This window comes from Schistocerca gregaria, chromosome 1, assembly GCF_023897955.1.
Source record: "Schistocerca gregaria isolate iqSchGreg1 chromosome 1, iqSchGreg1.2, whole genome shotgun sequence".
Classification (NCBI taxonomy): Eukaryota; Metazoa; Arthropoda; class Insecta; order Orthoptera; family Acrididae; genus Schistocerca; species Schistocerca gregaria.
The window spans coordinates 333,023,099-333,167,277 of NC_064920.1; the positions used below are offsets into that span (position 1 = coordinate 333,023,099).

Here is a 144,179-nt window from a genome sequence, read left to right on the forward strand (position 1 = left end):
AAGCAAAGTGTATGTGGGTGTGGGATGGGCAAAGATTTCAGATGATCCAGGAAATTGGTGGTATCTTTAATATAGGAGGGAAGTCTTTGCACTATGTATTGCAGCTGTTGATCAATTAAGGTAGATATACATTCAATGGTGCTTTAAAGCTAGCAACTTTTGGATGGCCAGGATGTTTGGGTTTGTGGATCATAGGCAGAAGGTAAAAGGTGGGTAAGATAAAAGGGTTTTCCTTCTCATGCTGTCCAGCATGTCCCCCCTGATGCAGGATTTTGGGTGACTTTTCTGAAATGCACAACATCTTTAGTTGATTTACTTCACCCCTCTTCCTTCCTCTTAAACTCTTCACCTAGAAGAGGGGGGCCACTAGTTCCAAAAGCTTGTAAAAGTTAAATCCTTTTGTACCTTTGCTTGGTGAGTAGATTTTTTTATCTATCCATTTACATTATATTATCAATAATTGATTATTTTTCATCTACATCTGCATCTACATGGATACTCTGCAAATCACATTCCAGTGTCTGGCAGAGGGTTCATCAAACCACCGTCACAGTTCTCTATTATTCCAATCTCGTGTAGAGCATGGAAAGAATGAACACCTACATCTTTCTATGAGCTCTGATTTCCCTTATTTTATTGTGGTGATCATTCCTCCCTATGTAGGTCAGTGTTAAGAAAATATTTTTGGATTCGGAGGAGAAAATTGGTGATTGATATTTCAACAGAAGATTCTGTCACAACAAAAAACAACTCTCCTTTAATGATTTCCAGCCCAAATCCTGTATCATTTCAGTGACACTCTCTCCAATATTTCACCATAATACAAAACATGCTGCTCTTCTTTGTTGTTATACTTAGTTGTTTAGTTTTTGTGGGTGATTTTTAATACCCACATGAGTGAAAGTAATAAATTAATTAATTAAAGCAAAAGATAAGAGTGGAAAGAATATCTGATTGTGTCAAAAATGGTAAACATTAGTAAAAAATTTTCATTGTGATCATGCTAGCTCAAAATGTCAAATTAATTTTAATGCCAATTTGTAGCGAAATTACTTGTATTATGGAGTTGTAATTACAGTATACAGTAAGTTTAACAAAGCTGTACACAGTATTTTCACTGTCAAAAATTATAAAGGTTATCACAGCTGTGATCACATGGTTCAGTGTTGGCTCAGTCTCGGTTAGTTGTTGCAAGAGTTGCATAAAGTTCACTTCACTGTGTTAGAAAGAGTTTTTGTCAAGTTCCTGAGGGGACAGTGAAAATTATGAATAAATGTGGAGAATTTAAAACTTTTATCTAAAAGTTACTTCAAAGATTAAAAACCTGTGATTTACACAATAATATGATATGATCCAAAAGAGAAAACCTAAGAGTACTTTGGCAGACATGAATGATGTTCATTTAAGTTCACTAATCGTCTGTAACCTCGTATCCATCAAGAAAAGTACAAAACAAAAGTTTCATTTCCTATTATAAAACTGTTATGACTTGCAAAACACCTATTTTGTTACTGAGGAATATGGAGGAATATGCTATTTCTTACTAAAATACTGGACCAGTTTATGTCTTGATTGAGAATGGGACCTTTACAATTTGAGATGAGATCATATATGGAATCTTAGTTTTAACATAAATATTTTGTGTTTTCAGATAATGTGAAAGAAGGAATCACCCACAGAAATATTTAGAATTACAAATTGGAAATTAAACTAGAGATATAGACATCACAGTGACTGAATACCGTGTTGTGAACTGTAATATTTGCTGCCTTATGTAATGTTAAAAACAAAGAGAAGCACTGAAGCTTAACTTTTTTAATTATTTTGTGTTATGAAAACTGCAAACTTTAATGGAGATATTGAATGCAACATTTTACAAATTTTATATTAAAAACTAAATTTGGGTGAAAATAATGAATACTGAAGTAGATGAGGAAACAATTTTATTTTGCGGGCTAGGGGGGGGGGGGGGGGGGGGAGGAGGTTGGGGGGGGGGCATGGTGGTGGTGGAATAAGTCAGTTTTAGTTGAAAGCATGGAAGATCAAAGCAGGAAACTCATTTTTGAAAACAAATTCAACTGTAAGGCATCAGAAAACAATTACAAAATTGGTAAATCAACATTAAAAACAAATGACAGAATTTCAAAATCAAATAAGGACTTAAAATGAGTAGAGTGTCATGACTGCAGACCCACATAATGAACTAAAAGCTAAATTTAAGAGTAATGGCATAAATCAAAGGAGAAATCAATTAATGAAACCTTATTGTCACATCAGGGCAGAAACATTTAAATGACAGGATGGAACTAGTGGAAAACAGGATCAAAAATGTCAAAATAAATTTGTTCAAAGAATTTGAAAAAAACCTCCAAAAATTTTCGAAAAAATAGGCATGTAATAAAATCTGAAATTGTTGATCTTAGATGTAGGCTAGAAAACAAAGTTAAATCTTCAAATATGATACTAATGACAGAATTTCTGCAATTAACATGATAGCTAATGAAGTGTGAAAGAAAGTGTCTGCTTTGGTAGGGTAAGCAGTCAACATGCATAATAAACTTATAGAATTACAAGAAGATTTCCCAATTAAATTATTTTAAATAAGTTTTGGCATGTGGACAAATATTTCTAAATGAAGTTTTCTGGGTGTGAGCTATATTCCATCTGTAGATTTCATTCATCGTCCTTGTAATAATTTTGTTCTTGAAATGACTGATATGTTAAAGACTAATTTTGGAAAGAAAATTTTGAGTGTGGAGCAGTATTATGGGGAACTCAAAATGCAAGCTAGGGTTATAGCAGGAACAATACTAATTTGGTTAAGTCATTGTAAGTCCTCAATGGCATACACTGAATCAAAGTTACATATTCTGAAACTGTTTTATTGGTGGTCTCACAGTACAATAAAACCACAACGCCAATGATTTGAGTTGAAAATCATATCTTTATTTCTATTCACTTTGTTGACACCAGTTTGCATTCAGTTCTTCATAGAGGTATTATTAATTGGTTTTTGGAATGAATATGATTATCAAACATATCCTGACCAGCTCACTTTTCTTCACAGTAATATTACTTAATAAAATTAGTTAACACCCGTAATAGGTTCTAAACTGTGTTAATTTGTCCAGAAAAGATTCCCATTTTGAAGTCAGATGAATACGGATGGTTGATTCAAAAAAGTTCACTATATATATTTACACATATATGTTTGCATGTTGGTGGGTAATCATCAACTTCTGTCGTAATGAAATATTTGATTGTATAATCCAATGCAAAACAAATGATAGTACAACATTTACATCTGATAATTAACATTCTACCGAGAGAGGTGGGCAGTGGTTAGCACACTGGACTCGCATTCGGGAGGACGACAGTTCAATCCTGCATCCAGCCATCCTGATTTATGTTTTCTGTGATTTCCCTAAATCACTTCAGGCAAATGCCAGGATGGTTCCTTTCAAAGGACACACCGACTTCCTTCCCCATCCTTCCCTAATCCAATGAGACTGATGACCTTGCTGTTTGGTCTCCTCCCACAAGTCAACCCAACCAACCATTAACATTGGGTGCAGCTATGGATCTGTCAGTGGCCAAACACATTCTACATGACAGGAACTAATCATCTTATCATCCCAATGGTATAAATGTCGTAACATATATGGTGCTTCTTTTGAATGAAACCATTCCATGTTTGATTTTCATTTGCCTACCCCTCACACATTAGTTACAGGTTTATTCAAGCTAGTTCTACATTGTTTTTATTAAAGTGTTTTCAAAACCTGTTTTAAACAATTAACAACAGTGACAAAGTATAATGGAAGAACAAATCTTGGTAGAGAACTTTATTAATTATTAAATTACAATGACTGATAATGACAGACTAACTTTTACAATTTGTAAAATATGTATTTGATACAATGGTGGTTGCATATTATTAAGGTCTGTGTACTGTTCAGCCTCGTGTAAATCACCTATGGCAGGAGATTATGCCAGAAATTAAATTCATCATATTTCAAGTTGCTTTCAATAGATAAATTGACATCAAAATGCAGGTAAGCTTTTCCATTGGTGGTGTATGGAGTCCAGTATTGAGTAATCACTGAGTCCACAGTTGGTGTGGGATTTCTGTAACATAACATGAATGGGTTCTGTGTAGAAAGTTCTGAACAGTTAATTAATACAAAGAAATGGTAACTGCAAGCCCAATGCAACATGGTGAGCAAGTGCCATTAGCAGCAGATTAGAGAAGATGAGCCTATTCATAACACATATACATCTATTATCTTCAACAGATAAAGGGGTTGAGGGGGGGAAGGGGGGGGCGCAGGGTGGGATAGAGGAAGAAAAGTAAGAGAAGTAAATAAATCATAACATATAACACTAGGAATCATCAATATTTTTAAATTTTTAATAGAATTCATATTCATTATGTCATAATTTATTATGTAAAAGAGCAAAGGGCAACAAAATACTTATAGTTACTTTAATGTATGCACACACACACACACACACACACACACACACACACACACACACACACACATACACACACACAAGAGTGTTAGTTAAAATATGGTGCTTCTATTAATAAGCCGCACACATGCTGCCACCTTTAACATTTTCAGTTGGAAACATGTTTCCTGTGGCGTTTCATAACATGTTTACAATTTGTTCTTGGTCTTTGACTTTCTCCACACTGGCAAACATTTCTCGCAGTGTAATCATGTTGTCTGTAATGCTATTCATCATGTAGTTTTTGTATCTTCTGCTACGTTATCTCTAGCAGCAAGGCAGTTGTAATGATATGTGGTGCTGCACTATTAATACTCGAAGAAGGTTCATGCAAACAAAATGAAAGGCCTTGTTGTCATTGGTATATGAAAGCATACTACAGAACTGGTGGTAATAACTTGTTAATGGAACTGAATATAGGAGACAGCTCTGATTTTCATAACTTCATTCAAATGTCTTCCACCAATTTTAAATTTCTAGCAAAAAGAGATAAATTTCAGGAAAGCACCTATGGTCATTGAAAGGTTTGATCTAAGTCCTGATCTTTTGGCAATGGGATGTTTACTTCAGAGCTTTACATACTTAGTTCACATTTTGAAGCAAGTTATATTTCAAACAGTACCTAAAATCTATGGAGTGTTGGAAGAAGCCCTGAAGGTTTATGTAATGGTAAATAAATGAAAAAGATCATTAAATATACATATTATTAAACTTTTATTCAGTTGGCATGGTTCCACATATATAAACAAAAATTACTTCAACAAGAATATCATCAGTTTGCAGTTTTTTATGAAAGTGACAGGGGAATTGTACCCTTTTGTACACAACATCTAGTTCCCTTTACTTCATGACCATCATCACAAAACTGTGAAAGAAAATAGCTGAACCATGTTACATTACACAACAGTGTCGCACAGTGCTTGATGTTATACTGTTCACCCCTTTCCTTTTTTCTCATCAATACTGGGTGAGACACAACTTTATTTTCTTTTCAACACAGCCAGAGCTAGTATAAAATGTACAGCAGTTCTCTGCAGAGTGTCTCTTTTGTGCTGTTCTTGTACTGCTTGGTCTGCACATTCCACAATCTATCCTCAGCCTGGTACAACGATAACACAATAACAACTAAACAGTCTGCTGCCTTTTCTGCTCCACATTTTTTTTCGGAAAAAACTCAATAGAACAAATAAAAATAGAACACAGAGCAACTCTGTACACCAAATACAATGTTACACATAAACATGTGCTAGCATCATGCATCGGTGACATGTTGTAGCTGGCCTGAAACATTGTTTCCTTTGATTTATGTCAACATTGTGATGGACAGATGTTTCTGTGTTTCAAAGCATATTTCTAAACATATTTTCAAACAGTATCCACAAGTGGGAAGTGGAAATATGTTTTGAAAACATCTTTTGAGATAGATGTGTATGCATCTTTACAGCCCGTCATGACAACCTCCATTCCATTAACATGTAGTGAATGTTATACTGCAAATATTTTCATCTCACCTATCTTATATCAATACAAATGTGAAAGTAAAGTTTACTCGCTGGAGCTTATTAACTTTAAGAAAACCATTATTTAACAACACGCTTGTTACATTTCAAACAATATTGCAATGCAAGTCTCCATTGACCTTCACCTTCATCCATACATTTGGGCCAACATTGGCCAATATTTATGGTACAATGCCCAAACATTCAAGACAACTTTCATTTGAATTCTCATAGATCCACTGCAAACATGTATGATAGATAGGTTTCAGATGGTGCTTTTGCAATTTTGAGCAAGAATTACAATATTTCATCATTAAAAAAACAAAAAGAGGAAAGCATGTTGATGATCCATAACACTCCACATATTTCAACATCAATAAATTTTAAATAAACTATAAGATCACAGGCAAATCAAGAACTGTGTACACTACAACTTCAATGGGTATGGACCAATCCATTCTGACTTTGTGCTGGGTTTGTTACTTGTGATTTTTGTGATTCCTCAAAACAAGATTCCACAAATGTATTTCTGGTTGGCAAAGAACCAAAAATTCAAGAACTTGCATATTACTCCACAATTTCTGAGACATTGTGGTTTCAAGAATCCAGTGAATCAAAGCAATGTTGTTGACAATGTGGGGCACTACATTGATATTTGCCCCAACACCCCTTGTTGTCTGGTCAAAATAACAAGAAGCAATGAAGTCATACCAAATTGGGGCTAAAGTTGGCACAATGCTATTTCATTGACCTGCACATTGAAAAAGCTTTGTTGGTGACAACTTGTGCCCTAGCATTACAACTCAATAATTTATTTGGAATAATATTTCTTTAAGTAATAGTGATGGATAGTGGCTACTCACCATATAATGGAGAAGCTAAGTCGCAAATAGGCACAACAAAAGGACTGTCACACAATAACCTTTCAGCCAATAAGGCCTGTGTCAAAAATAGGCAAAACACACACACACACACACACACACACACACACACACACACACACACACACACACACACGCACGCACGACCACAGTCTCTGGCAGCTGAAGCCAGACTTGCAATATTGTTACATTCCATCATGGATTTTCCAATGTTAGATTCCTGTAAATTGCATACTTTGAGATATTAATAATTTTGAAATTTGTGATTTATAAAGCTCAATAAAATGAAATTACATTGGTAAGTTGAAAACACAGAATTCTCTGAGCTTTTGTGTAATTCACAAAATTCCCTGAGACACCTAATATTTCGAATAACAATGTAGTCCCCTGAGAATTACAGGTTTTCCAGAAGGATTGCCACCTTATGTAAGGTATAGAAGGTATTAATTAGTTAAGTAATCATCATTTACATTTTGAGATAGTACTTATGTTTTTTGTTTATGCTTGATGATGTGATATGTATTTATTGACCTCCACATATGGTGCACTGACAACTTTACAAGGGGCTGTGATACCCTTTGGTTCAGATATTCACTTATGTAGGCTATGGGCTACAATCCTAGTGTACAGGAGACACAAATGAAATTTTTCAGGTAGGCTGATTTGGCTCTCACTAATTATTTGAGATTTGGGTATGAGAGTCTCTCTTTATAAGTTGTATGCATATAATGCAAACCTTTATGTTGAAATTATTTGATTGGACAGATTAAAAATCTATCAGTGGTTATAAACTAACTGCACATATGAGTTGAGAGAATGAGGTGAGAGGAGGAGTTGCCATATATGTCAAAAGTTATCACTGTGTGGAAAGCTTAGATACAAAAGAGTTTTGTCTAGAGCAACATATAGAAGCATGTGCCTGTCAACTTAAACTGAAGGAGAGCTCTTTTATAATTGTAACAGTATATAGGTCCCCTTCAGGAAACTTTCATTTATTCCTGGAAAACTTGGATGCCTTGTTGTGCTATCTGTCAGATAGGAGAAAGCAAATTATTATTTGTGGGGACTTCAATGTTGATTCACTGAAAGAGTGTAATAGGAAGAATACCTGGAAGATTTGCTCGGTTCTTTCAATTTGACATCTGTCATTAATTTTCCTACTTGGGTAGTAAAGGACAGCAGCACATTGATAGATAACACTTTTATAGACCAAGATAGGTTTAAAAACATAAATTCTTGTCCTGTTGAGAATGGCCTTTCTGATCATGATGCTCAGCTAGTTATTGTATATGACATAGCTCCATTCAGTAGTTCAAAACTACCCTCCAAAGTTGTGCTTTCAATTAATGACTCAACAATTAGAAATTTCACAGAAAATCTTCAGCAGTTAGACTGGGATGAGGTGTACAAGGAACCTGATGTTGGTTTAAAATATAACTTATTTCATGATACACTTGTAAGAGAATTTGAAAACTGTTTCCCCAAGAAAGTTGTTAAATCTACTTATAAGAAACCATGCAGAAAACCTTGGCTTACTAAAGGAATAAAACTATCTTGTAACCACAAAAAGGAACTGTATCTAACAACAAGAAAGGGTAATGACCCAGAAACAGCCAAATATTATAAAAACTGCTGTGCTTCATTAAGAAAGGTTATTAAAAATTGCAGAAGCATGTGCATCATGTCTGAGATTAATACCTTTGATAACAAAATCAAAACAATTTGAAATATTATTACAAGGGAGACAGGGCAACCAAGAGTACAGGATGATGGCATCACCATCAAAGTGAGTGGAAACTTGATAAACAACAAGCCGGAAGTCAAAAACATTTTGAATAATTATTTTTTAAATGTTGTAGAGAAAATAGGATCTAAATGTTCATTAGAAGAAGCAAGGCAGTTAATGGAAGAGGACTTACCAACACCATTTGATACAATTGAAATTCCACCCAACTCTCCTTCTGAAATTAGGAAGAATAAAAGCTCACATGGAATTGATGGAATTTCCAGCAGAATAATAAAAGCTTGTTCCCAAGAAATGAGTGGGTTTCTTAGGTACATATGTAATAGCTCTCTGAAGAAGGGTATTTTTCCAGATAGACTGAAGTATGTCATTGTTAAACCACTGCACAAAAAAGTGGATATGTCTGATGTCAACAACTCTTCTGACCGCGTCATCCAAAATTCTTGAAAAAGTAATATATTGTAGAGTAGCTTCACACCTTTGTAAAAATAAGGTTTTAAAAAAATGTCAGTTTGGTTTCCAGAAGGGTTTTTCAATGGAAAATGCAATATATACTTTCATTAATGAAATGTTAAATGCTCTGAGTAACCGGTAGATACCCATTGGGATTTTTTGTGGTCTATCAAAGGCTTTTGATTGTGTAAATCATGGAATACTTCTAGATAAACTCAAGTACTGTGGTATGAATGGGACAGTGCTCAAATGGTTTAAATCATACCTAACTGGAAGAGTGCAGAAAGTTGAAATAAGCAGTTCACATAATATGCAAAAAACTGGTGCTTTCTCAAACTGGGGAACAATAAAGGATAGGGTGCCACAAGGTTCGGTCTTGGGTCCTTTGCTGTTCTTAATATATATTAATGACTTGCCATTCTACATTCATGAAGATGCAAAGCTGGTGCTTTTTGCCAATAACACAAGTATAGCTATCACATCAAACAGACAAGAATTAACTGGTGAAATTGTAAATGGTGTTTTTCAGAAAATCATTAAGTGGTTCTCTCCAAATGGGCTCTCATTAAACTTTCACAAAACACAGTATATACAGTTCCACACAGGAAATGGAATGACACCATTAATAAATATAGACTTCGATCAGAAATCGGTAGCTAAGGTAGAATATTCAAAATTTCTAGGTGTATGCATTTATGAGGGGTTGAACTGGAAAAAACACGCTGAGGATCTGCTGAAACGTTTGAGTTCAGCTACTTATGTTATTAGGGTCATTTCAAATTCTGGTGGTATACATCTCAGTAAATTAGCTTACCATGCCTATTTTCATTCTCTGCTTTCGTATGGCATCATATTCTGGGGTAACTCATCATTGAATAAAAGAGTGTTCATTGCACAAAAGTGTGTAATCAGATTAATTGCTGGAGCTCATCCAAGATCATCCTGCAGACACTTATTTAAAGAGCTAGGTATCTTCACTGTAGCCTCACAATACATGTATTCTCTTATGAAATTTGTTATTAACAATCCAATTAAATTCAGAAGTAATAGCAGTGTACATGGCTACAACACTAGGAGAAAGGACGATCTTCACTACTTAAGGTTAAATCTAACTTTGGCTCAGAAGAGGGTAAATTATGCTGCCACAAAAGTCTTTGGTCACTTACCTAATAGCATCACAAGTCTGCAAGATAGCCATATAGCATTTAAAAGGAAATTAAAAAGAATTTCTTAATGGCAACTCCTTCTACTCATTAGATGAGTTTTTGGATACAGTAAGTTGGTAATTTCCTCCCCCCCCCCTCCCCCCAAGGTTATTAAGTGCCATGTAATATGTTGTGTAATGTAATATCTTGTATATACACCTTTTATTAACCTGACACATTCCACATCATTACGAAGTGTCGTATTCGTGATCTATGGAACAAGTACTAATCTAATCTAATCTAGTCACCAAGCAGCAGCAGAACACACACATAAAAGACTGTTGTGACTGGCAAGCTTTTGGAGCCAGTGGGTCCTTCTTCAGGCATAAGGGTTGAAGGGGAAGGTAGAAGGGTGAAGGAAAACAACTGGAGAGGTCTAGGAAAAGGGGTAGATATGGGGAAAGCCTCCCAGAATCGCAAGTCAGGGAGACTTACTGTATGGGATGAGATGAAAAGACTGATTGTTGGGGACTGCATCAAATGAGATTTGAAAACCTGAGAGTTTAAAAGTGGAAGACAGGTAAGATGCAAGATTGAGATTACTACTAAAACATCATGCATGAGTTAATAAGAGTGAGAAGCTAAGTGCAGTTTTTGAATAGTCTCAGAGCTGTACTTGTGGGTAAGAGACTCAGTTTCTTTATCTCAAATGTTACCTTCCTTCCATTTGTTATTTGATGCTGCTGCAGTGTTGAGGTGTCTGTGACCTAAGTCTCTTGCTTTTTGCTGCCTGTCTTCCAGGAGCCCAGTGCTCTGTGGTGTCAGTATGGGCCAGAATCTGGTCTTCAATGAAGAAGGTTGTGTCTGCCAAAATGTAGGTTATTCCATTTTGCATGTATTTTAAAATGTTTGATGTTCTTCTCAGGTAGGCTGAGTATGTAAGGTGTCTCCATGTAAGTTGCATGTCACATGATGCAAAGGGCCAAACCTTTATGGTGAACAGTCTCAGGACAGATTAAGCTTATCTATTCTGGATATTTTAGAACCTTTGACTTTTAATTGAATCTAAATACATAAAACTGCAACCAGACACTTTTTAAATGATTATTTATTATTCTATGAACCAATTTTCAGACCTTTTCAGGTTCATCTTCAGATGGTTTTCTGGAAGTTACATCACTATTTCTAGCTAATGCTGGGTGCTGGCTCTGTGACAAGAAGATCGAACATTCTTTAATGTATTGCCATGACTATTGTTTGCCTGTCAATATGAATGCCAAATTTACTAAATTAAAGTGTGTCCCATCTTCTTGTCACGAAGCCAGCACCCAGCATTAAGCTAGAAATAGTGATGTAACTTCCAGAAAACCATCTGAAGATGAAACTGAAAAGGTCTGAAAACACTTTCATGGAATAATAAATAACTATTCAGAAAAGTGACTCATTGCAGTTTTTTGTATTTACAGTTGCAGTACAGTTCTTATGGACAGTAGACTATGTTTCTCTATCTCAAAGGTTGTCTTCCTTCCATTGGTTGTCTGTTGTTGATAGGGTGTCGAGGATTCCATGATATATGTATCTTGCTTTTTGCTGCCAGTCTTCTAGAAGTCCTGTGCTTTGTGTTGTTGATATCAGGCTGTTGGCTGTCATCCAATTTTGAACAAAGTAGCTTGCAACAACCAAGATGTAGGTTATTTCGGTTTGCATAAATTTTAAGATAGTGGTCTTTGGGTAGTGTCTTTGAATAGTGATCAAAATGTCCTTTGTCCTGGTTTCAAACCCTGCCACCACTTAAATTTTGCTTAAAAGTAATCAGAATTGGTGGCTGAAGATTTCCAGCGTAAGAAGTTACCCTCCTTCTGCCAACAATATCGCCAAAGAGGGTGGAATAATCAGCAATGATTAATGACATGACAATGTAGAAGGCAGTGGCAACTACTACATTAAAGACACAAAATGTTTATCCACAGGATATGGGGCCTATAATTGAAAAAGTGTCATGAGGATCCCTCCATTGGCAAAAGATTCTGGAATAGTCCCCCATTCAGACCTCCAGGTGGGGACCACCAAGGGGGAGGTGACCATGACAAAAAGATTGTATAGCCAATGAAAGGGCTAATAGCTAATGCATCTAACTCAGTGTCAGTTAGACTGTCAGTGAGAATGCACTGCTAGTTCCTGCTACTAATAGGGTGAGACACCGTTCGCTTGTTACATATTTTTATGAGCTTCAAACATGAGTGACTTATTTTCAGTTATCTGTGTAGTTACTAGTTAATTTTTGTAATTTCTTGCATGTTCAAGTGCTTAGTAGGCACAACCTTTTATTTCAATAACAGTGTAGCGTACAGTACCGCCGCTGCTATCGACCATTGTATCCACTCTAGAATTGTGCAGCCTTTTGTTGGTTTGGTTAGAACAGCTCAGTGTCAGTTAGACCATCAGCAAGAGCGCACCGCTAATTCCTGCTACTAATAAGGTGAGTTCACCATTTGATTGTTACATATTTTTACGAATTTCAAACAGGAGGAACTGCTGTAATGGATAGGAATTACGATTGTTGTGTACAGATGCGAACAGAGCTGGTGACCCTTCATTCACAGCTTCAAGCTGTGTTGGCTTCCATCACACAGCTTGAGGCTGCTGCCAAGGGGCGTCACTGTGGGGGATCTATTGAGGGGATACGAGGGACATCGAACACGTCCCGCATGTCCTACGATCGGTCCACTGCTGTGGCCTCCCCGGGTACTGCCTGCACTGAGGGTGACACCTCACCTGTGGTCTTGTGGGAGATCAATCTGAAGTCTGGAAGGCAGCAAAAAATTTTTGGAGGGGACAATTGTAGGCCCTCCCCAGTTCATTTGACAAACAGGTTTTGGGTGTTATCTGTAGCTGATGATGTCTCTGGACTGGATCAGTTGTCCACCCTCTTCCACAGGAAGCTTCTCGGCCTGCAAGGTCTGGGCATTAACAGAGGGTGGGTTTGCTAGTAGTTGGGAGCTCCAATGTTAGGTGTATAATGATTCCCCTTAGGACTTGGCTGCCAAGGAGGGGAAGGAAGCCAGTGTGCACTCCATCTGCATTCTGGGAGGGGGGAGTCATTCTGGATGTGGAAAGGGTGCTTCTGGATGGCATGAAGAGTACAGGGTGCAACTAACTGCAGGTGGTGACAGTACCAATGACATGTGTTGCTTTGGATCAGAGCAGATTCTGTCTGGTTTTGGATGGCTAGTGGAAATGGTAAAGACTGCCAGTCTTGCTTCCAAGATTAAGGCGGAGCTCAGCAACTGCAGCATCATCAATAGAACCGACTGTAGTCCTTTGGTGCAGAGCCAAGTGGAGGGTCTGAATCAGGCGGTTCTGTGACTGTGTAGGCTGCAGATTCCTTGACTGGTGGGCTTCTGGGTTCCGCTTAATAGGCCAGGAGTCCTATACACACAGGTGGTGGCTACACGGGTAGCGGGGGCTGTGTGGAAGAGACTTGGTGGTTTTTTAGGTTAGAGGGTCTCAGGGAACCACAGAAGGAGCGTCTGTCTAAAAGTGTGCAGGTAAAACACAGTAAGGTAGTTGTAGAAACGATCGGTATTGTAGTTGTAAATTGTCGTAGCTGTGTTGGGAAAGAACCAAAGCTCCAAGCCCTAATACAAAGCAATGAAGCTGAAATAGTTGTAGGTACAGAGAGCTGGCTAAAGCTGGAAATAAGTTCAGCTGATATTTTTTCAAACAATCTAACAGTGTTCAGAAAGGATAGATTAAATGCAGTTGGTGGTGGAGTATTTATTGCTGTCAGAGGTAGTTTGCCTTGTAGCAAAATTGCAGTAGACAGTTCATGTAAAATAGTATGGCTAGAGGTTATATCTGACAATCAGACTAAACTATTAATTGGTTCATTTTACTGACCACTCAACTCGGAAGACATAGTTCCTGAACAGTTTAGAGAAAACTTGAGTCTCATTTCAAATAAGTACCCCACTCATACAATTATAGTCAGTGGTGACTTCAATCTACCCTTGACATGCTGGAAAAATTATATGTTTAAAGCTGGCGGCAGGCATAAAAACATCATCCAAAATTGTACTGAATGCTTTCTCAGAAAACTATTTTGAACAATTAGTTCATGATCCCACTCAAAGCATAAATGGTTGCAAAAGCATACTTGACCTTTTAGCAACAAATAATCCTCGACAAATAGTGAGTGTTGTGACGAATATGGGGATTAGTGACCACAAGGCAGTTGCTGCTAGGCTGAATACCATAACACCTACAATCATCAAAAAGAAACACAAAGTATATCTATTTTAAAAAGCTGAAAAAAATACTCTTAACGCCTTTTTAAGAGACAGTCTTCACTTCTTCCAATTTCATCATGTAAGTGTAGAAAAGTTGTGGAATGTTTTCAAAGAGATAGTATCAACAGCAATTGAGATATATATACCACATAAATTAATCAGTGATGGTACTGATCACCCATGGTAAACAAAGTGAGTCAGATCGTTGTTGCAGAAGCAACGAAAAAAGCATGCCAAACTTAAAAGAACGCCAAATTCCCAAGATTGGCAAAGTTTTACAGAAGTTCGAAATATAGCACATACTTCAATGCGAGATGTTTTTAATAATTTCCACAACAAAATTCTGTCTTGTAATCTGGCAGAAACCCCAAAGAGATTCTGATCGTACATAAAACACACCAGTGGCAAGAAACAATCAATACCTTCACTGCCCGATAACAATGGTGAAGTCAGTGATGACAGTGCCACTAAAGCAGAGTTATTAAACATGGTTTTTCAAAACTCCTTCACCAAAGAAGATGAAGTAAATATTCCTGAATTCCAGTCATGAACAACTGCCAAGATGAGAAACATAGAAGTGGATATCCTCAGTGTAAGAAAGCAGCTTCAATCACTTAATAAAGACAAGGCCTCAGGTACAGATTGTATACCAGTCAGGTCCCTCTCAGAGTATGCTGATAAAATAGCTCCATATTTAGCAATTATATACAACCACTCGCTCACAGACAGATTTGTATGTAAAGACTGGAAAATTGCTAAAGTCACACCAATACCCAAAAAGGGAAGTAGGAGTAATCTGCTGCATTACAGTCCTATATCACTAATGTCAATTTGCAGTAGGGTTTTAGAACATTTACTGTATTTGAACATTGTGAAATACCTCAAAGAAAATGATTTATTGACATATAGTCAGCATGGATTCAAAAAATATTGTTCTTGTGAAACAGAACTAGATGTTTATACTCATGAAATATTAAGTGCTATTGACAGGGGACATCAAATTGATTCCATATTTTTAGATTTCCAGAAGGGTTTCAACACCATTCCTCACAAGTGTCTTCTAACCAAACTGCGTGCCTATGGAGTATCGCCTCAGCTGTGCAAGTGAATTCATGATTTTCTGTCAGAAAGGTCACAGTTCGTAGTAATAGATGGAACATCATTGAGTAAAACAGGAGTAATATCTGGCATTCCCAAGGAAGTGTTATAGGCCCTTTAATGTTCCTGATCTGTAGTAACAACATAGGAGACAATCTGAGTAGCTGTCTTAGATTGTTTGCAGATAAATGCTGTCATTTACCATCTTGTAAAGTCATCAGATGATCAAAATGAATTGAAAATGATTTAGATAAGATATCTGTATGGTGTGAAAAGTGGCAATTGACCCTGAATAAAGAAAAGTACATGAGTACTAAAAGAAATCCGCTAAATTTCAATTACATGATAAGTTACACAAATCTGAAGACTGCAAATTCAACTAAATACTTAGGGATTACAATTACAAATAACCTAAATTGGGATCACATAGATAATATTGTGGGTAGAGCAAACCAAAGATTGCAATTCACTGGCAGAACACTTAGAAGGTGCAACAGGTCTACCAAAGAGACTGCTTACACTATGCTTGTCTGCCCTGTTCTGGAGTATTTCTGTGCGGTGTGGGACCTACATCAGGTGGGACTGACAGATGACATTGAAAAAGTACAGAGAAGGGCAGCTTATTTTGTCTTATTGCAAAATAGGGGAGATAGTGTCACAGACATGATATGTGAATTGGAGTGGCAATCATTAAAACAAAGGCTTTTTCTCATGAAATTTCAGTCACTGCTCCGATTGCGAAAACATTCTGTTGGCACCCACCTACATAGGGAGAAATGATCATCATGATAAAATAAGAGAAATCAGGGCTCCCACAGAAAAATTTAAGTGCTCGTTTTTCCTGTGTGCCATTCGAGGATGGAATGGTAGAGAGACAGCATGAAGGTGGTTCGTTGAACCCTCTGGCACATTATTGTTAATAGCAGAGTAATCATGTAGGTGTAGATTTAGATGTTGATGTATATGTAGATGTGTTGACAAGAATAATATACAGAAGAATGGAAAAGAAAATTGAGGATGTGTTAGACGATGATCAGTTTGACTTTAGGAAAGGTAAAGTCACCGGAGAGAGGCATTTCTGACATTGTGGCTGGTAATGGAAACACAACTAAAGAAAAATCAAGACACATTCATAGGATTTATTGAACCAGAAAAAGCATTTAATAATGTCAAATGATGCAAGATGTTCAAGAGTCTGAGGAAAATAAGAGTAAGTTATAGGGAGAGGTGGGTAATATACAACATGTACAAGAGCTAAGAGGGAATAATAAGAGTGGAAGATCAAAACCGGGGTTCCCAGATTAAAAAGGGTGTAAAACAGGGATGTAGCCTTCCTCCCCTACTGTTCACTCTACACACTGAAGAAGCAATAATGGAAATAAAAGAAAGATTGAAGAATAGAATAGTAATTGAAGTTTAAAGGATATCAATGACAAGACTTGCTGATGGCAATGCTATCCTTGGTGGAAGTGAAGAAGAACTGCAGTACCTGTTGAATGGGATGAACACTCTAACGAGTCAGAGTATTAGTTGAGAGCAAATTGAAGAACAAGAAAAGTAATGAGAAGTAACAGAAATGAGATGAATGAGGAACTTAATACCAGAAATGTGGTCCAGGAGTAGAAGATTTCTCCTAATTAGGCAGGAAAATAACAGTGAATGCAGAAAGGAAGACATAAAAAATATACTAGTACTGGCAAATAGGGCATTCCTGACCAAGAGAAATCTAATAGTGTCTAACATATGCCTTGATTTGAGTAAGAAATTTCTGAGAATGTATGTATGGAGCACAGCATTGTATGTTAGTGAAAGCAGAACAGAAGCGAATCAAAGCATTTCAAATGAGTACTACAGACAGATGATGAAAATTATGTCACATGATAAGGTAAGAAATGAGAAGGCTCTAAACATAATTGGAGACAAAAAGAATATGTGGAAAACACTGACCAGAAGAAGGGACAGGATGACAGGGCATCTGTTAAGACATTAGGGAATAACATCCATGGTACTAGAGGGAGCTGCAGAGAGTAAAAACTGTAGAGGAAGGCAGAGACTAGGAATGCACCCAACAAATAATTGAGGACCTAAGTTGGAAGTGCTACTCTGAGATGAAGAGGTTGGCACAGGAGAGCAATTCATGGTGGGCCACTTCAAACCAGTCACATAGGCTGGTTCGGTTTCCTCTAATAGTTTGATATCTGAATATGTTAGGTGTTTCCATATAACGTCTATGTTATCTGATGCAAAGGGCCAAGCGTTTGTGATGAATAGTCTCAGGACAGTTTTTATGGATGGTAGACTCAGTTTCTTTATCTCAGAGGTTGTCTGCATCACACTTGCTACTCTGTATTCAGTGAACTTGGAAAATGTATTGCCTATCACTTGCTGTGTAATTCATAAGTATTTGTAGCTTTTGGGTCTTTTCAGTTCTTGTTTCCCAAGTACTAATCAAGCCTGACATTGCTTAACTTAGTTGACCTGATGTGAACCGGTGTTACCACTGTGATGAGGTCATTGGCACATTATCTGTCGAATCTCTTCATAATGTTGGTGGTAAAAATTATTTCCATTCACTTCTATAGGCCTGTCCAGAGTTTCACAGTTTGTAGCATTGCTTCTTTTGTTAACCTGTACAAGATATTGTTTGAGCAATCTGCTTTATGGAATTTGCCTTTTTCAGTTGTCTGCCAGACTTCATGTTCTGCTATCTGTTCCTTTTCAGTTAAGGAGATGGTTCTCTTGATTTGATAATGTGAGGTCTTCTTCTGGACCAGGTTTATCAAGCAGTTTTTCCATACTGTTATAGAGATAGTTGGAATCATCTCTGTTCTCCATGAATCCAGACATTTATAGGGCTTTGCTTCTGCTTCCTGTAGTAATTCTTCTTTTTTGATCTGAATTATTATTATTTCTTTTTTATCCAAGAGTGTGCTATATTGTGTTATTGTTCCATATTGCTGCATCTTGGATTTTTGAGTTTTTCTTGTCCTGCTCATTCAGTTTTTCCAGGACCAGTATCTTCTTATGTAGCATTCACTGTCAAACCAGTGTTTGCTTTTTTCTTTGTTGGTTGAGGGGATGATGACTACATCAAGAACTCAGTTAAGTTCCACAGTGCCGTATCAGTGTTGCTCCTTTCTAATATATCAACAAAAATAATCGATTTTCAGTTTTTGAAAACATAATGAATTTGGAGAGATTAAAAAATCTACTTACCAAGAGGGGGCAGGAGAACATGCACACATATAATGGTTAAGCCAGTGGTTCCTTCTTATGGTAGAAGGCTGAACGGGAAGGAAGAGTGATGAAGAGAAAGGACTGGTGAGGTTTAGGAAATTGGCAGAGTTTGGAATCATCCCCTATAACCCCAGGCCTTTTCTTTTTATTCCATTCAGTAAGTCTCACCTGACTCAGGATTCTGGGCAACTTTTCCAAACATTGGCAGTCATTTTTCTTCATCCCTCTTCCTTTCCCCCTCAAGCCTTCTGCCAGAAGAAGGAACCAATTGCTCTGAAAGCTTGCAAATTTAACCCTAATATGCGTGTGTTCTCCTGCTGCTGATTGGTGAATAGATTGTTTATCTATCCAGTTACATTATACTGCATATTTCTAAGTATTTCTTTAACCTTTTTTCCTGAGTGGTCCCCCGAAGCCATAATAAATTTGAGGAAAGGCATTATTCCAGCAAGCTATGTTTAAGTGTTTTCCTTACACTTCTAGTTTTGGGCACTGCTCATTGTCAAGTGCATCTAAAATATAGTAACACACCACTAAATCAAGAGAAAAGAACTAAAATATGAAAATCAAACGACTACATTGGTTGTATAGTTATACAAATATAGTAGTTACCTAAAGTAACAAATGTGAACGCATCATTGTTGTTTCTTTGAAAAAATTGTATGCCATGAATATGGTCATAATCTAAAGTATAAATTACACAACATGACAGTACTTCTGAATATGATAACAGTATTATGTTATTAAAATGTCACATCTGGCCAGAAGCACCAAGGAAACAAACCTTGTAATGTTTACTACTGTGGAAATGTGATGGGTTACTATCCTGAAATCAAACACTTCCACTATTTATTTCGATACAGATGTATATTTAAGTACAAGCATCTACACATATATATACAACAAGTCATATAAACAGATTTAATCATCTCAAACTTTTCACCGAAAGAATTTGTGAGCGGAGAGACAGTCCCTATTTGAGGGTCGATGTTTTATATTGACGCCACGATGCCACACAGTAATTCGCCCCCCCTCCCCCCTTGCCCCCCCCCCCCCCACACACAGTATGGAGTACTTATAATTAGTCCTGGGGGGAGGGGGGGATGTAACGTCTGCATCATATTCAAAGACGTTCTGGGGTCTGGAAGCAGGATGATTTTTACCTTCATGTTGTCCAACCTTCATGGGTTGATGGCCAGATCAAGAAGAAGCTGATGGCCTAATGTGGAGAAGAACCGATGTATGGAGACACGATTCGAATCTCACCGAGTGAAGAGATGAAGGCGTGTACAACGGCAGGGTCACAATGTTAACACTGTAGTACCTCAGCTTGCAGATGATCATCGTATATGCAATAGATTATGAATGATGTGAAATGCCGTACATATATAGAAATGAAGAGGAAGGTAGACATATGAGGCAGTTGACAGATTGCTGCAAATTAGCCTCAGGATTGAATACCAAAGAGAGAGAGTATGTGAACACAAGCTGTTAACAGATACTTTTATCACATGGAATTGTCTTTTCAACACAGAGCTGATATTAGATCACAACTGATGATATGGATTTGGGAATGTGAAGCTGCATCTTCTTTGTATTAACTTACCCATATCTAGCAAAATTTGTCCACATCTGTATCAACCTGCTCCTCGTAATAGCTCCTTCAGACCCTGGTTGCAGATTCTCACCTCCTCCCCAATGGAACATGTAGTTGGCTTCATTACCGTGGCCAGCACCTTTAAGTCGTACAAGAAAACAAATAGTATAAAATCATATGCAGTTCCATTTCTTAAGTATATTTTGTTCAGGAAGTAATTTAAGATATTGTAACTTCATAGTGAATGTATTTGTAGTTTATGCTCCAATAGTGTCAGAATGTGAGAGATACAAATAATTCATAAATAATAATATTTATAGGAAATATAAAATTGTCTTTGTTCAAATGTTTCTTGAATGAAAGATACTGCATATACTTACACAGTTTAAATATTATTCCAAAATAAACTATTCAAAACAAACATAAAATTTCAAGTTTCCATAAGCTACAATTAAATTCAATTTGAGTTGTGTACATCTGTGTAAATGCAGTAAATGAAGCAGGCAAAAAGGAATACAAACGTCTCAAAAATGAGATCGACAGGAAGTGCAAAATGGCTAAACAGGGATGGCTAGAGGACAAATGTAAGGATGTAGAAGCTTATCTCACTAGGGGTAAGATAGATACTGCCTACAGGGAAATTAAAGAGACCTTTGGAGAGAAGAGAACCACGTGTATGAATATCAAGAGCTCAGATGGCAACCCAGTTCTAAGCAAAGAAGGGAAGGCAGAAAGGTGGAAGGAGTATATAGAAGGTTTATACAAGGGCGATGTACTTGAGGACAATATTATGGAAATAGAAGAGGATGTAGATGAAGACGAAATGGGAGATACGATACTGCGTGAAGAGTTTGACAGAGCACTGAAAGACCTGAGTCGAAACAAGGCCCCTGGAGTAGACAACATTCCATTAGAACTACTGACGGCCTTGGGAGAGCCAGTCATGACAAAACTCTACCAGCTGGTGAGCAAGATGTATGAGACAGGCGAAATACCCTCAGACTTCAAGAAGAATATAATAATTCCAATCCCAAAGAAAGCAGGTGCTGACAGATGTGAAAATTACCGAACTATCAGTTTAATAAGCCACAGCTGCAAAATACTAACACGAATTCTTTACAGACGAATGGAAAAACTGGTAGATGCAGACCTCGGGGAGGATCAGTTTGGATTCCGTCGAAATGTTGGAACACGTGAGGCAATACTGACCTTACGACTTATCTTAGAAGAAAGATTAAGAAAAGGCAAACCTACGTTTCTAGCATTTGTAGACTTAGAGAAAGCTTTTGACAATGTTGACTGGAATACTCTTTTTCAAATTCTAAAGGTGGCAGGGGTAAAATACAGGGAGCGAAAGGCTATTTATAATTTGTACAGAAACCAGATGGCAGTAATAAGAGTCGAGGGGCATGAAAGGGAAGCAGTGGTTGGGAAAGGAGTGAGACAGGGTTGTAGCCTCTCCCCGATGTTATTCAATCTGTATATTGAGCAAGCAGTAAAGGAAACAAAAGAAAAATTTGGAGTAGGTATTAAAATTCATGGAGACGAAGTAAAAACTTTGAGGTTCGCCGATGACATTGTAATTCTGTCAGAGACGGCAAAGGACTTGGAAGAGCAGTTGAACGGAATGGACAGTGTCTTGAAAGGAGGATGTAAGATGAACATTAACAAAAGCAAAACGAGGATAATGGAATGTAGTCAAATTAAATCGGGTGATGCTGAGGGAATTAGATTAGGAAATGAGACACTTAAAGTAGTAAAGGAGTTTTGCTATTTAGGAAGTAAAATAACTGATGATGGTCGAAGTAGAGAGGATATAAAATGTAGACTGGCAATGGCAAGGAAAGCGTTTTTGAAGAAGAGAAATTTGTTAACATCGAATATAGATTTATGTATCAGGAAGTCGTTTCTGAAAGTATTTGTTTGGAGTGTAGCCATGTATGGAAGTGAAACATGGACGATTACTAGTTTGGACAAGAAGAGAATAGAAGCTTTCGAAATGTGGTGCTACAGAAGAATACTGAAGATAAGGTGGATAGATCACGTAACTAATGAGGAGGTATTGAATAGGATTGGGGAGAAGAGAAGTTTGTGGCACAGCTTGACTAGAGGAAGGGATCGGTTGGTAGGACATGTTTTGAGGCATCAAGGGATCACAAATTTAGCATTGGAGGGCAGCGTGGAGGGTAAAAATCGTAGAGGGAGACCGAGAGATGAGTACACTAAGCAGATTCAGAAGGATGTAGGTTGCAGTAGGTACTGGGAGATGAAGCAGCTTGCACAGGATAGAGTAGCATGGAGAGCTGCATCAAACCAGTCTCAGGACTGAAGACAACAACAACAACAACATCTGTGGGTCTGTGTTCTAAATGGCAACTAATTGTGAAAAAAATTGCTGTGAATTATTGCTCTTCTGTAAACATTAATACTGTAACATTTCATTACATACCAGAACATTATCAAGAAAACCTACATGTAGATGTGTCAGAGCATTATCAGAAATATTATTTTATCAGTTCATTTCTTCAGTATACATGATAAAATCAGACTCTCACTCAGGACACACAACATGTGTAATGTATACTGCTTACACATCACTCAAACTATTGCAATGTAATGATGCATGCCACACAAAAATAACTGGAATGTATCCATTACCACTACAGTCACCACTACTAGCACCATCCCCCTGGTGGTTCTGTTAATATATGGTGGACAACATATGAAACTGTGGAATACATCAGAATGCATAATACTATGTTTATCAGGGCCAACATGACTTTATTACAAATATATGTATACTTGAAACAAACACACCTCATGCACACATGACTGCCAGCTCTGGCAGCTCAGCCCAGAATGTCGGCTCAAGATGCCAGAGTTGGTGGTCACGTGCATGTAAGGTGTGCTTGCTTATATTTCTGAACATTTAAAGCAATTTTGTCTTTTTTTAAATCCTCTTTTCAGCAACCACAGTTACACAAGTAATTTAGCCAGTGCACCATCTTTTGTTACTGTATAAAAGTGTTGTTTATACTGCACATGTTTAATATCATTTCAAGCATCTTCAGTAGTCACTGTAACAATGTGGTTTTCTGTACAAATCTTTTCTCCAAGATCATAAACAGTTCTCATGTTTTAAATTACTACTATTAACAATACGAAATTTCAATTATTTATTTAAAACACAAGAAATGTTTACAGTACTGGCAAACAAATTTGTAAGGAAAAATACAACATAACAACAACCACTGAAAATGTTTTTAAACAAATAAAACACATATGATCTAAATAAGACTTTTATTACAGTTACAAAAGATGGTGAGTAACACACATTACTCATATTTACAGCAAGCTGCCAATTTTTGCATCACTCTGAAATCCTGTCAATGGTAGTTCTGTGAAACACTTCTACCACACTGCATTTAAATGGGTGTGCCCTGCAATTTCTTCCAACTACTGGGAACAGATTTTTGTTCAAGTGCTCTCTATATTTTATGTAGGATACGATAGAGATTCCATCATTCCCTCAGGCCTTGCACAATTTTAGTGATTTCTGCTGTATTTCAGTGCCATTACATCTTCATAGTGGTGCCAGAATTATTTCCCTTTGTTAAGGGGTGTTTGAAAATAAGATACCATTTCTCATTTTTATTTGTTATCCTCTGTTTATGTTCCTGTGCCATTCATGAATGTTTAGACACTAACTTTGGTGCCAGTGAGTGCTTAAACAAGTGATTAGAATGTCTCTTAATTTTGAGAGAGATCTTTCAATGAGATTCTGCTAAGTGAGTGCTTAAACAAGTGATTAGAATGTCTCTTAATTTTGAGAGAGATCTTTCAATGAGATTCTGCTAAGGTAATCATTTACTATTCACAGAAATTCAAAAGAAAACTGCAATAGAATTATTATTACCAGTTGCTTCTAGAATTTGTATGATTATCCACATTCAAGAATAGAAGATGCATGTTAGTTGTTGCCGCGCGGGATTAACCGAGCGGTCTAGGGCGCTGCAGTCATGAACTGTGTGGCTGGTCCCAGCAGAGGTTCCAGTCCTCATTCGGGCATGGATGTGTGTGTTTGTCCTTAGGATAATTTAGGTTAAGTAGTGTGTAAGCTTAGGGACTGATGACCTTAGCAGTTAAGTCCCATCAGATTTCACACACTTTTGAACTTTTTTTTTTTGTTAGTTGTTTGCAAGTAGCTGTGGTCGTTGTAAAAATGCCTCTACTATTACAGATGTAGGGAGCTGCTACTCATTGTTAAATATTAATACTAAATATAAGTACTGAAGTACCAGCTATGGTAACAATTTTTTCATGTTGTATTTAGGCAGTATACATGCAACTGATATCTGGGCGCTGATGACTGCGCAGTTGAGTGCCCCACAAACCAAACATCACAACTAATATCTTAATGTACAGTGATAGTATAATACAGTTTTATTTTTCGGATTTATTGGTGTTTTTCTCTATGCTGAGATGAAGATGAAGAAAACTCTTGAAGAGAACTGCTCCATCATGGATAATCCCACACATGGTCTTTTATTGCATTATACTTAGGGATGACAACCAACAAGCCGTCTGTCTGCATGAAAGGCCACCAACAATCTGTTGCTGAACATGCAATGACTGCTTCACAGCCTGTGCCATATGCATCCTTCTTATCAACACCAGCTTTTCTGAATTGCGCATGTGGGAACTTTCCCTGCAATACATCCTATGTTCCTGTAACACTCCTGCCCTCAACCTTTGTTAGTCACTGTCCTCATCCATCCAGCTCCCTCCCTGTTCTTATTCAAGCACTACACAGCTGTCATTTCACTGCCACACCAAGTCTTTTAATTTCTTTTTATTTCTCTCCTTCCACTACTGACGCCCCTCTCCCCTCCGCACCTTCTCTTCTGCTCTCTGTGTAAACTGCAACACTTCACTCTCCACCACTCCCACCGTACTATCCCTCTCCCTCCTCACCCCAGCCTCCTCCTTACCCACACCCAGTTGCCACTCCCATCATGCACTGTTCTCAGTGTGGTTTCAGTTAACTGAGACTAAAGACATGGGTGCAAGTTGCGTTTGCATGTGTGTGTGTGTGTGTGTGTGTGTGTGTGTGTGTGTGTGTGTGTGTGTGCCTACTGCTAACAAAGTCCATTATGGCTGAAAGCTATACTTGTGTGAATTTTTTTGTTGTGCTTATCTCCACTTTCCCTCTCTTGTATTGTTACATTCCATCCTGGATTTTCCATTGTTTAATTTTGATAATATTTAGACAATTGTGTGGAAAATGATATGCTTGTGCAATGTAAAATTAGTCAATACAGCATATGCATGATTTTTATCATATCTGCATAGCAATAAACAGATTGCATCAGTTCCAGATCCATCACATAACGAAAGGTAATGTTTCATAATATTTGTCACGGACTTCTACACTGGGTCCTGAACAGATGGTAATAATTAAACTTGGATGAGACTGAGTAAACAAACATTAATACTTCTGAAATGGTAACTTCAGAAATGGTAACAATGGAAATGTTGACAGGGATGTTAAAAGAAAATGCACTGAAGCCATCATTTTTTATGACATATATATCAACAACCTAGGCACTGGTATCAAGTCTAGTAAAAGATTGTTTGCAGTTGAACCTAGGATTATCTCAGAATAAGTCTATTAGGTGATTATGGAATCCATCAGGAAGAATTTGATACACTGATCAAAGATGGGTTGCAATTTTTAACAAGAGCCAGTTGGTTACCTTCTGGTCCACAAGATCAAGGGCAAAAATTATGTTGAGGTTACTTATTAAGTAAAATTATTTTAAATCTCTACATGTTTGACAACAAACTCCACTACTACCATTATTAAAAGGAGGAGTCTCCATGCCAAACAAAGATCAACTCAAAGTGATGAGGCTTTTGAAGGCCTGCTCAGGGAAGAGAATCAAGAAGCACGCATCTCCTTGATTAGGCTCATCATGAGCATTGCAATTACACATGCAGCTCATACCAGTCTTGTCTGACCTCAGATCTTCAGAGTATCCATAAACAGCAATCAGATTTATCCATTTAAATCACGAGTTTGATATTGGTGCCATTTGCTTAAAAGGTGGCCTGAAATAGTTTTCATCAGAAATTTGGAAGAAAATTTGTGGATTAGTTGCTATGTGCTGATGGATTACATGATTTCCACTTATTGTAAGCTGTGAATTTAGAAATGTACATAAAAATTTAATGAGGTCTAGTAGAACTAGTAGAACTAAATTACAATGTATAGCATTATTATTTAGGAATTAACCATGGCGTCAACCCTAAGCCGTCCTACAGAGATCTTCCTCTAGCACCAAGAGCATTCAGTAACGCCATATAATCTTTTTCATTATCTTCTTCTTCTTCTTCTTCTTCTCTCTCTCTCTCTCTCTCTCTCTCTCTCTCTCTCTCTCTCTCTCTCTCTCTCTCTGTACTTTGTGTGTGTGTGTGTGTGTGTGTGTGTGTGTGTGTGTGTGTGTGTGTGTGTGTAAGGCTTGGCTGCACAGCTGTTTCACAATAGATAAATACCAGTACCCATTAATTTCCTTTGTTGTTATATACATTATCATGTTAAGATCACACACTACTCCAAATATAAAAACACCACTATATGGCCAGACAAGAACTGAAATGAATGGAGAGTGCTGCTATCCAAACAAATTTCAAATATTCCAGAATGTTGTTGTTTACACAAACACTGAATATTATGGAGCATATAAACATTACAATCATAAGATAGTTCAAGAACCTTCCAGAAATAATACATATTAAATAACAAATAATTGCTGGCAGTTGCTTTGGACTGATAACCTGCAGAATGCCAGCCTATCATACACCTACTATGCCACACTGCAAGAACGACAGCTTGTGGAACTGATCTCTCTCCTGGAGGAATGGGACCCCACTGTTTCATAAAATCTTAGTGGAGTCATATACAGCTCTCTGAATCTAGACCTTATCAATGGCCTCAGCATGGCAACACTGGGAGATCCTCATCTCCTGGTGATGTCGTCACATCTTCCCCACTATGATGTGTGTTGTAGATAGCCTCTCCGACCTCCCATCATGATTGTTGAGTGGATTTTCAGTTTCCTTGAACCTCTCATCATCAATTTGCACCTCATGACTGCAGTAGTGCTTTATATGGAAAACATGGATGATGTCTCTGCACTTTTGTCTTCTCAATGAAGGCTCATAAGCCTCAGCTTCATATGTGATATTTGACAATCAGTGAGAGATATGATATGGGCCAAACAAGCACTTTGGGGACTTTTCTGATTCTCCCAATTTCCACACAGACATAAAAATCCATTTGGGCAAACTTAACATTACAACACTTCTATTATTTCTCCTGAATGTCCAGGGTCTCTATGCAATGCAGCTACCTTACTTCTTTGGTCCTGGCAATGAGAAGTTTCACATAGTAATCTTGAGTATGATTTTGTTGAAATGGGGAGATTGTATTCACTGTCATATCTGCCTCATGACCATGGGAAAGAAAGAACATTGTAAAGCCTCTAGTGCCTTGCTCCACTGTGTTGCATGTAAATGTCATGCAGTACATGCAGTACTGTATGCCAATCTCTCTCTTTGACAACAACATGCATCAAAAGCATATTCGCCAACACCTTATAAGAGTACTGGTATTCTATGACATCACTCATCTGTGGGTGCTAGACAGATGTTATCCTGAGGGTGATGTTGCAATTTGAAATTACCTCTGATGCTAGTTTTGATTGGAAAACTTTTGCACAGTCATAGATTATCAGACAGGATGATCTGTGTTTCAAAATGACCTATTATAGATGGATTCTTGCAATTTACAGAACTTCAGAAGTTGGCACAGCTTTGGTGACAGCATGGCAAGTGATGTAGACTAGCAATTATCCATCAAATGGCAAATTTACCCAAGAAGTCAATTCCAATTTGATGGAAAGCTACTGCTGCAGGCAGAATTGGTTGCTTCCACAGCATCTAATGGGTCAGTAGAGATGTAGCCAATGATATCTACACCTGATTCTGGCTAGAGTCACCATGAATTCCAAGTGACAAAATGGTGGAGTGTCATGGGAATACTTCAGAATAGCCTGCTGTAGTTGAACTGGATGACAAGCAACCATTTCTGACATGCTGGAGATATTTGTTAATTGGAATTCTCCTTTTCTTGATTCCTTATACCTGGAAGTTTTTATGGTTTTCAGCATTGCTGGATATCCTTCAATTCAGTAACAATGTTATTTGGTACAGTGATGACTGTAATTTCATCCACATTTATGTGTTCTGCCAAAGGATACCCTGAAAGGCAGTTGGCATCCTTGTCTTTGTGTCCATGATTTGTTTGCCACTGTGATGTCATACTCCTGAAAAGGAAATGAAGAGAATAAAATGTGCTCAGTAGTATGTAGAGTATATATTTGGCTATGATGTTGATATAGTTATAAGTATTTTGGGGGTTTCATTATTAACTGTTTCCTGGATGGTGTATTTATGTTGTGTAAAATGATTTGCACAGCTGATGTAAATGGAATTTTAGGTAGAAGTTTTATTTAAATAAGTATTACAGGAATTTTACAATGATTTAGAAGATATGCATGGATGTACTGTATGTGTGAAAAATTTTAATGGTTTATTTCTGACATATATGTGGAAACATAGGGAAATTTAAGTGTATATAATGCTATTTTTGTTATCAAACATGAAGGAAGAATTTGGTTTTGGGGGCTTTAGATATCTGCATATATATGAATGCATTTATGCGGACAAATGTTGAAAAGTAGAAATTAAGCAGCTGTGGTGCACGAAATAACCTATGAAGGTTAAGTTTGGTGCTCTGGGGTGAGATGAGTAGGGGGATATACACTGATTTATTTGTTCTCTCTTACTGTAATGTATAAACTTCCTACTCATATTCAGACTAAGGAAATCAATGAATTTTGTATGGGTATTTAGGCAGCAGTGAGAGCAGGAATTAATTTGTTTAATGTAAATTCATACCAACAGAATACACATAAATTTACATTACGTTAGATTCTAAACAACAAACTCTGTTTTAAAATACAAATATGTGCTGTGGAGCATTTGTGTGTGTATGTATGTGCATGTGTGTGCATCCACATGTGTGGGGTGTCCAAGTGGGTGTGCATGTTGGCATGCACATGAGTGTGAGTGTGAGTCAGTCTAGGCATGTGTTTGCATTCATGGTTAAAACATTTTGTAGTCAACAAGAATAATTGTTTTTGATAACTGTCACAATAATAGTTATCACAGTAACCTGAGCTCAATGCCATAAGTATTCTTGAATAAGAGGCTGGGGGAACTATCTCAATTACTATGCCTTAACAACCAGTTATTTTACCAACCAACTGAGTGGCCAGAACCAACAACCATTTCGGGCACTAAGGCACACACTAATAGCAGACATGGATTACTGAAGGATATACTTGTTTCACAACATTTGAATACTACCATATATGATAATGATGGAAACTGTCTTACTTTGTGTGCTGCCTTACAGCAGATCTTGTCATGGGGGAGGCCTTGTCAGAGAGGTCCACTGCATGAGCTTACAACAGAAAACACTTTTTTTTGTTCATCCACATATATATGACATATTCATACATGTTCTCTCCCTGTAACTTCTACTTTCTACACCAGTTTCCTTCACTTTACTCTTTTCCTCCCTTAACCTTTGTTATTCCATTCTAGTTCTTTCCACTTCAACATTAAATCCCCTTATTTTTACCTTTTATTCAACTGTCTTCTTAACCACACACCAACTTGGCAGCATCATCTAAGAGGTTAACTTACTTCATTATTTCCCACACTGTTACTCCCTCCCACTCCCACATTGCCCTATTTATTACAGCAGCTATGAAGCAGCTTAAAAACAAAATTCTTATGGCTGATCAAAAAGTTTATGTTTATTTTTATCTACAAACAATAGTTGAATCTAAATTTTAATTTTGGTTGTACAACAAAAAAAACATTTTGTTTGTATTCATAGTCTCGTTGTTCTGTAATGGAAGTCAATTCAGTATAAATGTTGAATTCAAGTCTCAGTTGATTCTGACATAGTGGCTAATCACTTCAAAGAGCTCAAGGTATTTTCCTTATTTTAAGAAGTAGCAATCTGCTCATCACACACAATTGGGTAGGCAATGAAGTATGAAGTCATCAATATCAATGATGGCAGTAATTTCTTTACCTAAAGTAAATAAATACACATACCTTCCAAACCAGGATAGCTAGTCAGAGGTCCAACATAAGAGAAATAGTAGTAATAAATGGGCTGAGTTGAATGTTGTGCCATTCTCTGCACCACAACGTCAATGCCTTCACCAAAGAGGAGAGCACTTGTGCACTGTGTAAATAAAGCAGATATTCAGAATTCAGTATTCAGTTTATTCACCATTGCCCACTTGCAGTGGCATAGGTCTGAACATTAAATATACAATTAACAATAACTTTACAGTAAAGTTTTTACAATTTAATTCCACTTCTTTTAAGAATATTCTTATAAACTAATGTCAATGATGATTTCAAAATATTCTGTTGTCTTATAAAATGGGTGTTTGGGTAACCAGTCACAAAAATTAAATTTTCAAATATACGGGTCAGTGACTGAGCAGATGCTGGAAGTTTATTGAAGAGTTTTAAACTCATTATTTTGTGTGAGTTTTGCAGTCTTTGTGAGTCTGTGTCTTGGTATGTCGAAGTCCAGTTTGCCTTTGGTGTTGTGGGGATGTATGTTCTCTCTGGTCTTGAACTCATTTATGTTGCTTTCGACAAAAAGCAGTTCTGTGTAGATGTTTAGATTCACAACAGTTAATATCATGTGCTTGATAAAGAGGGAGTGGCAGTGTTCCTTAGACTTAACTTCGTTCATTATTCTGATAACTTTGCTTTGAATTTTCAGAATTTCACTGACAAAGCAAGAATGTCCCCATAACAATATGCCATAGGAAATGTGTGATTGAAACAGGCTAAAAATATACCACCTTTAGATACTCGTCAGTGACTTCATCTGTCAGTCTCCTGATGAGATAACACACTCTTGCTATTCTCTTGCAGATATGGCTAATATGTTCCTCCCAGTTTAATTTTGAATCATTGATTTTACTGATTTGCTTTCAACAGCTGTAGTTAAGCCCAGAATTAATTCTTGTGTTTTATCAGGATTACATAGAAGTTAATTAGAAGAAAACCAATTTATTACTAGTTCTAGTTTTTCCTGTGTTGCCTGATGAAGTTCTGTTGTGTCATGGTGTGTATTGAGCAGTGTTGTGTCATCTGTGTAACACACAATTCAATTTGCTCCTACATGGTAAGGTAAGCCATTAATTGCAATGTTGAACAGGAAAGGACCTAGGACCGAGCCCTGAGGCACTCCAGTCCGAAATTCCTTCAGTGAGGAGCATCTATTTTTAATTGATACAAACTGTCTCCTGTTACTTAAGTATGATTGGATTACATCTAAAGACGGTTTATGTATACCATAAAAGTCCAGTTTTGCAAGTAGGGTATTAAATGGTATGCAGTCAAAGGCTTTGCTAAGATCACAAAGTACAACTGATACTAGATCCTTATTTTCGAATGCAGTTAACACCTGGTTAACAACTTCAGTGACAGCAGTAGTGGTATTTTTACCATGTTGATACGCAGTAGTGGTATTTTTACCATGTTGATACGCACACTGTCTGTTGGAGAGATAATGCTTTTCAAAATAGTTATTTAGTTGGTTGTACATTAGATATTCAAAAACTTTAGAGAAAATTGGGACAATAAAAACTGGTCAATATTTTTGGGGCAGATGCTTATCTCCCTTTTTAAAGATGGTTATCACTTTAATAGTTTTGAGTGCATCTGGGAAAACTCCACATTCTAAACACATATTAAAAATGAAAGAAAGAGGTTGACAGATAAAGTGTATTTTTTTTTTCATTAGATAGTTAGCAAACAAATAACAGTCCATACTTTTGGAGTTGGTGAACCTTGCCACAGCTTTTGCAATATCCTCTGGGGTGACAACATTCCGGTAGAAAGTATACCTCCTATGGGACACAGCACCAAGATGATCTAGTGAACAAGTGCCATTTTCTTGATTTTGTTTTTCAGGTCACTCACTGAGGTTAGGAAGTAATTATTTACTTCTTCTGTGACCAGCATTGCATCTGGTGTGTGGGTTTGTGAATTATACTGGTTGATGATGTCCCATGCTGCTTTACATTTGTTGGGAGTTCTTTCAATGTAATGTTCACATGCATGGTTTTTGGCCAAGGACAGTTTGTCTTTGTTCTTTACAAGAATTTTTATATATTCTGTACAACCTGACCATATCCTCCGTAGTGAGAGCTAGGCCATCAGTATACCTTTAAGTTGTTTGTTTTTCTGTTTATGCTTAGGGCTACTTTTGATTAATGGTGAGCAGGAGTAACATAACTCTGTGAGTATTTTCAGGAAGTTGTTAAACACCATTACACTAGCACCCTTCCCAGGTTGTGTATTGTATACAAAGTCCCAGTTAACATCAGATAACCTGTCAATAAATAAATTAATATATTCATCTTTCTGCCGTCTTACCCATGTGGCATTAGACTTGATTCTAACTGATGTGTCTGATTTAGGCAACTGGTCACAGTAGTCTGTTAAAATCAATGGTTCATGGTCAGCTAGGGCTCCACTAGCAAGTCTGGCATCATACATGTCTCTAGAAAAATTTACTATAATATTATCTAAGCACACATTATCCCATGTTGGTGTGTAATTTGTACATTGGAAATTTAGTGATCTTAAGATATTAAAAAATGTTCTAGTAACATTTTCATCACTGTTGGCCATTTCAGTGTTGAAATCACCACAGATAATTAGTTTTGTTTTAAATTTTATTATTTTCCTCATAAGCAGCTCAAATCTTTCGAAAAATGTATTTACATCTCCACCTGGTGGTCTATATAAGCTAACAACTATAGTATTCTCTGCATTTGGTCTTATACAGGTAAATCATACATCTAGTTCTGGACAGTAAGAGCTAACATCTATTTTGGCAAACACTATACCGTCTTTAACAAATATTAGAACACCTCCATTCTTTCTTTCACTTCTACACATACTGTCTCCAACACCATACCTTTGAGGAACAAAATACATGCCATATAATCATTCTGGGCTTGAAATAGTAAACTGTTTATAGTTTGTGGGAAAGGGTACTTCATACACCATTGTCACTCCCCCATCATCCATCTCCTCTTCCAGTCACAAATGGTGCATGGGCAGAATGGCTGTTGTGTTGCCTATGTATGAGTTTGAGTATCTCTGGTTTTCCTTTTTAGTTTTTTTGTCAGATATGTACGGGGTAGCATTATGTTGATGAACTCTTCTAGAAATGTATGTTCTCAGAATTTCAATAGTAATGCACTCCATATTTGTATTGCCTTCAGAGATGGATGAGCATTGAAATGACACTTCCACCCTTCCTCCCCCCCCCCCCCCCTTCCCCCCTTTCCCCACAAAAAAATGATATAAGGATTTTGTAAGTTTCCTGCTTTGTTTTTGGACTACACTTTCTGAGGATTATTGCAATGAATCTCTGTCCAGCATCTGCCTGTCCTACTATTAGTTTTATGTGATTATTCCACTTTTAACTGCTGTGTATTCATACTTCCAGATATTTATTGGATGTAGCTTTCCAGTGACTGTTCAGCAATCATGCAATCAAACAACATGGGTCTTTCTGCACATCTAAGATTATGGTGAGATGTGTTAATGGTTATGTTAGTAACATACCATAAAGATATAAATAAATAAAATAATACTAAAAATAAATTTTTTTAAAAAAATTCAAAGAAATTTTTGTAACAACAGATAACTTAGCACCTGAGACAGTGCCTCCGCTAATTTCCAGTGAGAAGGATACCAGTACAGGCAAATGCAAAAGCTAGAAATAAAATGTTTACTCTTTGTATATTACCTACTGGTGAGTCTGCTAAAGGACTACGTAAGTTTCCACAAATACTTAAAACAAAGAATTTGCTTCCATTGAATAAAAAAGTGATACAAAATTGTAGAGAGTGACAGGCCACTGCTGCAAATGTGTTTTGTTTCAGAAATAATTGGAACAGGCTTAAGAATTACTTAAATAAATACCACCTTCTGTTATTGAACTGTTGGGTTTAATGTTTGGAAGGAGAATGGAACCTGATACTCTGAAATTCACAAAAATAGTATTATAAGCCCTACAAGAACTCCTACTAACCTGTGGAGCTCACGGTAAATAAAAAAATTTAAAAAATAGGTAAAAAATACCTGTGATTTAAAGAAGTGAGATTTTTGGTGGTGAATATAAGTGATTTATCAATAGGATAGGAAATGGAGAGGGAATATTCATTGAAATCCACGAAAGCAGACACTGATGTCTGTGAGACTGTGTGAATCATATTCTAGTTTCAAGAATGTACATGAATTTATAATTAGTTCCTTTTATTGACCAACAGTCTACACCCAAGATGTAACCAAAAATTTTTGAAAAACCATCAGTTCAATAGTACATACATTTCCCAATCATACTGCCATCATCGCAGAAGTATTTAATCCTCCAACAACTGATTTGGATCTGTTCTCTCTGAGGACATCCACATTGTAACTTGTATCAATGATTATGAGTCAGTTTGGCAATAACGCTTAACACAGTAAAGGCAGCTGAAACAGGTAGAAAAATGTATATGTTCAGCAAAACTACATAAAGAGGCAATTGTGTCTTATCTCCAGGAGGAACTTGAAACATTAACACTTAGCAGGAGCATGTAGAAGAACTGCACCTAAAATTATAAGAATAATTGACCCAGCATTGTATAAATATGAACCTTGTATAGTGCATGTTGAAAGTAATCCTCCACAGTATGCAATATCCACAGAGAAACTTTTGAAAAAATAGAGACACTATTGCATGGTAGGTGTACAACAAAATATAGCACAGATGGAGAGAGATGCTCAAGGAAAGGGCAAAGCACTAAGTCTTCAATAACTACCTTAACTGAATCTTATCAGGAGATCTCTCCCAAACAAAGAGACATTCTGTTCACCTCCCAGTGGCACCAAAGCTGTTGTCCAGACTCTCACAGATGGCACAGGAACTAAATTTGAGTATAACAAGCAAAATGCAGAAATGCAAACTTCTTTTCAATTTACCTATATAAAAGAAAATAAATGACTACTGCCTCAATTTAATTCTAACACCATTGTGATATGATTGATGTAGATAACAACACTGGAAATCCTTGGATGAAAAAATATGAAACATAATGAAAAGGTGGTTACCTCCCTCTTTATCACCACCTTTCTCTCCATTCTTTAACCACTCTCCCCCCTCCCTCTCTCTGTTTATTATATGCACTACCTCCGGAACTGCTTTTGCCTTGTACAGCCACCGAGTCACCTGTCAAAAGACCTACCTCACTACCCCTTCTTGTCTTATGCACCCTTCCCTACCCCGTCCCCACCTCCATCTGCCCAGAAAACTGCTTTCAATTATTAATATTCAATAACCAGTCTCACCACTACTGCAAGAGAGTATGTTTGGATGTCTGTGTGGTTCAGTGTACAGATGTGTGTACTTTTGCTAGAAAAAGAGAAAGAACTTGAAAGCTAGTGTCAATGCAGTTTTCTGATATGTGTTTCTGTGCACCACATATCAGTTCACTATAGGTGAGAGAATGATATGAACAATTAATATCAGTGGCAGCATTGAGAAACAGTTGAATTCACTAAAATTTATTAACAAGGCCAGGGACTGATGTTATTCCTATCACACTCTATACAGAACTTTTTGCTGAGTTTGTCCTTCTCTCAACAATAATGTAGTATAGATCCCTTGAATGCAAAATGGTGCCCAGTTATTGAAAGAACAGAAAAGGTGCCACTCATCTACAAGAAGGGTAGCAGAAGTGGTCTATAAAAATACCATCCAATATGTCTGACATCCACCTACTGGAGAATCTTATAACATGTTCTGGGCTCAAACATAATGGGAATACAATGGCCTACTCCATACCAATGAGCATGTATCCTGAAAACATCAAGCATGGAAAATCCAGCTAATACTTTTCTCAAATGCAGGTCATGGATCAAACCTATGAGATAGAAACCGTATTTCATGACTTCTGAAAGACTGTTGACTAAGTACAACAACCATGTTTATTAATAGAAATATGCTCATATGGGGCATGAAATGAAATTTGTGAGTGAAATGGTTCTGGGTAGAGAAGAACAGATTGTTATGTTTAATGTGGGGCTTTTGAAATAAGTAGAAGTAACTTCAGGGTGCTCCAGGTGCTCATGTTGAATATTAATGAATTGGCAGACAATGTCAGCAGTAACCTAAGAATTTCTGCAGTTAGCTTACACTTTGAAAAACAATTCACAAATATTTAATTAGATCTTAATTAGATTTCAAAGTAATACCGAATTCGGCACCTTGGTTTAAATGGACAGAAATGTAAAATTTTGCACTTTATGAAATGGGAAAATATATTATCCTGTGAGTACAACACCAATGAGTATCAGTTTGAACCAGTCAACTAATACAAATACATTGGCATAATTTTTAGAGACTTGAAGTGGAATGGTGACTTCAGCTCAATCATAGGTAAGATACTGGAAAAATTTAATGTGTCTGTCATTGAGACTGCTTATAACAGGCTACTCAAGAGTGTGGGACTGCTCTGTAACATGTGTGTGAGACCCAAAAAAAAAGTAGAACCAACAGGAAATATTGAATCACTGTGATGTTGAAAAATGCAAACCAACAGATGTTTGAAGATACGCAGACCTGTAACAGAATGCTATAACATATATTGCAGAGAGTGATAACTGACCAACTTGGAGAACCCAATAGCCTTACTAACCAGGACAAAGTAAGTAAACTCAATGAGCACATATTGTGACTACGCTAAATGGATGACTCAACTTTCTTTGCATGGTTTTAACTGTAACTAAAATGCTGTTTGATCTTTGGCTACTTTAAAAGTTTTTTTAAACTATTTGTTATCATGGAATGCTTATCCAGTTTTGTTAATCCAAATATTGAAGCTCATTCATAAAAACTCTGCATCTTCTAATTTAAATAATTGAAATTAACATTTTAAACATTGTAAACAAGTAAATTATGATTGCTGAAAAATATATAAGGTGAATTTGCAATGGTCAAAGGGAGTCAGTGATTGGTTGAGTGATCTGAATAAAAAATATTATAAGAGGATATCACCTTTCATCTACATCATTTCTAAGGTAGCTGATTAACTGTGACAAAGATAGTCTGTTGTTTATGGTGGGTCCAAGGATCTAATTCACAGGTGAAGGAAACTGCAAGGAACAGATACCGCAATTGCTTCAAACATCAAGAATCTGACTTGAGTATTAACTCAGATAGCACAACAAAGTGCTTACATTTTAATACCAATTATCTTGTGGAAGCCCAATAACAAAATTTCAAGAAATAGTATTAAGTGCTTATTCCAGAAACACATGGTACAACAAAAAGGTATGGCCAAGCTTACAGGAAACATTTCTCATACATAAAGGAAGAAAATAAGTTATATTGACATGGGTCGAGAAAAACTTAATTGCCATTTGAGAGTTCTGTTTCAACAACTCTTCATCACCTTGATCATGTAAAACTCACAGGAAAAGGAAGTATCACCACAGTTTGAAACACTATCCAAAATGCTCTCCATTAGCAAGAGTACAGACATCAGTCCATCATTGCATTGAATCCCTGATGTGCTGATGTATCCCTGGAGTATTGTGTATTTTTTGTGGCATAATGAGACTACACCTATGTAATCCTGGAGAATTGTAGGTGCTGTTACAGCCACAATCAATGGTACATTGTGCAATACCTCATTTACTCCTGTTATATTTTGAAGCTTTGATAATGCATGTTTTTGCTGATATGAGATTATTGATTAATATCCATGTTTACAGACCTGTATTCTTATGTCATTTTATTTTCTGTCTTTTATTCTGAAATACTTTCAAAAACTCATCTGATTATTCAAACACAAGGCAATGTAATTGTATATTGACATATTTATTCTACACAAATATTTTCCATGATTAAGAATCAGTCTGAGTCATAATCAGTACCATGTCATACTCAACTGTCAACACAAATGTATCTTTGGTTAACGTTTATGCTGCAGTGAGTAATAGTAGTTGGTTGTGACAAGTGATGGAAAAAAGTTGAATAACTCACCTCTAATACACCAGTGAAATATATTGTTAAAATATCTTTAAGTAAATAGAAAGTGTCTCATGATCTTTAAAAGTGAAGGAGATATAGCAGAGTAACTTATCTGTTGTTTCATTTTAAAGGAGGTACACTTTATTGTGAAATACATCATTTGGAGGACTCGGATAATAGTAATTATTGATGAATTTATCAAACCAAGGAATTATGCTTCAATGCTAACTGCAAGATAATGATTAACATACTGTTCTGTTTTCTTTTTAGGATAATGAGATACAACAGTAACAGTAACTATGGCATTGCACTTTATAAAATGGGAAAGATAAGTGTTGTTTTGATTGTTGACATTCTACATCCAACAGTGGTAGCAAAAATTGTTCTACGTTCCTTGTCCTGAAATTAACTTTAATTAATTCTGTGTCTCGAAATTTCCAACAGAATTGTATCTAAACTTTATTTTGCCACGTATTTAACAAAATTTCATTTAAAGGCAGGAAGGGATCCCATTGGAATAGTCTTCCACAATGAATAGTAAAAATGGCAGCATTAAGTCTTTGAACAAGATCCTGAACATGGGCTTTTCACAACAGTTTGCTATCTATCTGAACACCTAGAAATTTGAACTGTTAAGTTTCACTAATTATGTGCCCACTCCATGAAATTAAAATATCAGGTTATGTTGAATTGTAGAAACTGTACAAACTGAGTCTTACTGTTATTTAGCGTTAGTTTATTTCCTCTCAGCATGGTTTCATATCCAGCCTTTCTACAGGCAAAGCAGTTGACAGTATGGTAGCAAAAATATACAACTTATGTCATGAACAGCACTATTTGAAACAGAGCCAGTGTTGCACGCAACATCCTTTATTACCAAACTAGTATCATCAGCAAACAGAAATATTTTAGAGTTACTTATAATACTACAAGACAAATCATTTATATCAATAAGGAGCAGGAGTGGCGCCAGCACTGATCTCTGGGGCATTCCCCATTTGACTCAGATCCCACATCACATCCATTCTCAGCACTATTAAAACAGAAACTAACTGTGACAATAAAGTATACCAGACACCAATTCCACCTGATATTCTAAATGTGCATTTTGTCAGTTCTCAATCAGATAACAGCATAATGGAGAATGTGAGTAAGGTAGAAGCACTGCTGCCAGAAATGAACAGTAAGCAGACAGACAGCTTTCACTGGACTTGTGTAACTGAGAAGATGGTCAATGAATCAGTAGCTAAGCTCAGTAATTCTAGATCAGAGGATTGCTATGGTCTCTCAAATTATGTTAATAAATATATCAGAAATCAAATTATAACACCACTGACTAAAATAACCAACAAAATTTTAAATGAAGGTAATCATCCAAAATGTTTAAGAATATCTGCAGTTAATCCAACACATAAGAAAGAAGATATAGCATCACCAGATAACTATCAACAAATATCACTTATAACCATAATATCAAAAATAATAGAATCCTACATGCATAAACAGATGAGTCAATATATGCATTAACAGATGAGTCTATATTTTGAAGATAATTATATACTCACCTCCTCTCAGTATGGTTTCATATCCAGCCTTTCTACAGGCAAAGCAGGGAGAGTATGGTAGCAAAAATATACAACTGTTTTGAAAATAAAAATATTATGTGTGTTGGACTCAGGGAAGCTTTTGATATAGTCTCCCACAATATTCTCATAAACTCTACCACTACAGACTGAGAGAGAATGCTCTATACTTGGACAATAGAAAGCAGTTCTACCTTTCCGTGATGTCTGCTTGTGTCTGTGTATGTGCGGATGGATATGTGTGTGTGTGTGTGTGTGCGCGCGCGAGTGTACACCTGTCCTTTATTTTCTCCTAAGGGAAGTCTTTCCGCTCCCGGGATTGGAATGACTCCTTACCCTCTCCCTTAAAACCCACATCCTTTCGTCTTTCCCTCTCCTTCCTGAAGAAGCAACCATCGGTTGCGAAAGCTAGTAATTCTGTGTGTGTGTTTGTGTGTTTTGTTCATTGTGCCTGGCTGCCGGCGCTTTCCCTCTTGGTAAGTCTTGGAATCTTTGTTTTTAATATATATAGAAAGAAACTTCCACATGGGAAAAATATATTAAAAGCAAAGATTCCAAGACTTACCAAGTGGGAAAGCGGCAGTAGATAGGCACAATAAATGAAACACACAAACACACACACAGAATTTCGAGCAACCTGTGGCTGCTTCATCAGGAAAGAGGGAAGGAAAAGGAAAGCTGAAAGGATGTGGGTTTTAAAGGGGAGGGTAAGGAGTCATCCCAATCCCAGTAGTGGAAAGACTTACCTTAGGGGGAAAAAAGGACAGGTGTACACTTGCACACACACATATCCTCTCCTTCCCTCTTTCCTGAAGAAGCAACCATTGGTTGCGAAAGCTTGAATTTTGTGTGTATGTTTGTGTTTGTTTGTGTATCTATCAACCTCCCAGCACTTTTGTTTGGTAAGTCACATCAACTTTGTGTGTATATTAAAAACAAATATTCCAAGACTTACGAAGCGGGAAAGCGCCGGTAGGTAGGCACAAAGAATAAAACACATAAACACACACAGAATTTCAAGCTTTCGCAACCGGCGGCTGCTTCATCAGGCAAGAGGTAAGGAAAAGGAAAGATGAAAGAATGTGGGTTTTAAGGGAGAGGGTAAGGAGTCATTCCAATCCCGGGAGCAGAAAGACTTACCTTAGGGGGAAAAAGGATAGGTATATACTCGCGCGCGCGCACACACACACACACACACACACACACACACACACACACACACACACACACACACACACATATCCATCCATACATACACAGACACAAGCAGACATATTTAAAGGCAAAGAGTAAGGGCAGAGATGTAAGTCGAGGTGGAAAGTGTGGAGGCAAAGATGTTGTTGAAAGACAGGTGAGGTATGAGTGGCGGCAACTTGAAATTAGCGGAGATTGAGGCCTGGTGGATAACGAGAAGAGAGGATATATTGAAGGGCAAGTTCCCATCTCCAGAGTTCGGATAGGTTGGTGTTGGTAGGAAGTATTCAGATAACTCAGACGGTGTAACACTGTGCCAAGATGTGCTGGCCGTGCACCAAGGCATGTTTAGCCACAGGGTGGTCCTTATTACCAACAAACACTGTCTGCCTGTGTCCATTCATGCGAATGGACAGTTTGTTGCTGGTCATTCCCACATAGAAAGCGTCACAGTGTAGGCAGGTCTGCTTGTGTCTGTGTATGTATGGATGGATATGTGTGTGTGTGTGTGTGTGTGTGTGTGTGTGTGTGTGTGTGTGTGTGTGTGTGTGCACGCGAGTATATACCTATCCTTTTTTCCCCCTAAGGTAAGTCTTTCCACTCCTGGGATGGGAATGACTCCTTACCCTCTCCCTTAAAACCCACATCCTTTCGTCTTTCCTTTTCCTTCCCTCTTGCCTGACGAAGAAGCCGCCGGTTGCAAAAGCTTGAAATTCTGTGTGTGTTTGTGTGTTTTATTCTTTGTGCCTATCTACTGGCGCTTTTTCGCTTGGTAAGTCTTGGAATCTTTGTTTTTAATATATTTTTCCCATGTGGAAGTTTCTTTCTATATATATAAACAAAGATTCCAAGACTTACCAAGCGGGATAGCGCCGGCAGACGGGCACAATGAACATCCTTCTGAATCTGCTTTTTGTATTCATCTCTTGGTCTCCCTCAATGATTTCTGTTTTTAATATAGTTTTCCCATGTGGAGGTTTCCTTCTATTTTATTTACATCATCATTAATTTGAACCCAACAATTACGTTTGTTATTGTCTCTGTTGCATTTCGAAATCTTCTCTATCATCTTACTTTCTCTTTTCGTTTGTACATTTTGTTCATTGTGCCTGTCTGCCGGCGCTTTCCCGCTTGGTAAGTCTTGGAATCTTTCTTTTTAATATATTTTCCCATGTGGCAGTTTCTTTCTATTTTATTTACATCATCATATATATATCCAAATGTATTGCAGAAGAATGATAGTAAAACTGAAGCTATTATATTCAGCCTGAATGCTCCAAGTCATGATAACAAAACAGTAAAATTATTAGGATTTCATATAGATCAAAAGCTCAGCTGGGACACCCACCCAGGGAAGATATGTGACAAATTGGCACGTGTCATATATCTGCTGTACAAGCTGAGGAGCAGTGTCAGTAAAGAACTTCTGTTATATGCATATTTTTCATTCTCCCATTTGCACTTGAGTGGTTGTTGTTGTAGTGGTCTTCAGTCCTGACACTGGTTTGATGCAGCTCGCCATGCTAATCTGTCCTGTGCAAGCTTCTTCATCTCCCAGTACCTACTGCAACCTACATCCTTCTGAATCTGCTTTTTGTATTCATCTCTTGGTCTCCCTCTATGATTTTTACCCTCCATGCTGCCCTACAATACTAAATTGGTGATCCCTTGATGCCTCAGCACATGTCCTACCAACTGATCCCTTCTTCTCATCAAGTTGTACCACAAACTTCTCTTCTCCGCAATCCTATTCAACACTTTCTCATTAGTTATGTGACCTACCCATCTAATCTGCAGCATTCTTCTGTAGCACCACATTTCGAAATCTTCTATTCTCTTCTTGTCTAAACTATTTATTGTCCATGTTTCACTTCCATACATGGCTACACTCCATACAAATACTTTCAGAAACGACTTCCCGACACTTAAATCTATACTCGATATTAACAAATTTCTCTTCTTCAGAAATGCTTTCCTTCCCACTGCCAGTCTACATTTTATATCTTCTCTACTTTGACCATCATCAGTTATTTTGCTTCCCAAATAGCAAAACTCCTTTACCACTATAAGTGTCTCATTTCCTAATCTAATTCCCTCTGCATCACCTGACTTAATTCGACTACAATCCATTATCCTCATTTTGCTTTTGTTGATGTTCATCTTATATAGGTAAAAAGCTCAGCTGGGATACCCACACAGTGAAGATATTTGGCAAAGTGGCATGTGTCATTTATCTTCTGTACAAGCTGAGGAGCAGTGTCAGTAAGTGATTTCTACTATATGCATATTTTTCACTCTTCCATTTGCACCTGAGTTATGGAATACTATTATGGGGTTATACTGTAGGCTCAAAATTAGTATTTAAATGACAAAAGAAAGTTGTAACTTGCACAACAGAACTTAGGCCATATGAATCATGTCAAGATTATTTTAAGAAACTGAATGTAATGACAGTGGCTGGCCTGTATATTTACAACTGCCTCCTCTTCATTAAAGAGAATCTGAGTAAATTTGACTTAAGGAGAACAGTTCATGACCATAACATAAGAAGTGGACATACAAATAATATGCCATATGCTAGGCTTCCAAAGACACATAACTTATCTCGGTTCTGTCTACTTCAACAAATTACCTGAAAATGCCTACCGGTATACAGTGCCAGTAAATAAATTTAAAACTAGTATTTTGAGATGCATCTAAAGTAAAGTAATTTACTCTGCTCGAGAGTTCCTTGAGTATATGACAAATGACCCACTTTCATTATGAGAATGAACTATAAATTAACTGCAAACTATACATATGCCAAACTGTGCAACTATTTTTTACTGTTTCATGTTCTTATTGTTAATTATCTGTTTGATTATTTATTCGTCATTCACTGAAATATGTACGTCATTTATCTTGTAATTGATCTGTTAGGAAACTTTTGTTGTTATTGACATTTGCACAAATATGTATTGTAGTTAATAACATTTGTCATGTCACAGTTTATATTACTATTATTGTTATTATTGTTGTGTTAACACTGACAACACCAATTGCATGTAAATATGCTCAACAGTGCAATACAACATTTGCATTTGTATTTGTATGTGTGAATAATGATCTTTTGCTGTCTGTTGCCATTGCACAATGGTCGAACTTCTGTTTTGTGATCAACACACTCAAACTCCATAGTAAAAAAAAAAAAAAAAAAAAAAAAAAAAAAAAAAAAAAAAAAAAAAAAAAAAAAAATCTGTGTTCAAAACCTTTTGTTTAACCCATCCAGTACAGAGAATATAGCATTTTCAATTGTTAAACATCTTCTAAATCCAAGCTGTACATTTGATAGCAAATCATGTTCTATAAAATGATCAATTATCCTTACATAAACAGCCTTTTCAATAACTTTAGCAAACACTGATGGCATAGAGATATGTCTAAAATTGTCTTCATTATCCCTTTCTCCCTTTACTACTAAGTACTTTAATCATTCAGGAAATAGACCATTCCTAAAGGAAAAATTACAAATATGGATAAATACGGGGCTGACATGTACAGCAAAGTACTTTAATATTCTGCTAGGCACTCCATCATATCCATGAGAGTCCTTACTCTTCAGTGATTTAATTATTGATTTAATCTCCCACTTGTCTGTACCACAGAGGTGTATTTCAGACATTAATCTTAGAAAGGCTTTTGCCATGAGTGTTATATGATTCCCTGTAGAAGCTAAATTTTAATTTAATTCACCATCAATGCTCAGAAAATGATTGTTAAATAATATACATGCATATGATTTCTCAGAAACACAAGTATTTTTACTACAAACTGCCTGTATATCGTTGATCTTGTGCTGCTGACTGGACACTGCATTCATAACTGAACATATGGTTTTAATTTTATCCTGTGAATTAGCTATTCTATTTATGTACCACATACTCTTTGTCTTCCTTTTCTTGATCTTTATGTTACCATGAACAATGTATACCACTACATGTAATATTGTCTACCACTCTGATTTTACTACTGTCCAGAAATTCTGAATCATTAGATTGGCATCAAAACCAACAAGCACACCATTGACCAGTGAGAGTGATTTTGTGGACTCTGCATTGGGACATCCTTCTCTATCAACAGTTTTCCTTAATAGTAGTTTTGAATACCAGCATTATTTTTTTGAATTTTGGACATGTCAGCAACATCTCATTTCGTTTTTTGAAATCCTGTACTTTTTACTGTGTTTATTTCTGGATTCATTTATCAAATAATATTCAAAATTAATAATGTAACAAAATCTGGTAGCAATTCATTTGTTAAGAAAAAATTTAAACCCTTTGGAATATTGTAATTTGCTCAAAGTGTGAGACTCATAAGAATGCCTTTGATGTGATTTGAAGTATTTTTGTGTGAACCATGCAATATTGGCTTTGTTAATGTGAAAAATGAAAATACTGTATGGTATACTAAAATGTGAGAACATATATTTACGTTAAAAAAATACTGCCACAACAATCTATAGATTTATTTAGTTCAGACCAACTGTGAGGACCTGATGTAAAATTTTTCAGCTTCAAGAATTAGACCCCTAGACAAGAAGAACTGGAGCCAACTAAACATGACAAGCTAAGTAAATTAGTAAGTTTATTGTAATCTATACTCCTCTCAAATCTTCATTGAAGACATTGTGTAATGTGGACTATAGATGGAAGTAGGAAGGCGAGAGTAGATTACAACTCTATCTGACTGCTTAGTAACCAATGTATTCTTGTCTTGTGCAGATGTATAGTGTAATTATTTTCAACAAAGTTGTATTATTCTACATACAGATAATATATTCAATATTCTACACCCACCCGTGTCTTGATTTCCCACTCTGCTGATGTCAGTGATTCACAACTTAATACAAGGTAAAACTCACACTGATACATGTACAACAATGTGACCTGCACATAACCACTGCCCACTGAAATTCACATGTCATGCTGATGGTTCCCATTCTGGATAGTACAGTGCTTCTCAACTGACTCTGCCACCATCTATAGACAGCAATTATGCAAGTGAAATGCTTCAGTACTGTGGTTCTACTAACAATGGTAGCCCTGAAAGAATTAAAATGTAAGCGGGACCTCATCATAGTACCCTATTTGCAAAAATACCATGCAAAGACTGGACTGCAACATTCTGGCTCCACAAGTTCATGTTCATTTGCCACAGACAGCATATCTGATGCACTGTTCTTGAATTTGTTTTCTTCGCCTTCATTGCTGGTGGTCGCCTGGATTTCATTCATGACCCTGCAAAATATCCAGTTTCATCTGGAGCATCCTCAAACCTGGTCTTTGATTGTGACAATTTATTTGTATCTAGTCATGTTGGGAATGAACATTCAGATCGAGAATGTTCCACAGACCACCAACATGGTATTCTCATTGTTGACAATAATGCTGGCCACCAAGTGCCACAGAGTCAGCCTTGGCTTGCTTCCTTCCATGTAGTTGCCAAGTCTGACTGACTCCACTTGATTGCTTCCAACTATGACTGGAGCAACATCCTTCATATACTGACACCCTACCCCACTATTTGTTCTGTGCCTGCATCTGTGTAGAACATCCCCATATGTGTTGCAGCCAGTTCTGGGAAGAAAACCACTGAGCATGCTATGCTCTCGTCTGTGTGAATCATCATCGACCATGATGCACTTGCATAACCCCCGCACATGGTGAACTTTGCCACACCTGATCAGAGCCACTTCTATCAGCATCATTCAATGTATGTCCGCACTTTGTCTTAGTCCAGTGACCTGCAACCCATCCAAACAAACGACTTTGCACTGTGTGGCACACCCCATACAACAACACATCTTTGTGTGGCTGTTATCTGATTAATAGCTAGTCAATAATGCTTGCAACACTTTTGTTCACCCCCACCTGTCATATTTACAATCAAACATTTTCGAGCAATTATCAGCTCTGATGTCAATTCAACAGAACTTGATGGCTCATCAAGAACAGATGAAACTACGGCATTGCAAATGCATGAAGCTGACAGATCACTGATCACAGTTCACAGACTCATGACTCGAACTCTGCAAATGTCATCAACTCACTGTCTCAGATTGACAGTCACTCATAAGGACATCATAAAACCAGAGCTCGTGATGCACTTTTAATGCCAGTCCCACCTCATCTTGTGTGCACATTGCTCTGAGCTCCTGTACTTCTACATGGGCATTGCATCCCAGAAACTTTTGCCCTAGTACCTCCACTTCAGATGGTACATGGAATGTTCAAGACAAACGGCTGGAAGACAATCATATGTCCATTGACATACTCAAGCAGTGTGCCTCCTCATCTGACGAGTTCTTGGTGATTCACTAACACTATGCCGACACATTCCATATGGAGATCGTGTTGCTCCCACAACATAGTAATGACACATCCACTGCCCTCACTATGGCTTGCAAGCAGCTCATGGTCTTGACACTCAACCATCATGATGAAAAGTGTGGCAGCACATATATAAACATGGTACTGCTGACTGGTAATGCCTACACAATGTCCGACCATGCCCATTTACCACTCCACTCTGCCTCTGCACTGTCACTGATCCCAGATATGCAACAAAACACAAATGACAGTACACTATGTTTCTCCTCCAGCACTGGAATCTTTGGGCATGTCCCTCCCGTTGGGCAGCACACTATTCCCATGACTCTTCTGTATGTCTCACTGGAATGCAGTTTGATCACCATCTGCTACAGATCTTCACATGACATCACCAACTCCATTGAATCTACTGACTACTTTCATCTGGTTCCACATTCATTTACTGCACACATACTAAAGACTGACAATGTTCTACAATGCCACATTCGAGAAACATCAGAGGAATTGAACTCAGCATGATCCTGGTGCAACCATTGTCATTTGCAGTATTCACCTCCAGCTGTCACTGACAACTTTGGCGCCTCTTCCTGACACAACAATTCAGGACAAAAACGTTAGACTCTATAACTGCATTTCAGCACACACCAATTTCAACCATGACCCAGAACAGATTGATACCCAGCATTCTTGCCTGCCTCTCAGCCTCCAGGACATTATGGACAGTCAACACACAACCCCCGACCATAGCAGTTTGATCCAGCAAATAAATTAGTAACTTGCATCAACTGCACCACCCACTCAACATATGCTGTCACTTTGATGACATCAAAGTCACTCTGGTATGTGTGGCCTCCACATGCTGACACCCCACCCCTATCTCTTCACTGGGTCCCCATGCAGACACAATGGATGTTTCCTTCATCAGCCACAGATATTCTGCCTATTTAGCATTCATATGACACCCAGAACAACTTCAGGAATGGCCCAGTCATGTCTTGTGAAAGTGGCAGCTGTGGCACGACTGGTCACGTGCATCAACACGTCATCACCTACCAGAAACAGTCCAGCCATGCCTGGTTCCTATCCCAGTGACAAAGTGCATGGTCAAAAGAGATTCACACCTGCATTAAATTGTATATCCATGCCCCCCATCTGGGCCAACCACAAAGTGGCTGATCAAGCAACTTACACACATGATTCCCGATACCGCCCAACTGCCATGTCACCTCATTGACATTGGTAGTGCAGCTCCTTCACTTCCTCCCCCATAATTTGCATGTTTCTGGTGGGTAGGGGGCCACTATGATGGCTATCAAGCACAACAACACCATCATTGACCAGCAAGAGCAACTTTGTGCTTAATGGTGGAACCTCTCTCTTTTTCTCTTTCTCTCCATCTCTCTCTCTCTGTGTCTCTTTCTCTGTGTGGTAATCTATGTGCTCTGTTTTTCTCTTGTTGTGTGGATGTCTCATGCACTCATGTTAAATATAAATCATTTTACTCTATGCATAGGTCATGTATTTGATATTCTGCATGTCTGCGTCCCGATTTCCCACAAATTCATACCACTGTCCCATTTTATTATCATATTGGTCTTTATCTCACTTCTGTTTTGACTATAATGATAACTTAAAATAGTTCAAGTTCAACACTCAATGATAAACCTGAATAAATGTGTAGTCTACAGTTCCAACATTTTGCTCTATATCGTCGCATACTTTTCCACACTCAAAAATTCCATTGTTGCTCTTAAAAATTCTTCTGTAGCAATGTTAGGCAAAACTAAGTTTTTCACTTCACAATTTCTTGAAAGCTTAATTTCATCCAGTTGGTTTACTATGCTAGTTCCTACTTGCTAGTCAATAGTGTGTTCTCTCCCATCTCCTTATGAGTTTTTTCTTGGCACGTTATGATTAACTCTCTAATTTAAATATTGTGAATTCAATTTGTTCTCCCCTGCTTTCTTCTTCACTGAAGATTATCCCACCACTTGTAAGATATTGGCGTCTTCCAAAAGCTAGAAAATTATCTTTCTCTGTGATGGGTGCCTATTGATGACTCAGCACTTCTGCTTGTGCGTGAATTGTCTCCTTTACTCCTAATTTATTTATGTTTCGTTTTTGTAACAGTAAAATAGTATTTAAAACCTGAAAATTATGTTCAGAAATTAGGCAGTATTAAATTATAATGTTGTATTTAAGGGTATCAACAACAACCTGCCTTGTCAAATCAGTTGGGCTACTATAAACGAAAATGCTAAATTGTATTTGTATAGAATTTGATCATTACACAGAAATGGATATATTATGTTAAAGTTAGTGACATCTGTTTAATATCTGATCTGTATCTGAATAACTGTCAGTGATGTTCATAAATTAGACCATATGATGAAATTGTGCTGAGTTAGGAAAGATATGTCATGTTTGGTGTGGAAAAACACGGTTGCTCGTTGCTGTGTTTCTATGTGTATGAAAGTGTTACATAAAGTTCACTCCCATGTTTAAGCTTTAATATGTATGATACATAAGTGAAACAAGAAGCAACAGTAAACAATTAAGACTGTTGAAGTTAGCACCCTTTTCTTAATTTTCCTAGACTAATTTCATGAAATCCATTACGTAAAAATTTCTGCAGAACTGCTACTTTGAACCTGGAGATATTAACTATGCACTTCTAACATCTACAAGAGAATCATGAACAATACTAAGTATAGTGAGCTCTCTAGTTTTCTTCAGCTTGAAGGTACTAGTAGCACTGAACTCATGTCAGGCATGATGGCACATGCAAATTCAATTGAGATTTTGATGGGAGGTCATAGGATCAAACACCGTACCTTTCAATTTTTAAAGAGTTGATTTCCATTCAGTTGTTCTGACATAACCCAAATGTCACTGAATGCAAAATTTGATTTTTGGTGAGACAATGTGAGCATCACAGTCTAGCGAGCATAATGTTATAAAACAATACTAACTCCAGAAATTTAATTTGAACTTTGAAGTCTAACTTACAGCAACTGTTGTGCTGTTCTGCTGCAGAGTTATAGTTGCATCTCCATAGTAGAAGCTCCTCACTTCACGAGCACCTTGAGTTCTCTGTTCTGCTGTAGGCAGCCGTAAATCAGGTCCAATCATTAACTCAAAGTTCTGATCCAGCTGGGCTACCTGCTCAGCTGTTGAAAGTCCTCCCGAAGCTGTGAAATAATGAAATGACAGTTTCATGTAAGAGTCTAATAACAGAGGTTAAGAACTTATAATTTACTTAATGTGGCACCAAGAAGAAACAAGCTCTGTACTTTAGCTTATCAAATAAATGATAGAACCAATGCAAAAATAAAACATCAGTCACAGGTCAGGCATTAGGACTGTTCCAACTGAGAAACTGAGCCTACAAAATAGTATGAGAAGTGATCTATGATCAGGGGACATGTGATCTATATTATGACAATCCCTCCAGCCATTATGTCACTGTTTCTATTCAAGCAGTTCCTCACTTGGCCTTACAATGATTGACTGAACCCTGTACCAGACCTTTCTATCTCAGAACATGTATGTATCTCAGAAAATGTATGAGGAGGTACTGGGTACTGAACCTGGGTTCTTCTGCAGTGAAGACAGTGAATTTAACCATTCAGATATGGAGTCCATTTGAAACAAATATACAAATATTTAATGTAAGATTCATTTCTGCAACTGTTTAAAACAAATTTGATGTTTTCTTTGAAAGACATTTTTATTATTCATGTTTTAAATTTAGGAATGGACTACATCCAAAGTTCTGATCCAAGTGGGCTACCTGCTCAGCTACTGAAAGGCCATCTGAAGCTGTTAAAACATTGAAATGACAGTTTCATGTAAGAATAAAAGATTACAATTTACACAAAGTGACATCATGATACCACTCAGATCATGTGCTGCATAGCTCAAAAAAATAAGTTTTTGTTGTTCATCAGTTTACAGGAAAACTCAGTATGTAACAATGTTAGACATGTCGAGCTACAAACGGGTGCTGTAAATAAAAGAAAACGTACTTCTGTAAACTAATAAAGCAAACAGCAGGCTGAGTTGTGGCTTGAAATTTTACAATCAAGTAAAGAACAGACTTGAAAATCTGGATTGCCATTTTATTTTCTGTGATCTAAAACAGTCCCAGCCTGTATAGACGAAATATGTGATGCAATATAATTACACATACAGTGATTGCTCGATACTCACACAAAATTATAGCTGCTGAGCAGTAAGCAGGCATGGCAAAAAGAACAAGAAACTTATGCTTTCAGACTAAGTCACAAATGGGCATGTGTTCACAAGCGCCCCCCCCCCCTCTCCTCTCCTCACCACCCACCTAACACACACACACACACACACACACACACACACACACACACACACAGACACACACACACACCACTTTGCCAGTGCTGCAGCCTAAATGGAGCAAGTAGCAATGTTTATTAGACAGAGTGGGAGGATCATTGAATAGAGTGGGAATAGGGAGGAATGGGAGAGGAAGGCAGTTAGGAGAAATGTCGGTGTGCAAGTTGATGGTGTGAGGTAGCTGTCATGTATGTAGAGAGACAGGGAGCAGAATTAGAGACTGCAAGAAGAAATGCAGAGATAATAGCATATCGATGTAGTAAGACAAAGAGACAAGGAAAGGAAGATACGCGTTGGTTAACATGGAAGATAAACATACCAAGGAAAGTACAAGGCTGGAATAGGGGAAAAGGTTAGAAATATAGTAGAAACACAGGAAGCAGAGGCAGGCAGAGAACAACAAAAGGGAACTGTTGGCTAGGGCAGTTGTAACTAAAAATTATTTGTTACTGGTAGAGTTTCCATTCTGAAGAAGTAGTGTCTGTGTTGGAGTATCTAGATGACATGGATCATGAATTAGCTGTTAAAGTCAACCTCATTTTGCTGAAGCTCGTTCTCTACAATAGGAAATTCTAGTTAGTCCTTCATTACTGTGGACAGCTTGAACAGATTTTTCTAAGCATACAAAGTAGTGCACTGTGATTGACACATTTGTTACTTGACTCTACTCTTGATATTGTAGTAGGTGTCAGTGCTATGGATGGAACAGGTAGTAGTGGCTGGCTTTATGTAACAGATCTTGCACCTGAGTCTTCTACAGTACAGTGATGCATGGTGTAGGAGGTTGAGTGCAAAAGGGAGCGTAAGGAGAGATGTCATCTGGAAAGGCATGATGTGCAACCCAAGTGTAGAAAGTGTAATTAAATTCCCTAAATGCAGTAAACAGTTGCTAATTTGTACATTACCTCATTCACCATATGTCTTGTTGACCCTGAGTTTTCTTATTTGTGTACAAACAAGAAGAAGCTGTTCAGACACTTTTGCTTATAAATTCTACAAAATTATGAGACAGAATTTTTGTCCAGTACTTAGCTTTCAAAGGCAAGATTTTTGTACTGCTAATAAATACAAAAAAATGTAAATGTACACAAAACTATCCTAGATTTTGCAAGCATTAGCTCCTTTCTTAGGGACAAAACAGAGAAAGGCTTGGAAAGGCTAAAAAGAAATGGCAAGTCACTGAAACTACTGGGTGAAAAGGGCTTGCCTGTTGTGAAGAGAAGAGAAGATGAAGGTAGTTTTGTGTACTTTTATGCACTGTTGACCATTAAAATTGAGTCACCAGGAAAGATATAAAATAACGAAAATTTGCTTATTGTGAATACAGTGCACACAAAAGAATACATTATTAAATTTGTTAAAAGAATGGTGTGTACATGGTGGGAAATTAGTATACAGATACCTGTGTCACTAAAAATTACTCTAACACAGCTGGGTACTTGGTCGATCAGAGCTTGGATGACAGGCACAGGCACATCATTCCATGCTACTTCAGTTAGTCATTTAGTAGGTGTGACAACCTCTCAGCACCCCACAAACAAATATTTTCACTGGGTGAGAAATCTGGAGAATGCACTGGCCAGGGGCTACAGTCAAACACTCTCTGTACTGAGGCATGTTAGGACAGCGTGAGAAGCATTCATCTCATGAATTCTGTTCAAAGATAACATAATGGGGACCTTGCAGAGAGGGCACAGCTACCTTTCTTAACACTTTAGTAATGTGACAGCTGCTGTCAAAATTACTAATAATGTAAAGCAAGGTGATCAATGTGTACCTAACAGCAAACTATACCATCACACCAGGTGACAATGACAAATCAATCTGGCTGTGTTCATTCTCTCTGGATTTTACACACACTGATATGTCCATCATGACACTTCTAAGCAGAACGATGAGTTATGTGAAAAAATATGTGGTGCCACTCCTATGCTCAATGTCACACCACTAATGACACACGTGTCTCTGCTACTGCATCAAGGTAAGCCACAACATTGGTCACCATGGCAACAGTTCTTACTACTACAGACACTGCCACACTGCCCATGTTGATACTTGTCTTTGTACAAGGAAGCCCATTTCCTGACACAAGATATGTGACATGGTAGCAGTGTGAACAATATATCTTTCTTCTTGGGTACTAGTCACATGGGGTTGTTGAGATCATTCGGAGCATCAATTATGGTCCATGTGAATCCATTGATTCCTACTCACACAACAGTCATGTAAACTCAACCAAAATGAGCAGTGATATCATGGAATGGTAAATGGCAATCTCGATAAGTCACAGTCCTTTTGTTGTTGAATTCTGACATCTGCTGACAGATGTCCCTATTTCTTACATGAGATAAAAAATACTCTTCTTATCATCAACATCCCAATGCAATTTCAGAATGAGAAATTCACTAAATAATATTTCCTTGTACACAGAAGGTGGATACCATTATTGCTCCCTTCTTTGTGCGGCTGCACTGATGTGCTAATCAGTTGCATATCCAAACATGTTGTACAATTCATGCCAATTTGAAGTTGTTGGATTTCATGGTGCTGCAGTTTTAATAGCCAGCATTATACTCACAAAAGGTAACAAAATGCTAGCTTATACAGGGTGATTTTGCTAAATGAGGAGAAACTGCATGAAACAGTCCCTGAGAGGATAAAGAGCAAGAAAAGGTCACAGGACACATGGCCAAAAAGTATGGTGTCTTTGGTACATGGTATTTGTTAATTAATCATGCCTGTACAATACACTGCAGTATGTGACATACTGTAATGAGACTACCATTAGACAATGTGTATTACTCAAGGTAGGTAACTTCCCATTTGTAGGATCTAAACTGAGCATCTGTTCAACAATGTATTCAACAATAAAGTAACTTCTTTAAATGAATCATATAAACAGAAAATTATTGAATTTGCACAGGGACAGATGGGTTGACCAATACTTTCTTCAGGAGGTACATGTCTGAGTAGAGACAACAGACACATAAAAATAGATAACAATGCTTACAGCTGAACATTCTGCTTATGCAGTTTCCCCCAACATCTCTCACTGATAATATAAAATTTGTGGGTGTGTCATATGTTGTGTATTTCAAATTTTAATGAGGACTATGAAAAATGTAATGCATACTATTTCATCATCTGCTTTCTACAAATTTTAGTAGTAGTATCCTTATTCAGAAAATAATTGCTCTTAATTCGGTATGTATCTCAATGATTAAAAGTTTAATACTGAAGACTTTTGTAAGCCTGTGAGTTTTCAAATAATGTATTTAACAGGAAATCAATGACTGTGAGCTACAGTTGTGCATCCTACAAATTTTGGTAACTAAATATTATTTAGAAAATTGTTTTCCCTTAATTGTAGTTCTGAGAATACAATATCTTTTGGTAGTTCCCATTCACTGAAAGGTTCATCATATATTTCAGGGTATAAAGGAGGAAGGATACGTCTTCAGGTTGTCTTTTATACATTTTATTGGTAGCCAGATAAAAAGTGGATGCTGAAGCTGTTGCAACATGGGTCATGAAGTGTTCAGTAAGAACCATCATAACTCAGAATAGTTGTTGATCTTTCATGGACCAGTAGATTATGGAGCTTGGTCTGCACCTGGGATGATGAGGCATACATTCTCAAGGAGGACACATAGCACTCCCAGTATTTCTTCTTACTTCATCTAATCAGGTACCAAACTTTTGCACAGAGTCAATTAAAAGTGATGAGAGTGGTCAGTGAAACATGTCACTTGAGATGTTCCAGAACTCAATAATGGTGCTGAATGTCTGTAGCAATACCTTTGGTTCACCATTACCCTGGCTGCAAGAAAGGGGGCTTGTAGAAAGGGAACTAATAGTTCTAGAGGTGTGGTGTCCGCAATGGAAATGTACCCGACACTGTCACTTACTGTCATTGATTCAGTGCAACAGAGAGGGAATGAAAGTGACTGTGGTCTTTTTCTTCTTTTTAAGTGGGAAAGGGCACCATAATTGAGGAGGCACAGATCAAAATTGGAAAGACGTTTGTCAACCAGGACACTCCTACCAAGTGATGTGGTATTCTCCTACAGTGGTGGTGTACACTTGAAATCTGTTAGTAGGAGAAAAGGGGAGGGTGGTGGGGGATTTATCAGATTAAGGCAACCTTCTCAAGGTTTGTAAGTGCCCTGCCTGGGAATAGCACAAATGGTGATCACTGGGGTGATTAAACTTACATTGTTATTGTTTCCATTGTGATATGGAGGGAACTCTATCTACTCACTGTGCAAATTAGTATACAGACCCTTCCAAATACCCTCCTGGACCCAGTGTAGATCTGACAGCAGTCACAGTAACCTCAAAAAGTTGGAGGATTGTCATAAGTGAAACATGTGTATTGAAGAGAAGAAAAGGTAACAGAATGGGAAGATATCAATTGTTGCAATTCTGGAAGGTGACAGTAATATCTATTGCAGTTGCATTGAATTATCAGCTTAATGTTGTCCAGGTTAGGCATGAAGGAGCCAAGGAGGCAGGTCACAAACCAGGGGTCACTGTTTGTCACTGGTGGGAATGGAACAATACTGACGAATATAAATTCTGCGGCCGATGGTGTGGAGTCACTAGGATAGCCTTCTCCCAAGATTTCATCTTCTTTTCTTTAACTGCTTTAGGTAGCTGAGATCCTTGTGAGGGCTTTTTCACTACTTCTCAGCATGCGTGGAAAAATAACTGGTCAGATATCAATAATGTGTTCTCTGCATAGTCAGAAAGATACCACCATACAGTTAGTTACCTGATAACCTACACACAGACTGGCTACTGTGCTATGTATTGGGCAATATTACCAACATGGAAAGCACTTCTGTAATACATTTTGAAAAGACAGAGGTCACACTCTGATGTGGACACCATACATGAGTTGACCAAAAAAAGTGGTGTAAAATAAATAAACTAAGTGAGAAAAAAACCATAACAAATGATCTACAAAAATATTAGTTTGCCAACAGGGAAACTATCCTACAGGCCATGTCTGAGAAAAACTACAGATGGAAAGTAAGACTGCAGCACAGAAAAGAAAGAAGGGCCTCTTGCTCATTGCCTATATACGCAAAAAGAGATGTGAACCCTCTGTGACGATTTATGTTTTTCTTGTTTCTAAGGTTATGTACCGAATTACACGTAACTCTTTTTATACCATATGGTCTTTATGTAAACATAATGTAAAATATGTAGAATGCCTGGTTAGTTGTAGGAGAGACCTTATGGCCCTAAATTTGTGAGGATAAATAAACCAATTAGTAAAATAAAATCTCCCCCTCTGTCATGTGGCGGTTCTGCTGCTGGACATAAGACTTTCTTGCACAATGCCATTCAATGCCATTTAGGTGACTTGCATACCAGTGGTGATGTAACAATGATGAGGACAACACAACACCCAGTCCTCAAACAGAGAAATACTCTGACCTGACTGGGCATCAATCCCAGGCCTGTTCACTTAACAATCTGCTGAACTAAGCCTTAGATTGGATTAGATTAGATTAGATTAGTTTTTCATTCCATAGATCCATGTTGAGGAGATCCTCATGGATGTCGAACATGTTACCTTTTTTTATTTTTTATTTTTATTTTTTTTTAAGCTGAAATAACAATACTAATGGTATAAATATATACAACACATCATTTATTTCTATTAAAAAATTTGTCAATGGAGTAGAAAGAGTTGGCCACTAGTAAGTCTTTCAGGCTCCTTTTAAACTGATCTCTATTTGTAACTAAATTTTTTATGTTTGCTGGCAAATTATTGAAGAAGAGTGTTCCTGAGTAGTGGACCCCTTTTTGAACTAAAGTAAGTGCTTTTAAGTCCTTGTGCAGATCATTTTTGTTCCTGGTATTGTATGTATGAACTGAGCTGTTTGTTGGAAAAAGAGATATATTATTTAGGACAAATTTCATTAAGGAGTAAATATACTGAGAGGCAGTAGTTAGTATACCCAGTTCTTTGAAGAGGTTTCTACAAGACGTCTGTGAGTTTACTCCACAAATAATACGTATTACACGCTTTTGGGCTCTGAAAACTTTTGTTTGACTTGAAGAGTTACCCCAAAATATTATACCATATGACATTATGGAATGAAAGGAGACAAAGTATGCAAGCTTTTTCACTTTTATGTTGCCTATGTCTGCTAACACTCGAATTGCAAATACAGATTTGTTAAGGCTTTTCTGCAGTTCTGTGGTGCTCTCCTCCCAACTGAATTTATTATCAAGTATTATTATAGCCTGCAGCTATCAAGGTTGACCTCATAGAATAAAAAAATGTGCTAATAAATGGCCACAGAGACTGAATTGTAGGTATAGCATGTAATAGACTTCATTTAATTTGTAGGATTCTCAGAAAGTGAAGAGAGATTGCTTAAAATACTCATGGGATCCAATTTAGAATATTGCTCAAATCTGTGAGTCTAACGACAGATATTTAATTTATACGAAGAGGGAGGCATGAATCATGACAGGTTTGTTTGATTAATGGAATGGTGTTACATGGACACTGATAAACCTGAACTAGCAGTCTCTTGAAGACATAAGTCAGCTACCTTGCAAAAGCCTAACTACAAAATTTCAAGAACAAGAATTAAGTGAGGAATCTAAGAATATACTACAGCCCACTCCATGTTGACCCTACAGGCACTGAAAAAATAAAATTGGACTAATTACAATATGTACAGGGGCAGTTAAGCAGCCAAGTGAACAGGCCTGGTATCGATTCCCAGTCAGGTCAAAGTTTTTCTCTGTTTGGGGACTGGGTGTTGTGTTGTCCTCATCATTGCTATCCAAAATTCATGAAAAAGTAATGTATTGTAGAGTAGCTTCACAACTTCGTAAAAATAAAGTTTTAACAAAATGTCGGTTTGGTTTCCAGAAGGGTTTTTCAGTGGAAAATCCTATATATACTTTCACCAATGAAATATTAAATGCTCTGAGTAACTGGAAGTCACCTGCTGGGATTTTTTTGTGATCTATCAAAGGCTTTTGATTGTGTAAATCATGGAATACTTCTTGATAAGCTCAAGTACTGTGGTATGAATGAGACAGTGCTCAAATGGTTTAAATCATACCTAACTGGAAGAGTGCAGAAAGTTGAAATAAACAGTTCACATAATATGCAAAAAACTGGTGATTTCTCAAACTGGGGAAAAATCAAGAATGGGATGCAACAAGGTTCGGTCTTGGGTCCTCTGCTGTTCTATATTCACGAAGATGCAAAGCTGGTACTTTTTGCCAATGACACAAATATAGCTATCACACCCAACGGACAAGAATTAACTGGTGAACTTGTAAATGATGTCTTTCAGAAAATCATTAAGTGGTTCTCTGCAAATGGGCTCTCATTAGACTTTGGCAAAACACAGTATATACAGTTCCATACAGTAAATGGAATGACCCCATTAATAAATATAGACTTCGATCAGAAATTGGTAGCTAAGGTAGAATATTCAAAATTTCTGGGTGTATGCATTGATGAGGGGTTGAACTGGAAAAAAACATACTGAGGATCTGGTGAAATATTTGAGTTCAGCTACTTACGCTATTAGGGTCATTGCAAATGAGTAAATTAGCTTACCATGCCTATTTTCCTTCTCTGCTTTCATATGGCATCATATTCTGGGGTAACTCATCATTGAATAAAAGAGTGTTCATTGCACAAAAGTGTGTAATCAGAATAATTGCTGGAGCTCATCCAAGACCATCCTGCAGATACTTATTGAAAGAGCTAGAAATCTTCACTGTAACCTCTTAAATATATATATTCACTTATGAAATTTGTTATTAACAATCTGAACGAATTCAAAAGTAATAGCAGTGTACATGGCTACAAGACTATGAGAAAGGATGATCTTCACTACACAAGGTTAAATCTAACTTTGGCTCAGAAGGGGGTAAATTATACTGCCACAAAAGTCTTTGGTCACTTTAATGGCAACTCCTTCTACTCATTAGATGAATTTTTGGATATAGTAAGTGAGTAATTTCCCAACCCAATATATACCAAGACTTAATAAGCGGGAAAGCACTGGTAGACAGGCACAATAAAATAACACAAAAACACACACACAACCGGCGGTTGCTTCGTCAGGAAAGAGGGACGGAAAAGGAAAGATGAAAGGATGTGGGTTTTAAGGGAGAGAGTAAGGAGCCATTCCAATCCCGGGAGCGGAAAGACTTACCTTAGGGGAAAAAAGGGATAGGTATATACTCGCACACACACACACACACACACACATATCCATCCATACATATATAGACTCAAGCAGACATATTTAAAGGCAAAGAGTTTGGGCAGAGATGTCAGTCAAGGTGGAAATGCAGAGGCAAAGATGATGTTGAATGACAGGTGAGGTATGAGTGGCGGCAACTTGAAATTAGCGGAGATTGAGGCCTGGTGGATAATGAGAAGAGAGGATATATTGAAGGGCAAGTTCCCATCTCCAGAATTCGGATAGGTTGGTGTTGGTGGGAAGTATCCAGATAACCCGGACGGTGTAACACTGTGCCAAGATGTGCTGGCCATGCATCAAGGCATGTTTAGCCACAGGGTGATCCTCATTACCAACAAACGCTGTCTGCCTGTATCCATTCATGCGAATGGACAGTTTGTTGCTGGTCATTCCCACATAGAAAGAGTCACAGTGTAGGAAGGTCAGTTGGTAAATCACGTGGATGCTTTCACATGTAGCTCTGCCTTTGATCGTGTACACCTTCCGGGTTACAGAAAACAGCAGGACCATCCAGAAGCGATTGAGCAGCGACAGACTTAACTGGAATATGATTCTTCTTGTCTCCAGCTGTTGTAGCAAATTCGATGTTCTTGATGGTCTTGTAGACTGTTTGTCTTGAACGACGGCATGTCACGCCACAAAGGCGGCTGACGCAACTCGCCGACTAGCTTACGCAATCTTGGCAGCGCGCCTGCCTGGTGCACAGCGGACATGAGCACCTAGATTTACTAGTGCTCGCATCCGGGATAACGCTCCGCCGGCAGGCTAAAATATTCTAAGTCCGAATCAAGGTCACGCATGTTCGGACTTAAATATAAGCGAGCAAGCTCCGCGCAGCAGCTAAGTCGCACTGCTGCTGCTGCACAGGCAACTGCATTGAACGCTGCCAAGATGCCTCACAGAAGATATCGTCGTCGTTCAAGACAAACAGTCTACAAGACCATTGAGAACATCGAATTTGCTACAACAGCTGGAGACAAGAAGAATCGTATTCCACTTAAGTCTGTCGCTGCTCAAACGCTTCTGGATGGTCCTGCTGTTTTCTGTAGTTGCAGGCTGAACTTTAGTTTAGATATAAATGATTCATTTGGTCATGGCAACGGATGGTTTACAGTAGCCATTGTTCAAGGAGGTACAGGAGTACCTAATGTTCCAGGACTTGAAAGTTTTGTGGACAGAGACATTATTGCTTTTCGCACGTACCATATATCTGAACAAGCAAATAAGGACTTTGGTAAATCAGCATATGTCTCTCCTTCTGGACAGGTTTTACACCGGGGCCGGTTACAAGGGTAGGAGCCAGAGGGTAGGGAAGGTGGTTTGGGGATTTCATAGGGATGAACCAAGTGGTTACGAAGGTTAGGTGGACAGCGGAAAGACACTCTTGGTGGAGTGGGGAGGATTTCATGAAGGATGGATCTCATTTCAGGGCAGGATTTTAGGAAGTCGTATCCCTGCTGGAGAGCCACATTCATTGTGTGATCCAGTCCTGGGAAGTATCCTGTCACAAGTGGGGCACTTTTGGGGTTCTTCTGTGAGATGTTCTGGGTTTGAGGGGATGAGGAAGTGGCTCTGGTTATTTGCTTCTGTACCAGGTCGGGAAGGTAGTTGCGGGATGCGAAAGCTGTTTTTAGGTTGTTGGTGTAATGGTTCAGGGATTCAGGACTGGAGAAGATTCATTTGCCACAAAGGCCTAGGCTGTAGGGAAGGGACCATTTGATATGGAATGGGTGGCAGCTGTCATAATGCATATAAGAAGCAGCAGCATCAACAGGAGTCATCTATCGGCAATAGCGGCTGTAGGGATTGGCAGTATGCTGATCACACATCCCATAATCATAGATAATTCGTTATACTGTCTCGTAGGCAGCAGTAGACCAGTCAGAACAGGACAATGGTCTAACCCATGAGTGGTGTCTAGACTATAAAAAAGAGGAAAAAGAGTATTGGTGGAGGGAGATAAATATGATTTATAGTTGATTAATAATTTTTAGTGCTCATTGCTTACGTGCAACATAAAACAAGCACTCTGCAGATGTTCCACCAGTCATGTAAGGAACATCATTATATAAACCCTGAGACAGAAGCTCTGTTGGTTCTGCTGTTAGGAACGCTCCATCATGCTGTGGTTCAACACTGGGCACAAACACCATTTGAAAGATACCCATGATATCCTGTTTGGAAACAGTGATTCATTCTTAAATTTCATATTTTCATAATTTAAAATGATAATAAATGGTTAATTAAGGAAATTAATTTATAGACTCATGCCATATGCAAAATTCTGCATGACCACAAACATTGTTTTGATAGTTCCTTAACCATGGTCTCTATAAGTGTAATTTATTGTATATGATTAATTTTAATGAGCAGGAATTATGACTGAGTAATCCAGTATACTAATCAATGTCACTTAAGCTAGAGAAAGAAAGTAGAAACTTACCTCCATAGGCAGAGCAGCATATGGATTTGAAACAAGTTGGTAAGCATCCACAGTTAACAAGAATTGTACTATGTCTGTAGTGTTGTTTGCACCAGAATAACCAAAACTTTGGGCTAGTCGATATGCTTTGTCTCTTGTGTTTCTAGCAAATGCCCAAGGGTTGAGTGCAGCCCCACTTTCAGCTATTGCCTTGTGAAACAAACCTGGTAAGAAATGTCAGATATGTTCACAAGTAAATAGACTTTTCTCATATTTTACATATATCTCTGCACACCATTAATATTACCAGGAAGCATTCCAACAGTAGATAATTCTGGATTAATAATTGAGCTACAGGTATTAAGAACATGTCAATACATCTGTCCACTATTTGATACCTTTTGCTAAGGGTGAGAGCACAAGGTAATGGACAGAAGCACCACCAGCACTTTGTCCAAATATGGTGACACTATTAGGATCTCCTCCAAACACAGCAATGTTCTGTTGTACCCATCGTAAAGCTTGCACTTGATCCTTCATTCCCATGTTGCCTGGTACTACAAGATCTTCTGTACTCAAGAAACCTGTAACATATAAAGAAACAGGTGGCAGTATTTTAGCAAGATATGAACATTTCACATATAAGTCCTACCTAGTACAAAGATCAGGTAATATTTCCACAGTCCTGCCATACTACATTCTATGTAGAATAATGTTTTGTATTCACACTCAGAAATATGAGTTTTTTAAGCAACACTCATTAGCACAAAGGCATAGTAACAATTGTCTGTTATGTCATGGTGTCAAATGTGTCAGATCTACACACTCAGGGAAGTATTTGCTGATTGGTTTACAGTTTCCACAAAGAATGGAAAACTTCATTGTATGTTTTTTTTTTTTTTTTTTAATCAGGTGACCTTAGTAGCTTTTTCCTTCTCCTACTGATTCTTTCCTGTACCTAATGTTATATCCTCACTTGTTGTGTCCCACATGTTAAGAATTAGAGAGACATTACTTTTCTGTGTTTGTTTCTATCAAGTTATCTATAAATCCTACAGCAGTTTGTAATTAGACAGATGAGGCATTTTTTATGAATTTCCATTCATGAATTTAATTTATAATCTGAATTTACATTTAAGAAATTGCTTGTTTCTTACTTCATGGGCTCACTTTAAAATGTTGTTTGTGTTTGTCTGTCATTGCGATGAAACCATGCTCTAGCAGTAGTGTCTTTGACTAGTAACCTGAACATTCTTGTTCATGGTCCATAAAATCCTACAAAACTTCCTTCTTCGCTATCCATTCAAAATTACCCATGTACATGACCTGTTTCCTGTAGAACTGCCAGCAAGAGAGACCTTTGCTTTAGAATTTCGTGCTTGCATGTAAGTGGACAAATGAAGCCCACATCCATGTGACAGGATACATCAATATACAGGATTGTCAAACATGGGCAATGGAAAATTCACACACAAATCAATCAGTACCACTTCATTCTAAAAAGGTCACTGTGCGGTGAGGGTTTATGGTATCATTTACCATAGGGCCATATTTTTTTTGAAGAGACAGATACTACCAGTCCTGTTACCCATAGCATCACTGGTAAGCACTATGAGTATCTTTTGCTCAGCCACATGATTTCAGCTCTCCAACAGCGTGGACATATGGGTGAGATCATTTTTGCAAGATGGTGCACCTCTGCACATTGCAAATCCAGTTAAGCAGCTGCTGAGGCATCATTTCAGAAATGCTAGAATTATCAGACATCATTTCCCTACAGCCTGGCCACCCTGATCATCTGATCTCAATGTGTGTGACTTCTGGCTGTGGGGCTATCTGAAAGATTTTGTGTTCGGTGTTCCAATTGCAAAATTAACTGCATTGAAGGCACACATTGCGCAATACTTTCTGAAAGTGACCACGAAAACTCTTCGATCAGCTGCGGAACATGCTGTTTCTCGATTTCAACTTGTTGCAGAAAATGGTGGATAGCATATTGAACATGTTTTGCGCCAGTCACATGGAAATTAATAACCAAATTTGTTTTTGACTGATGTTTTTCATGTGGTTTTTGGCCTTAGGAAAGTTAAAATCTGACTTGATAGATGTTTTTGCCTCATGACAATGGAAAACTGATGGAAAAGATGCTTTTTATGTGGTTTTTAGCCTCAGGACAATTAAAAACCAATTTTTCCCATCTGATGTGATATGATATTGCCATGGTGGATGGGCTTATGTAACTGACAGTATCACAACTGTACACCCATGCACACTGAGTAGTACAGTTTGTTTGACATCAGATGTACACCTTAGGCATTGTCATATGATTCATTTGCCATTTGTGGTTGGCCCAGCACTGGATCTAGGGTGTGCAAAGGCGGCAGGTGCCCTGGGTGGCAAAATTTGGGGGGCAGCATATTTTGGGAGGGATTGTTTTTTCCCTCAGAAACAAATTCTTGGGAAGCTCCTTAATGTTGCATTCAAATTATTGTGGCTATCTAGCAAACAGTTCTTTGGAATGAAATGTTCAGATTAAGATGCAATACATCTACTAGTGCTTTTTTGAGTTCTATTACAAGTCTACATTATTACAAAGGCTATTACAAGTCTACATTATTACAATGCCAATTTGTTGAAAAACCATCCCATAATCAAATCCTGGATGCACCTATGAAGTGCGACAGTTATTTGAGAAACCACTGTTGTCGCACTGCAGTCTTATTTCTCCATACATCATGCAGTTGGCAGCAATAATCAGAATACTAACTCAGTGTATTAAGCTATCTGTTCTAAAGGTCCACTCAAAATATTAATCCCATTATTAAGTTATTGGAACTTCTTGCTTGAATATAAATATTTTAATAACAATGTGCACTAAGTAAGTTAAATTAAATTATTTAATTGTATTTGCAGCAATACAAGAAAACTGCTGGTGATTTTGGTGATCCACATGTACCCACAACAGTAAAACCCCAGAGCAGGACTAGGTGGTCTGCAAGAGTAGACGCAGTTGAAGCAGTTTATAAGCATTTTCATAAAGTTGTAAAGGCTCTGGAAGAAATTGAAGCTTATAAAATCTCAACACCAGAAACAAAACAGGGGCAAGGCATATTTAAAAAAAAAAAGGTCAGTAAACTCAAATTCATTGCCTTTACTTGTTTCTGGTATCCAATATTGGAAAAAATAGATCATGTTAATCAGTTTTGGCAAAGAAAAGACCTTACAATTGTTAAAGCTGTTAGAAACATTCAAGGCCTTTTGAACTTCCTGAAAACTTCCAGAGACTCTTGTACCTCTGAAGCTACCTCTGGGGCCAATGTGCTACAAGAAGCTAATGAGGTATCATTGGTATTATCAGAAAAAAGGATCAGAAAAAAATGACCAATGAGCTTTGAGAGGATGAAGTATCCAACCATTCACAGAAACATTTGTTTAGGATTCCCTCTTAGAAATAATTGACAGAGTGATAATTGAGCTGAGTACCCAGTTTACTGCACTGGAGAACTGTAGTACAAAAAATTAGCTTTCTGTATGGTGTCCAAATTCAAAAAAATTGAAGTGGAGGACTTAAAGGACAAAGCAGCAGAACTATTTGATACCTATGCAGAAGATCTAAACAAGGAAGAATTTATTTTTGAAATTGAAAATTTCAAACACCATGCCCTGGTAATAGAGAGAGACTTGCAAAATGCCACTGCATAATCCACATTAAGTTTGATTTATAAAAATAATTTGGTAGAGGGTTATCCCAACATTTCTGTAGCCTTAAGAACATTCCTTACCATACCAGTTTCTGTTTCCTCTGGAGAAAGAAATTTCAGCAAGCTGAAACTAATTAAAAATCATTTGAGGAGCGTGACTGCTCAACAAAGATTAACAAATCTCAGTATAATCTCCATAGAGAACAAATGAGCTGCTTCCATGAACTATGATGATATCAAAAGCTCAGAAAGTGACGTTTTAAATTGATTATTGTATGAGGTTTGTGGTATATTCTTGTATATTTTAAAATTGCTTGTGTTTGTTTTCTTTGACCTTAATTCATAATAAAATAAGTTAATGTTGTCAGATACTGACATTTATTTTAAAAAATATTACCCAAATCACTTTTAAAAAATTTTGATTTTTATAAGTGGGGGAGAAAGAAGGGGCAGCAAATTTAAGCTTGACCCCCTTTGTAAAACTCCTAGATCCAGCCCTGGCTTGACCACTATTAAATTATGATGCTGACAGTGCCATCTATTGCTACATTTTTTAACTATTTATTTTTCTTCTGTCATACATTTTTCCCCTTCTCCGATAACATTCTGTTGCAATTTAACATCATTCTGACCAGTGCTGTTGTTTCTACAGTGGTTTGAAAGTTTAACTTTAATTATAATCATCCTGTGCTGGTGAAGAGGTTTTCTCTAAAGTTGCTGGTTACTTCACAAGATGAATCTGCTGGTGAGTAGAAGGATCCAAATATAATGTTATGCTCATTCCTGATATTGAGTGTTTCCCAAACCATCTCACATGCTTCTTCAATTTCCATCTCAGGGTCTTTGAATTTTTTATTTATCATGACAAATACACCATCTCCATTTCTCAGGGTGTCAGACCCCAATTTCATGGCAGGAGAGCAGGGAAATGCAGTCAGTCTACAAAGGGAACTGCCTATAAACCAATTATCTGTCCTGTCTTAGAATACTGCCAATGGTCTTGAAGCAGCCATTCTTCCTACATTCCATACACAGTTGGAACAGAAAGAAAGCATTATGTGTGGTAGAATGCTAATTACCCTCTGTCAGGCACCCACAGTGGTTTACAGTACATTCATATAATTGTAAGGATAATTTTTTGTGGACATGACTCTGGGAGTAATAGTAATGGAGAGACAACCATAATTACACACTATGTGATAGTCAACTTTCTATTGAACTATCAATTTGTGAACACAATACATGCTTGTCAGACATATTGTCTTTCTGTTTTTACTTCTCTCTCTCTCTCTGTCTCTCTCTCTCTCTTTCTTTGTTTGTAAGCATTAGTCCATAAAAGTTATTTGACAATTCGTGTCTTCCTGATGTTGAAGCCATTTTATGGTTAAATATTGGACAAACTAAAGCTGAAAGATGACAAAAAACTTCTAAAAACGTCTACCTGAAATTCTCAATGATGCTAGATGCTAAAAAGTAAGTAATTGACCAACAGATCTGACAGAAAAATTCACTTTCACCATTATGTTAACTTGGGGCCCAGTAATGAATAAAGCAAATGTGCTTCCTGACCATACTAACAGATATCGAACACAAGGGTATACTCATAAATCAATTATCATTAAATGTGACATAGGCAAAATACCTGACTTTGGTTCACTTACCTAATGGACCCAAGCGATAATTAATAGTCACAATAACAACTCCAGCTTCCACAAAGTAGTCGGGACCATACGTTATTCCTGCTCCATTTACGAAACCCCCTCCATGTATGAATACCATCACTGGTCTCAGGGTGGTTGTTTCAGCTGGTAACTGTAATATCAGTGTTAAAATTTATATTAGACTTTCTGAAGCCATATTTATAAAAAAAAAAAAAAAAATGTGTGAAGACAGGGAAACAAATGGCGTCATCAAAGTAAGACAATGACAGTGTAGTCAATTTTCCAATAAGAGTTAGATGTTAATCCTCAGAGAGGAGCACCTGCTGTTGTCACATGAACAGGTGCGCATTGTAAAATTTACAGAATGGTCATTTGTCAGTAAAAACAAACTTGTCTTAGACAAACTATTATATTTACTGGAGAAAGCAGTTCATATTTACTATCTTCAACATTTGTAATGCCAACTTTTACTCTTTTAGTTCTTTAAATAACAATTTAGCCAGTTTTTCAGACATATGTTCACTTTTGTAACACCTTTCACAGACAATTTGTTTGCAAAGTAATTCGGCACTGTTCAGAAAAATGAAAAAGCAGCCAATGGCCATCTCCTTGCAGTTCTTAAAATGGACTATCAGGCACACATTTCAGCTACAATGTCAACTCCACCTTTTGTAATGTTGTACTCAATTATGTTGTCAGAGTTGTGTGTTTCTTCATCCACTGTCGCCATTTCATGCACAGCAGACAAAAATGTGATAGCACAGTTTTTATAAGGAACATGTGAAACTAAAGTCTTATCCTACTCAAATCCAAACATTGCTCCTCCAGTTTCTTTTGTTTTGTTTTGGAGAAATTCTAGAAGAATTTCAAGTTTGTGCCATTGTACCAATGCAAGTGATAGTCTTCTGCAGCAAATATTCAGAAAGGAGGTAGTTATTGTACCAACGGTCAGTTGTAAGGATCCTGTTAGAATTTTCTATAGGCACCACATATCTTTTCAATATGTCCTCGGGAGCATTAGATACCCAATATTGTCCTTTGGTTGCATACCACAATAAACCTTCAGATTACTGCAATAAAATGTTTTTTCATCACACAGAGAAGACCTATAGTCCCATATTTAGCTTGTTGGCTGGGTATGTACCTAATCCATCTACAATGGTCTCTGGAGGGGTGAAGCATTTTGTCTATTGTGGTGAATTCACCAGACTGTAACAATATTCACAGCAAAAAGTTCCAATACTGTGATAATTGCAACCAACTTATCAGTTTTTCTCCTGGCATTCCTCGTTCCCATATCAACAAACTGTATACAACTTAGAAAAAACAGAAACCTATTATTGTGACTCACTACAGTCCTAAGTAGTAGTATTCCTGTTCTGTCTGCTGCATACGGTTTCAGTGCCTTAACATGAAGGCATTTTCTTCTTCTTAAAAAAAATCCTGAACACAGCCATTATTTTCTCACTTTATTACCTCTTTTACACGAGAATTGATGTGTGTCCGCTGTTTATTTATATAGGTATTTGTATAGTTTACAATATCATAAATAAAATCAAGATCAATTACTTTCAAAAAAACACTAAACTTCACCAGTCATACCCACCACATTTCTCTTCAGATCTGGTGGAATTTGCACAATGTTTTTTTCAATTGCTTTTGATGTTTTAGCACACTCGCTTTTGCAGCAATGTGAAACTGTCTTTTCAATAAAGAATCCTCATACATCTGCTGTATCTTCTGAATCATTACCATCCCCAACTTCAAGTTCAGATTCACTGCCATGGTCCTATTCAGTGTTTTCATCACTCAAATCTACTTTACTTTTCTCCTAGTCTAAAAAGTCTGGGTAGACTTTATCATCACATTCTTTGAGCAGTTTATGAATTTCTTAGTCTGATACACCATTTGGAATGGAAAAAAAATCAAAGAACTGAAATGAACAAATACTAAATACATTCAAATGTCAGTGTAACCAAAGTAATGTTTAATGTGCATCTATAAAAACTAAAAAAAAAGATCAAATATAATTAACTGTTTAGTACACTTTTCCTCTGGACAAAGCTTCCAACTGTCACACCAGCAGATGCGCATTGTACTTTTTACAACAGTCAACACATAGTTGCCTACAATTCAGAAAACAAACTGAGAAAGCTAACCAAATGAACTGAAGCCACTTTAACATTGTAGAGAAAACATCAACAATTGAATACATGGCAGAAATGGCACAATAGCTCAAGGTTGAGGCATCAATCAGGCATAAAATCTGCTGCTGTTGTACTTTTTACAACAGTTCACCTGTCAAGGGTTAAAGTTAGAAACCATGAAATACCTGGGATTATACTAGATGATAATCTTATTGTAGAACCAGTTCACTGTATTAGAGAGCTAAACAAATTCATTGCAAATATAACAAAGAATAATGTTGATGTAGCAGAATATCATCATACAGTAAATCACTTTGGATTTTACCAAAGTATTTGGTGAATGTATGGATGGATATGCGTGTGTGTGTGCGAGTATATACCTATCCTTTTTTCCCCCTAAGGTAAGTCTTTGCACTCCCTGGATTGGAATGACTCCTTACCCTCTCCCTTAAAACCCACATCCTTTCATCTTTCCTTTTCCTTCCCTCTTTCCTGACGAAGCAGCAGCCGGTTGCGAAAGCTCGAAATTCTGTGTGTGTGTTTGTGTGTTTTATTCATTGTGCCTATCTACCGACGCTTTCCCGCTTGGTAAGTCTTGGAATCTTTGTTTTTAATATATATATATATTAAAAACAAAGATTCCAAGACCTACCAATATATATATATATATATATATATATATATATATATATATATATATATATATATATATATATATATATATATGCTTGTGTCTGTGTATGTGTGGATGGATATGATATATATGCTTGTGTCTGTGTATGTGTGGATGAATATGTGTGTGTGTGTGCGCGCGAGTGTACACCTGTCCTTTTTTTCCCCTAAGGGAAGTCTTTCCGCTCCCGGGATTGGAATGACTCCTTACCCTCTCCCTTAAAACCCACATCCTTTCGTCTTTCCCTCTCCTTCCTGAAGAAGCAACCATCGGTTGCGAAAGCTAGTAATTCTGTGTGTGTGTTTGTGTGTTTTGTTCATGTGCCTGTCTGCCGGCGCTTTCCCGCTTGGTAAGTCTTGGAATCTTTGTTTTTAATATACTTTTCCCATGTGGAAGTTTCTTTCTATTATATATATATATATATATATATATATATATATATATATATATATATATATATATATATATATATATAAATAGAAAGAAACTTCCACATGGGAAAAATATATTACAAACAAAGATTTCAAGACTTACAAAGTGGGAAAGCGCCGGCAGACAGGCACAATGAACAAAACACACAAACACACACACAGAATTACTAGCTTTCGCAACCGATGGTTGCTTCTTCAGGAAGGAGAGGGAAAGACGAAAGGATGTGGGTTTTAAGGGAGAGGGTAAGGAGTCATTCCAATCCCGGGAGCAGAAAGACTTCCCTTAGGGGAAAAAAAAGGACAGGTGTACACTCGCACAAACGCACACACACACACATATCCATCAGCACATACACAGACACAAGCAGACACTTGTGTCTGTGTATGTGCGGATGGATATGTTTTTATATTAAAAACAAAGATTCCAAGGCTTACCAAGTGGGAAAGCGCCGGCAGCCAGGCACAATGAACAAAACACACAAACACACACACAAAATTACTAGCTTTTGCAACCGATGGTTGCTTCTTCAGGAAGGAGAGGAAAAGACGAAAGGATGTGGGTTTTAAGGGAGAGGGTAAGGAGTCATTCCAATCCCGGGAGCGGAAAGACTTCCCTTAGGGGAAAAAAGGACAGTTGTACACATGCACACACACACATATCCATCCGCACATACACAGACACAAGCAGACATATTTAAAGGCAAAGAGTAAGGCAGAGATGTCAGTCGAGGCGGAAGTACAGAGGCAATGAAGTTATTGAAAGACAGGTGAGGTATGAGCGGCGGCAACTTGAAATTAGCACACCTGTTTTGGCCATAAAATTGCATCGGGCCTGGAGCTTTGTTCAATTTTAACTATTTCAGATGTTTCTCAACACCACTGACACTAACACGTATATCACTCATCTAAACAGTAGTATGAGAATTATTGGGATGATTCTCCTGTGTTTTCCTTTGTAAAGGAACATTTAGAAACAGAATTAAGCCTTTCAGCTTTTACTTTGCTACCCTCAATTTCAGTTCCTGTTTCATTCATTAGAGTCTGGATACAAACTTTGGTGCTATTTTCAGCCTTTACATACAAATAGAATTTCTTTGGGTTCTGTGAAAGACCACGTGACAATATTCTGCTACAGTAGTCATTGAAGACATATCTCTTGACAGCCAAACACGTTTCATTCAGCATCTCTCTATCTAAAGCCCTACACTTTGTTTTATATCTATTACACTGAAATTGCTGTTTCATTAGAAGTTTATTTATGATGACTGTATACCATAGGGGTTTCTTTCTATTACTAACTGTTCTGTTGCTGATGATACAAGCATTGCAATAAATAGCAAATCAAGTGTTATCTTAGAAATATCAGCTAATAAAATATTTGTGGACATTAATCACTTGCTCCTAGCCAATTCTTTGTCACTAAACTTTGAAAAAACATACTACATGCAGTTCAGAACTTGCAAGGAGTGTCCCATGAGTATATACCTAACATATGATGACAAGCAGATAGAAGAAGTGGACAGTGTTAAATTCTTGGGATTACAGTTTGTTAATAAATTCAAGTGGGAGGAGCACACCACAAATCTCTATTTTCAGGCCAATTCTGTCAGACATAGGGGATAAAAAAATGAAAAAGCTACCATACTATGCTTGTCATTCATTTACTCCATAATGTCATATGGGAATTTTTTTGGGGTAATTCATCAACCCAACCTAAAGTTGGGCACAAAAAGGCCAATAAGAGTTATATGTGGTGTGAACTCAAGAACATCCAACAGAGGCCTGTTTAGGGAACTAGGGATACTAACTACTGCTTCCCAATATATTTATTCTTCAATTAAATTTGTCATTAAAAATACATCGCTTTTTTCAAACCAACAGCTCAGTTCATTGAATCAATAGAAATAGGAATAATCTTCATGAGGGTTTAAAGTCACTTACTCCTGCACAAAAAAGGTGTACATTATTCAAGGACACACATTTTCAATATCTTTCCAGCAGCCATAAAAAGCTTAAGTCATGATTTCTTCTTCTTTCTTCATTCTTCCGAAATTCTCTTTATACATTCACTGTGTTCTCTCTTGCATTCTTCCGACCATCTTTTTCCTGTTCTGTTCTCCATATGTTCTTGTTTAAGTGTGTGTTTCTGTACGATGTTTCTAAACTGTTCTCCATTGTTTATGTTGTCTCGTGTGTTCTCCAAATTTTAATGTCTTCTTCTGCTTCAGTGATCCACTTTGTCTTATTTTTGCTCTTGTTTACTATCTCAAAGATTTGTCTTATGAGCATGCTTTTATTCATCCTGGTGTATGTCCATAAAATTTCATCCTTCTCTTTCTAATGGTGTCTGTTATTGTTTCTATATCTTTGTAAATCTCTCTAGTTGGCCTCTTCATCCAAATTCCTTCTCAAAACACTGTTCCATATATTTTCCTCAGAATATTTCTTTCCTGCTTTTCAATCTCTCTGATCTTCATATGACCATGAATCACTGTAGTTTCTGCAGCAAAAAGTGCTTTTGGCAGGAGTACTGAGTTGTAATGCCTTAATTTCACATTGACAGAAATGGATTTCTTATTATAATGATTCCAAGTGAGCTTATATTCTTTTTGTAACCTGGAGATTCTATCTTTATTAGCTATTGAGATCAGTCCTGATGGTTGGATTATCTCTCCCAGATATCTGAAGTGGGCAACTTGTACCACTTTCCCATATTGAGTAGTAATGGGGAGATTATCAACAGCTTTGTTTTCCATATACTGTGTTTTCTTGTAGGAAATTTGTAGCCCAGTTTACTGTGAGATTTTGTGTAGTTTTTAAATTGCAGGTTTGGCTTCCTCTCTATTGTTTGTTAGAATGGCAAGATCGTCTGAAAAGCCAGACACTTCAGCCCAATTCTCTGCTCTTTTTTAATGCCAAGCTGAATTCATTTTATTTCCTTTTCCCATGTCCTCACAATTTTTTTCCAGAGCCATGTTAAACAGAAGGGGAGAAATTCCATTTCTTTGGCAAACACCAGTATGGATATCAAATACTTCTGATGTTCCTCCCATGAATTTAACTTTGGAAGTTGTATCTGTTAATGCCTGTTGAATAATTGACCTTGTTTCCTGTCAATCCTGAACTCCTCTTAAGTGTAAAATCATGTCTGTCTATCTATTGAATCGTAAGCCTTTTTAAAATCAACAAAAGTTACCACAGTATTTCTACGTCTTTTCATTTGCAAAATTGTTTTTAAGTTCCATATCTGTTCGATGCATGATCAACCTTTGCGAAACCCTGCCTGATACTTCCCTATTAACTGGTGTGCTTGTTCTTCTAAACTGTTTAACAGTGCCTTTGAAAGAATTTTGTATATTACAGAGAGCAATGAAATTCCCCTGTAATTATTTGGATCAGTTTTTGCACCTTTTTTGTGGAGAGGGTGAATTAATCCACATTTCCACTCAGCAGATATTTGTTCAGGTTCCCAAATATCTGATATAATTCTGTGGGTTGGTTGTGTGAGATTATTGTCATCAGTGCAGTAATGTGTTCATTGTAAATAGGTATTGTATTAGTTCTATTATATGTTTATAACCTTATAAATATTTTTTTAATTTTAAATTCAGTGCATTAATGCGATCTTAGTAAATGAATGTTGTAAAATGATCCTTTCATATAGTGGCCATTAATAAATAAATAATGACCATTCCACTTGGGACGTATGGAAGCTACATTAGCTTATTTGTTTTACTTGTATATATTTGTTATGTATTATTGCTTTTCTGACATGTTCTACATCCTGGAGGACCTCCTCACTACGGATTAATTGGAATGAAATTAAATCTAATCTAATCTGCTGGATACATATCCAACTATCCTTTTAAACTTGAGCAGGAATTACTCTGGATGCTCCTGCCCTGTGCTGAAAGTTTCAATTTCCTCGTTGACATATGACATTGCAGATTTTTTATCTGGTTTACTGAACACATATATCTGTCTGCTTGTTTTAGATGTCATTTGTATTTTGGTAATAACTGTTGCTACAACTGTGCCATGGTCACTGACAACAGTTTTGATGTGGACATCTCAAAGAGGTGAGGTCTATTTGTTGCTATTAGATCAAATATATTTCCATCATGAGTGGGGTTCCTAAGTATCTGTTCTAGGTAGTAAAGTTTTCCAGGATGTCTTATCACATCCATCAGTAACAAAACTACTGCGACAAATATGCCTCCTCCTTTTTCCATTTGTCTAACATCCAGGTATACACTTAAATTTTCCGCAAAATTCTCACTACTGTCAATTTCAATTTTCACCCAGTAATGAGGAAAAACAGAATTTCTCCTGCAACTGGTAGATGGGTAGCACACAAATACACATCAGACCTCAGAATAAGCAATTTCATATCTCTAGTTCAAGCATACATATATTATTTTTCCATACCTGAATACACACAAAAACTCATAGAAATGACAAAAACAATTTTCCATTACATTGCCTATGTGTCAGTAATCAATAATTAGCAGGTAAGCAATAGTCTCTCCTCATTTGTGATTAGTATCCCCAATTACAGAATTTGCAAAATCATAACATTATTGATAACTAAAAGCAAATGATGATCTGCCACAAATGGTCGGCGAACCCATGATAATTTTCATAGATATGGAGTCTCATTCTCAGTTTCTTTGTGACCAAGTAGTCATGAGAAAACATGTTAAGGAGAAGACAGCAATAAAAATGTAATTTGTTGTGACCATAAATGATTCACTTCAATTATTTAGAAATATTCTTCACAGTATTGCTCACAGTTATTGGCAAAGTGCTTACAGTAGTGTCTCTTTCATACTGTAAGTAGCTACACATCACCAGTGTAAATTTTGTTAGGAATCAAGTGTTATTATTGGACTGACAGATCTCAAAAGAACTGCAACCAGCAGCTTGAATGTTGTTTATTTGGTTGTTAGAGATCAATGTAAACTGTATTTCTTCAAATATGTTCACATGGCAAAACAATTCAGTTACCCTCATCCAAATTTATTCAGTAGACTTTACTGTCAAAAATGCTTAAGATAAATAATTAGATTTTGCCGAAGCTGACCTAACAATCTTACCTCAGGTGTATATACATTCAGAAACAGGCAGTCTTCCTGTCCTCTATCAGCTCCAGTATCCAATTGGACACACATTGAGCCAGCTGCCAAAGCATCTCTTACACCATCCCATGGTTGCTTGGCCACAGGGGGCTAGAAATATTACACAAATTGTATTCAACAGTGCAATTTATACATGTTAAGTCTCCTAAACTATTAGATATGTTTAGTTCAAGAATCAATATTAAAACAGACATTGTTTGTAAGCAATAAATACACTGAAAACATCACTAAAATATTTCATTTCAGGTCAGTACCAATGATATTTATTTTTATTTATTATATAAACTGAAAAAAAGGAAGATGAAGTATGATATATTGTCACAAACAGGGAGTTCAACCATTATCTTGTCAGGATAACTCAGTCAGTGAGAGTATTGTATATGAATGGCAGAGTTCAGAGTTCACATCAAATCCAGCACACACTTTCAGTTTATCAGGAAGTTCGAAAAGACGTATATGCTTAGTTGGAGAGTGAAATAGGATATTACCAATATTTCAAAACCTCTGGTTCAGAGAAACACATTATAGTCACTCACATTGGGTTAACGAATGTCTATTAACTATGAATTATTTTTGTAAGTTCTAATGACTCTATGGAACAACTTAGTAAGAATCTTTTTTCCTATAATTTTCCCATGCTAGTAAATTATATGTACTAGTGGCTTCTGAGACAAAGCTGATTATCTATGAGCAATTGTTTGAACCTTAGTTTTTGCAGAATAAAAATTCATCCTAAATATGACACCATTGATTGACTGATTTATTTATTTCTTAATACTTGAAACAAGTGACACTGTAAACATTTCATCATCAAAAATACTGAAAAATTAACTGCTTAAAAATAATTTCTTAGACAATAATTGACAACAAATTTTCTTTAATCTAAATACATTTTTTTAAGTCTCAAATACTTATTATTTCCATATATATGATTACACAGAACTTCTTAGGTAAAGTAATCTGTTTTAATTCTGATATTTCATTATCATATAGAAATTTATTTTGTAAATATTTTTGTAGTTCTGTTCAGAAAGAGCAGATAGTGTCCATGTCATTTAGAAACTGTGTTAATTTCTATATGATTTGATGGCATGTTCAATAAAATTTGCTCAGTTCTAACTTTATTTTTCTCCCTAGATGTAAATTATAGCTATTCCAAGTTTCATAATTATGTACTAAATAAATTTTAATACAGCAGTCAGTATTTTTAATGTAAAATTTGGAGTGCATAACTTACTGAACTTATTAAATATTTTCACATTTACTTCCAACCTTTATAGATATCAACATGCATTCCATGAAATTTTGTGCTTTCCACTCATTTTATGAATTCATTATTTATTTTCAGTTCTTCTAATCTTGTTTTTTGTTTATGAAGAACTTCATAGTGCTCATTTTCTTTCTATCAAGTGTGATTTTATTGTTTGCCTCTCACTTATATACACTGCTAAGTAATTCTTCAGCTTTCTCTCTTAGCATTTGTGGTGACTTGTGAGTGATCAGTACATTAGAGTCATTTCCATGCAATATTGTTTTCCCATGCCTGATGCTTTGTGGGAAGTCATTAATGTAAATTAGGAAGAGAACTGGACCTAGCAGACTACACTGTGCCACTCCTGTATTAGGGTCAGAAGTCATCATCATCATCATGGACAGTTCTCAGCCTCTGGCTAGGTCTGTATGGAACATAGGCCTCTCCATTGTCTTCTGTCTTGCCACCATCTCTACGTCTTCACCTTGGTCCAGTCTTCTCCCTTCTTCTGGATGCATTCCTCGACTCGTTTCACCCATCTGTCTCTTGGTCTTCCTCTTGATGTCTGTCCTTCCAATTTCATCTCATGTATCCTCCTAGGTATCCTCTTCTCCTCCATTCTCTTAACATGTCCATACCATCTCAGCCTTGATTTCCTATCTCCTCATGTAATGGTTCCACCTTCATTAACTTTCTGATCCTCTCATTTCTTAACCTGTCTATCTTTGTCACTCCAATACTGTTTCTCAATAATTTCATCTCACTGGCTTGTACTTTGCTTTTCTCTCTTCCTTTCATAACCCAGGTTATGATGCATATGTTAGGATCAGGACATAGTATGAATGGTATATAACCTTCTTAATGATTTGGGGTACATCCTTGCTCCATATCAGGCTTCTGACACTCTTCCAAAATGCTTTTGTTTTCTCCTCCACTCATTTATTTCGCTGTCATTTTTTCCATTTTCCTGTATCAGGCTTCCTAGGTACATGAAACTCTCCACTCTCCTCAATCATTCCCCACCAGTTGTTTTTACCATTGTTCCTCTCTCCTTCTTTCTTGTTGTGATAATCATCTCAGCCTTACTTATACTAAATTTCATCACTTATTCTTGTACTGTTCATTACCATACGTCCAACTGCTCTTGTACTTCCTCCTCCTTATTCCCCCAATCATCAGATCTTCTGCAAACACCATAGCTTTCATCTTCCTTTCACCAATTACTTGTCTACTGTACTCATTATATCATCCATCCCTACAATGAAGAGTAATGGTGAAAGTGCTCTTCCCTGCCTCAAGCCAATCCTCTGTTAAATCCAAGCTGCTCTCTCCTCCCACTTTCACACAGCTCACACTTCCATGCCACATTTCTCTTATCCTCCAAATAATCTGTTTTGCTACTCCTCTGTTCTCCAGGGCTTTTCACACTTTGCCTCTACATACACTATGGTATGCTTTTTCAATGTCCAGGGAGGCCATTAGTAGATCTATTCCATATTCATAGTGCTGTTCCCACAGTTGTCTTACAGCAAAAATTAGATCCACCGTGGACCTTCCTGTTCTCTCATTCTTCCATCTAATTTTTCCTGAATTGGTGCTTCCAAAATTTTCTCAAAAATCTTTGCACAATGACTCATCAATGTTCTCCTCTGATAGTTCTTGCACTCTTTTCTATTTCCCTTCTTAAAGATTGGGACAATTATTCCCTTTTTCCAGTCTTCTGGGGTCATCTTCTGTCTCCACACAATTTTCATTACTCGATATAGCTATTGTATCCCTACCTCTCCTGTTGCTCTCACAATCTCTACACTTAGCTCATCCCTCCCTTCATCTTGTCCAATGCCTCTGCCACTTCTCTCCCATGTAAGGCCTTTTTCCATTTGCTGTTCCTCCTCTTTTTTCTCCTAGGCTTGTTTGTCCTCATCTGGGTTTCCATTTGCATTCAGGAGTTCTTTGAAATACTCCTTCCACATATTCTTGAGTTCCTCCTTATTCTCTACATCTTGTCCACTTTTGTTCAGCATTCAAGCATAATCTGTCATACCATTCTTCATCTTACTTTTAATCATCCCATATAACACCTTTTTCGAACCTTGACTATCTTCCTCCATCATTCTGGTCCACTGTTCCCTCCACTTCCTTCTTTTCTCTTCCACCAATCAGAAGTATGTTTTTCAATATAGTTAGATGTACTTGATATATGTTATTTTCAGTCAGCTGTACTCAGATTTTCTGTACATGATAGTAACTATTTTTCCACCCTGCTCTCATTATTTTCAGTTCATCTAACTTAGTTAAAGTATTTTGTGACCCAAAGCCAAAGAGTATAACTGTCAAACAGTTCCATTTATCCAATGCTTTTAGGACATGTTTTGTGAGGTATAGGGTATAATGTTCCCAGTTCAGTGTCTTTCCCTAATGGGATCAAAACTTGGTCATTGGAAAGTGGATGTTATTTATTGAAATAGCTCATAAATTCCATCTTTTAAATAGTTCCTATTATTTCTTTGAAGATAGGCAATCATTTAGTATATTTAAGTACTTAAGAAAGCAAACCTGATTGAATGATTGATTTACAATGTTAACTGCTGGTGATGTTACACTCTCTCAGCAGTCCTTAATCAGATAAATTTTAGTTCATCCAAAGCTACTGAAACTTTATTTTTCACTTTGCACACTGTTTATAGACTTCCTCCTTTGTCAACGTCTGTCACAATCATTTTGTTCTATAATATGGGGGTCTGTTTGAAAGTATATCTGAAACCCAGATTTCCTTGGTGAGCTTGCCATTCTTACTTTAGTTTATTGGTATTAATAAAGACAGATAATTTCTCAGCTTCTCAAAAAATTCATTTATATTGACAAATTTATTGTTAACATGTGTTGGTACATGTTACACAATAATGTAGAACTTGTGTCCACTTGATCGGTGAGATAAATTTGTTTCTATTACTCTCTGAAGTACTTATGTTGCATGTGTTTCAAGTAGATGAACTGGAATACTGTGCTGTCTTAAAAATCTTGATTTCAGACAAGTTACTGATGATAGAAATTTACCCAAAATTGATGAAGCTTTAAGAGGAGTCTGCTTCTTTGTTCCCTGTGATTAAGGAATTGGTGACAATTCAGATATGGCTTTATTAGGCAATTGCTTGAGTATAACAAAAACATGACTCCCTGTAAACTACACAAAAGGTTTTTGTCTGAATTTTCATAGACAAACAAAGATTAATAAATAGAAAAATGAGATACCAAATTGTGCGGCATGAAATTAAGTTTTGCAAAAGAACATTTAATTTGTTTGAATATACAGAGGGGTCCAAAAAAATGTATCCACTGTTTAAAACACCATAATTCGCAAACTAATTGATGGAGTTGTCTCATCTTTGGTAGTGTAATAGTTTGTAGTTCCAGCAATTGGCACACAAGCATTGTATTGCATTGTTTTCTTTTGTTAGATGACAGTCACCAGATAGTCAGTGTTTTGTTCCTAGTTGCACCTAGTTACTCAAGTAAACATGGCTGGTGCAAGGCTTACATTCGATGAAAGGAAGTCAGTTTTGAAATGGTATTTTAAGTACAAAAACATTAATGAGGTTCAATGGCAATGTCAAAATGAGAATCAAACAGAGTCACACTTGTGTTTAACGATTCATTGCAGTCGAGACAAATTTGAAGCTGAAGGCTGTGTTAAAGAAGTACACAAACAATGATCTGGATGACCTGTAACAGTAACAAGTCCAGCTAACTCCCGACATGTGTTACAACAATTCACTCACTCACCACAGAAGCCTGTGAGACAGTGTGCCTGTGAAACTGGAGTGAGTCATTCAAGCGTTCGGTGAATTTTGAAGACAGCAAAGTGGAAGTGCTACATCCCATGACTGATATACATAATGAATGAGGATGACCCAGATCATAGAATGGAGTATTGCGAGTGGTTTACTAATACGGTGCGCAATGCTGAAAAGTTTGCAGAGATGATTGTGTGGTCTGACGAGGCACAGTTCAAACTCAGTGGTACAGTACATTGTCACAATTACATCTACTGGACCGCCAAAAATCTGAATGTCCCATGTAGACAAAGCCTTGAATTTGTCAGGAGTAAATGTGTGGCGTGGGTTGTCTTACCGGGTCTTGATTGGGCCATTCTTCTTTGACAGCACAGTTACCAGTGAGGTGTACCTTCAGAAGCTTCAGACATCCATTTTGCCTGCCATTCAAGACTTGTATGGAGATGGAAGTGTTTACTTTCAACAAGATGGTGCCCCAACCCACTACCAAAATCATGTTAGGGCGTATCTCAACAAAAATCTACCAGGAAGATGGATAGGACATAGAGGTGCTGTGGAGTATTCACCACATTCACCAGACCTAATTCCTCTGGAATTTTAACCTTGGGGAACACTAAAGGCCATTGTTTATTGACAAAAGCCAGGCACATTGGATGAACTTTAAGAATTCATCATACATTCATGTGCAAATATCCAACTGAACACGTTGTAGTCAGTAGTTCATGCTGCAGTTCGGCGGTATCGTTTGTGTGTGGATGTTAATGGTAACCATTTTGAACACCTACAGTGATATCTTTAAGTTGGACTTTAAGCTACACTTTCACCATAAATGAGACAACTCCATCAATTAGTTTGCAAGTTATGGACCTTTAAACAGTGGATACATTTTTTTGGGACCCCTCTGTAATTTGGATTGTTAAGAAAAGTTTGAGGAAAAATTGCACTATGGATTCTTGCCCAAATTTTCATAACCAAACAAACAGCAAGAACTGAATAAATAGGGTATCAAGTAGTTTGAAATTTAAAAAAATGCATGAAAGAAATAAGGGTAATTATGCAAAATTTAAGTGAACACTGAAATATTTCACAAGCAGCCATTGCTGCCTATGTAAATGAAGTGTCAAATAGTTCATTTCTTCAAGGCTTAGTAGTTTCATGCATTAAAAGTTACATTTGTGTGATACCTAACTGTAAAACTGGCTTCCTTTTAATCAAGAACTGAATTCAGAACACTTTTGAATGGAAGATACTGTGAAAGCAAATGAGGTGCCAAAATGTTCAGCTCTTCGAGGTGTAGCTATTTTGCACTCAGTAAATTGAATTGGTGTGATATTTGATTTATAAAATGGTCTATTTCAAATCAAGTATTACATTTAATACATTTCAAGAACAGATTTCTTAGCAAAACACGAAAAAAAAGTTTTTTAAAAAAAGGAAAGAAAGAAAATATTTTGTGAAGTGATTTGTCTGAGGATAATGAAATAAAATAAGTTAGAGAAACATTTGGTGCATCTTTGAATGAGTTTCAAAATCATCTACAGAAAATAAGGTGCCAATTGTGAATGCAAATTCTTTTTCCTAATATTTGAAGGATTCTTTGCTGAAACATTTTTGAGACTGAAATTGTTGTTACTTCTTTGTAAACATATGATTTAAATGCATCAAAGCCACATACAGCAGGCTGCACAGCACGCACTGCATTCTGGACGTGACCGCACTAAGAAGCTGTCCAACACCACGCCCTTGTCTGGTGCTGCTAATAACAAGTTTGTCAAACTAGCCGCCCTACCTGCACCTCCAGCTCCGCCCAACGACAGCGCACCGGCCTTGGTGGAAGATTCTGGGTCGCATACTCCGTCACCTAGTTACTACCCACAGGAGCACAGGCCCGCTCAATCTTACTGTTTCTTCCACGCGAGATTCAGGGAGCAAGCACGCAAATGCCAGTCGCCGTGCTCTTACCCAAACTCCAACCGCAGGTAGGCAGCGGTGCCACCTCCTGCGACATAAACAACGTGCACCATCCAACGTTGCATTCCGTCTTGGACAACAACAGTAAGTGTGGTCGAGTCTATGTCCGAGATTTACAATCGGGTGTACGGTTTCTGGTAGACACTGGCGCAGATGTCTCTTTGCTACCGGCTCGCCTAGCGACCAATAAAGTGCAACCGCACAAAACAGTACTTCGTGCAGTGAACTTGTCTACCTTACAGTGTTCGGGTTCTACAATGTATACAGTGAAACTTTCGCCTGAGTGCAAGCTGAAGTGGACGTTTTTAGAGTCAACAGTTGAAGAACCTATTCTCGGAATTGATTTCCTCAGGCACTATCAGTTGTCACTAGATTTTGTGAAAAATACTGTGTTTTACCCCCCACTGAACAAACATATTCCTTTCGCTCCGCCGAGTGACAGTTCGGCTAACACCAAACATGTACACTGGGCTAATAAGTGCCCAAACCTATCTTGGACAAACGAGTGGCTAGCGGAGCGCGCCGAGTCTTTGAACTTGCGGATGGAACGTAGGGAAATGCTGTTGCATCCCCGCGACATACATCACGAGTTGACCTCCACACAACAACGCCTCGCGTCACTACAAGCGGACGACTCGTCGGCTACAGACAAGGTTAGTCCATGCCAATCTGGTGTTCCCGTGCCCGCACACATTAATGACAATGTTGTGAACTCTGCAAACTGTGTCAGCATTCACCCTTGTAATGACAGTGTATGCCTGTGTGCTCATGTTCCATGTGTTTCGAATGAACAATTAACCTCCCAAGCCCGTGGCAATGAAATACAGCCGTCTGCTGTTAGGCCACACCCACTCGGGCCTACAGACCGCGTAGCGGCACGGCCCGCTACCAAAAACCAGTGTACCAACCTCGCCCAGGTTAACATGCGTGCGTTCGCTACGCATCCTTCGAGCGATTGGCACGCCTCAGCGCCACAGCTTTGCTTGCCTGCCACCGCCTGCTCCGCTTCACGGACATCTGACTGTTTTGCCGCGCCACGTATTGCAGTAGTCACTAATGGCACAGTTCACTGGTTACGTCTAACCGCTGGGCCGCCCATATTGCAACGCCCACGCCGCCTCAAGCCGGAATTTATGAAAATTGCAAAAGAAAAATTAGATGATTTATTACAAAAGGGAATAATTGAACCTTCTTCCGGTTGCTGGGCTAGTCCTATCTTGTTTGATCAAAAGAAAGACGGTACTTGGCGTATGGTCGGAGACTATAGGCTTTTAAATGCCCGCACCACCATTGATAAATACCCGGTCCCACACATTGCGGACTTCAATCATGCGCTCGCAGGTGCAGAGTACTTCTCTGTTTTGGACTGCAAGCATGCATTTCATCAGATCCCCATGGCTCCGGAGGATATTGAAAAGACTGCCATAACCACTCCCTTCGGGTTGTTTCAATACAAATTTATGCCGTTTGGGTTGAAAAACGCCCCCCAAACGTGGCAGCGTTTCATCAATCAAACCTTATCCAATTTAGACTTTTGTTTCGTATACATGGACGACATATTGGTTTTTGCTCATACTTTGGAACACAGTAAGGAGCATGTTCAAGTCGTGACAGACACGTTAGCAGCTGCTGGTATAGAACTGAACAATAAAAAGACTCAATTGCACCAGTCATCCATCACATTCCTAAGTTATGTTGTGTCGTCGGACGGTCTGACACCACCGCAGGACAAGATCAAGCCTGTTCTTGAGATGCCACGCCCCCAGACCTATAGGGAATTACGCAGGTTCATCGGAACAGTTAATTATTACCGTAAACATTTGCCAGCTGCTTCTGCGGTGCAGGCACCTCTCACAGATGCACTCGCAGGCTCACAAACTTCCGGCACCCGCCAGGTCCCATGGACACCAGACATGGACAAGGCATTTAACGAACTCAAACAGCTGTTGGCCTCCGATGTCACTATTGCTCACCCACATGCGGACGCGACAATGTTTATCACTACTGGCGCTAGTGACAGTGCTGTCGGCGCAGTACTGAGTCAGACATACAATGATGTTACGACACCCCTGCAGTTTTTCTCAAAAAAGTTAAACACTGCACAGAAGAAATACTCAGCATTCGACAGCAGTGTACGAGGCCATAAAACACTTCAGAACTGATGTTGAGGGACGAGATTTCTATGTGCTCACTGATCACAAGCCGTTGGTTCCTGCGATAAAAAATCCTTCGTCTGATCCGCCCCCACGACGCTTTCGTCACATCGACTACATCTTGCAATTTACAAATGACATTCGCTACATCCGAGGAGCGGACAATGTAGTTGCTGATTTTCTCTCGCGTGTAGGTGCTGTCACAACCTTAATTGACTTAACAGACCCACCTCGGTTGCAATCGGCGGACCCTGATACCATGCAGTTGATTTCGGACCACAGCTCCTCTCTCAAACCAGTACGATTTACTTTCCCCGGCATACCTGAATTAGTGTGGTGTGATGAATTGACTGGTACGTTGCGGCCGTTCATTCCTAAGCCCCTTCAGCGCCAGGTCTTTGACAAATTACACACATTAGCACACCCCGGTGTCAAAGCTTCCACCCGTCTGGTATCTGAACGGTTTGTTTGGAGAGACATGCGCCGCAACTGTCAGTCTTGGGCCCGGACATGTTTGTTGTGTCAACAGAACAAAGTTTCCAGGCACACTTCCCCATCCCTAGGCTGTTTTGCCCAACCGCCAGACCGGTTTCATCATGTTCATGTGGACCTCGTAGGAACTTTGCCCCCCTCCGAGGGTTTCCGTTACTTGTTTACAGCCATTTACAGGATGACTCGGTGGGCTGAGGCCGTGCCTATTCCAAACATTACCTCTGAGACAATAAGCCGAGAATTCTTAGATTCGTGGATCTCTAGATTTGGCTCACCTGTTTACCTCACTACTGATCAGGGATGGCAATCTGAGTCTTCAGTTTTCTCCGATTTATGTAAAATGTGTGGTATTGTCAAAATTCATACTTCTGCATACCACCCCCAAAGCAATGGGCTTGTCGAGCGATGGCATCGTACCTTAAAGTCTGCCTTGCGTTGTCATGACTCACTATGGACAGAAGCACTGCCCTTGGTGCTTCTTGGCCTTCGTGCGACTTTCAAGGAAGATCTCAAGGGGTCCGTAGCCGAGTTTGTGTATGGCCAACCGGTGGTTTTGCCTGGAGAATTAGTCGCTCCCACCCCACTTCCTTGGCCCTCCGAACTCAATTCACTTCTCGAGTGAGTGCGCTTGCACTGCAGCAAACTTCAGCCGCCACTTCCAGCTAGTCATACACCTCCGCGCGTGTACATACCGCGCACTCTAGACTCTTGTGGGTATGTGTTTCTCAGAGATGACTCAATCAAAGCCCCACTTCAGTCACCCTACACAGGTCCTTACAAGGTTGTCAAACGCTCCGGGAATAACATGGACCTCCTCATAAAAGACTCTGTAACCACAGTCTCACTCAACCGAGTGAAACCAGCTTTCATTGAGCGTCAGGTGGACCCCCCTGATTCGGCCCCTATCTCTTCCAGTCCTACTTCAAGTGGCCACTCATCTTCTCATACCATACATTCGGGTACTGATTCTCCACAGCGGGCTTCTTTGCCGAGCACTGCTTCTTCTCCCCTCTCATCTAATTCGAGTGGCCAAACTTTTCGAGGCTTCACTCCTCCCAGCCCTCGCAGTCGAGCTGCCAACCACTTGGATTCTACCATTTTGTCACCATCTTCGTGTGACAGCTCTTGGTCACGCCGTTCAATCCAGGTGGGCTCCTCGTTGCCTTCGGCCACACTCCCTCGGCCGTCAGTTGATCACCCGAGGTTGTCGCCTGCGCAGTCCAGTGCACCTGCCACACCCCTCTCCGCAAACGCTTCTCCCTGCCATGGCTTCCCCAGACCTCCCTGCCGCCCCCCCCTGGCTCGTACAGGTGCCACCCAAGAATTCACAACACATGTACATCCTGATGACATACATAAATTATCTGTTGTTATTGATGGTGATAAGGCGTGTGTGTTACTCTCGTGTGACAAAATTGAGGGAGGAAGTGCAGAAACTCGTGTGGTGCGTCGCTTTAAATTAAGCACAAGTGCTGCGTGTGGCAATTTGTGTGCCTTTGTTAGGACTTCTGGCAAGGTGATTCTCCGCCTGCCTGCAGACGAAGTGCTACACCTCCACTCCAGGACAGGACGTCGTCTTCGGCCGCCAGCTTTGCTTGCTGATTTTGCCGTCGACGTACCAGGTTTCACCCCCCGGTCTCCTACCAGTCGACCGCTTCCGCCTGACGCTGAAGAACTGTATGTTACCTTCCTAACTTCTCACCCCCCGTCCCCCCATTCACAGGGACGTACTCCATACTGCGCGGGGGGGGGGGGGCTATGTGGCGTGCAGCGCCGTAAATATCGATATTTGTAAAGAGTGTAAGTGTGCTATCTTTGAGATGGAGAGTTTGGGAAGATGTTTTCCGCTAACGGTCAGTTAGCCTCATGGACTTGTATCTGTGTAGACGTGAAGTGCTAATAAATTGTCATATGAGAGAATCCTAGTTGTTTACCTACAACTATCACCCAATTCCCTCAACACTATAGGCACAGCTGAAGGAAGTATGCAGTAATTGACATTTTACATGAAGAATGAACTTCAAGAATTTATCTGATTCTGTGAACTAATCTGTAGCTGGAGATGAGATAGGGATCTGTTACTTCACAAGCAGAGATAGGAAAAAAAGAAAGGAAGAGGACGGTTGGAAATCAAAGAATAGGTGAAATCAACACTACACAGGACTTCTACACCAGATGGATGCACAGAGGTCAGTAATTTTTTTTTAGGTTGTCAGGAAATACACTTGCCCAGAAATGTGCTTTGGCAATGCGTAAAAACTGTTGAAACATCCATCCTGTTTATCAGATTTGGCATTCTTTGGCTTCCAGATATTCCAACATCTGACATAATTTGTTGCTGAAACACATTTGGAGTGGAATATTGGTGTGGTGTCAGCTTTAAATGGATATTTTTCAGGTCTTCCAGAATTGTGGTCAATGGATAGAATCAATTCACTGTTTGATTTATTTATTTTTTCATCCATAGAACAATATACATTGTATGGATGTCGTCAAATGTTTGTTCAATACTTCTTATTAATATAAACATTCCTCTTATAGTATTTTAGTTAGTTCTACTTTTCTAATAATATCACAGAATTGTTACATAGTGCACTGTTTATGAACATTAAGTTACAGTTTAAAAATTATTAACTTTTCATTTACAGAGTAGTAACTACTATATGGCAAATATTTTTTTACACTTTGGCTAAAGGAACATGGGTCATTTGCATCTTTTATTTCTTGTGGCAATCCTGTTGTACAATATTATGCCATAATAAAATCCCCTATTTTGAGTTTATGATTTGTTTCTTCTGTTTGGATGTAAATACTGTTTGGATTTGGTTCCATGGCCCTGTAGTGTGCTGTTTTTGGTGTATGGATTAAGATTTTTTCTTATGTACATAATGTTTTGATAGATGTATTCAGGTTGAACTGTCAGAATTTCTAGCTTTTTGAATAAATCTTTACAGTGTGCTCTGTTACAGCTATTGGCTACTATTCATACACCCCTTGAAAACAGTCTGTATATTCCCAGCACTTATTCCCCAAGACATTAGCCTATTACTGAGGACTGAATGCACATATCCAAAGTAAGCTACTTTGAGGCATGAAATGCTGCACACAGTTGCAAGCCTTCCCAGGGCATAACATGCAGAGGATAGCTTCTTTCCCAAAATTCACACATGTTCTGTCCATTTCAGCTGACAATCTACATTCAAGAATTTGGTATCAGTTACACAATCTAGTTCATCATTATTTACTTTTAATATAGTATCATTGCTTTTTTTATTTAGTCAGAAATTTATCTGTTTTGTCTTTTTCACATTTAAAGTTGCTTCATTCCTTAGAGACCAGTTGTGGAGATCTCTGAGAGCTTCGTTGGCTTTTTTTGCTAACTGAGTTGAATTTGTATCTGTAATCACTATGGTCATGAGCAAGTAGGTTTTTTTTCCATACTGGATACTCTGTGGGATATCATTTATGTATATAAGGAAGAGGATTGGACCCAGTGCACTTCTCTGGGGGACAACCATACTAATTTATTTCGGGTCCGATTAGCGTTTTACAGGTAGTCTTTTAGAAATATGTGAGATTTCAATTCTTTGCACCCAGTTTGTCCTATTTGCCTTAAACCAATTCTGTGCCATACCCATTATTACTAATATTTCTGATTTGCATAGTAAAATCCTGTGGTCAGCTGTGTCAAATGACTTTAATGGATCCAAAAAAGAAAATGCCTATTGCATTCTCACTCTTGTCTAGTGCTTTAAGTACAACTTTAGTTAACTGTGATATAGCTGACTGTGTTATTCTTATTTGCCTGAAACTGAACTGTTCATTACATAGAAGATTGCATTTACTCAAGCACTTCATTGGTCTATTTTTCATTAAGGTTTCTATTGTTTTGGACATGCAAGATAATAAAGAAATTGGTCTGTGGTTTTCTAAATTTTATGGATCACCTTCTTTTTAGTATTGGTATTACTTTTGCATGTTTCAGATATTCAGGAATGCAGCCAGATCTGAAAGATTCATTAATTATTATTATCAAAGGTGTTTTGTGTTGTTTATAAATTTCTTAAGGACAGTTACTAAGATCTCACCTAACCCTGTGCATTTTTATGTTGTTTAATTGGTGTATTATCAGTGCCACTATTCTGCTATAGGAACAGGCCAGATCATATGATCTTAATGCAAAATATACAATTTTATCTTCCTTACACCAGTGTTCAGTGGTACATACAATGGTGCAGTCCAGTTTTGAAATTCTAATTCTAGTTGCTGAACTTTATTCTTTATGGGTGGTAAATTTTGATGAAATACTGTTAAACATTTAGTTCTACTTATTACAGTGGTTTCTTCCTCTTCATGCCCGACATAAAAAAATCCTTCAGATGGGATGGTGGCACTATTTTTTGCCTAATTTTACACTACCTATTTGACTTGCAGTTGCTTCCTCTTTTTCTTTTGGTGGTGTTTCTGTGTCTCCTACTGCTATTGTTGCTGTGTGCAGAAGGATCACAGTTGTTTTCTCTTCTTCTGCTGGTGGAGCTTCAGTGTGCTCAGCTGCTATTGCAGTTGTTGTGAGTGCAGATGGATACTCAGTGACAGCTCCTTCGTCCTCTGGATCAGGTGGTAATGAAGGATTGTGCCAGCCTTTGATGACCCTGCTATTCACAACACTTTGCATGCCATTTTTCTGATGACAATGGAACAGTGTCACAGTTCTCTTTTCAGGAACACTTTAATTCTCTGACTGAGTAATGATTTGCCTCTTTAATTCAGATTCATGCCATGTGCTACTAAGTGTTTTCTTGCCAGGTCATCTATGCTGAGGAGAAAAGGATTTGGATTGGACTGGCAGATCTGTCTGTATGTCAAGTTGGCCTTTGGGATCTCTTTGTTTATAACAGAAGATGTTGTAAGGCCATGCCTATGTAGTATGGCTATCACAATCACCTTTTGATTGTCTATTTTACTCAATTTGTGTCTTTGAACTGTCATTGCAATTTTGTGTCTGTTTTTTTACAGAACATTAGTGCTACTTAGAATCACAAGAATGGAGAAATGTTGGCCAAAGTGGCTGACCTCAAAACAGGATACAGTTTGAAAACTATAAATTTATGTTTACCTCAAGAAAGAACCATTCAGTGTGAACAAAATAAGTTTTCTTCTTCTTCCTATAGCTGGTATGTGAATCCAAGCATTGAAAATATATGACATATCTTGACATGGCTTGAAGATTCAAAGGCATTGTTATGTTGCCCATTAGCTTATTTGAGAATTAAATTGATTTTGTGATATTTAATGGGCATAAGTGCCAATAGTATTGAGAAGCTGATGACACTAGAGAGCTCCAAATCATATGATTACAAGTTACCTGATGGGTAATCATAAAGTTTTAATTATCCCTTCTAAAGAAATTTATGCAATTAATGTCTTGTAAGCTTCCAAGCACATGACTGTAGTCCCAATACACATTGAAATCTCCCACAGCAGCACCACAACATGCCACTAGAGAAACCTAAACAAAAAAGTGCAGCCCATTGCCACAATGGAGTATCTCGTGACAAGTCATTTTCTGCAGCAATCCATGTTGAGAGGATGGAAGTATATGAAGTGACACAGATGCTTCCAATGTGATGAACAAGACTAATTAACAAATAACAAAGTTTCTGGCCATCTGTCTGTGAAGAACTGGGAACTGTAAGAGAAGTTGAGGCCCTGTTGCTCAGAGACAGCATATCAGAACTCAGTCATGGATCAGTTTCTAGCCTCTTACTTGACATTTTGTATATGTCAAAAATTGCTGTCCACAGGCTTCTGTGGTTGCAAACACACATTGAAAAAACTTGCTAACTTGATGCAGTATGAAAATGTTGCAGCTGTGTCAGCCAATCTAGATGATTTCTTTAGTTGCCTCATCACCTTGTATGAATACTACATGTACTACTACAATCTCAAGAAAAGGAGAAAAGCGAACCAAGGAAACATATGGATTCAGTACAGCAAAAGAAGTTGAAAAGCCTACCAACACTGGGTGGGTATCATGGTATGGTGCTAACAGGTTATACTCATGAAGGAAATTCAGGCCAAGAGCATATGACTGAGGCTAGTGGAGGCTGATAACATGAAAATCATGGGAAGCCATCCAAGGGGCTGTTTCTGCTCCAGGTTGCCCCAGCTCAGTCTGTGCAAGACACATTCACACATGCTTCTGCTTTGTGATATAAAATTTTGTCTCATCCCTCTGTTTTCCTTCAATGGCAGTCAGTGACTTCTTCTTTCCATCTTCTTCTTTCTGAAATGTTTCTCCTTATGCAAGGTGTTTGCTAAGCTTCTTCAAGTCTTCTCTTTTTTCCACACTCTACTGTTCAGAATTTCCTCTCATTGTAGTCCTCTCTGATTCACATCATCTTCCATCTGGTCTCTCCATTTTGACTGTGGTCTTCTAATTGGTCTTCTTTCATATTCTGTCCATTCAGTATCTCTTTTTTATAGTCTTTCTTTGTCCATCTTTTAGTATGGCCAAGTCATCTCACCCTATTTCTCCCCATAGATTCCTTTAGGGGGCTGATCTGAAGTGTATTTTGTATTGTTTCATTTCTTATCCTATCATTTCTCATCTTACCCAGGATCCCCCACAGAAAGTGTATCTTTGTTGCTTGTATTCTACTCTGTTCTTTCTTCATCTAGGTCAAACACCTTGAGCCATAGGTCAAAATTGGCAGATAATATGACTGACATATCATGCCCTTTGTTTTGGCAGGTATTTTTAATTCATGATTAAGTCTGATACACAATAATAAAATTTTGAACAATTTTCTATCCTCTTCAAAATATTTTCCTTGACTGTTTCCTTTCCTGGTTAGCTTCTACCCTAGTATCTGCCTCTTTAATAATTTTTTCATTACAACTTACATGTTTCATTCTTTTTGTTTTTCTACTAGTTTTCATTATCTCACTTTCGCTTAAGCTGATTTCCATTCCAGCATCTTTAGTTACCATGGTGACCAGAATCTGACAACACAAGAAATGACTCAAGAACCCACAGAAGCTGGCCCACTGGCCACAACCATCATTAGGCAGTTACCAAGTGTGAACAGGAGGGAAACAACATGAGTAAGATGGACGATGGAGACAGCACACTGAATAAAAAGTCCAAATGTGTATCCAAGAATGAAAACAAAAGCGTGGCAAATCCTATGAGCAAAACAATGATGTGTAGTCATAATGATACAAGACTACAGCAAGATCACAGCTGAAGACATAACAGCAGTGCTAGCTTTAAAGAGTGACTGCAAGCACTGGCAGGGCAGCTGCTTGCATGCTTCTGTGGCCAGTGCTGCAATGGCAATAGCAGTGCTTGCAGATGCAGCATTGCATTTGACTAGCTGTCATTAAAGTTCATGCCCTCTGGTGGGCTTTCAAAATCCCTGGGGCAGGATAGCAGATAGCTCCCTCCTGAAATGGTCATGTAGGGGATGAAATGACTTGGGAAATGCTGTGAACATGCGGCACAATTGGTGTTCCAGCACTGAAGCCCTCTGGCAGATGGGAGGAGCTGGAGATGTCCAGCAGTGATGGGTTGCAGCAGCATGGGTGACATCAGATGAGGGTACAGTGGCTGCAGTGAGGCCTCGACCTTCGTGTTTCCATCCATGGAGGTCCAGAGGTCCAGTTCATAGGGCTGGATGGACATGGTTGTACGACAGTGCTCCAAATCCCTCAAAGTGCCAACCATCATGAGGCATTGCCAATATTTGGTAACCATCATAGCCAGCATTCATGCAACATTTACCTCATTTGAGTGTGCCTGCACTGCTGTGCCCAGATACAGAGATCCTGTGGCTGTGGGGCTAGGAGACAGAGGAGAGTATTCAGTTGCCATCCACAGAGGAACTCTGCTGGGCTACAGTCATGAATTGGGAGTGGTCCTATACATGCTCAGGAATGCCATGAGTTTGCTGTTTAATGCTCGCACCATATGCTCTGCCACACCATTGGAGGTTGGGTGAAACATCAGCATATAGAGGTATTTGGTGCCATTTGAAATGCAGAATTGGCTGAAGGCTGTCACCATTAATTAAGGACCATTATCTGTCACAGCAGCACAGGGAAGTCCTTCAAAGATGATAATCTAAGTGATCACAATAATTGTGGCATCTGCTGTGGTGGATACCATGCTAACAATGTATGAGCAGTTAGAGTAGGCATCTATGACAGTGAGCCTCTTGTAATCCAGAAAGAGGACTACTAAATTCAAATTAATGTGGTCCCATTGGGGATGGGGGATGGGCTGAGGGACAAAATATTGGGCTGGAGTAGCAATGTGCTGAGTGCCATCAAAACAGCAGAATGCCATAGCTTCCACATCCTTGTTCAGTCCTGGCCAATATGCATGTTGACACATGAGACCCTTCATTTGTGACATACCCCAGTGCCTGTAATGAAGGACTGGATGGCCAGGATGATGTCACAGCGTCTGCATCAGTGTTGAGCAGGAGAACATCAGTGATGATGAGAAACAGTGAGAGAGGTGATTCTGGTCCTGGAGGTCCAGACTGGCACTCTTGGGAAAATATGAAGGCCATTCATGGAGCATATAGTGCATGACAAGGTGTAATATAGGGTCACAGCACTGATCTGAGCAGACATAATGGAAAACCCAACCCAGGTATGTCATCATTCCACATCTATGTGCAACCATGAGATCTTCTTACAGTTAAAGTCCAGGTCTGGTTCCACAGGCAGGTAGATAGTGTGTCGACATTTGTGTGTCACATTATGGTTGGTTTAATTGTAAGAGCTGAGATAAAGTACCTAATGCTGGAGCTATTGTAAACATGGAATTTCCTTCTTGCAAAGATAATCATCAAAGCTTCTTTTTCTATCTGCGAGCAGTTCTTTTGAATGGGTGTTAGTTCCACAGTACTGTCCTCATTCCTATGTCCAGCACTGCACTGCACCAGAGTCATATGGAGAGATATCTTCAGCTAAAACCAGTTGACATGATGGGGAAAAGGGTGTAAGGTAGCAGATGCTGCAGCAGGTGCTTCAAATGTGTAAAAGCATTCTCACAGACAGTTGTTCACCTGTAGTAAATACCTTTCTTCTGTGACTTGTTTAACAGTGACATAATATGAGCCACTTGTGGGAAGAAACTTAGGATAATAATTCATTTACCTCATACAACCCTGCAGTTCCGTTAACTTTCTAGGGTGTCAATAGCTATGACAATGCGGTCAGTAGGTTATATCCCTTCTTTGTTGAGCAAGTGTCTAAGGTATTCTACTTGTTACTGAAAAAACTGACATTTGTGTATATGGCATTTGAGACATGCGTCAATGGTAGTTAATAGGTTGCACAGGTGGCTCTGATGGATGGTGTCAGTGACAGTTAAGTTATCAAAGTTCTGACTGCATGCAGGGATGGACATGGCTAACTGTTCCTCTGAAAGATTGACAGAGTGGAAGAGACCCCAAAAGGCAAGCAACTGAAGGGAGTGTTGATAACCAAGATGCTATATGACTTCTCATCTAGCAGAATCTGCAAATATGTGTCAGCCAAATCAGTCTGAGAAAATTATTCACCACCATCCAGTGTTGTGAGGAAGCCCTCAATACATGGTGTGGGTAGGTTTCCACTTGTGCTGAGCCTAGAGTGTGCCACAGATTTCCAGGCTCATATCTGCTTGTGTTCAGATGCAGCACCCTGTTTCTATCACACATGACCCCTTCCCGCCTCCCTACAGGTAGCGGGAACTCGATTGCTTTCACAAGACTGGAATGACTGAACCTGTTAAAACTGCCAGTTGGGCTACACCCCTGGCAGTAGTGGAGAAACCCAAACGTTCACTCCAGCTATATCAAGACATTAAACAACCACTTGAAGTTCATGCACCTTCCCTTGAAACATGTGGGAAACTGGGTCTGATTGTCCTGACAGTTTATGATAGACAATTTGGAGGTGCCCATTTTGCTGCAATGGGTGCAGTGTGTCCAATGATCTGGGCAGTCCACACATGGGTGTGCTGTGAAACAGTCATGAGATGACAGAAGACCCCACTGCCCACACTGATAGGATATGGATGACTGTTCAGGGGTCACTGGTAAATCAGAAATCAATTCATAATGATGATTATATTGGGAAAAATGCTTAAATGTATTCTGCTACCCTGGATGTGACACAGTGAATGTACTGCTGCCACTTGTGGCTGAGCCATAATATGTTCATTCGCTGTCTGTTTGATTCCCAGAGAATGAGCAATTTTCAAAATATTGCCCAAGGTAGGGTTGTCCAACTTGAGAGCAGCAGTGTATGTTCCCATATTAGGAGCCAACTGGACAGCTATGTCACAGATAAAAGAGTCTGAATATGAGGTTTCACAAGGTAAGTTCACTCAAATGAAATCAAAATGGTGACACATCCCGAGCAAATCAATCGTCCATGAGTAATAGAACTGGTCAGATTGCTGATTCTACAAGGATCTTTCTTTTGCCTTTGTATGGATTCTTGTTGACAATATAACATATTTTGTGCAGTTCCAGCGTCATGTTTTATAAGATGCTTTTCATTCATGTTAAATTTGATGTTTTGTGTATGAGATTACTCTAAGTAACTGAGCATTTTAATTGGTGTATGACTCATCCCATGCACTGTCATCAGCAATGTCATCTATATTCCATGAACTTTGCATCAACATATCATCTTTTCATTTGAAAATAAGCTTTCTTTCACATATGTCTTACATGTTACTAAGTCTTATTTATTCTTATCCAATCTGATACACTTTTTGACACTTTTGGTCAGACTGTCTGTTATTTCTAAGGCTTTTTGATGTTGTGTCAGATGATATAACTGAACCTGTGAAACATTTTTTTGGAGCACATGCTTATTCTTTTCAAGGGTTAATGCTACCTATTGGTGGAAAAATCTAGCACTAACTTTTGTGGCATAAGATGGATGTGCGGGCTTCAGGCAACAGTCTTCACCTTACATACTTAGGTAATAGTTGACAACACATATACAGTTTTTATTAGTTTGCATTGTCTATGGATGGATAAATAAATGAATAGAACAGAGGTAAATAAAACAGCACACATTGTTAAAAAGAAATGAAAATGAGCCATTAGGAAACCTGCCAAATATCTAATCAATAGATAGACAAAATCAAACTATGGAAAATCCAGGTTGGGATGTAATAATATTATGAAAAGGATAGTTGCTACTCACCATGTAGCAGAGATTCTGAGTTACAGGTAGGCACAACAAAAATAGTGCCAGAAAGTGAACTTTCAGCTAACAAGACCTTCAAGAAAAACAGACAACATACACCCTCATGCAAATGCAGCTAAACTCACATACACATGACCACAGTCTCTGGCTACTGAGGCCAGATAGATAGGCAGATAGACAAAGGCTCATAGGAGATGATCACTAGTTTTCTTTCCAGATTGTCCAGTGTGATTGGTACAAAATTAGTTGTCACAGCTAACTTCCATGCTAGGTGACATTTTGTCTCCATTTGTCAAGTTCTCATTTGTGCTGATAAGCTCTTTGAGAACACATCGACAGTTAACATTGTACAATAGATGAAAATTGTCTCAGATTACCTTTTAAGGTCAGTTATGGCACGCACATAAAAAAAAGTTTTATATCACCTCAGTTCCAAGACTTCCAGAACCTTTATAGAAAATAGGATTAGAGATCAACATAAACATCGTTTCTGCCCTTTTTATTGCTCATGAAAACCACACAATTCATGTTGTACCACCATTCAGCAAGACCTTCAGAGGTGGTGGTCCACATTGCTGTACACACCAATAACTCTAATAATCAGTAGCATGTCCTCTTGCATTGATGCATGCCTGTATTCATTGTGACATACTATCCACAAGTACATCAAGGCACTGTTGGTCCAGATTGTCTCACTCCTCAGTGGTGATTTGGTGTAGATCCCTCAGTATGTTTGGTAGATCATGTCATCCATAAACAGTATTTTTCAGTCTATCCCAGGCATTTTTGTATCATCAGTGCCTTGATGTACTTGTTCATGTCTGGAGAACAGGCTGGCCACTCTAGTTGAGTGATTTTGTTATCCTGACAAAAGTCATTCACAAGATGTGCATGATGGAGGCGCAAATTGTCAGTCCATGAATATGAATGCCTCGCCACTATGCTGCTGATATGTTTCCACTACTGGCCAGAGGATGGCATTCACGTATCATACAGCAATTACAGCGCCTTCCATGACCGCCCAACTACACCTGTCAGCCCCAAATAATGCCACCCCAAAACAACAGGGAACCTCCACCTTGTTGAACTTGCTGGACAGAGTGTCTAAGGCATTCAGCCTGACCAGGTTGCCTCCAAACATGTCTCCGACAATTGTCTAATTGAAAGCATGTGCAACACGCATCAGTGAAGAGAACATGATGCCAATCCTGAGCAGTCCATTCAGTATGTTGTTGGGCCTATCTGTACTGTACTGCATGGTGTCATGGTTGCAAAGATGGATCTCACTATGGATGTTGGGAGTGAGTTGCGCATCAAGTAGCCTATTACACTCAGTTTGAGTCATAACACAATGTCCTGTGGCTGCATAAAAAGCATTACTGAACATGGTGGCACTGTTGTCAGGGTTCCTCTGAGCCATAATCCATAGGTAGCTGTCCTCCACTGCAGTAATAGCCCTTGGGCTGCCTGAACGAGGCATAACATTGACAGTTCCTGTCTCTCTGTATCTCTTCCATGACCGAACAACATCACTTTGGTTCACTCCGAGATGCCTGGACATTTCCCTTGTTGAGAGCTCTTCCTGGCACAAAGTAACAATGCAGACACAATCAAACCATGTTATTGAGTGTCTAGGCATCGTTGAACTACAGACAACACGAGCTGTGTACCTCCTTCCTTGTGGAATGACTGGAACTGATTGGCTGTCAGACCCCCTCCACTAATAGGTGTGGATCATGCATGGTTGTTTACACCTTTGGGTGGGTTTAGTGATATCTCTGAACACTAAATGGACTGTGTCTGTGATACTTGTTTTGATTAGTGTATTATGCACCTTTATGATGATTACTTGAGATTATTCACAGTATCAACAAGTAACAAATAATTTTTCAAAACATGTAAAAAATTTTTGTTATTAGCAAGCTTTCATTCAAATAAATATAAAAATATTAAGCAGTAAATACTGTAACAGTCAGAATATAGCTACTGTTATAAGGAAAAATTATGGAAATGAGCTTGAAAAGCCATTTGTTTACCTGGAAACGCAGTGTTCCAACAGGAGGCTCTGCATAGGGCACTCCTTTGAAAGTATACATAGTTTGCCCTGATACAGATTGTTCTGCCTGACCTCTAAGACTGCCAAGGGATGTCTGAACGGTGACATAGTTGCTTTGTGCCTGAAAATGTTCAATTGGAATGAAACTTAAAAGCAATATTTTAAAGTGCTTAGTTTCAAATGTCAAATCTTATCAACTCTTAATTCTGCCTTTGTTTAGGCTACGCCTTGAATTACCCCAAGAGCTCTAGTCACTCAGACATATGGATAGTTAACAGCAACTTCTTTTTTTATAATAAAATATAGAAATCAAATTCCTTATTTTAATCACATTCCTATTAATGTGAGTACTGTAAGTTAACCACTTTTCACCTTCTCTCAGTACACAATGGCATCCTGGCAAATGAACATCTATTATAGCATGAAGAATGTAATAAAACCTTTTCTAACACTAATAACAGACATTAGTTTAAAATAGCCTTGAACTTAAAGTAACCAAATAAATATACTAATAACTGTGTGCTAATTATGTAAAAGAAAAGAAATTGGTTGGATATACTTTGTAATGTCAAAGGAACATTGAAAAACTATATCAGAATAAAGTAATAGAGCAACAGAGATACAAGATCTTCTACTACATGTTGATTTTGCAAATACACAGCTTTTAAACTCTTTGACAATCTACTCATTGAATCAAAGTGTCTGACAGACAACCATGGTTCTGTATTTCTGAGGTACTCAATAACTACCCATCTGCCAGAAAGCAAATACAAATGCCTGTAGAATTATGGTCCCTTTTGTTAGGTGAAAGTTGGAAATTGGATGTCACTTCCAGTGTCTCACTTCATTCAAATTATTTTTCAAAACTTCTGTTTATTAATGAAACAAATAATTCTAACTGTGGTAAACAGCAATAGATTCAAAACTGTCGCTTAAAAATGAATATACAGAGCAGAACAAACTCTGTACTTTACTATAGTACAGCTGACTGCTTCAAATGTTTGTATTTATTTGTACAAGGTGTAAGTAAGTTTTTATACATTTGGCCTTGATAAAAAGCCAAATTTTAAATTTTTCTTCATGTAATCATCTTTTCTCAAATTTTACCATTATCAGTAACTTTTCTTTTAATTTTCTTGTGGTATCTACTGTTTTTCATATTGCTGTCTGTCTCCTCTGCAGTACAGATGATATTTCATAGTTTGTCACCTGTCATTTTTGTTGTTCACCCATTGCCAAAACTGTATCAACTGTGTTCATAACACAGACAGTATAACTGTTTATGATACGTTTAACTTCTTAAACAATGGAAAATCCAGGAAGGAATGTAACAATATCTTGAGAAGGAAAGTTGCTACTCACCATATAGTGGAGACACTGAGTCGCAGATAGGCACAAAAAAAGACTCTCCCAATTACAGCTTTCAGCTATTAAGACCTTTATCAACAACAGACTCACACACACACACAACATGTGTGTGTGAGTTGTGTTTTTGTGAATGTGTGTGTGTGTGTGTGTGTGTGTGTGTGTGTGTGTGTGTGTGTGTGTGTGTGTGTGTGGTGACTATTGTTGAAGAAGGACTTACTGACCAAAAGCTGTAATTGTGAGTGTCTTTTTGTTGTGTCTGTCTGCAACTCAGTATCTCCACTATATGGTGAGTAGCAACTTTCCTTCTCATGATATCAGTATTTAACTTTTTAACTTACATTTTATTTCTTAACTCCTCTGCCATTAAAATAATCCTTGTTTATGGCGCACTTAGCTGTTCTGCCATTAATTGTATCTATAGCACATACTTTTCATGATACGTTTAAGAACTCTCTCAGTTTTCCCACAATATGGGAGCAACAAAAATTGCAGATGGCTACCATACTGCAGAAGAAAAAAAATACAAATAAAAGAAAACATACTTCTGCAGAAACTTCACCAAAACATGTATAAAAGAAGAAAAGATGAGTAATTTTGTGGCATAACTTTTCAAAATGTATTTCTCTTTAAAGCAAACATGGATGCAAAATTTGAGCCTTTGCAAAGAACACCACCTCTGTATGAAAACCCAAATAAAGCTTTGAAGCTTTTTCTGCTACACATTTTTCACTATCAAGGTCCCCAGAAAAGCTATAATTTTAATCTGCACAAGAAACTTTCAAGTTCTTTCTGGAAACTTTCAAATAGTACTATTGGCACTGGAAAGACCCCATTATTCATAAATAAATTAAAAAATTGTTTAGAGACATTCTTTCAATGTAATATTAAAGAATATTTGGAGCTAGACATTAGCACTTCTACAATATTTTTAAAAAATCTGTTCAGTTCATAAATCAAATTACACACAGGCATTTCCTTTTTTTTGGTGGGTGGAGGTGGGGGATGGGGGCTGGGAGGGGGTAACTGGTGGTGAGGTAGGGAGAGGGGGGGGGGGGGGCGGGATACAGCTGAAACAAATTTTCCCAAGATCAGACCACACAAGTATTACTTCCCGGAGAAATAGTCCAAGATTAATGTGCATTTTAACAAATAAAGATTATGGAAAAGTAACTTAAGAAATATTTACAAGTATAAACCTATCTGCCACAATATCTAGTGAGTGAATCCTCTATTGGCTTAAATTTCTAATTCAAGATGCAGGCATATACATCACAGTAACTTTTTACATCTGTCCTGTATTTAGAAAATTTTGTTTAATGGAACACTAACTTACCACACAATACTGAATTAGGAAAATTACTGCAAAGCAGTTTTGTAAATTGGATATCATGTTATCTAGTAATATGAGGCACTAGTACTCTGTACTTGATTCCTTAGACATTAAAACCCATTTGGTTTCATATTTATAGATTGAGGTGTTTTTTTTATCTATCATTAACACTTTATCAGCAGTTAAGTGCGATAAAATTTCATATCAGACTCATACAGAAACAAACAAACTCATTTCCGAGGTTCATGATTTTAAAGTACTTACATCTTAACTGATAGCTGTATCTTAAAAACTCTTGTTTGCTCCTCACTCACTTAGATAATAAGTGAAAGTACCACACCTACCAGTAGAGTAATTGAGGACATGTTAGAACTTCTGCACTCATTGTGAGAACTATAAAATTCAAAAGAGACTGGACAACTGATGTTAAATTTACACAGGAAATATTTTCATGATCTGATAGTCACACCATAGTGTCATAAACCAGTAGCATAAAAGTGTATTTTATTACCCTACACATTTTTCATGGAATTCATTTTATCCAGTAGTTTCTGGCTAGTTATTATGATACTAACAACCATTCAAAATCATATATTACCAGAGAGCACTGAGTAACTGATACCCAAAAACCACTGAATAATAAATTTATTTCACATAATGTGATGTTTTTAAAGATATTTGCAACAGATGAATGAATCCTACCTGTGAACATCCAGTATTCAAAAATAATAGAAACTCCCTTCATAGTAATCAGTAGACACTTTTACATCAACTATTTAATATTCTATTCTACATGAACTGTTCAACATTTTTTTGAAAATGCTGACAATGATGAAGCAAAGTCTGTCAACTTACACAGCACAATTCTATTAATTTCTATCAAATGTAGTGATTAAGCTATAGATTTATATTGAATGAAAATCAAAGTTCAGTATTGAAATGATTCTACACAACTTTCCTTTGCATGATTTGACTAGTATTTCTGGATGAAATTTTGAAATAGTGTAATATCATTACTGGTCGTTTGTCATGACTATTGCATAAGTTTAGGAAATTCCATGGACAGTATCTACCAACTTACAATACAGAAGTATGTACAAATAGTAACAGATATATAATGAAACACAAATACAGTATCAACATATATAAGTTAAGTGTACTAAAAAGGCTTTTAATGCTTAACTTAAAGTGCTAGCTACTCAAATTAAGGAAAAAATTTAGTAACTTGTGATTTAACAGCACTATCTGGTTTGGTTGTTTGTTCTAGCTGTTGCAAATGTACTCATCTAGATAGCTGTGTGTATTAAAGCACTGCTTCTGGGATGGGGAGATGCACTGGCCCTGCACCAAATCCGACCAGTAGATTAACAATGAAGGTTGGTGTTGCAGCCATCCTGGATTCCTGGAAGTGGTTTTACGTGCTTTCCCACATCCCTATAGGTGAAAACTAGGCTGATTCCCAAGCCCCACATCAATTACAAACATTTCAAAATCTTTTGGTCACTTTCAGATGCATAACACTACACACAGACATTTGGGGTATACAAATTCCATAACAGGATACCAACAGGAAGGGAATCTGGCTATCCTTTCAAATAACCATGGCAAAGCCATAAATAACCATGCTGATCCTGGGATGGTGTATAACAAAGAGACAAGAAAAAGAAGAAGAGGAAGAAATGATAGATATTTCAAGTTTCCATTCTGCTGTCAATGTGGGAAAAAAACTGAAAACAGAGACTGCAGCCATAATGATTTTTCTTCAGAAGGTAACACATTATATAGTTTCAGTGCCTTCACTAGAAAGATGCCACATGATTTTATTGTCTTATAGTTTCTTGTGTCTCCATTCTCCATTTTTGATTATTATAACATTGAATTTATTGGCTCATACAAAACATTTTTTTCTGGTTTTCCTAAATATAATTGTGGAAGCTGAAGGCATATTCTGAAGACTGTCATTACTCCTAGTTAGATGAAGAGAATTCTAAGTGACCAAGTTTCTTACGTGATGCTATAATGCTAATTGCCTTCAGTAATTTATATGGTTGTGAAAGAGTGCATGGTACATTGTTAAGTGGTATTATGTTGTTATGATATCTCTTAATCTTCTTAAAAGGTACACTGCACCTGAAAGTGTTCCGCATACAGTCACAATGTGACCTTATCATGTGAACTTGCTGAGAGTCATGAAACCAAGTAATCTCTCAGTACATGTGTTTGACAGGAACACAGCATCAAAAGTACTACACAATATCTGCAGTGTTTCACCTTCATTTATTTTCATCTAGTTAATTGTGAATCATTCTTTGTCTATACCATCTAATTCTTGAATTGCAAGATTAGGGTCTTTTCCACAAAATAATAAAGTTGTATCATCTGCAAACAGTTAAGTCTGACCTATGCAGCCCAAGTGTATTACGATTATGAAGAATAAGAATTGCTAAGTACAGATCCCTGAGACATTCCAGAGTCTAGCTTCTGTTCCTATGCAATTTCTCCTTGGATGGAAGCAACCTGTTGCCTGTTTTCTAAACAGGACTGTAACATTGTAGGACAACATCATAGCACTTCCACTTGCACAGAAAAGCTGTCAAACATGCAGTCAATTGCTTAATTAAGATCATATAATATTAATGATATGGGCTTTTTCTCTTAGTACTCCTCCATTATCTTTCTTACAAAAACAGTCACTGCTATAGTGGTGGGCCTCCTGTTCTTAAATTTGTGTTGTGCAACATGGAATATGTTGTTATTTACTAAGTAAATGAGAAAATGAGTTTTCATTAGAGATTCTATCTCTTTAGCCAGTACAGAAATTATTGATATTTACCTGCAGTTTGATAAATCAGTTAGATCACTTTTTTGTAGACAGTTTCTGTTTGAAGTTGTTTTATGAATACAGGAAAGGCACCAGGAGAGAAGCATTTGTTTGAGACTTTGGCTAGTGCTTCTGAAATTTCAAAAATAATTTTCTTCTGGACATAGCATCCCACAGGTACCTGGTCTCTTTGATGATTTGTATGCTTTTGGAATAACTATGATTTCATTAGTATGCACTTTCTCCACTCATGGTAAAAAAGTTGTTTACTATGAGAATGCTTGCAAGGTTTATACTCCAGTCTGTAACAACATTTACAGTGTTTTCAACTATTGTCATAAATTTTTTTATAAATTCAGCAGCACTACCAGAATGTCCACACCCAGTAGCTGAGAGGTCAGCATTACAGAATGTCAATCCTGAGGGCCCATGATCGATTCCTGGCTGGGTCAGAGATTTTCTCCGCTCAGGGACTGTCTGTAGTGTTATCCTCATCATCACCAATTTATCCTAATTGATGCGCAATTTGCTGTGTGGCATGAAATCAAAAGACTTCCACCAGGTGAATGGTCTACCTGACAGGAAGCCCTAGTCACACGACATTTTATTTACTACCAGAATTTTCTGAAATATTTGACTTTGTCCTATGCATTGAGCAGGTTCCAAGTTGCTTTGCATAGTTTATGGACCTTTTGAATGTAACTGACATTTCAGTCTGAGTATACTTTCCCCATTAATAATATAACTGATATTTTAATCCTTGTTAACATCTACAGTCTCTTCCCTGTAAATTCCTTTTGTCTGTAAATAATGGTAATGATACATACTTTTTATTGTGCAGCTGCTGCTTTGAAGTTGTCAATTAGTGTGAGTGCAGTGCCTTCTGTATTAATTGGGTAGGTACCCACTAGCAAGTAATCTTCTGAAAGTTGCTAGCAGAAGCTACTTTTGCAAGTTGTTTGACTTGGAGACATCTACACTAAGATGAGTTACACAAGTTATGTCAGCTTACAGAAGAGGCTTCTGTAAGTTAGTGGAAACAGTTTCTTACATCTTGCTGCAAGTATGTCCCAAACTTGCCAGAGACAGGAAGTTTTCTCAAACTTGTAGAAGTATTGAGTGTTCAATTACTGATACAAAAATATATATGTTTAAAATGATAATGGTGCAAAAACAAATTAACCAAACCAAAAATGTCATTGAAACCCCTAAACAAATATAACTGTCCACCATAGCCAAGGAAGTCAAAAATTAATTTAAAAATTACTTTATTTTACAAGTAGGGGAAGTAGAATGGCAACACAGATGTCTTTAAATTTTAGTACGTTTCTTAAAATTTGCAGAATTATAAATGTATTGTATTACACTACATTATGTAACATATACATAAGTAATAAATAGTTTGCCAAAATTGAAGGGTAATTAAAAGGCCACCTCTTGGTGGTTAGTTTAGCTTGCCACATTTTTGCATCCTGTTATCAAATATTTGATTGTACAATAGATAAGAGATGTTTGAAACTCACGTGCAATGTTCTCTGAAAGTTTTTAATCTGAGTGAACTACAGTCATTTTTATTTCATTCAATAGAGTTTCTTCGTGGTTTAGTTACGTACACCTCCTTATCCATTTCTTTTCCCAAATGTTTCTCTAGTCTTAATTTTTTTTCAGCAACTTTTCTTCAGTAATTGTAATGCAACAGTGGAGGTGGCCGCACAGCTTTTAACCTCGACACTGTAAACTTCTGTTTGGCTGTCTCACAACGCAACTCTAGTGGAAATACTTCTGAAAATTAACTAGGGAAAGCAACTTGCAGAAGAAAACTTGTGCAAATTATTGTTCTAATGGCCGGCCACAGTGACTGCAATGGTCGCAGGTTCGAATCCTGCCTTGGGCATGGATGTGTGTGATGTCCTTAGGTTAGTTAGCTTTAAGTAGTTCTAAGTTCTAGGGGACTGATGACCACAGATGTTAAGTTCCATAGTGCTCAGAGCCATTTGAACCATTGTTCTAATGTAAACACATCCACAAGTGCTTGCAGAATTTTCTTGTGGAAGTTAACGGCACAGATATGCCTCAGGAGTGTGTGTGTATATATATATATATATATATATATATATATATATATATATATATATATATATATATATATATATATATTTTTTTTTTTTTTTTTTTTTTTTTTTTTTTTTTTTTTTTTTTTTGCTGGTATTTCTCTGCCTCGGATTTTCTCATGGTCTGTCTCTTAAATCATGGTGGGGGAATTGTATTAATTAATTAATTAATTCACTCATTCATCATGTTGCATGGGTCCTGCTTCTTAAAAATTATTAGGAGTGAGATGACATAAAGTTGCTGCATATTAAGTCTCGGCAAAATTTTTTATTCAGATAGATGGTGTAAAACAGAGGTACTTAATTTCTTATTTCATGTCATGGTGTCTTCACAAGAACAGTGTTGGTAGGCTTACCATCAGAGGGTAATGTGACTTGATATAAAAGATACACCTTCACACATTTTTAAGACATTTCGTTGCTCAGATCAACACAGGTGGCCTGTGGTGTAAAAGAGCTCAACAATGAACCTTGAGTTCCCCAACTCACATACTTATATACACATTCAAACAATTACCCCTTTGTTAATTTTACTGTTTTTCGTAAATGCAGTTGAATACTATTTCATCAAGTCAATTTGATGTATGTACAGCAGTATAAAATTTTATTATTTGTGTCACATGTGAAAAATTACCCAGAAAAAAGATAACTTTTGAATTTACATCTGATATATAATAAACAATGATTTTGAGAATTTTATTAAGTAGACAACAGCCAAATTATGTGTTGTTCCTACTATCATTTTCTCTAACATTTTAGCAGAGCTTTCAGTTAATGTCTACAATAATACTGTAATTACACATAAAGCATATTTTGATGATTTGTTAATGTGTACTAGGCTTTGTTAAACTCACATGATTATGACAAATATCAGTAAACTTTGATTCACACATTGCTTATGGAAAATAGCAGTCTTCACATGTTTACAATACATATTACCATAATATCAGGTAAAATACGACACATTTTTTTTCATCTAATGTTTTTTTTTCCAATTTAACTGAAGTATACCTATAAAATTATATGTCCAAAATTCTGCTGACTTTGTAGTTTGTACATTTTGTGAACATTTTCAATTCAGTTCTGCATCTGACAGCCTTTTCAAATTAAAATTCAAGTGTCCTGTGTTGCCCCTGCAGAAAGGGGTTACATAGGACATTTTACAAAAAGTTATTTTTTGCAACAGAGGGGATATGAAATATATTAAAAATCTTGTAATTTGGAAGAAAGTATAATTTTGTTTTATTTTAACACCAGGCATTGGTCATAATTTTAAATTTACATTGACGAAAAACTGAAGTGAATCATAATTCAAACTGACTTGTACCATCCTCATGACACACTTAGTGATGTTGCTAATGCCATTATCAGAATTACATAATTTGAAAGAAAAAATAATTTTGTTTTATTTTAATATCAAGGATTGGTCATAATTTTAAATTTACAATGATGAGAAACTGAAATGGATCATAGTTCAAATTGAAACTTGTAGCAACCTCATGATACCATTAGTAATGCCACTAATGCAATTATCAGTTTCATTTCCACTTCCATGAAATCATTAGCATCTGGGAAAACATATGTTTTGTTACATTTTAGTGATTTCCTCAAGAACTGACTTGAAGCTTTTCCTGATCAGTAGTAGTGGAAAGCACTTGTGCATAAAACTTCTTCTCATGTCCCTCCTTAGTGTACTTCTTATACACAAGTTATATGACTGCAAATGCACCTACTGCTACACAGCTTGGAGAATACTTTATTCTTTCAAATGGCAGTTGGTTTCTACCGATGTTTCAAAAGAGGACATGTTTCCATCTGAATCAGAGTCATGAACTGAATACTGTCACATTCCTCACTAGATGATGTGTCAGGTTTCATACCTTTGTTGCTGTTGACATGTTTCATTGAAGTACAAGGAGCTGCAGGTGTAGTGCTATCTCTAGGTGATATAGTTTTTTTGGGTGAAGGAACACCTATTCTTTCTTATAACTTTGCAAGGGTTGTTTCTTTTTTTTGTGGTTTGCTCAAGAAAGTTTTCTGTGGTTTGAACCTGTCCTGGTTCATTTCCCTCAAGATTGAAACAGGTGTTTTTGGATCCAGGAAATTTTCCTAGTATAGAAACAATGCCTTTACTTCTGAACCCTAATTTCAGATTCTTTTCACACATGTCATCAAGCTGATCAAGACATTTCCTTAGAAGTCCAGGAAACCTGTCTTTTGCAACATTTCCCCAGTCCTTCTGTTTTCAGTCATCAATAACATTTTTCTGCTTAATTCTTAAATGCCTGAAAAACATCAAGTGGTTGTCCTAAGGCTGTGCTGTGGGGAGGAAGTAAAACAAAGCAGATATTACCTTTGCTGATGCATGGCTGCTAATATTGCTTCCAGTTTAAGTTTTTGGAGATTTAGTGCTGAATTGTTTGAAATAAGGCAAGCTAACATTTTGAACCAGAGTTCATAAATTTCCATTATGAACCAACCACTTTTGCTTTTGTTATAAACTGTTCCTTTTGGGCCTCCTTCTGTCCAACAGTTGTACAGATCTTCTTCTTTATATGCCACATAGGGAGACAGCAATATCCCACTAATTGTTCCCAAGAACATGACTGAAACACTTGATTTAGTTGAGCTGACAATTCCTTTGGGATCTCAGCAGACAAATCTGACAATAGTTGATTTTCTTTCTGGCTCATCAGCCATATTGGTCTTGTCATAGCTTACAATAAGATGTGAATCAGCACCTTCAAGGGATTTTTGTACTTCATCAAAATATTGATTTATTGTCTCAGGAGTAATTGAGTTATTGATCTTCGAACATTCTGAGACAATCTTTGTGAGAGTTTTTGTTTGCGATGAGATAAAAATGACGAAACCCAATCTTTGCCTAGTGAATTATTGTTGAATCTTCTCTCAATACCTACTTTGTGGTCAAGGAATGATTTCACAGTTAGATGAGTGTTTAAAAATGTCAAAGGGAAGCCCCAGTCTCCTGCAGAAATGATGCAAGACATGAAGACACAATAATCATCCTCAGAAATTGTGTGAGATTTTCCCACTCTTCCAGTCCCTGCAACATGTAAATGATAGTCTAAAGTGGACCTGGTGATCCTGTATAACTTAGCAGCTCTTTTTAGAGATACAGCTTTATTTTCCACCTCATCTTTCGCTTTTTCTAGTTGTTCATGGATGAAATAAGGATTTTTTCATGATCCAGCCTTCCTTTTTGATTTACAAGGCTTACTGATTCTGCTAAAATATAAAAAATGCTATCAATATGTTGAAATTGCACTTACAAATAATAAGGAAGGTAACACTGGACACTGAAATAACAAGGGGCACCATGGGACACTGTTCCATGTTACCCATCATTGATCCTTTGAAGAGTATTCACAAGCAGCTTTACTTGTGCTTGTAGCACTGGACTTTCAAGTGTGCCACTGTAACATAGGGACCTGAGGTTATGTACAAAGGCACTGAAACTGACTGAATAATGAAGGCCATTTCAGAACAATCAAAGTTGCTTGAGGCATATTTTAACAGTAATTTACATACCTTACACTAAAAAATAAGTTCAAACCCACCTTCAACTAATACAACAAGTTTTTGTTTCAAAATAAACCAGCACTGCTCTGAGCACATCCTCATAACATAAGCAGTATCACTAGACCACCAGGGTAGTTGCAACATGCATTTAACACAATCGATGTAAAAAAAACTCCTGTTACCCCACTGTCCTATTCTACCTCACTGTATGGTAATTAAACAAAATACAACAATTTCAGACATGCATACTAACTGGATGAGCTTTGTGGGTTTGATATGTTAATTCTTCACAATCATTCACATATTACATTATCCAGTGGATGGAGATCACTACTTTTTTTACATTTTTGACTTTATGATTATATTATTCTTTGCTAATATGGAATGATTGGTTATGATATAATTCATGTACTAAGGTAATACAAAATAGGTCCATTACATTCTTATAACAGTATTGGAATCTGGGTGATGGCTAGCCCGTGGTGAACTAACAGTTGTGGTAATGATTTGTTAAATTTGCTTCCATTCTGGTCTGTTATTCTTCACCATCAAAGAGATGAAACTTCAGAGCTACAGAATGAGACAAGGTTGTGTTGTTGTGGTCTTCAGTCCTGAGACTGGTTTAATGCAGCTCTCCATGCTGCTCTATCCTGTGCAAGCTTCTTCATCTCCCAGTACCTACTGCAACCTACATCCTTCTGAATCTGCTTAGTGTAGTCATCTCTTGGTCTCCCACTACGGTTTTTACCCTCCATGCTGCCCTCCAATACTGAACTGGTGATCCCTTGATGCCTCAGAACATGTCCTACCAACCGATCCCTTCTTATGGTCAAGTTGTGCCACAAACTTCTCTTCTCCCCAATCCTATTCAATACTTCCTCATTAGTTATGCGATCTACCCATCTAATCTTCAGCATTCTTCTGTAGCACCACATTTTGAAAGCTTCTATTCTCTTCTTGTCCAAACTATTTATCGTCCATGTTTCACTTCCATACATGGCTACACTCCATACAAATACTTTCAGAATTTGCCAGTCTACATTTTATATCCTCTCTACTTTGACCATCATCAGTTATTTTGCTCCCCAAATTGCAAAACTCCTTTACTACTTTAAGTGTGTCATTTCCTAATCTAATTCCCTCAACATCACCTGACTTAATCGACTACATTCCATTATCCTCGTTTTGCTTTTGTTGATGCTCATCTTATATACTCCTCTCAAGACACTGTCCATTCCACTCAACTGCTCTTCCAAGTCCTTTGCTGTCTCTGACAGAATTACAATGTCATGGGTGAACCTCAAAGTTTTTATTTCTTCTCCATGGATTTTAATACCTACTCTGAATTTTTCTTTTGTTTCCTTTATTGCTTGCTCAATATGCAGATTGAATAATATCGATGAGAGGCTACAACCCTGTCTCACTCCCTTCCCAACAACTGCTTCCCTTTCATGCCCTTTGACTCTTATAACTGCTGTCTGGTTTATGTACAAATTGTAAATAGCCTTTCGCTCCCTGTATTTTACTCCTGCCACCTTTAGAATTTGAAAGAGAGTATTCCAATCAACAATGTCAAAAGCTTTCTCTAAGTCTACAAATGCTAGAAATGTAGGTTTGCCTTTGCTTAATATTTCTTCTAAGATAAGTCGTAAAGTCAGTATTGCCTCACATGTTCCAGTATTCCTACGGAATCGAAACTGATCTTCCCTGAGGTCGGCTTCTACTTGTTTTTCCATTTGTCTGTAAAGAATTTGTGTTAGTAATTTGCAGCTGTGGCTTATTAAACTGATAGTTCAGTAATTTTCACATCTGTCAACACCTGCTTTCTTTGGGATTGGAATTATTATATTCTTCTTGAAGTCTGAGGGTATTTCGCCTGTTTCATACATCTTGCTCACCAGATGGTAGAATTTTGTCAGGACTGGCTCTCCCAAGGCCGTCAGTAGTTCCAATGGAATGCTGTCTACTCCAGGGGCCTTGTTTCGACTCAGGTCTTTCAGGGCTCTGTCAAACTCTTCTCGCGGGATCTTATCTCCCATTTCATCTTCATCTACATCCTCTTCCATTTCCATAATATTGTCCTCAAGTAGATCGCCCTTGTATAGACCCTCTAAATACTCCTTCCACCTTTCTGCTTTCCCTTCTTTGCTTAGAACTGGCTTTCCACCTGAGCTCTTGATTTTCATACAAGTGGTTCTCTTATCTCCAAAGGTCTCTTTAATTTTCCTGTAGGCAGTATCTATCTTACCCCTCGTGAGATAAGCCTCTACATCCTTACATTTGTCCTCTAGCCATCCCTGCTTAGCCATTTTGCACTTCCTGTCGATCTCATTTTTGAGACGTTTGTATTCCTTTTCGCCTGCTTCATTTACTGCATTTTTATATTTTCTCCTTTCATCAATTAAATTCAATATTTCTTCTGTTACCCAAGGATTTCTACTAGCCCTCGTCTTTTTACCTACTTGATCTTCTGCTGCTTTCACTACTTCATCCCTCAAAGCTACCCATTCTTCTTCTACTGTATTTCTTTCCCCCATTCCTGTCAGTTGTTCCCTTATGCTCTCCCTGAAACTCCGTACAACCTCTAGTTCCAAAGTTTATCCAGGTCCCATCTACTTAAATTCCCACCTTTTTGCAGTTTCTTCAGTTTTAATCTACAGGTCATAACCAATAGATTGTGGTCAGAGTCCACATCTGCCCCTGGAAATGTCTTACAATTTAAAACCTGGTTCCTAAATCTCTGTCTTACCATTATATAATCTATCTGATACCTTTTAGTATCTCCAGGGTTCTTCCACGTATACAACCTTCTTTCATGATTCTTAAACCAAAATTCTACCAAGTGGCTTCCTCTTTAATTTCTTAGCCCCAATCCATATCCACCTACTACGTTTCCTTCTCTCCCTTTTCCTACACTTGAATTCCAGTCACCCATGACTATTAAATTTTCATCTCCCTTCACTACCTGAATAATTTCTTTTATTTCATCATACATTTCTTCAATTTCTTCGTCATCTGCAGAGCTAGTTGGCATATAAACTTGTACTACTGTAGTAGGTGTGGGCTTCGTATCTATCTTGGCCACAATAATGCGTTCACTATGCTGTTTGTAGTAGCTTAACCGCATTCCTATTTTCCTATTCATTATTAAACCTATTCCTGCAATACCCCTATTTGATTTTGTGTTTATAACCCTGTAATCACCTGACCAAAAGTCTTGTTCCTCCTGCCACCGAACTTCACTAATTCCCACTATATCTAACTTTACCCTATCCATTTCCCTTTTTAAATTTTCTAACATACCTGCCTGATTAAGGGATCTGACATTCCACGCTCCGAAGAAGGACTCTGTCAGCTGGCACATACATCCACATACAAACCTTGCCACAGTAACCCCAGTCACTTCTCAAGTCCTTGGCCTTTCCCAGAACCTCCTCTCTACTCACCCATACCACTCCCCACACTCCCACCTTCTACATGCTTCCTAAAATCCATAAACCCAACTACCCAGGATGCCTCATTGTAGCTGGTTACTGTGCCCACACTGAGAGAATCTCTGTTCTCATAGACCAACACCTTTAACCTGTAACCCGGAACCTACCCTTTTACACTATGTGATCAAATGTATCCAGACACCCCCAAAAACATACAATTTTCATATTAGGTGCATTGTGCTGCCACCTTCTCCAGGTACTCAATATCTGTGAGCTCAGTAGTCATTAGACATCGTGAGAGAGCAGAATGGGGCACTCTGCAGAAATCACTGACTTCAAAAGCTCTCAGGTGATTTGGTGTCACATGCTTCCCATGTGATAGTGAAGTGGAAATGTGAAGGGACATGTACAGAACAAAATCATCCAGGCCGACCTCGTCTGTTGACTGACAGAGACTGCCAATTGTTGAAGAGGTTCGTAATCTGTAATATTCAGATATCTATCCACACCATTACACAGGAATTCCAAACTGCATCAGGATCCACTGCAAGTACTAAGACAGTTAGGCAGGAGGTGAGAAAACTCGGATTTTATGGTCAAGTGGCTGCTAATAAGCCACACATCATGCCAGAAAATGTTAAACGATGCCTCGCTTGGTGTAAGGAGTGGAAACATTGGATGATTGAACAGTATAAAAATGCTTGAGTGATGAATTAAGGTACACAAGGTGGCAAACTGATAGCAGGGTGTGGATATGGGGAATGCCTAGTGAACGTCACCTACCAGCATGTGTAGTGCCAACAGCAAAATTTGGTGACAGTAGTGTTATGGTGTGGTCATGTTTTTCATGGAGGGGCTTGCCCCCTTTGTTGTTTTGAGTGGCACTATCACAGCACAGACCTACATTGATGTTTTAAGCACCTTCTTGCTTCCCACTGTTGAAGATCAATTTGGGGATGGCAATTGCATCTTTCAACATGATCAAACACCTTTTCATAATGCACGGCCTGTGACGGAGTGGTTACACAACAATAACATCCCTGTAATGGAGTGGCCTACACAGAGTACTAACCTGAACCCTATAGAACAACTTTGGAATGCTGACTCCATGCCAGGCCTCTCCAACCGACATTGATACCTTTCCTCAGTGTAGCACTCTGTGAAGAATGGAGTGCCATTCCCCAAGAAACCGTCTAGCACCTGATTGAATGTATGCCTGTGAGAGAGGAAGCTGACATCAAGGCTAAGGATGGGCCAACACCATACTTAATTATAGTATTACTGATGGAGGGTGTCACAAGCATGTAAGTCATTTTCAGTCAGGTGTCCGGATACTTTTGATCACATAGTGTATATAAAAGATACCAACCATTTCATTCACCAACTCTCCACAGTTCCAGTCTCTTTCCTACATGATGCCCTGCTTCTCACTGTTGATGGCATCTCCATTTATACTAACATCCCTAGTGCCCATGGGTTTATGGCTATTGAACACTGCCTTTCCCAATTCCCAACAGATTCCAAAAAATCTATCTCTTTCCTTGTCATCATAACCAACTATATCCTCACCAGCAATTTCTTCTCCTTCGAAGGCATTACCTACAAACAAATATGAAGTACAGCTATGGGCAACTGCATGGAACCATTCTATGCCAACCTTTTCATGGGCCATCTGGAGGAATCCTTCCTAAACACCCACAATCTTAAACTCCTCACCTGGTTCACATTCACTGATGACATCTTTACAATTTGGCTCAAGGGTGAGGACACCCTATCCACATTCCTCCAGAATCTCAACAACGTCTCCTTCATTTGCTTCACCTGGTCCTACTCAACCCAACGAGCCACCTTCCAAGATGTTGACCTCCACCTGAAAGATGGCAACATCAGCACCTCCGTCCATATCAAACTTGCTAACCTCCAACAATACCTCCACTTTGACTGCTGCCACTTGTTCCATGCCAAGAAGTCCCTTCCATACAGTGCAGCTACTAAAGCCTTCACAAACCATAATTATTCACCAAACCTTGCACAAAAATAAATCTCCCATGCCTTATCTTTCCAGTCTTCCAGTCTCCCACCTCCTCACAAAGTCCTACCACAGAGAAGCAAGCCCTTCATAATTCAATATCACCTAAGACTGGAGCAACTGAATTACATTCTCCGCTCGGGTTTTGTCTACATCTTGTCGCATCCTGAAATTAGAAATGTCCTACCCACTATCTTTCCCCCCCCCCCCCCTTCCTCCCATAGTGGTATTCTACTGTCCACCAAATCCACCAAACCTACACAACATACTCATCCATGCCTGCTCCCAACCCCTTACCCCGTAGCTCATACCCCTGTAATAGACCTGGATGCAAGACCTGTCCTATACATCCTCACACCACCATCTACTCCAGTCCGATCACAGACATCACCTATCCCATCAAAGGCAAGGCTACCTGTGAAACCAGTCATCTGATCGACAAGGTAAGCTGCAGCCACTGTGCTGCATTCTACGTGGGCATGACAACCAACAAGCTGTCTGTCCACATGAATGTCCACCGACAAACTGTGGCCAAGAAACAAGTGAACCTCCCTGTTGCTGAGCACTCTGCCAAACACAAAGCAGTGTTGTCCGAGGTGCCTTGTCATGGTCTATGCGGCTCCCCCCATCAGACGTTTGAGTCCACCCTCTGGCATGGGGGGTTTGTGTTACCCATAGCATAAGTTATTTTAAGTACAATTAAGTAGTGTGAAGGCTTATGGATTGATGACCTCAGCAGTTTGGTCTCTTAAGAACGTACCACAAATTTCCAAATTTTCATTCCAATGACTACTTCACAGCCTGTGCCATATGTATCCTTCCTGCCGACACTAGCTTTTCTCAGTTGCACAGGTGGCAACTTTCTCTGCAATATATCCTACATTCCTGTAACCCTACTGGCCTTGGCCTTTGTTAGTCAGTGTCATCTCCCATCCAGATCCTTATCTGTTCCCATTCCAGCACTAAACAGCCCTCATTCCTCCATCACACCCAGTGTTTTTACTTCCCACCTTTTCCACTACCCCTCCCCCCTCCCCCTCCTCACCACACTACTTCCACTTTCTAACCTCCTGACTGCACATAGCTGCCCTACCCTCTTTCCACCTCATTTCTCTGCACTCCCCAACAGCACATCACTGGTTGCCACACCTACACTACTATTTCTCCCTCTTACCACCACCCAGTGCCACTCCTATCACACACTGATGCTGCTGCTCTCATTGTGACCTCAGCTGCTTCAGATTGCAGTCGTGTGTGCGAGCTGTGTTTGCATGATTGTGTATGTGTGTGTTTGCTGTCTAATTCTGATGAAGGCCTTGCTGGCTGAAAGATAATATATGACAGTCTTTTTGTTGCTCCCATCTGTGACTCAGTATCTCCGCTCTATGGTGAGTAGCAGATTTCCTTTTCACAATATTGTTACATTCCATACTAGATTTTAATTGTTGGATATCCTAAATATCATGACAAAATAAAATGCTATAGTGTCTTACAAGCAGACCAAATGTAAAAGACTACAGACTATTAACTATTGTGCATTAATTTATTGTGATCATTTAGACAGACTGCTGTTTATTGCGCAGTCAACAGCGGTTCAGCAAACTGGTGTTTCATCTGTCATATTTAACATAAGTTGCATTCTGACTTCCTAATTGATGAGATAAACTGTTTGTTATTTAAATTTGTTGTTTATGCCATGGTATATACTGATTATGTGTTTTGAAAATTTCAGCAACATTACAAAGTAAAATTATAGGAGGATGCTAAATATGGCTTCAGCAAACAGTACAGATGTGTGACCATTTCAGTTGCTAAGATGAGTGCTTGGAGAAAACATGGATATTTGTTGTGGGCTTACAGCTTACATTTACCCGCGTACACCCAACTCAGTTGATATAAGTAACCCCTACATCTATAATTTATATGTGCAACTTTTCTGGGTAGAATTTCTGCCATATCCAATCACTCAGTAATGCTACTTTTACATCAGGTTTTCTCACATCATTACTGAATCTTCAATTTTTTTTTTAATTGAGCTGTCTCAAGTTATCAAGAAGTGTCATAATATATGTCCAGGCAATTTAAGTGCATGTTGAAGAATCAGAGCTTGATGAAGATGATTATCAGGAGTCAAACATCTTCATTGAATTTGTATATCATTACTTCAACACTGCCATCGCCCTCAAAAGATTAGAACATACCACAAAGCACAGGAAGTCCTGTATACAAAAGTCCTGTATACAAAAGTCATGTATACAAAATGTGTGAAAAAAGGAGAGCATACAAGGAACAACATCTCTCTGAACCTGCAATCTGTATTCAAGTTCTGGTTTCCCACTCTGTAATCCCTCCCTTATACATGAATTAATATTATTTGTGTGCAAATTTTGGACAACATTTTGGTATTTGCATTTTATGCATGGTACCTTCTGAATTTCAGTGTGTGTAGTTTATGAGAAATGGGGTACTGGACATGTGATAGCAGAATAGAGATACAATTTCTACAATATTTATTACTATGCACATATACATACCACATCTAAGTGTCATAGTGTCATTTTCACATTTACAGCATCAGAGATGTATACCACCACAGAGACCCCCCCCCCCCCTCCCCCCCTGTACTGAAGAGAGGTGGCAGTAAGGAGTCATCTGTCTGAAATGATGTAGGTAGCTGTGTGATGTCGGGAAGATGTGTCATAGTCAGCAAGGTAAATAGGGGGCCACAGTGCATGCCCGAAGCACAAAATTGGGTAGTATGACTAACAGTTTGCCACCACCAGCATTAGCAGATCAGGAAGTAGTCTAGGTGGCGTCTTTAACTGTCACTTGCTCGGCAGCAGAATTTGAAGAGCGAGGCAGGTCTGCGGCGCTGCCTTGCATTGCTGTGTCCACAGGAGGTGTTGCAGGGCTGGTGGCAGTGTGAGCCGGGGCAGTGACAGTGAGTTTACTGTCTGTTAAAAAATGGGAGGTGAGTCCTGCCATGTCAACTTCTGGTGGAACATGATTTGTGTGCATGAAATTGTTTGTGACACTGCTTGCATCTGATTGCTTGTCTATGTAGGTAGCGGTAATCATGAGGTCAGTATTGTGTAATGTGACACATATATAGTCAGGCAGAAAATCATGGAGATTGACATGAACCTGGATATCGACTAAGCATGTCTGTCGTGACAGGTTGTAATCTACCCCTCCCTCCTTTGTTTTCACAACTGTCTTTATGGTTAACTCTTTTAATAAGATTTGAGAGGAGTAGATTTACAATAAACATTTTACTTATCTTCTTTTCTTGTAGCTGGCTCCAGTTCTTTGTGTCTAGGGGTCTGATTCTTGAAATTGAATTTTTTACATTTTAGGGTCTCATGATTCCAATTGATGTAAATAATTTTGAAGCATGCCTGCACAGAATTTATGCTTTTGGTTGCCAAAGTTGGCTCCTGTCATCATTAACCATGAGGCCAGCTTATCAAGAATTATATGCAGGTGGTTGTTATGGTCTTAATCATTTTGTAGAAAGATTACAAAGTCATCTAGATAGGCATAACAAAACAGCAAATTGAACTGTTAACTATCAATAAATCTTTGCCATATCTGTACCATCTTTTTTAGTCAGTGCAGCATATAAAGGAACTCAAAGATATCAAATGGGATGATTATCGCAGTTTTTGGTACATCTTCATCTACCATCAGAATTTTCAGGTATACTGTTTTGCAATCAATGATGTTGAAAATTTTTGCCCTGGCCAAGATGTGCCAAAAATCACACAAGTGCAGAATGAGGTAGCTGTCAATGATTGCATGGGTATTGAGGTTGTGGAAGTCGCCACATAGACACCAATTACAATTCTCTTTAGGAACTGGTTCAGTTGGGGAGGCCAAAGCACTGTCTGATGGCCTGACAATGCCAGCTTATGAAATTTCTTCCACTGTAGCTTTAGGCACTTGAAGTCTGTGGGGAACTAGTAGATGAGGGTGGTAACAGACAGGGGGACCTGGTGTGGTTGTAGTGTGATGGACTACCATCCCACAAGGCAGATATTGTATGTGGTCTAATGGGGGTGCATGAAGTGCGTCCAGGAAGAAGGGTGCACTGTAATTTGCTGCCTCTGTCAACATCACATGACACTGTCTCAAGAGCACACTCAAGTGCGAGCTGTGATGCTTCACTACCCTGAGAAGTGTCTGTAGTAGTGGCGCCATGTTATTGAGCAGTGTCATGATGATGAAGATCGTCAAGGTGCTGTTCCACTGCATATAATAATGCAGTGGTGTCCACAGTTCATGTCCATAATTGTTCATGAGTGATGTGCATGGCCTTGTTGTCATGATGTAATGATGAGTACTCAGCTGCCTTTGAGCACAGCTGGTTGAAGTGCTTTGCTATGTAGCCTCAGTTTAAATTGTCTCTGCCACTAGGAATGTTTGATGTATATGCTTATTGCACCAAGTTCGAGAACAATGCAGTTCCAGCAATTGTGATTATAATGTCAATGGCAATGCACAGTTGCCGCAGTGATGACGACAGTGCATCAGGCATGAGACAAGTAGATAGAGTGCTCATTTTGGCCCCAGCACCAATGAGGAAATAGTTGTTAAGGTCATAGAGAAATAGTTGGACCCATCTGCTCACTGAAATGTAGTATCAGTTCTGTTTTGTTGCGGTGTGCGGAGGTGTCTTGTTAATGAAGAACTGCCTGGTGCACCTATGTCAGGTCTCCATACTACTTTGGTTAGATGCAGGGTTGTCTACAGCACTGTGCATCCTGTCCAAATCTGGTGTGAAAGCAGTAGTAGGATAGTTTTGTGTTAGGCATGGAAGCAGGTGATTCACTTCATCAGCATCAGCATGGCTTTTGTTTATACACAGTCGAGGTGATGGTCAGCTGGGAGCACAACAACCTCAGCTGTAGAGGTGTAGAGGTAGGTCACTTTTGTCTGCTGGAGCCATCAAAGGTGCTCAGGGTGGTATATGGGGGAGGGGGGGGGGGGGGGAGGCACGGCCTGGTTTGCATTGGCCTTGCCATTGCTGGATAGTCTACATGGAATGTAGGAGCAGCTCAGCTGGGGTAAAGCAAAATTGCTTTTGGTATAGGTGTACTGAGTGTCAACTGCCGTGCAGCATTGTTCATCATTGATTAGAATGTGGTATTGTGATAGTTCCTGCATTCTGTTTGTGAACTGAAGTTTAAACTCCAAAAGTACCTCCTCATGAACTAGCATCATTTTTTCGATGTTCTCTCGCAATTTTACGAGCCAAACTCTCCATAGAATATGATCAGGCAGGAGCATTGGGTCAACTTGAACTCGCAACTGGCGCCAGAATGAAGAAGGTGTGCTGTTGGCCAAAGAAGTCTCGTTGATGATGAGATGTAGCTGATGTTCAGCCATGTGTGTTATCATTGTAGTAGTGCCTTGGCAGTGTCGTATTTGTGAGAAGCTGTAATGTCCAACACCACACCAAGGCACTAATAAGATCTGCACTGTCTCTAAGTTGGTTGACAAGAGTGGCAAAATTCTTGTCACCCCCAGTGATGCCACTAGCTGACACAAAACACTAGCTGAGGGCAATGGTTTGATTGTAAGGCACCATCATGAGGTGTTCATGGCATGGGAGACATGGGCAGTGCAGGAGCTGTGTTGTGTATGACAGGTAGGAAATGTCACTTGAAGTAGGGCAGTGCATGAGGAGGCAGGTCCTGCCTCAGTATGGATGGCATCAGCATCATGCAATGATGTGCGTAGAGCTCAGGTAGCTGCGTGAAGAACAGCAGCATGTCTGAGTGAAGTTCTGGGGCTGATGCGATTCATATCACTCTCCCAGTGTCAGATGTCTGAGACGGTGGAAAATGCATGTAAGAGTGCACATGAGGTCCTGGCACTATAAAGAAGAAAGGCATGGTCCATTTATTACCCAGTTGCACTGTCTGTGTCTCATGGAGTTTGTGTTGTCATGCAGTCATTTGCAACTTCACTGATGCAGGTGTGACGTCACTCAAACTAGGAGGCAACACTATCTGTCCTTGCTGAGGCGAGCTCATGAAAAATGTGTTCTCAGAGACTGTAACTGGTTTTGGTGCTGGAAGCAGATGATGAAAATGTGATGCATGGGGCTGGATTGGATGCGAGTCAGTTGTGATGGCCACAGCAGCTGATATATGAGTGACATCATAGTCTGTCTCACAGAACTCACTTTTAGTTGCAACAATTGGAATATGATTTTGAAAATCAGAATGTACAGACACCGAACAGTGATGCAAACCCTGATCCCATAGTCCACTGGCAGATGGATGATGAAATGGAACTGCAGAGTGGTTAGGCACAGGACACAGTTGTTCAACCATAATGGTACTGTGGTTCAGGTCATTAATGTGAGTATTATAACATATGAAAAACAAAGATTCCAAGACTTACCAAGTGGGAAAGCGCCGGTAGACAGGCACAATAAAATAACACACATGCAAAATTTCGAGCTTTTGCAAACGGTGGCTGCTTCATCAGGAAAGAGGGAAGGAAAAGGAAAGATGAAAGGATGTGGGTTTTAAGGGAGAGGGTAAGGAGTGATCCCAACTCTGGGTGGAAAGACTTACCTTAGGGGGAAAAAAGGATAGGTATATACTCGCGCGCACACACACACACACACACACACACACACACATATATATATCCATCCATACATACACAGACACAAGCAGACATATTTAAAGGCAAAGAGTTTGGGCAGAGATGTCAGTCAAGGCGGAAGTGTGGAGGCAAAGATGATGTTGAATGACAGGTGAGGTATGAGTTGTGCCAACTTGAAATTAGTGGAGATTGAGGCCTGGTGGATAACGAGAAGAGAGGATATATTGAAGGGCAAGTTCCCATCTCCGGAGTTTGGATAGGTTGGTGTTGGTGGGAAGTATCCAGATAACCCGGACGGTGTAACACTGTGCCAAGATGTGCTGGCCGTGCACCAAGGCATGTTTAGCCACAGGGTGATCCTCATTACCAACAAACACTGTCTACCTGTGTGTTCATGCAAATGGACAGTTTGTTGCTGGTATTCCCACATAGAAAGTGTCACAGTGTAGGCAGGTCAGTTGGTAAATCAAATGGGTGCTTTCACATGTGGCTCTGCCTTTGATCATGTACACCTTCCGGGTTACAGGACTGGAGTAGGTGGTGGTGGGAGGGTGCATAGGACAGGTTTTACATCGGGGGCATTTACAAGGGTAGGAGCCAGAGGGTGGGGAAGGTGGTTTGGGGATTTCATAGGGATTAACCAAGAGGTTACAAAGGTTAGGTGGACGGCAGAAAGACACTCTTGGTGGAGTGGGGAGGATTTAATGAAGGATAGATCTCATTTCAGGGCAGGATTTAAGGAAGTCGTATCCCTGCTGGACAGCCACATTCAGAGTCTGATCCAGTCCCGGAAAGTATCCTGTCACAAGTGGGGCACTTTTGGGGTTCTTCTGTGAGAGGTTCTGGGTTTGAGGGGATGAGGAAGTGGCTCTGGTTATTTGCTTCTGTACCAGGTTGGGAGGGTAGTTGCGGGATGTGAAAGCTGTTTTCAGGTTGTTGGTGTAATGGTCCAGGGATCAGGACTGGAGCAGATTCGTTTGCCATGAAGGCCTAGGCTGTAGGGAAGGGACCGTTTGATATGGAATGGGTGGCAGCTGTCATAATGGAGGTACTGTTGCTTGTTGGCGGGTTTGAGGTGGATGGATGTGTGAAGCTGGCCATTGGACAGATGGAGGTCAACATCAAGGAAAGTGGCATGGGATTTGGAGTAGGACCAGGTGAATCTGATGGAACCAAAGGAGTTGAGGTTGGAGAGGAAATTCTGGAGTTGTTCTTCACTGTGAGTCCAGATCATGAAGATGTCATCAATAAATCTGTACCAAACTTTGAGTTGGCAGGCTTGGGTAGCCAAGAACGCTTCCTCTAAGCGACCCATAAATAGGTTGGCATACGAGGGCGCCATCCTGGTACCCATGGCTGTTCCCTTTAATTGTTGGTATGTCTGACCTTCAAAAGTGAAGAAGTTGTGGATCAGGATGAAGCTGGCTAAGGTGATGAGGAAAGACGTTTTAGGTAGGGTGGCAGGTGATCGACGTGGAAGGAAGTGCTCCATTGCAGCGAGGCCCTAGACGTGTGGGATATTTGTCTATAGGGAAGTGGCATCAATGGTTACAAGGATGGTTTCTGGGGGTAACAGACTGGGTAAGGATTCCAGGTGTTAGAGAAAGTGGTTGGTGTCTTTGATGAAGGATGGGAGACTGCATGTAATGGGTTGAAGATGTTGATCTACGTAGGCAGAGATACGTTCTGTGGGGGCTTGGTAACCAGCTACAATGGGGCGGCCAGGATGTTTGGGTTTGTGAGTATTATAACAGTTATAATATTGTAACAGTTATAATCACTAGCACTGGAACATGTCCTGTTTTATCATATACAAAAGTTGAAGGGATTTAGATTATTGTTTCTCATGGAAGCAGGGGACCAGTGCTTATAGTCCGAAATACAAGAAATAAATTGACTCAGTGTCAAATCTGGAGTGTTTATTGTGATAAATTTATTTACTTATTTATTTAGTTTTGGTCCTGTGACACATTGTACAGATATAGGAAAGGTCAATAAATGATACAGAAAGTTAAAAATTACACACACACACACACACACACACAAACAACTACACTTCAATAAACAAATAATTGCCATAAATTGTTTATTAATGTAACATTATAAAATTCTGTTTCACTCAGAGAGGTATTCATTTACAGAGTAGAAACTGTCGTCCATCAGAAATGACTTCAGCTTGCTTCACCAACTTGATGTTGTTGAAAAGGTGGTTATATAATTCTGTGCCTCTATGTCGGACACTCTTCTGGCAGGCTGATGTTCTCGCATATGAGATATGAATGTTATTGTCATTTATTGTTGTGTAATTGTCCAAAGAGCTGTTCAGCTGATAGGCGTTGGAGCTTCTTAACTATTCTTCTATGAAGACTATTGTTTCAAATATATATAGTCATGGAAGATTCTGTATCTTTAGAGTAGGAAAAAGAGAGCGACATGACCTTGCCTCTCATGTTGCAGATGATTCTGACAGCTCGTTTCTGGGTTTTGAAAACAGATTCACTACAGGGTGCATTCCCCCAAAATATTATTCCATATGAGATTGCTGACTGGAAATGTGGGTGATATGCCTGTATTACTGTTTCTCTATTAAAGCTCGTACTTAGTATCCATAGCATGTAACAGATTGATGGTAGCTTGGTTTTAAGAGCTTTAATGTATGTATTCCTCTTGAGATCAAATGGTTCAAATGGCTCTGAGCACTATGGAACTTGACTTTTGAGGTCATCAGTCCCCTACAACTTAGAACTACTTAAACCTAACTAATCTAAGGACATCGCACACATCCATGCATGAGGCAGGATTCGAACCTGTGACCGTAGCGATTGCATGATTCCAGACAGTAGTGCCTAGAACTGCCACCCCAGCCAGCTCCACTTGAGATCACTCTGCAGATATATTCCTAGGAACTTAACATCATCAACTAATTTTACAATTTTGTTGTTTATTTTCAATGCATGTTCATTTTGTTGTTTATAGTGGGATATATGAAAGTTCATGGCAACCATTTTCCCAGTGTTAATTATAAGTTTATTTGTTTCAAACCAGTGTGTTAGCTCCAGCAACGATGCATCTGTAGTTAATTGAAACTCTTTTTCGGTTTGACCCTGTAATAAAAATACTGGTGTCATCTGCAAATAAAGTTTTCTGTTTGGCACGTACAGTGTCATTCAGGCCATCAATATACAAAAGAAGGAGGATAAGACCTAATGTTGATCCTTGTGGCACACCATATCTGGTGGTAGTTTTTTCTGAGGTGTATGTTGTTCTTCTTGAAATTTTTAAGTTATTGTGTCTTGTATGAGAACAACTTGTTGTTGCCATCTAGTAAGATATGATTCGGCACTCATCTTGCAACTGTTTGCTGCTTTGCATTGGTGATAATGTGAGGTTTGTCCAAAGATGTGGCAAACAATGAAGACATCACCCCTATCTCATTCAGCACTGTAGCATCATTCAAGACTTGGTGAATTTTCAGTGATTTTGCACATAGTATGTTTGTGGAACCCACAAACATTTGTTGAGAGATGTTGTCAACATTGCTTAATAAGAGAGAGGTTGTATCATTGTAATGCAGTATTCTTGATGGCATAAGCAGCATGGCAGGTTTTTGATTCAACAGCAAAATTTCAGCATGATATGGAAATTTAGGGTCACCACTTCGGTAAGTGGGGTACTGGACGTGTGATAGCAGGAGAGTGACGGTGCATAGAGATATGATTTCCACACTGTTTGTTAGTAAGTACATGTACATTACACATGCAATTGTTATGATTGTACAGGGGATAGCAACCCTTATTGCCTTGCTGGGCAGCAATCCTCATATACAGAGATCCTATGCCACCACAAGTGCAATCAACATTGTCGAAAGCTCTCTTTATCTCCACTACTGTTGTAAATTCATATTCAGATTCTTTATTGGCTACTGAGTACATGTAGGAGAACAGGATTTGCACTGATATACAATATCAATCACTATATTAATTACTGTTCACACTACATGTACAAATAATTTATCCTATAAGAACCTGTTCTAAAGAATTGTAATCCTAATTCTGAAATTCAATTTCTATGCTACTAGTATCCAAGAATTATCTTAAACTTTAGAATAGATTGTTTATTAATCATTTATACAACTTACTTTCTAAATTAGTTGCAGTATGTGCCAATTTATTAGAAAAATTCAAACTGTTCACTTTGTGAGGGTTGTATGTTTTTGTGTGTTAATGTCTAGAAATGTCAATAATAGTCTTATTTCTGGTGTCAGACTCTGCTATGTTGTTTTCTTGCATCTATCAATGATTCATAGATATAAAGATTTATCACTGTCATTATAAAGATTTATCATCGTCATTATTTTGGTCTTTGTGAATAAAGGACAGCAGTGTTTCCTTGGAGCAGCCTTACACATTATTCTTAACATTTTTTTTTAAATTAATAGTACTTCATTGATGTGACATGAGTGATCCCATAACAACGCCCATAGGATACGTGAAATTGAAAAAGTCGAAAGTAAGTTATCCTAAAATATTCATTTCTCATGATATCAGATAATTTCCATATGAGACACGACAGCCTTGATATCTTTCTGCAGTTCAGTTTGGAATCAACATGTATTCCAAGCAGTATTATACATTTTGCTTCTATGTCTTTACATAGTCCCAACATTAAGTTTTGAGTTTTCTCTGGATTGAATAGTAGTTTATTAGATGTGAACCAACTTAATGTTAAGGAGAGTGTGTCCTGTGATTTCTGGCATAGCTTAACTTATCTCAGTCTGTGGTGATCAATGTTGTATTGTCTGCATAGCAGATAATTGACTGTAACTCAGCATAATGTGGCACATCTTTAACTGCAACAATGAAGAACAACAGTACAAGGACAGAGCCCTGAGACACACCAATGTGACTTTCTTCAGTTTGAATTAACACAAATTGCTTCCTTTATTTAGAGAAAAATTAATTATTTCTAATGCTTTGTTATTTATTCTATAACATAATAGTAGTTTGACTAGCTCAAGAGAGACTTTATTCTTATTTTCAAATGATGTTAATGTCTGATTAACAATTTCAAGGACTTTCCCAGTCCTAAAACCATGCTGTCTACTACAAAGAAGGTTATGTTTCTCAAAGAAGTTATTAAGATGTATGTGGAAAATTTTGTCAAATATTTTGAAAAAGGTTGTAACAATAGACATGGGCCTGTAGTTCTCAGATAGATGCTTTTTTCGCCTTTTTGTACATAGGTGAAACTTTCGAAATTTTGAGCTGGCCACAGAAAACTCCAAATTCATGGCAGTTATTCATAATAAAAGCATGTGGTTTGCAAATAAGGTGTATTGTCCTTTTTATCGTGTTATTAGATAGTCAGTAGTAGTCTATGCTTCTCAAGTTAGAAAATTTTGAAGCAGTGTTTACTTTATCCATGGGTGTGACAATTTCCCAATTGAATTAATATCCTCTATGAAGCTGATCAGCAAGTATGTCAGTTGCTCATGCATCTGAATGATTAATTTTTGATCTCAATTCATATACTGTAATAGTAAAGTATTTATTGAGCTGTTCTGGCACAAACAAAATGTCTTTAGTTTGCTCAGAAGTGGGATCTTGTGTTATAATATCCCAGGCAGCTTTACATTTATTGGAGCTCCTTATACGCTATTTTCATAGGCAACTTGTTTGGGAAGCTGACGTTTGGCTTTATAATGTTTTTTACATTCAAGTAAGCTTTATAAAAAATGTCATATTGCTCTGTACAATACTTTCAATTATTTTTATACATCCTGTACAGTGAATAATTTTTTTCCTTGGTACTAGCAATTTCATCAATGTTCTATATAAGCTTTTTACTTTTTTGTTTGGTTTGGAACTTTTTTTTCAGTGGTGAGCAAGAGTATCATAAATTAATGTATATCTTTACAAAATTATTAAAGAGAATTTCAACAGTTGATTTATTTACATCATATCCATAAACTAAGTCCCAAATTGTGTTCCTAAGACTCTCTGTGAATAACTTAATATATTCCTCTACCTGACCTCTAACCCATGTCTCACATGGCTTCTTATTTGTATTCACTTTATCATTCTTTGGCTGAGAATAGTGGTGTGTGAGGAGTGGTGGATCATGAGCAGCAAAGCATTCATCTGCTATGCTAACAGTGTATAGGTGTCTTGAGAAATTAACTATAGTATTGTACAAACAGGCATTCCGGCGTTTTGGGCTATTGCTATCACAAGATAAATTTAATGATCTGTGTAAATTTAAAAATGTTTTTGAGTTGGTCTCATCTGAGCCAGATGAATCTACATTGAAATCACCACATACTGCAACATTAGTTCTGAGTTTTAAAATTTTTCTCATTGGTTATTCTAATTTCTCAAAAGATAAATTAACATCACCATTTGGAGATTTGTACAAACACAATTGTGATATTCTACTCGATCAGTCTTACACAACTATGTTCACCATTTAATTCAGAGGAGCATGAGCTTCCATCTATTTTATAAAATTTTGTGTGTCACCTGATAAATATTGCAACTCCTCCATTTTTCCTCCCATTTCTAGAAGCACATTATAGCTACCAGAATGTACTCATAACGTATGAAGGAATCTGTTTATTTTCTGTAAGTCAATGTTCTGAGATGCACACTACATTACTTTTTGAGCTTACAACATTGCTCTTACTCTGACAATTTATTCCTAATTCCGTTTAAACCATATTTTAATATACGTCAAAGGTTCGGTACTGTCTCATGTGCTAATACTTTTCTGCAGATCCCAAAGTAAGTCAGCAAGGACTTCCAGTTTTCTGTAGCTAAGTTGAGTCAATATTTTGCAACCATGATTTGGCAAACCAACAGTTTTGTAATATTCTCAGCTTTCAGGACGACGGTGAAGAAAGGTACACGAAAGTTGAGTTATGCGAAAATGCAAAAAAAAGAGTCTTTATGTACTCAGTGCAATAAAAATATCGTGGTTCAACCTGGAAAATGTTACTGCTGTGAAGTTAAAGTGAAAAACGCAACCAAAATCATTACAAGATTAAAATCTATTGAAAAAACCATGGCAAATGTAAATTCAGTGACATCTATATGTAAACATTGTGATGACTTTCGTCTCATTTTAACTACAAAATACAGTGAAATCAGTGAACTTAAAAGGACTGTAGCCTCATTGGAGAAACAGCTGCAACATCTTGGTTGTAAAACACAACAAACAGACCATCGACTGAACCTGGAAGAAATATCTTGTGCCTACAGGGTGATAAGCAACTGCAGCACCGGAGCCGAGCGTTCGCAAAAAAGTCAAATGATATCGCTTCAAAATTATAAGCATAAAAGTTTTATAAGTATTTGTGTAGTTTATGAGGCAAACAGTTCAACCTGAGTGCAATCTAATGTGCCACAAAAGAAAGGAACTTGGATTGGAAAATAGTTTTATGAAAGTGAAATGCCCATTGTGCGATATTTCAGTTCTTTCGAAGAAAAACTATTATGATTGCTTGTCAATGAAACATGCCATGTTGATATCATCTGAAGAGACTGAATTTGCATCTTTCCAGGAATTCAGTGAGTGGAAGAAGCAGACAGAGAAAATGTCACTCGGCATTCATTTGCACGCCATCGTTCAGGACAATATGTAACTAAGAGTAAAGGTATTTGATGCATGAAAATCCAAGGCACCAACAAAATAGGAGGTGTATGTCCTTCCAATATTGAAGTAACCAAAGCTGGAGATGGTGGCTGCAAAGTAAAATACATGGTTACTCCTGCGAGTCATCAACATGGTGTTAGACATTTAGATTTGACAGAAGAAGAAAGAAACACGTTAGCCATTGACATCACAAACAAGGTACCATTGCAAGCGATACTCAACAAAGTATCCATCTATTGACAAAAAAAGATTTATGCAACATTGAGCACTGTAATAATTTACGTTCCGAGGTCATGAGACATAAAGAAGATGGCATCAGTGTAGAAGCATGGGTAAACTAAATCAATGCTAGCGATAATCTCTGTGTTTTAGTCTACAAACCACAAGATACAAGCAGCCAAAGTCATCCTCTCCTGAGAAGTGAAGACTTTGTCCTCATCATTATGAACAATTCTCAATGTGAAATTCTGAAGGAGTACGGCAGTGACTGTATTTGAATCGATGGAACTCATGGAACTAACGATTATGGTTTTGAGTTAATTACACTTCATGTGCTTCATGTCATGACACAAGGTTTTCCTTGTGCTTTTCTTATCTCAAACAGGTCTGATCAAGGTGTGCTGTCATTATTTTTTAATGAAATAAAGACTAAAGTAGGAAAAGTACGCCCTCAAGTGTTCATGTCAGATTTAGGTGAGACTTTTTACAATGCTTGGCTTTCACAGATGGAAGAACCTGCGAGAAGACTTTATTGCTCATGGCATACTGACAGGGCATGGAGGAAAAATATACACTCCTGGAAATGGAAAAAAGAACACACTGACACCGGTGTGTCAGACCCACCATACTTGCTCTGGACACTGCGAGAGTGCTGTACAAGCAATGATCACACACGGCACAGCGGACACACCAGGAACCGCGGTGTTGGCCGTCGAATGGCGCTAGCTGTGCAGCATTTGTGCACCGCCGCCGTCAGTGTCAGCCAGTTTGCCGCGGCATACGGAGCTCCATCGCAGTCTTTAACACTGGTAGCATGCCGCGACAGTGTGGACATGAACCGTATGTGCAGTTGACGGACTTTGAGCGAGGGCGTATAGTGGGCATGCGGGAGGCCGGGTGGACGTACTGCCGAATTGCTCAACACGTTGGGCGTGAGGTTTCCACAGTACATCGATGTTGTCGCCAGTGGTCGGTGGAAGGTGCACGTGCCCGTCGACCTGGGACCAGACCGCAGCGATGCACGGATGCACGCCAAGACCGTAGGATCCTACGCAGTGCCATAGGGGACCGCACTGCCACTTCCCAGCAAATTAGGGACACTGTTGCTCCTGGGGTATCGGCGAGGACCATTGGCAACCGTCTCCATGAAGCTGGGCTACGGTCCCGCACACCGTTAGGCCGTCTTCCGCTCACGCCCCAACATGGTGCAGCCCGCCTCCAGTGGTGTCGCGACAGGCATGAATGGAGGGACGAATGGAGACGTGTCGTCTTCAGTGATGAGAGTTGCTTCTGCCTTGGTGCCAATGATGGTCGTATGCATGTTTGGTGCCGTGCAGGTGAGCGCCACAATCAGGACTGCATACGACCGAGGCACACAGGGCCAACACCCGGCATCATGGTGTGGGGAGCGATCTCCTACACTGGCCGTACACCTTTGGTGATCGTCGAGGGGACACTGAATAGTGCACGGTACATCCAAACCGTCATCGAACCCATCGTTCTACCATTCCTAGACCGGCAAGGGAACTTGCTGTTCCAACAGGACAATGCACGTCCGCATGTATCCCGTGCCACCCAACGTGCTCTAGAAGGTGTAAGTCAACTACCCTGGCCAGCAAGATCTACGGATCTGTCCCCCATTGAGCATGTTTGGGACTGGATGAAGCGTTGTCTCACGCGGTCTGCACGTCCAGCACGAACGCTGGTCCAACTGAGGCGCCAGGTGGAAATGGCATGGCAAGCCGTTCCACAGGACTACATCCAGCATCTCTACGATCATCTCCATGGGAGAATAGCAGCCTGCATTGCTGCGAAAGGTGGATATACACTGTACGAGTGCCGACATTGTGCATGCTCTGTTGCCTGTATCTATGAGCCTGTGGTTCTGTCAGTGTGATCATGTGATGTATCTGACCCCAGGAATGTGTCAATAAAGTTTCCCCTTCCTGGGACAATGAATTCACGGTGTTCTTATTTCAATTTCCAGGAGTGTATGTATTAAAATCAAATCAAAGGAAAGACATGTCGAAACTTATAAGCTAGTGAGGAGTTTAATGCAGGAGAGAGACGTCATAGCATTTGAGCCTGTATTTCCTTTAGATCTGGAGCGCCTGGTTTCAGATCCTGTAACAGCTGAGTTTGGGTTCTACCTCCAAGAACATTATGCTAAAAGCACCAGGTGCTGGGCATATAGGTACAGTGCCAACAGTGGTATCAATATATACATGCATATTGAAATGATGCATCGAACAATAAAATACATATATTTACGTGGTAAACATGTAAAACTACTTGACAAATCCATTCATGCATTACTGAGCTTTGTCAGGACAAATTACAAGACAGGCTCATTATTCTGACGAAGGGAAAACTGACAAGCAAACTCCAGGATATTTGCTCATTGCATGACTTAAGCTCTGAGGTGGTTCAGGAATGCATAGTTGAAGGAGGAAAAGGCTGGCTTGTACCAACTGCTTCTGAAGTGGGTGTCACTTATTTTGTACAGCAAAATGTACAAGACTGCAGCTGTAAATTGATTTGTATTGACTGTCAGGCCTGCATACATCAGTGTACATGCTCATGTGTATATTCAAGTATCAGATGGAACATGTGAAAACATATTCACTCTGTCTGCCTATACAAAACAAAACAGTCATCCAGTTCAGTAAACGACAGTAATTTTCGTGATGTTAATGATGATGAGGATATACTACATATTTATGAAGAAGGGGAATCAGTAGCAAGTGAAAAAGAAAGTATCTTGGTCGAACACAGCAGAGGAAATATTGAATCTTCAGATTTAACTCAGGTGAAGGAGCGAATAAAGAGAAAATTTGCTGAAATGAGTGACACAATATCTTCCCCAGACCAACTGGAAGATTTAAAACGCCAACTGTCAAGCTTGAAAGCTACATTAGCTGCTGTTGACTCCAATAAAGATCATAAAGGAATTGGCCCCTACACTGCTTCATCAAGCAGGGAGCAAAATATGCAGCCTCAGAGACGGTTCTTCTCTACAAAGAAGAGGAGGAAAATAGTGCACCATTTCGAGGAGCCACGTACAGCTGAGGCACAAGACATTACTGTTTCTCTATTACAAGACAGTCAATAGATATTGATGTTTATACAAAATTTACTTTACCTAATTCCTTTGTTTGTGACATTTCTTAGCATTTTGCAGTTCACATCGTAATGACTATCATCCCTTATTAAATATGAAGAAATTAATTTTAATTGGTGCTGTATGTTTGGCTTTCTTGTTTAATAGTTTTATTTTCTGCCACATTCGTGATTAAAACAGTAAAAATTTATAATACAATAAGTAAAAGGTCTCCTTTTCACAAAGTGGCTCACTTGTCAGCCGCAGTTGCGTGTCATCTGCTACCTTGTGATGGCCGCACTGTTCAAACACGTGAAGGGCTGGACTATGGCACAGCCGACACAAATAAGCGACACCCGGCATTCACGAGTGCCACTATACCGCTACGCCGAATTTTGGCAACGGTGTGTCATGCACTAGACGCATGGAACAAAACAAGTAGACAGTGCGAGCTGGTCAACGCAATGCGACGCACGTCTCCGCTCCACCAACAGTTCCTGTGCTGACCACATGTGTCGAGTCAACGAGACTCCCCCGCTAAAGCATACGCGCAGTCTGAAACGCACCCACTCGATTTGTGGAGTGCACCCTTCCATTTGACAATGCCTTCCTCCCTTCCGCGGACATCGTGGCACTTCCGCTTGCGCCAGGAGCTGGACATTTGGTGACGCGGCCTTTATCTCACTTGGTCCACGCGGTCGTGTCACGGTTCATCACCGGAGTGTATACCCTCTGGGATCTGTGATTGAGCCATACTGCTAGGGCAACACGCCTGTACAGACGAACGTTAATGTTGCATTGCATTTGTAGCATAGTGTAAGTCTTTTGAAGAATAAATTTGTCGTGACCAAAACTGCTCTAGACATTCCATCACCAAGCCTCTCCCTTGAACATAGTGCATTGGCACCCCACGTTGATGACTGTAAGTGGTGGTACCACATGTCTGCACTTCACTGGTGACCCCGACATGATCAGAGGCTAAAAACACGTGGTGACGAATGTTCGTCGGTACAAGTGACACGGAACTGCGAGTAGGCTGGTGCATACACGCCCACGCCTGAACAGTGCTACGTAGATATTTTCTGTTTTTTTTTTTAATGTACTTTTTTGTATTGTTTTTCTGCATGTGTTTCCTTCCGAACAGTCCAGTTTTATTTTTACTTTGTCGTGTTATTTTCATTGTGTGCTTTCCCCTTGTGTGAGGACTCAACTCTAACTAAGATGGTGACGTTAGAAGAGTTTCAAAAGACCATTGAAGACCTGCTCGCATGCAACAAGGAACTGGAGAGTGAGCCACATGTGCAGATGCCGTGTAGTCACAGACAGCTCAGGACAATTTTGGTGTGCAAATCCCTGCCACACCGACGCCTCCTACAATTGCCAGAGCACCCACAAGCACTGGACAGGTGTTGATCAGGCTGCCTCACTTTTGGCCCCACGACCCTGTAATGTGGTTCAGCCAAGTGGAGGCGGTCTTTAAGAAGAACCACGTAACCTGCAACCTGGCAAAATTTGGGCACATAGTGAGCCAGCTTGATCAGAACTACGCACCCGAAGTGCGAGATATAATCACCGCCCCACCATCCTACAAGCAACTGAAGGAGAAGCTGATCTGGAGGATCTCGTTGTCCAAGGAACATCAAGTGCACCAACTGCTGCAGCAGGAGGAATGTGGTGACTGGAGGCCCTCACAGTTCCTGCACCACTTGCGGATCCTCACACAGTCCGACATGGTGCCAGATTCTCTGTTAAACACTATCTGGGTGCACAGTCTACCAGCTCAGGTGAAGGCAGTGATAGCAGCACAGACGGAGATGCAGCTCGACGCCATCGCTAACTTGGCCGACTGGGTGCACGATGCACTGACAATGGCGCCTAGCACCGCATCCGTGGCAGCTTATGACACTGCCCCCACCTCTGTGGTGGTAGGCGCCTCCCATTGCCACATTGGAAGCCAACATGCACCAGGTAGTGCAAAACTTGGCCACACGGGTAGTAGCTCTTTCCACGCAAGATGAATGGTTGGTGCGCTCGCAGCAAGAGGGCAGCACGCACCGCCCCAGCAGCAGAGCAGGCTACAGGCGGCATGGCTCACACAGCCGGCAATGCAGCAACAGCTGCCACAACGGTACCCCACAGACTTCAAAGCAGGCTCAAAGCAGGCTCAAAGCAGCTACTGCTGGTACCACACCCCCTTGGGCAATGAAGCAACCAGGTGTCACTCCCCATGCTCGCACCCAAACGCCAGCTGCAACTGGGCCTATGCGCACCCAGCTGCAGTGTGATATCGAAACATCTATTTGTCGTGGAATGGGGTATGGGCGTGAGGTACCTCGTCGACATTGGTTCAGACCTTTCGATATTTCACCATTCTGTGTTACAAGAACACAGGCGGGATGAGGCACTGTCTCTCAATGCGGCGAACAGTACAGCTATTAAAACTTACGCCACACACAGCCACAGTTTAGATCTAGCTCTATGCCACACATTCTCATGGACTTTTACTGTAGCCAACGTTAATGAGCCGATTCTGTGTGCCACTACGAGCCGACATCTCAAATGGCCAGCTCATCGACGCGACAACAAATTTAAAGATAGCGGAACAGTACCAGCAGGCCGCATTCTACAGTGTTAAACCTGTGAAGTACCCCAGACCTTATGCTGACATCCTCGAAAAATTCTCCAACCTTACCCACCCAGCCGGCGCACCAAGAGACATTAAACATTTGACGGTGCACCACATAATAACAACACCCAGACCCCCCACATCGTGTCGCCCATGTCGACTCGCGTCCAACAGGCTTGCAGTAGCAAAGGCAGAATTAGAGGTCATGCTGTGGCAAGGCATCGTTTGACCATCGAGCAGCCCATGGTCATCGGCGTTACACTTAGTACCCAAAGAAGACAATTTGTGGCACCCGTGTGGAGACTATTGCGCCCTTAATTCATGAACGGTGCCGGACCAATACCCAGTCCCACACCTGCCAGACTTCATTTATGCTTTGACAGGCTGCGAGGTGTTCAGCAAGATAGTTTGTGCAAAGGCGTACACCCAAATTCCGGTGGCGCCCGGAAACATTAAGAAAATAGCTATTGTAACGCCCTTTGGGCTTTTCGAAAGCCTGTTTTTGAATTTCGGTCTTCGGAATGCTGACCAGACTTGGCACCGGTTGCTGTACGTCATCTTGAAAGGCTTGCCGTTTTGTTTCGCATACCTCGACAACATCCTGGTGTATTCCAAGTCACCCGAGCTCCACTGCCGCCACCTAACAGCCGTCTTTCAGCGCCTGAGTGAAGACGGCATTGTTATGCGAATTTGGTGTGACAGAAACCGAGTTCCTTGGCCACTTAATTATCCTCACCAGACCGATGCCACTATCAGAGAAAGTGCAATTGATACTGAACACGCCGTATCCGCAGACACACAAAGAATTCCGCTGTTACCTCGGCATGTCGAACTTCTGTTGTCCACAATTGCCCAACGCTGCCGCCATGCAAGAGCCATTGACTAAGGCATCACACGGTCCTGTCTCAAAGCGAAAGACCCTTGTGAATTGGACAGACGCAATGGAGCAGAGCTTCACGAAATACAGCAGAAGCGATGCTGCTCACGCACCAAGTACATGACATGGAATTGGCTGTAGTCATGGATGCCAACCAGGCTGCCATCAGTGCAGCATTGGAGCTGGCAGCCTCTCGCTTTTTTCTCTAAAAAGCTGACCGAATCACAACACGCTTGGAATGCTAATGACCCAGAGTTGCTTGGGGTGTATGCAGCAGTGAAATACATCCGTAACAGCCCGTCAGTTCGTAAATTTCACAGACCACAAACCAATTACCCATGGGTTTCAGAACAGCCACACCAAGTGTTCACCACACCAACTCCAGCAATTGGAGTATGTGTTGCAATTCACAACAGACATCCGACACATTTCGGGGATATACAATATCGTCGCCGACTGTTTGTACCGAGCGTGCGCCATCATCGGGCGTCGGGCGTTGAGGCCGGTTCGGCACTCACATCAGTTAACATATTCGTGTCGCTGTCCGTTCAAATGCTGCACTGTGTTCCTCCAACGAGTCACTTGGTGAACTCGTGCGACATTGTAACATGTGAACACTTGGACTTGCCACTCTGAACAATGTAAATAGCGAACTTTTTCTGTAGCTCTTGTGGATGCTCGGCGTTATTATTATGATGTCAGTGTGTTTGAGACGTCATATCAAACGACCTACAGCACCCGTGTTGGCCGCGCAAGCCATGGACAGTTGCAGCTTGTGCTTCATACTGCTGTCACTAGCCGACCGCACAAGGACACGCCCACTGCACGTTCACCGGTCCGGCGCGCTGATGTCACGGACTGCTGAGTGGTTGCAGCTATGGAGGTCCACTCTCCAAATGGGGATCTATGTGGTGGATGCACCATTCTAACGCCAGAAGGGCTGAACTATGGCACAGCTGACACAAGCAAGCAACGCCCGGCATTCATGAGTGCAGCTATACCGGTACGCCGAATTTTGGCAACAGTTCGTCGCGCACCGGACGCATGGAACATAGCAAGTGGACAGTGCAAGCCACTCAACGAATCGCGAATTATGTCTCCGCTACAGTGCCTTCTCCGTCGCGGACCACGTGTGACGAGTCAACACGACTCCCCTGCATGGACATTTGGCGATGCAGCCTTTATCTCACTTGGTCCATGCGGTTGCGCCATGGCTCATCACTGGAGTGTACACCCTACGGGATCTGTGATCGAGCCATACCGCTACGGCAACATGCCTATATGGACGAATGTCAAGCACTTGAAATGTAGTGTAAGTCTTCCAAGGAATAAATGTGTCACAACAAAACTGCTGTAGTGATTCCGTCACCAAGCTCTCCCTTGAACACAGTAAGTGGGTATGGCAATAAAGCCGGTTCACTGCATGTTAATGACCGTAAGCGTTGATACCACTCGTCCCCTCTTCAATATCTTCTAAACCAGCCAGTCTTTCATTGTAAGCTTAAGGAACATTCACAGCTGTGTAAAAAAACTGCTTTTGGAATGCCTGTGTCAAAAAGTGGTTATACTATAGGGAGCAATGAGAATAGTATATATACTCTCCACATGGTGAAAAGGCACTCTCTCAACTTGTTAGAAGAACTTGAAATTTTAAAGCAGAAAATAAGAGGCAGCAAAAGTTTTAATGGGTAGAGTGAGTTTGTATCCAATACCTAATTTGCTTTGTTTGACAATATTCTAGTTAAATCATTGAATGCTTCTCTTGTACACATCTTGCCTTTGTTTTTACTTAGTGTAGAGTGTGTCACATATTTCCTCCATTTTCTTACATTGAGTGTATTACTCTCATTTTTACTTGTTCCTTCTCTATTTATACGACAATTTCATTAACTAGATAATATAATAAACCGACTGGTATGGTGTTTTATCATTCTTTTCTCAGGAAGGCATGTTGCAGGGTAGGAGAGGGTCTGTGACAGTTAAGTTCCTCTGACCACATCGGCTACAGTAAAAGTTAAGCAAGTGTCCTTCCAGAAAAACATAAATTTTGCCGTAAAAAAGAAATCGTGTGAAAACTGTAAGGACGAAATCAAGAAACTGAATGAACACATAACGAACTTACAGTTCATAATCGGCAGTTTGAAAACAGACATTTTGAAAATACAACAAGAAGGTAGTGAACTGAACACACTAAAACTTGCGCGAGATAGTTCGTCCGTTACGGAAAAGTGGTCGAGTGTAAAGTGCAAAAACAGCAAGACCAAAGCGCAAATTCCAAAAACCTGCGAAAGTTACGCAAGCTTTGAACACGAAAACACATTTCAAGTACTTTCGACGGCCAATAGTGAAAACGCAACTTATAGTTCGCATGAATGATGGGAAAAGCAAAAAGGCACTGTGGGGAATAAGGTAAGAGAAGAAAATTTACTTACGCAGACAACTGTGAATGAGGACAATGTAAATGTACCGACCAAAAATTGTGCCGGAGTGTTTAGTAAAACAATACAAAACGATTTGCACATTATGGACTCCAATAGCAGCAAAGTGTTTGTGTTTTCAGACAGCCGTGGTCGTGGACTTGGATTAAAGTAAAAGAAACAACTAAAACATATTCGTATGGTACAGTGAAACCGAGAGCCCCACTTAGTAAAATTTAAAAAATGACTGTATCCTCAGAGGCAGAAAATCTGCTTGATAAAGACTTCGTTGTACTTCTGGGAGGAACAAACGACGTCTACAAAAATGAAACAGCGAGTGCAAAGCGCGATCTTAAACAGTGTCTGAGGAACCTCACTCACACTAACGTAATACTTGCCAATATTCCGAATCGCTATGATCTTGTAAGATGGTCATGTGTTAACAAGGAAATAAAAAGTGCCAACAATCAGTTTGCAATAATCTGCAGACATTTTAAAAACGTGAAATGCGTTGATGTTAGCAGTGTGCGACGTAGCAACATGGCGGTGAAACATGGCGGTGAAAAAAGGTACGCGAAATTCGAGTTCCGTGAAAATCATGAAACAAAATGAGTTTCTATGCAACCAGTGCAGAAAAACTAGTTTAATCCAACCAGGGAAATGTTATTGCTGTAAGTTAAAAGTAAAAAACGTACATGAAATCATCACAAGATCGAAAGCAAGTGAAAAGACGGAAGCAAGTTCAGTGCACAACAAGTGTAAACGTTGTGACGACTTTCGTATTGTGATATCCGCAAGAAATAGTGAAATAGAAGAACTACAAAGGACTCAAATCAACTAGAGAAACAGTTGGAAAATCGGGACTGTAATAATCAAGAAGAACATTATCAACACAAGCTCCAAACAACTTCGGACACCAGTGAAGTAAACGAAAAAAGTACAACAGCCACAAGCACAAAACCTGGACATATCAAAGTAACTGCTTCAAACAAAACTTCAAACGAGTCTGGAAACAGTGTAGCTGAAAAACAAGTGAGTCCAGAAACTATTAAAAAACAGCAGGAGTCACATTCAGTGAAATCTACTAGTGTTTCAAAACATGACCAACGCAAAAAAGACAAAAAAGTACTAATTTTTACCGAGAGTCACGGTCATCAACTGGCGGAAAAAGTGACAGACACACAGTCAAACCTAAGAGTGTGAGCCATTATAAAGCCAGGGGCAGGAATGGAAGAAATTGCGAAATCTCTTGCAAAATCATGTGAAAACCTTGACTTCAATGACTGTGTCGTAATTTGTGCAGGTGCAAACGACGTTGGCAGAGATAAAGGTAACATACTCATCACAGTTCTCAACCGTGTGCTGCCCAAATTAAACAAAACAAACGTAACTGTGGTAAATCAACCCCATAGGTATACTTACCGCCCTGGTCATGTGTAAACAAACTGATAGACAGAGTGAACATTGAGATAAATGAACTGTGCAAAAAATATCCTTATTGTTAGATCTACATCTGTACATGGCTGCCAAACTAGCGCAAGAGGATTGGGACAGAATTGATGGAGTGTCTTGGTCACTAGCAGCATGCATTAAGAACAATGCTACAGCCCGACAATTGGCAAAATTTGAACGCATGAACAGCAGAGTGCAACAAAATCATGACATTCGCAAGGTTGTAAATTTGAGTGACAGAACACTGGATGAAGCTAGGCTGAAGGTTCTTGGCAGGGGCCTAAATTTCGCTGTCACTCCTAGAGATCTATTTCGCTGTCACTCCTAGAGATCTACTGGTAGCCAATTTCATCAGCGCTGTGGAACAAGTCGTCAACACACTACCCTCAAGTACGGCTAAAGAGATTCGGAGAGAGACGTGCAGAGCCCTTACCAGAGCCAGGCCGCCTAAGTCTAACATCTCAAGAGACGAGAGGATGGCCCTCAGGTGATTACGAGAAGATGACGACATAGTGGTGTTACCAGCAGAGAAAGGGAACTCCACAGTCATACTGCAGAAAGGTGACTATGACCTGAAGATCCGGCGACTTCTGGAGGACCCGGCTTACAAACCACTAGAACAGGATCCAACTGACAGGGTGGACAGAAAAACCAAGTCTCTGCTGAAGGAAACTGGCTGGCCTGAGAAAGCTATCAAATAACTGAAATCCAACGCACCAGTCCCGCCCAGACTCTATGGACTACCTAAAATCCACAAAGAGGGTGTACCACTACGACCCATTGGGAGCAATATTGGGGTAGCCACCTACCCAGCTGTTACATATCTCAAGAAAATGTTGGCACCATATGTGGGGAAGTGTGCACACCACATTCGCAACTCACAAGACTTTGTGGAACGTCTTAAAACCCTATGTTTCTCAGATGCAGATTTAATGGTCAGTTTTGACGTGGTGTCCCTGTTCACCAGAGTGCCCCTTAAGGACACGCTTGACTTAATCAGTGAGAAGTTTGATGGAGCTGTGCTGGATCGGTTTAAGCATATTCTAACATCGACTTACTTCCTTTGTGGAGGTCAATTCTATGAACAGACTGAAGGGGTGGCGATGGGTAGCCCCTTGTCACCAGTAGTGGCCAACCTGTTTATGGAGAAGTTTGAGGACGAGGCTCTTACAACTGCCACTTACCAGCCAACATGCTTCCTGAGATACGTTGATGACACATTTGTCATTTGGCCACACAGTTGCGAAAAACTGGAAGACTTCCTCGACCACCTGAACTCAAGGCATCCGAATATTAAATTCACCATGGAGCTAGAAAAGGATGGTCAGCTTCCGTTTCTGGATGTCCTGGTGAAGAAGAAGGCGGATGGCACCTTCAGCCACAGTGTGTACCGAAAGCCAACACACACAGATCTATACCTACAGGCCGACAGCTGCCACCACCCAGCACAAAAGACTGGGGTGCTTAGAACACTCGTACACCGAGCCCAGACACTGTCTGGCACTGACAGCCTGGCAGAGGAACTTGAACATCTTGAAAAAGTGTTTGCTAACAACGGATTCTCATCCAAGGACATCCGCAGAGCTCTACATCCCACCAGATGTCAGGATACACCGGAGAACGAGCAAGAAGAAGAAATCAAGAAACTGGCATTTTTACCGTATGCCAGGCCTGTCTCTGCCAAGATCAGCAGAATACTAATAAAACATAACATCAAGAGTGTCTTCTGCCCACCTAGCAAAATCAGGGCTTTACTTGGAACAGTCAATGATGACCTGGGCTTAAGGAAGCCTGGCATTTACAATATTCCTTGTGAATGCGGTATGTCCTACATTGGCGAAACGACTAGAACGGTGGAAATCAGATGTAAGGAACACCAGGCTAAGGCAGGCCACAAAATCAGCAATAGCAGAACACTGCCTAGAATTGGAACGTTCCATGGATTATGAGAACACCAAGGTCATGGTCCAGACCCCCAGGTTCTGGGATAGTGTCATCACTGAATCTATAGAGATAAAGATGGCACAAAACTTGATTAACCGGGAAGCAGGATACCAGCTAAGCACTGCATGGAACCCGGCATTTGAACTGCTGAAGCAATACGGGAGAAAATATGTTTCCAACACCAACAACGAGCCTCAGACATCCGCACACTGCGGGCATGAACCAAGAAGGGAACAACAGGAAGCTTTAGCCGCAGTCGGAGACGGCCAGAGCGGGAGCGGACGGAATAGGGAACGTCCAGAGCGGCATTGGAGCTCCACTCGCGGGTGCGGACCGAGAAGGGAACACCAGGAGGCCACGACCGTAGTTGGAGACGGCCAGAGCGGGCGCGGACGGAATAGAGAACACCTAGAGTGGCAGGATAGCGCGACTAGCGGCGCGGACCGACTAGGGAACGGCAAACAGAACACCAGGCACCGGGCAGGCATAAATATGCGACTCGGTCCAGCAAGCAGCCAGTCTCAGGGAACACCTGATGAAGACGTCAAGTAATGACGTCGAAATATCGTGTTTGGAACACGCTGATATCCGGCAGAAAACCCGATTTCCACGAGATGTCATCAAATCGCCGGGAAAGTCTAAGAAAGGGCAACAGTAATAAATTTTCAATGTTTGTGGACCAGGTAAGCAGGGAGGAGACATTGAAGGCTGTTAGAGAACTAAAGACAACATACTCAGCAGGAATTGATGGTATACCAAACAGAATCCTAAAACTCTGTATCCAAAATATAATTGACCCTCTTACTCACTTATGCAACTGTTCCCTAGAGTCAGGCATCTTTCCAGATCAACTAAAAACATCAAAAGTCATCCCTACTTTCAAAGCTGGTGACAAAGATGAAGTAATAAACTATCGTCCCATTACATTAACATCCTGTTTCTCAAAAGTAATGGAAAAAAATATGTGTAGTAAGTTGTTAAAGTTTATAAACAAAAATAGTGTGCTATCTAATACTCAACATGGCT

At 38.9% G+C, this 144,179-nt stretch overlaps 1 protein-coding gene across 1 annotated transcript; it reads right to left on the reverse strand.

Moving 5' to 3' along the window:
- Positions 1-3,830: 3,830 nt before the first annotated feature.
- On the reverse strand, positions 3,831-102,453 carry LOC126344273 (esterase FE4-like). The gene is made up of 11 exons (XM_050002007.1): positions 102,313-102,453; positions 99,592-99,732; positions 76,629-76,760; positions 68,282-68,432; positions 63,318-63,503; positions 62,941-63,143; positions 62,506-62,671; positions 50,875-51,056; positions 30,713-30,845; positions 20,468-20,597; positions 3,831-4,128 (listed from the first exon to the last, which is right to left on the reverse strand). Exons 1-11 carry the CDS (start codon positions 102,367-102,369, stop codon positions 3,975-3,977), a joined length of 1,635 nt encoding a protein of 544 aa, XP_049857964.1. The 5' UTR covers positions 102,370-102,453; the 3' UTR covers positions 3,831-3,974.
- Between the last annotated feature and the right edge of the window lie 41,726 nt (positions 102,454-144,179).

Coding starts and splice junctions, on each gene's coding strand:
- LOC126344273 (XM_050002007.1), bottom strand. CDS start 102,369: ATGATATCCAATTTACAAAACTGCTTTGCAGTAATTTTCCTAATTCAG. Junction 76,761..99,591: donor TTGGAACACTGCGTTTCCAG/GTAAACAAATGG, acceptor TAATATTTCTAG/CCCCCTGTGGCCAAGCAACC. Junction 62,672..62,940: donor ATGCTGCTCTGCCTATGGAG/GTAAGTTTCTAC, acceptor GTTTCCAAACAG/GATATCATGGGTATCTTTCA.